The following is a 143,636-nucleotide window of genomic DNA, read 5'->3' on the forward strand; positions in this document are numbered from 1 at the left end:
GCTTTCCTCCCATAGCTCTGCCCTTTTCCCACCTTGTTCCCTCTCCCCAGCAGGGGGAACATGGCTCTGAAGTCAGTTCAGTTCAGGCGCTCAGTCGTGTCCGCCCCTCTGCAACCCCATGGGCTGCAGCAGGCCAGGCCCCCCTGTCCATCACCAGCTCCCGGAGCCCGCTCAAACTCACGCCCACCACTGGAATCCTGCTGCTGGCTGGGGGTGCTGAGAAACTTGGAAGCGTCTCTGAGCCTGTCTCCACTCCTGTAACACGGGAGCGGCAGCACTTCTCCCAGAGGTCCGTCCTGAGGAATCCTTGAGCGGGTGCAGCTGGGGCACCCAGGACAGCGTCGGGCGCCCTGTGGGTGAAGTTCACGTGTGTTTCCTGTGTGGCCACCAGGGGGCGCCACGGGATCGCTTACCTGCACTGAGGGGGGCGGGCTGCCGGAAGGAGCTCACCGGGTGATAAAAGGGGGATGAGGGCCTGGGAGAGGGCGGGGGGGGGGGGAGACGTGGGAGGAGCCCCGGGGTCCAGCCTGGCTGAAGAGGGAATGGGGAAGACACCGTGGTGCCTGAGCACCCCCGGAAGGGTTTAGCATAGTGTCCTTGGGGAGGAAGCCACAGGTGCAAAGGGAGGCCAGAGAGTGCTGCTTGCAGCTGAGAAGGGGAGGTGATGGTGATGGTGGAGGGGGCAGGGAGCAGACCAGAGGCCGCATGGCCTTGGATGCCGGGCCCAGGGACTAAGGCTTTATGCCAGGGTCGGTGCGGAAGTCGTGCAGGATGGGACACCGGGAGCAGGGGCTGGCTGGCGGGGGCCAGCCGGGCAGCGTCAGTCCAGGAGCCCTTTGCCAAGGTGCCGAGGACACAGAGCGTGCCCGAGACAGTGGGGAGGTCTGGAAGGTGCTGGGAGATGAGTGTCTGGAGGAAGGGGCTGAGGGAGGAGCTGGAGGCGCTCGGGGGTCCAGCCGAGTGTTGGTAAATGAGGTGGGGGGTTCTCCTCTGAGATAGGAGTGTAGGAAGAAGGGCAGGTTGGGAGATTTGGGGCTTAGAGGTGGGTCCCTGGGGGGCTCACGATGCCTTGGCCTCACGCCCTCACCACCATCAGCCCCCATGCCCTCAGGGATGATGCTGGAGGCACCCTAGGGACTTCCTGACGGGGCCCTGCTGTGACCCTCGGATGTCTGGGGTGCCTCCAGGTGTGGTGACTCACTCCCCAGCTCCATCCACCCGGGTTTGGCCCTGGGCCACCCTAGACTCAACAGGTCCCCTGCTAACCCTCACTCCCCTCCTCTGCCTAACCCCTCTTCTCTAACCTGCCTGCCCCACCCCGGCCCCTGGGACCTGTCTCCTCCCATCCCACCAAGGGCCAGTAGCCACAGTCCAGCCCCAAGATCAAGAGCTTAGCTCTGAGTTTATTTACCTCCTATAAGCTCAGTAAGTTTGGGCGCACGGACCTCAGGGTCTTCATCTGTTCGTTGGGAATGCTAAGAGCCCCGCCTTTGGTACCCAGGTGGGAGGATTCAATGAAGTGATGCCTCACAAAGTTCTTGGTGCAGCCCTAGCATGTGGTCGGCTCAAAAAAATAGTGTGTGCATTGTGTAGGGGGTTGCACTTAGCCACGAATGAGGACATCTCCATAACCAACATCACAGGCCGTGGGGCCAGCTCTCTGCACGGGCCGTGAGGTGGCTGGCCCGGGGACCGGTGTCAGGAATGTATGATGATCAATTGCGTCCCTGAACCCCAGCCTCCAGAGCTTCCCTGGGCTTGATGATCCTTTCAGAAAAGAACTGGGTGTGTCCCGTTGGCCCCCTTTACTGGGTGCCCATCCCCGGCTCTGGCCCACTGCCGACCTAGCGCAGAAGCTGGGGCCCAGCTGGGCGAGCAGCACCCACTTTGGCCCCCTCGGCCGGCCTGGTTGTGCCCACGGCCCCGCCGGTGGACAGGACCGGCTTCTGGGCTGGGTTTCAGCCAGGGCCCCCACCCCACCCCACCCTTCCAGGCTCCAGGGTGGGGCTGGGGGAGGCCAAGGACCAAACCAGCCTCTGTGATCAAAGCGTCCAGTGCTGTTTCTCTTGTGCCCGCGCCAGCTCTGTGCTCGCCCTGGGTTCGGAGGTAGGCAGGGCGAGCCGGGACACAGACCCGAGGCTGGAATTAGGGCCTGGGTGGGGGGCGCCAGGCCCCGGGAAGCCCTGAACTCGGCTTCAAGATGACTCTGGTGCTGCAAATGCCTGGCAGAGGTTGCCCCAGACCCAGGAGGCGAGAGGCCCCTGCAGAGGGACTTGGGTGCCTGGCTGACCCGGCAGCCTCATCTCCCCTACCTCAGAGTGGGGACCTGTCTCCCCAGGTGTTAGTCTCCCCACCTGTAAAATGGGGGCAGAGCCCTACCTGTTGCTGTGAAGAGGCTCTCATAGCCTCTAAGGGACCTGGCCTGGACCCCGTGCCCAATAGGAGGGGTCCTCCCCCCATCTCCCAGCCGCTAGGGTGTCCTTGGACGCCCATGGCTCACCCTGGGACAGCTTTGCCAAAGAGCCAGCCGCAGGCCCAGGCCCGCCCAGTGCCAGGGGACTGCGACCTGGACGTTCTCTGCTGTTCAGGCCACAGGGGGTACTTAACCAGGGACCCTGGAATGTGGAGGTCCCGCCCTGCCGAGGGGACAGCCAGGGACGGAGCCTCCTGAAATAACCAGATCTGGTTAGCGAGGCTAATTTTAAACGCCACTCTGGCTGCCCAATAGGCCCTTCTGGGAAGCCGTGAATGTCCCTGTGTTTGGCCGCTGGAGGCAGGGTGAGGGGAGAGAGGGCAGAGGGGCCCAGAGGACCCCCACCCCTGACAGCCGGAGCCAGAGACCCCAGGCTGCATCCCCAAGCTGGCCCGTCCAGGGCCCGGAGCCCTGGCCCCAAACTGGGGCTCGGGGGCCCAGCCTCTGCCCCGAGGCACTCTGAGGGGACCCTGGCGGGCTCTCCGGACCTCCGCGTCTCTGCACTGGGCTCCCTGGACCGGAGGCTCGCTGTCAGTCTCTGTCTGAGCCATCTTCACGGTCTCCTTCTGCTCCCTTGCCCTGCCCCTTCCTCTCTGGGTCTCTGCCTCTCTGTCTCTGATGCTGGAGTCTCTGCAGCGATGACTGTTCCCCTCTCTCTGGGTCCCTCATGCAAGAGGCCCCGGCCGCCTTCCTGACAGCCTGTCGGCTGGACTGTGCGTGCCAGGTAGGGGGCAGGTGTCCCCTTGGGAGTTGGGGCTGCAGGTGGGGCCCGCCGAAGGAAGGACAGCTGTCCCGGGAGTCAACAGGAGCTGTCACCGGGCAGGCAGGGGCTGTGTCCAGGCATGACCTGGGCCATCCGGCCTGGCCCGGCCGGGCACGAGCAGAAGGAATGAACTCCGAGGGTAAGCTTGCCAGATTTAGCAAGTAGAAACCCACGGAGCCCAGGTAAGGTTGCATTTCAGATAAACAAGGGAGGATTTTTTAGTTTAAGTATACTTCATGAAATGTTTGGGACACAGACTAAAAATCCTCCCTTGTTTATCTGAAATTCGAGTTTGACTGGGCATCCTATATTTTGTCTGGCAGCCCTCTCCTGGGAGGCTTTAAGAGTGAGAGGGAAATTTTTTTAGCAAGGGCAGGTTTTAGAGACCGAGGGCGCCCCCGCCTGGCGAGGATGCGGTAGCTATACCCTGGGGAAACCCCAGTCTGATACGGGAGGCACAACTCCTGGCCGCAGGCAGCTTTCAGTCTTCCGGGCGAAGGGGCAGGGGCAGTCCTCGGGAGCTTGGTGGGTGGACCTCTTCAGGGGAGCCACAGACATCAGAAGGGAGGGTCTCTCCTGAGCCCCTGAGCCTTACCCAGGGCGTGGCACATAGTAGGGGCTTCATCAATATTTGTCAAATGAGTGAAGAATTCTCCCAGCCCATGCCCACGGAAGTGGGAGGGTGGCTGGCCAGCAGAGGCTCCAACACTGACCTCCCAAGCTGCTTGGATCCCTCTGGAGGGTGTACTGCCCCCACCCCAGGGGACCCCCAAAGTGAGCTGCAGAGGAGGAGGAGGAAGTGGGGAGAAGGCATGGAGAGGTGATGCCAGCTTTTTTGCCTACCCCGCTCTCACCACAGACCCCAACCCAAACTCAGAGTCCAGCCTGGGCAAGGGTACAGGTCAGGCGTGGGAACTGGGGGAGGGTGACCTCTGGCTCCGGGGACTAGTTGGGACTAAGGCAGAGGGCAGGCCAAAGAGGTGGCTGGCTGCTCAGTGCTCCTTAGAGAGGCATTGGAACAAGTTGGGGGATTCCTGGGACCAAGAAACTTGAGGACACTTGTTTCTGGGGAGGTAAGATTTGGGCCTTTTCCTTTAGCCCACTAAGCTCAGGGGTCTTCCTGGAGGGGGCAAATAAGAGGAGGCCTGTGGCTCTCCTGCACCTCCCCGACGGCAGAGTCCCTTCAGCAGCGTTCTGGCTCATTCGTTCATTTTCTCACTTGCTAATTCCCCCCTCACTGTTACCATTCACTAGGACTCCCCGGGGAGAAAGGACTGTGGCATCTCACCCAGCCTGGCGGAACATACTTGTCCCAGTGCTGACCCTGCCGCTGGCTCCCCGTGTGAGCTTGGGCCAGTCACTGACCAGCTGGAACCTCAGTTTCCCCATCTCTACAATGGGGATAAGGCTAGCAGCTCCCTCCTAGGCCTTGGTGAAGGTGTGAGATGAGGCCAGCCTTTGGTGAGAGCTTTAGAAGGGGGAGCTGCCATGATTACTGTTGTGATTATCAGTAGCATTTTGAGGCCCCTGTGGGCTGGGCCGGGAGTGGGTGGCCCCAAAGTCCAGGGCCCAGGACTCAAGCTTCACTGAGCCATCACAACAGGCCCCTCCTCTTGGGGCTTCAGCCCTCTTGGCCCACATCCTGCAAGGTGCCTCTGGCTTCTAGATCGGCAAGACATCCATCCTTCGGAGCGAAGTGAGAGTTGGGGAAGGAGCTTGGATCAGCCATTGGCCAACCAGGAGGCCTGGCCCTCCGTCCCCAGCATGCGGTGTGACCTGAGCCAGTCCCACCTGCTCGGGCCTCGGTTTCCCCAGTCATACAGCGAGGGGGAGGGTCTGGACACCCCGCCTTGGCCCAGATGGGCCCCTGTGCCTGTCACCCCATCAGTAATGGGTTAGCTCTGAGCCTGTAATCACTTCAGGCCTGGGAAGAACTAACAGTGTCCCTGTAAATTAAGTAAATTGAGCTCTAATTGCGGCTTTCAGTGGAGTCAGCTGCTCCCCCCGTCCCCCCGGTCCCCCCGCTCCCTGCAGCTCTGAATCAGCGAGGTTGTCCCAGCCTGCCCTGCCAGGCCCAGGAATCCCCCAGGATTGTTCTGGCTCCCGGTGAACCAGATGGTTCAGGGACTGAAGTCCTTCCAGGCCTACCGTGCCTGAGGCGCTGAGCCTGGGCGCTTTGCACGGAGCCAACTCCAGGTCACGTCACCACAGCTCCGGGAAGCCAAGGCGACCGTAGCCGTTGTTGCAGAAGGGGAAACTGAGGCACAGAGCAGCGAATTCACTGGCTGAGTCCAGATAGGAACCTGGATCGGTCTGATTCCAAGGCTTGGTTCCCTGCCTGAGGCCCAGCAGACGCCCCACCCCAGCTCAGCCAAGCAACCCCCCACAACCCGCCCCACTCCCAGGGCCTTCGAGCCCCACCCCCCGGCCTTCCCTGTCCGCATGCTCTTTCCCACTGGCGTTTGCAGATGAGGCCAGAGGCAGCTCCCCTCCTCGGGCGGGGCGCGGGCCTGTGGTTTCCCTGTTTGTTCTGGAGATCCCAGCTGCTTCCCCAAGGAGACAGCTAGTGGTTCCCAGGCCGCAGCCCCTCTCGGGCGGAGCCAGACCGCGACGGGCCTGCCTGGGAAGACTGCCCACCGGCCCTGCTGGGCTCCGCCAGGCCCTGGCGCTGGGTGGTCTGGGCTGGGGCCAGGGGGGTCCCTTGATCCTGGCCGTGGGGCAGGAGCCATGCCCCACAAGACTTGAGGCTGCCCTGCCAGGGACTGGAGGCATCCTGAAGGCCGGAGGTGGCTGGACTGCGTAGACACAGGCCTGGTAGGGCAGGGTAGAGACACAGCCTTGAGGGGAGCCCAGGACAGAAGGCCCTAGGCCCCGGGTCCCCCTGAGGGCTCAAGAGAAACATCCACCCCCTTCAGGATTATCATTTTTGGGTGGTTCCAACTCAACCATTGAGTTGATTCAGACAGGAACCCTTCTTAGTGGTGGGTGGAGGCACCAGGGGTGACAGGTAGAAGACCTAGCACTCAGTCCTGTTTTCCTCTGGACCTCAGTTTCTCCATCTGTACAATGGGCACAGGTGTGGACTCCATGCTCAGCAAGAGCTCCACCAGGCTGTGGTGGTGGGGTGGGCAGCCCAGGCTGGAAGGATCTCAGTTGTTCCCAAATTCATTTCCAGGGGCTTCTTCTTGCCCCCATGAATCTTGTAGCCCCACCCCCCATACCCCTGTGCCTCTGTTCCCAGTGGTGATTGCCTGATGGAGTGGAAAGATCTCCCGTGGGCTGTGGAGTCTGACAGATCCCAGCTCCAGTCATGGCCACTGGCTCCCCGTGACGATGGGCATGTTCCCCCCCTCTCCCTGCCACATCGCTTTAAGCACCATAGTGGTCCTTGTCCTGTCTCCAGCTCCTGGGCTCCTTGCCTGAACTCCAGAATTTTTCCGACTTCCTACCAGCATGTCTAAAGTCCAACAGGCATCTCCAAGCTAACGTGATCCAAACAAACTATTTCCTCCCCAAATCTGCCCCACCATATCCACAGATGACATTTCACCTAGGTGCTCAGACGCTAAACTCCAGGCGCATCCCTGATTCCGCTGTTTCCTCTGCCCCCCAGGGTTCGGTCCATAAGCAAGCCCAGCTGGCTTCAATTCCCAAACGTGTCTGGGATCCAGCTCCTTCCCGCCACCACCATCTTTAGCTGGTCCAAGCCACCACCACCTCCACCCGCAGCAATGGAAAGGCCTCTGGACTGCCCTCCTGCGTCAGCTCCTGGCATTCCTGGTCGCTGCCTGGCAGCCGGAGCAATCTTTCCAAAGCATAAGTTGGATCGGGTCACTTGTTGCATCTGACCTTCCCCTGAGACAGAAGATGCAGGCACTTCCTGTTTTTCCCCGTGGGACACAGTTCCGTCCCACCTTAACCCACCTGCTGTCTCCCCCTTCTCTGGGCTCCAGACACTTTGGTTATGTCTGTTGTTCAAGCATATTAAGCTTATTCCTGTCCCTGGATCTTTGCACTTGCTTTACCCCACTTGGAATGATCTTTCCTCCAGCTTCTTGCAAAGCTATCACCTTACCGACTCGGTCACAGCCCAGCCTCCTCTGGTCTTCGCTGACCACCAGCCATAGCAGGGCCCCCAGTCACTCTCTGGACCTTCGTTTAAGAGCTGATTCATTTGGAAAGACCCTGATGCTGGGAAAGATTGAAGGCAGGAGGAGAAGGAGAGGACAGAGGATGAGATGGTTGGATGGCACCACCGACCCAATGGACGTGTTTGAGTGAGCTCCAGGAGTTGGTGATGGACAGGGAGGCCTGGCGTGCTGCCGTCCATGGAGTCGCAAAGAGTCGGACAAGACTGAGCGACTGAACTGAACTGGAAAGGAGAGTCACTGCCAGTGCCCTACCTACGAGAGCAGGAAGAGATGGTCAGGGAGGAGGGGTACTGAAACGCCAGGCGGAGGCAAGCACTGGGCCCCTGTGAGTCCTCCGCTCTCCCTGGCACCCGCAGTGCCCAGGGGTCAGGGGATGGTGAGGACCCTTTGCCGGGGGTTTGCCCCTTGCCTGGGGTCCTCTGCCCATTCTACTCTGTGACATCAGCCTGGTGCCTGACCCTCTTTTGGTTACCTTCCTCTCTGGTGCAGAAGTCACATCCAGCCCTGAGTTTGTCTGGGGATGGTCCCTCAGGAGTGGAGGGCTCAGGGCCAAAGACCCCTCCAGCAATGACTCTTGCCTCGAGGGTGGGCTCAGTACCCTCATGCCTTGAGAGCAGGCAGCAGCTACTCAGGGCTTGACTCTGCAAGGACTCTGGGAGAAGAGGGAATGATCACACCCCCAACCTGTCCAGGGACTTCCCTGGTGGTCCAGCGGCTAAGACTCCACGTTACCAAATGCAAGGGGCCTGCATTTGATTCCTGGTTGGGGAGCTAGATTCCACGTGCCATAGCTAAAGATTCCGCATGCCGCAGCTAAGGCCCGGGGCAGCCAAATAAATAAACAGGAAAAAATGAAACCAAAAACCTGTCCACACCCTGCCCCAGAGCCCTCTTTCTCATCCCAGCCCAGTCCCGTGTCATCAGGACACGGCCTCTTAGCTGCCACTGTTCCCCAACCAGGTCACCTGAGTGGCAGGGGGTCTGATGACAAGGCCCTTCAGCCAGTGGTCAAGCCCAGGCTGACCTCAGAGAGCCTGGGGCCACCTGCCCTGGCACAGGCAGGCGGAAGCCCGGGTTCTGCCCAAGGCTACTAGACGCTACCCACCAGGACAAAGGCACAGGCCCAGGGGGTCAGGATCTCCTGACTGATGCCGGCAGCTCACTCCCTTGAATCTCTGCAGGGTTACAATCCTGATCCTCTTTTTGGCCCCTGCCCAGTGCTTGGTTAAATCTCACACCCTGCAGCCGCACTGTTTGCCTTTGTAGTGAAGTCGCTCAGTCATGTCTAACTCTTTGTGACCCTGTGGACTATAGCCTACCAGGCTCCTCCGTCCATGGGGTTTTCCAGGCAAGAGTCCTGGAATGGGTAGCCGTTTCCTTCTCCAGGGGATCTTCTCAACCTGGGGATCGAACCCGGGTCTCCTGCACTGCAGGCAGGTGGACGCTTTACCGTCTGAGCCGGCAGGGACGCCCAGTTTTGCCTTTATAGCCTCCTCCGTATCCTGTTAGCTGTGCGGCTTCACATGAGTCGTCAGATTTCTCTCTCTCTGCGTCCGTCTCCTCACCCGTAAGCCAGAGACAGCAGCGGCCCCTGCCCTCTGAGAGGGGTTGGGAGGGTGAATGGGTTAAGCACCCTGTGAGGCACTCGGAAGGGTCCCGGGCACTCAGGGAGCCCCGTGGAAAGGTCTGGGCTCTGCTGGCAGCGGTGTATCCACCGCCCCAGAGACTCTAAGCCTTGGTTCTCATGGGCAGGGAGGGAGATGTGGTACTGGCTGGTTGGCCCGGGCAGGCTGGCGGGTCATGTGTGTGCCCCCCATCCTGAGGGTGGGGGCAGATGACTGAGGAGTCGGAAAGGAGCCTGGCACCGTGATCAAGGCATCACAAGGAGGCCCTGGGAAGCCACACAGGAGCCCAAATCCTCTTCTGAGAATTTAATCCCCCTACCCCACCCCCGGATCGGCTGGGGCTAGATCTTGGTGGGAGGTCTTGGGGGTGAGCCACCAGGGCTAATTATAAACGCCGCTGGTTTGGGGCTCTCACCGCCCCACTGAAGGGCTTCTGCGGCCCATGTGGTCTGGGTTGTTATCCTTGGAGAGATGAGGGCCTCGGAGGGGGTTGGGGGAGGTGGACTCGGGGGTCAAGGGTTCAACATGCAGCTGTCACTTAAGAAACACGGAACAGGTCACTGTGCCCTGCCAAGCCTCAGCTTTCTCATCTGTAAAATGGGGATGACAGTGTCACGGGATGGTGGTGGGCTATGTGGATGTGTCCAATATACCGCTCCCCACTCCGAGGACAGCAACTTCACCGCACGTCTCGGGTGCTTAGTAGGGTGTGTGGTGCCTTGTAGGCCTCCTGCTCCCTCCTGCCTTCCCTGTCAGCACAGTCTACTGACCACCCGCCCACTCACACGCTGGTCTGGTTTTCCTCTTCATAAGCAGGACTGAGACCCACAGGCGCAGATTTGGGGCCTGTTTCTTCCTGCCTGTCTTCATGGCCCCAGCGTCCCCTGCCTGGCCTCCTGTAGCAGACTTCTTGCTGGCCTCTCAGCCTCTAGCTCTTCTCCAAGCTGTCCTTAAAGCTGGCAGCCAAGACGGTCTTTTGAAAGCGATGCGCACGTCCAGTTCCAGAACCTTCCGTGGCTCCCCAGGGTCTCCAAGGTCGCCCCCCAGCTTCTTGAGATGGTGTTGTAGACTCCCCCACTCATGTCTCCCTGAAGGGTCCCCTCTAAGTCTGCTCTGTGGCCTCAAGCCCCGCCTCAGTCCTCTCCTAGTCAAGCCCCAGCTCATTCATTGCCTTGTCTCTGTGCCCATCCCACCCATGCCCCAGCTTGTGAGGTGCCCTCTCTATGCCCTCAATGGAGAAGTCCTGGAGAAGACTCTCAAGAGTCCCTTGGACAGCAAGGAGATCCAACCAGTCAGTCCTAAGGGAAATCAACCCTGGATACTCGCTGGAAGGACTGATACTGAAGCTCCAATACTTTGGCCACCAGATGCAAACAGCAGCTTTGGGGCTGTTGGGGCTGTTTCTACCTCAAACACCACCAGACGTTTGCGATAGAAATGAACTCACTGTGTTAAACTCTGGATTTCTGTTTAACAGAAGACAGTGTTAAAGACTCATTGGAAAAGCCCCTGATGCTGGGAAAGACTGAAGGCAAAGAAGAAGAGTGCTGCAGAGGGTGGGATGGCTGGATGGCATCACCGACTCACTGGACATTTTCCGGGAGTTGGTGATGGACAGGGAGGCCTGGCGTGCTGCAGTTCATGGGGTCGCAAAGACTCGGAGACGACTAAGCAACTGAACAATAACAACAGCTCTGCCCCCACGTTTCCTTGCATCCCCATCGCGCTGGGATTCCCTCTGGCCTTCTCTTCCATGAGACACGAGCTTCCTGAGGACAGGAAGCCCGTTCACAGTCGTCTCCCAGGTGTGGCTCAGAATAAGGCAGAGGCCGCACGCCCAGTTTCCACCATGGCCGGACAGGGAACATCAGTCCACAGGGGCTTCCTGTAGGAGGACAGACAGGGATGCTGGGGAGTGTGGCAGGCAGGAGAGGTACACCCATGACGGGCAGCCGGCTCTCAGCTCTGACTGACCACTGCCCTGCATAAATGTGGGGCAAAGCGAGCAGACCTTCCAATTTTTCAACAAACCAGAACTCCAGATCTTTTGCGCAAGTTCCCAGTGTTTTAAAACACAATGAGGATAATCAGGGACATCTGGGGAGCGTATGAGTGGGAGGTGCCCTGAGCACACGTGGAGCCTGAGACAAGACAACCCAGACTTCCCACACCCCTTCCCTACTGTGGAGGAAAGGGCTCAACGCTGGGGGGAGGGGCAGCGATAGACATCTCAGGAGGAGGGGCTGGGGATGCTGCTAACCCTCCTACGACAGAGAGACATCCAGCCCCAAGTGCCAAGAGTGCCCAGGCTGAGAATCAGAAAACTAACACCGTGGCATCTCATCCCATCACTTCATGGCAAATAGATGGGGAAACAGTGGAAACAGTGTCAGACTATTTTGGGGGGCTCCAAAATCACTGTAGATGGTGACTGCAGCCATGAAATTAAAAGACGCTTGCTCCTTGGAAGATAAGTTATGACCAACCTAGATAGCAGATTCAAAAGCAGAGACATTACTTTGCCAACAAAGGTCCGTCTAGTCAAGGCTATGGTTTTTCCAGTAGTCATGCATGGATGTGAGAGTTGGACTATAAAGAAAGCTGAGCACTGAAGAATTGATGCTTTTGAACTGTGGTGTTGGAGAAGCCTCTTGAGAGTCCCTTGGACTGCAAGGAGATCAAATCAGTCCATCCTAAAGGAGATCAGTCCTGAATATTCATTGGAAGGACTGATGCTGAAGCTGAAGCTCCAATACTTAGGCCACCTGATGGGAAGAACTGACTCTTAAAAAGACCCTGATGCTGGGAAAGATTGAAGGCAGGAGGAGAAGGGGACGACAGAGGATGAAATGGTTGGATGGCACCGTCACTGACTCGATGGATGTGAGTTTAAGTAAACTCCGGGAGTTTGTGATGGACACAGAGGCCTGGTGTGCTGCAGTCCATGGGGTTGCAGAGTCGGACACGACTGAGAGACTGAACTGAACTGAAGAGTTGTTGATGGGAGGTGTCTGCTCAACCAAAGACTACATTTCCCAGCCTCCTTTGCATCCAGGTAGAATCATGTGACTAGTTCTCACCAATGGACTGTGAGTAGGAGTGATGAGTGTTGCTTCCAGGAAAAAGTGGTTAAAACGTGAGCTGTGAGCCCCCCTTCCCCTCCACCCCTTCCCTCATCAGTGTGCTGGCCAGATGGAATTTAGATAGATATTCTGGTTAAGATAGAACCTCTGGAATTTAGAGGAGGGCAGAGCCACATGGTGGAAAGAGCCTGGGTCCCAGGCACCTGACCAGAGGCACCCCCAGATGTTTGAGATAGAAATGAACTCATTGTGTTAAATTCCGGATTTCTTGTCAACAGAAGACACGGTTATCTGGATGACTAGAAGAGGATTTGTCAGCTTAGATTTGTTCCTCCTCGCTGAGAAAGGGTCTTCCGTCACCCTTAGCCTCTAGTTCCATAGGGGATGGGTGGAGCTGGGACTTCTGCCTGGACCCCTGGCCTGGATTAGGACTCAGAGCCACCAACAGTTAGAATAAAGGGGAGATGAGTGAGCTGACGGTGCATGCGGGGCCCAGCCTGGGTACGGGAGGCCCTGGAGCAGTCTGAGCACCCTTGATTCTTCTTGAAGCACACACGCGTGAGCCGCAGCCTGGACTCATCCAGGAGCTCCTAGTTCCTCGTGGGATCCTGAGAGCTCAGTGTGTTCAGCTCAGTGCTGGGATAGTACATTCAAATGTTAGGAATGGAACATCAGCGAAGTTAAAGAACTCTCCTGAGTTCATGGAAACGAGAAAGTGATGGGAACCCCTCCGTCTCTGACCGGCGGCAGCCCAGGCTTTTGAACCCCATCCCAAAGTTTAATAAATGATGTTGGTGCTTTGCTTGTATCCTTTGAGGATTTACTGTCCTGGCTCAGGCTTTGAGGCTTGCTCTCAGCCCCTCCTGGTTGGAAGGGCCAGGGTGTTCATTTTTTCAGGAACAGCTCTTAGCCGGTGAGAAAGGAGAGGTGAAGAATAAACACCCCAGCCCCCTCACTCCACAGTGAGATAACCCCGAGCTGCATCTCCCTTGCTTCCTGGAGGCCCACAGTGGGACTGAGCCTGGGTTACCCATGATGGTGACCTGCTTAACACACATCCTTTCCTTTCCCGGCTCACTTCCCCACTCTGCCTGGTGCTTCCTGGGTTCTTTTTCCTAACCCAGGGATTGAACCCGCATCCCCTGCGTTGCCAGGCCGTTTCTTTACCACTGAGCCACTTGGGAAGCCCCTTTACAAACTGTATTCAAATCCTTGTCACAGGCTGTGCCTCTGAAGAACCCAACCTAAGACACAAAGTGTGGTTTGCACACCTCAGTGTGGTTTGTACATTGACTTTGGGTGGTACTGGTGAACTTTTAAAGACAGACTGCTCAAATGTGAATTTAAAGAAGTGTTTAGGAAATGACTATAGAGACATGGCAAAAAATTATGAAGATGGTATGAGACCAACAAATGAAAGCGCTGCACTGTACAGTTAAAGGTGAGGTGTCTGTCCTGGCAAGAATGTAGGCACGTAGTTTACTATCCCAGCATCAGCTTGGCTGTGCCCTTTTTGCCAGGACTGCTGGGAAACTTAAAGAAATATTCTCAGCTGCGTTTTTTTTTTTTTTTTGTATTTTCATTCTTGAAGGATGCCTTGCTTCTAACATACAATTTCTTGCCGAGTTCATTTTTAACTAGTGTGTGTTATGAGTCATTAGTACCGGCTGCCTCAGAGCCTGGTTGGCAGGAGGCTGGAAATGCATTATAAATAAAGGATGTCATTAAGTGTGGGAACTTTGGAATCAAACCCCAGCTCCACAGCTTGGGGGACCTTGGGCACTCATGTCACTAGCTGCACCCTTGGTTTCATCATCTATAAATGTGAATGGATGAAGGGGGCCTGCTTCTTAGGATTAAATGAAATGAATCCACATAAGCATCAAGCTCAGAGAGTGGCAGATAGCAAATAATCATCATTATCATCATGATAGAGTCTTTCCTTCCAGTAAGGCAAGAGGAGCAAACTTGGGGACCTCTACCCCAATATCAGGTGTAACCCTGAGTCTGTACCACCCTTGACAATCACGAGTGGACAGATCTCCATCCCTGTCTAGGCTGAGGCTCTGTGAGGGCCACCACTAAACTCTGAGGACCTGGTATGGTGCCTGGTGCATGCTCAATACTTGCTGAATGAACGGATGAGGGAGCGGGTACAATGGGCCATGGCAGGCAGCTGTTTGAGGGCACCACGCGGCAAGCGTGTCCCAGGGCACTTGAAAGCCTTCCTGCTGTGGGCTTCGGGGCCCAGAGGCACTGTTCTTTAATCCCCATGGCAGTCCTGCAGTGGGCTGCCTCCCATGTTCCAGATAAGAAAACGGAGAGGCAGAGACGCAAAGGGCTCTGCCCACAGTCACCCGGGTAATGCGTGGTGAAGCCCCCAGGTCAGCGGGAGACCCTTCTCCTCCCCGTGCAACCCCACCTGCGTGTGCTCCCGGGCCTTGAGTCCAGCTCCCCCAGAAAAATGAGCTCATTTCAGTCTCTTCCTCACTGACCACAAAGACTCAGTCCTGTCCTCAGAAATATTTGGAAAGTTTTATTTAAATGTTTTGTGTTCCCTTTTAACCAACACCAAAAGGAGAAAATTTTTTGGCTGTTTCGAACAGGAGCGTCCCTTCAGAGAGAAGCTGGCATGTGTGTTTAGAGCCGGGAAGCGTCCACTTTGCCAGGCTCCTCTTCCCAGCCTGGGTCACCCGGGGCTGGATGGCCAGTCCTCGGAACCGACTTCCTGGGAGCCCCGGGGCGACCTTGGAATGAGTGAGTGAGCAAACCTCCCTCCTGAGGAGGACCTGGTCTCCCCTGCATTTAGGGATGGACTTGGGGAACTGGCCATGAGCCTGGTGGGTTCCAGAGGGACGGGGAAGGGGCTGGGGGAGGGTCAGATCCGGAATGTTCCATGGAAGCTCTAGGGCCTCTGGGTCTGCAGAAATAGAGTTGCTAGAAAAATAAGAGGCTTTGAGAAGTTCTGCAGTCTATGCTCTCTGCCTGCCCAAGAGAAACCTACCCTGTCGGCCGAAAGAGGGCAGCGGGTGGCGGGGGAGGCTGGAGGCCAGCAACTGATCTGGCCGCAGTGGAGGATTCCAGAGGGGAGCCAGACGGGCGGCAGGCAGACTTTGGTTTCCTGGGTCCCCTTGCCGGCAGCGGCAGAGGCGGTGGGGGTCTCTGCTTCCCGCCTCTTTGAGGTGTGGGCTGCCAGGCCGTGGGCAGCACCGGCCATCGGTCATGGGCTGGTGGGTGCCCGGGCCCTGGGCCCTCAGAACAGGCCGCCCAGGGGCAGCAGGGCCAGCAGGAGCAGCAGGGGCCCGGGGGCGGGGCTGCCGGACGAGCTGGCTGAGGCACAGTGGTCGCGGTTGGCACCGATGCAGGCTGCGTAGGCCATCACGTGGGGGATGTAGTTCTGCTCGTGGACGCCGTGCAGCAGGTGCGCCATGGGGCCCTTGGCAAAGACGGCCACGTCCTCGCCGCCGTGGGTCTCGTGGCGCAGGGGCACCGCGGACTGCGCCTGGTAGTTATTGTGAGCTGCGGGCCAGAGAAACGCTTGCTGAGCGCCTGCCAGGGAGCCTGGCACGCTGTAGCAGCTTTCCGTGCCCACTTCCGGGCTGGCTCAAGTGCCCTCTTCCCCCATTTTTTTTTCAAGGGGGGAGCCACTCTGTGTAGCAAATGGGATCCCAGTTCCCCAAGCAGGGATCGAAACTGTGCCACCTGCATCAGGAGCGTGGAGTCTTTAACCACTGGACCACTCGGGAAGTCCCGAATGCTCCCACTTTATAGAAGAGGAAGCTGAGGCTCAGTGCGGAAAAGTCGTTTCCTACACCAGGCCACAGGACTCAAGCCTGGGTCTGTTGACACAGACGTCTGCTCTCTCAACCCACAGATCTCTGGGCTGTCTGGGTTAGAAGGGAAGAGCCAACCCAGGAAAAGCTTCTGATCCTTGGTTGTGCCATTAGGCCCCCAGGGGGGTGCTGGGGACATCATGAGCAAATATTCAACAATATGGAATCAGATAAGCCAACTGGGAAGGCACACACACTGGAATACTATACAGCCAGGACCTGGGACCTGAATGTGCTAGGCACCACACTGAGCTCACAGATCCAGCTAGCCCTTCAGACAACCTTGGCAGGCAGACCATTCTTCGGAAGGAAACTGAAAATGAGGAAGGTGAAGTTATGTGCCCAAGGTCACAGAGTTGCTAGATTTTAGGAGGGGATTAAAATCGACATTGTTCTGACTCAAGTCCTGTCTATTCTGGGACACCTCGCTCCCAGCCTTGACCAGACAACTACACTGTTTCTGAGCTCATCCCTGAGGGGGTGCCCTGTCCCCTCCCAGCCCTGGGCCTTGCGTTCTCACCATAGTCCACCATGGAGACATTCTCTCGCTCACCACCCACCACCTTGTAGCCAGGCCCGTTGCCGTACAGGATGGCGGTGAAAGGCTTCTTGTCTGTGTCACTCACCATGGGGGCCAGACCTGCACAAGGAGGCATTGGTCCAGGGGTCACGTTGGAGCATCAGGGGTACAGGGTTCCTGGGTTCCCCCCAGGAAGCCACCTTCCAAGCCCAATTTATTTCCAACCAACCGTCCCTCAGTTTTGATTGTGCCCGTGTCCTCCCATCTGTTGGTCCATCCACCCCTCATCCATCCCTCCACCCCTCCCTCCATCCTCTCCCCTGTCCATTAATCCATCCCGCCTCTCATTCTTCTACCTCTCAGTCATCCCGGTGGGCACCCACGCACCCAGGCATCACTTCCCCCACGCCCCTCACCCTCTGTTCCCCCACCTGCCAGTAACTTCTCTTCCCTCCCCAGTTCCGAGTCCCACGTGTGCCAGGCCCTGGGCTTGCCATCTCTCCTCCCCTACCCCCGCTCCCAGATGGCAGACCCTGGGAGTGCCCAGTGCCCACCCCAATGGAGGCCTACCTACCAAAGATAGAGTTGCCACGGGGGGTGTACCCGCCAAAGGTAAAGACGTGGGAATGGTCAGCGGTGACAACGGTCAGCGTGTCTTCTACGGAGGTCATAGCGCCCGCCTGCCCGATGGCCTGGTCCATCTCCACCGCCTCGTGCAGTGCCTGCTTGGCTTTGCCCTCGTGGTGCCCGTGGTCAATCCTGCCCCCTTGGGATGCCAAGGCAAAGGCCTCTGGTCAGGAGGCAGGGAAGGAGGTGTAATCCCCAATTCCCATCCCCCTGGGTTAACCGCCGGGTTAACCTCTTTCATGGGAGCTCCCCTGGGCCAGGCACCATGCCGGGCATTTAATACAGCTATTCAACCTTCCCAGCAGCTCAGATGGCGAGTCGCTGGACCCCAGGCCCACGTGTGGACAGTCCACCACCCCACGCTGCCCCCAGAGCTGTTTCCTTAGCTGCTCTGAGTCCCTGAAGGTCTCGGAGAGTTAGGGAAAGGGCCCAACATGCCTGAATACCTACTAGGTGCCAGACAGAACAAGCTGATGTCTTGTTCCCCATTCCTGACAACGGTGGGCAGAGACGGGTACAATCAGCCCAGTTTACAGATGGAGCAGCTGAGGCCAAGAGTGGGGAAGTAACGTGTCCAAGGTGAGATCTACTGGGCTCTGAATTCAGATGACCCACTCTAAAGCCCTATTTTTCCATCTTTGAATACATCCCCTCTGAGTGTAAAGTGAAAGTGAAAGTCGCTCAGTCGTATCCAACTCTTTGCGACCCCATGGACTATACAGTCCATGGAATTCTCCAGGCCAGAATACTGGCGTGGGTAGCCTTTCCTTTCTCCAGGGGATCTTCTGAACCCAGGTCTCCCGCATTGTAGGCAAATTCTTTACCAGCTGGGCCACAAGGGAAGTCCAAGAATACTGGAGTGAGTAGCCTATCCCTTCTCCAGGGGATCTTCCCGACCCAGGAATCAAACTGGGGTCTCCTGCATTGCAGGCATATTCTCTACCAACTGAGCTCTCAGGGAATCACTCCAAATTACCGAGTGTGAAACACACTCTTAGAGGGGAAAAGCCCTCGGTGCCAGGGAAGTGCCCACAGCAAGCTTCCTTACAGGCCTGGAGAAGCCTGCACCCCATGGTGAGCCGCCTCCCCCAGGTGAGCAGAGGAGCCCTGGCTCGGTTAAGCCTGGCTTGAAGACCACAGCTGAGACTGTGACTGCAGGGAGCACCTCCCACGTCTAAGAGGAAGATGATGCCTGGGGGGACACTCCCAACTCTGAGGGTCCGGAGCCTGGGTGCCTGGCCGCCCTGCCTTCCTGCTGGCCTGGGCCTCACCACGCAGGCCTGGCCGGCTGGCAGGGTGGGTCCCTCCTTTGTTGTGGCTCTGGGAGCAGCTGGCCTGGCCGGCCCGGTCCTGGCCCTACTCACAAAGAGGACCGCTCCCGGGGGAGCTCGTGCTCGCCACCACTGGTTCCTGGCTGCTTCCTCAGCGTCAGAGGCCGGTTCAGGGCCAGGCCGAGACCGCCGTGCTTGAGTGGGAACCCCAGGGTTTGGCAAGAAGGCAGCCAAGCTGGGTTGGCGGCCACTGGCCTCTGGAGGGGGAAGGGCCCGAGCGTGTGTGTATGTATGGTGGGAGGATGTGTGCAAGTATGTCCGTGTGTGTGTGTGTCCAGGCAGAACATGAATAGTTGTTAGAACTTCGGAAGATTCCAGAGACTTTATCATTTCCTCTTACTTTCTATTGTGATCGCCTTAGCTATTGGGCAATCATAATAATAATAATAGAAGCATTGAGGATTTATTCTCTGCTGGGCCCCCTTCCAAGTACATTACGTCTCTGGACGCAATGGATGCTAATAGTCCTTGGAGAAGTTACAGCAATGCCCAGGTAACAGTCACAAAAGCCAGTGGGTGGCAGCACTCAGACAGCGAGTCCAGGGCCTTAAGGCAGCACTGAAACCCCAGCAGCGTCGGCAGATAGCACTGCTGCCTCCCGAGGGTCTGGCTCTCCCAACCCTGGGGCCCCCAGGACATACCCGGGGGCTGCCCTGGGCCTTCTCCTCTCTGACCTTGGCCCCACATGGGCCTAGTCACAACAGAGGTCCACTGTCCAGCTGTGAGGGCATCCACAGACCAATGGGCATCTGGTCAACCCTTGGCCGGTATCCTTGGGCCCAGCCAGGCAGCTGCCCAGGGCACCTCTGACTATAGGGGCTCTGCACACCCCTCCAGAGACAGGCTCTGGGGAGGAATTTCCAAAAGGAAGAAACCTGCCTCCTCTCTCAGGAAGCCTTCCTGGACTGGTAAACCAGATGTGCCATCTCCACGCTCAAAGAAGAAGAGCTTGTTGGGCTGGGAGCTTCAGCACCGCCCCTTGGCTCCACCTCTCTCGTTCATGACCTATCCTCCCCAAAGGAATCTCCCTGCTCATCCCCAAATGGGACAGTGCTCTCTGAGAGCTGACCACCCGACCCCTGAACCCGCCTGGATGCTCCCAGGGAAGCAGCCCCGCAGCCAGGTCTGGGCCCCCTACCTTCCACCAGCAGGAAGAAGCCTTTGGGGTTCTTGTTCAGGATCCTGATGGCCATCTCTACCATCTCGGAGAGTGAAGGGTCAGTCGCGTTGTTCCTGTTGAGTTCATACTGCATGTCCCCGGGCTCAAAGAGACCTGCGGAGGAGCCAGCAGGGTGTGGGTGTCTCGGGGAGCAGAGGCTTCTCACACACGGCTTGGGGGTAAAGGGAGGTGGGGGGTGGAAGCAGCTCTGGGTGGCTTTGGGAGGGCTGCCTCCGTTCGTCTTCTCAGCCTCGCCATGGTGAGGGGGGCACTGTGTCCATTTCACAGAGAAGGAGACTGAGGCTCAGGTGTTCCGTAACTCGCTACATTCAGCTGCTAATGGGAGACCTGGGATTCCACTCCATCAGCCCATCCGAGCCTTGGAGGACCCTGGGCATGGCAGAGGACTGTGTCCCGACTTCAACGAGACAGCCTGGGTGTGTGTTTCCATGCCAGGTTTGAAGGGCTCAGTGCTTATATAGTGAAACAGAAGAAGGTATGGGTTCACTGTCTCCGCTGTTCCCTGAGTGTGGTGTCTTTGCCCTCGTGAAACAAGGAGAGAGGTCCATTCCTCACTCATATCACAGGATTCCACGTGTACTGGATTGCTGTTTTCCAGGCCTGGATGTGCTTCTAGAACACCTTGCCCTTCCCTGCGTGCACACAGCCCAACAGGCGCTCCAGCGAACAGAGTGCTTACTCTGGGCCACACGTCATCCTGTGTGCTTTGGAAGCACCTGGGCACCAGCCTCCGAGATGTCGCCCAATAACCCTTCCTCCTGGAACTCACGCTCATGTGCCCGCCCTCACTGACTCGGGCTGCCCTGTGTATCCAACAGAATACTGTCCAGACAACGGCGTGTGACTTCCAGGCCCGAGCGTAAGACACTGTGGCTTCTGCCTTGCAAACTCCTACCTTCTGGGGAAAGCCAGTCACCATGTCGTGAGGACACTCAAGCAGCTCAGTGGAGAGATTCACGCAGTGAGAAACTGAGGCCTCCTGCCAACGGCCCACACTGACTATTAGCCATGTGATTGAACCACCCTGGAAGCCCCAGCCCCAGTCAAGCCTCCGGGGACCGCAACCTCCTGAGAGACCTAGTTAAACCACTCCCAAACTCCCGACCCAAAGAAGCCGTGAAGGAGTAAATGTCTGCTCTCGTTTTAAACTGTAAAGCTTTGGGATACTCTGTTATGCAGCCACAGAGATAACTTATACATTAGCTCATTTAATCCTCATGACAACGCTGAGGCAGGACCGATCACTGTACCCACTGTACAGAGGATTCGTTATCCTCATTTTATAGAAAACCGAAGCACAGAGGGGAGAAATCACTTGCTCAGGGTTGCACAGCTCATGAGTGCTAGGAGCTGGATTTGAACCCAGCAACCTGGCTCTTCAGCCATACATGGAATTTTTATGCTCCACGGGTAGAGGCATAATCCTCTACAGGCAACGTGGGCAGTTGGGGCCCAGGCGAGCAGAGAGCTGGGTGTGTTGGAGCGATCCTCCGGGTGCCCTGCTCTAAGCCCAGAATCTCCAAGGACACGCCCAGGACCCAGGGGCCGTGTTCCCTGAGAAAGGCTTGCAGGGGGCTTTGCCACCACCTGCTTGGCCCAATAGCCAGGAGGGAATGGGGACCCAGACGTCGGCATGGTGGTCCTCAGGCTCTCGTCCCACCTCACCTGGACCCGCCCCAGGTCTCACAGCTGTTACCCAGTCCCTGAGGAGGTGGGGGCAAACCGCCCCCCTCAGTCAAGATCAGCGGAGACAGTCTAGCTGGCTTCTGCCCTGGCAGTTCCGCAGGGCTGGCTCTGGGTCCCCTGGCTCCACAGCCAAGGATTTAAGTCCCAGCGCCAGCTACGGTTCAGATTCACCTGGGCTGTGCGGCCTGCCAGAGCAGGCCCCTTCTCTGAGCTCTGTTTCCCTTTGTGCCCAATGGAGCTGTTCGCCCTGCACAGCCAGCAAATTTCAGATCTAATTCTATGAACCAGAACCCCTCCCTCAACCCTCCCAGGTCCCAGAGCCTGGGACAAAGGTCCCTAAGGACTGGGGGGGGTGGTGGTGGCTGGGGCCTCGTCCCACAGTGCTGGCTCACACAGCCCTGGCCCCAGGGCGCCCAGCTGGATGTCCACTCCACCCCCTCCACTTACCCAAGAGGTAGTCCACGGTGTGGGGGTCAAGGGCCAGGAGATCAGTGCGGTTCCAGACATAGTGAGAGTGCTAGAAGGAAGGGCCAGCGTCAGGCATGCTGGGACTGGGGGAGTCAGCTGGTCTCAGAGTCTGGGGCACGCATGTGTGTCCTTTAGTCATTGAACAGTCCCTCTCTGAGGACCTACCATCCCTGCCTTCAAGAAATGGCAAATAAACAGGTAATTTTAATGCAAGGTGATGAGAATTCTGAGACCAGGGGCACTGTGAACCTAGAGACAAGATCAGGGAGGGCTCCCTGGTGGTCCTTATGGGGACTTGGAGGACAAGTAAGACCTGAACAACCTGGAGTCAGGGAACAGTGTTCCAAGGAGGGGAAGGAGTGTGGAGCAAAGAAGAGGAAGGCACAGGTCACCAGGGGCCTTGAGCACTCACTGAGAGGTGTGGGCTGTGCGTGTTCTCAGAGCCGGGAAGGGAGCAAGGCCCTAGCTCTGCCTGAGGACCCCCGCTAAGGGGGTAGTGAAGGAAGTACAGCTTCCGAGGGCACAGAGGCCACGGGAAGGGACTGGCCAGCTTGCCTGGAGAGGGTGCCATTCAGGCCTGGACGGGGGGCGGGCGGGTGGGGTCCTAAACTACCAGGAATCAGCTGTGTGCCCTTAGGCAAGATCCTTGCCTTCTCTGGGTGATGGCATCGGGATCCGAGGTTTTTCAAACCTCCGGGGCTGCTCTGGGAAGGAAGGTAGGAAGGCTAAGGAAGTGGGGCTCCCCCGCCATCCCTCACTTCATGCCCGGGGGGCAGGTAGAGAGACAGCGGCTGCGGATGGCAGTGTCTCTCAGGCTTGGGCCGGGGAGGGGCTCTGGTCTAGCCAGAGCTGACTCAGAAGGCACGGGAAGAGTTCAAAGCGGCTGGGTCGTTCCCCCCACCCACCCCAGGGGACCATTCCCCCGTCCCTATCCCCACCTCAGTCTTGGCCCGGCCCCATCCCACAAGGCCTCCCCAGGGGCCAGGCCTGGAAGCCTCCGAAACCCAACCCCAGAGTGACATCAAAGCGGCTGCCAGGCTGCTCCCCACTGTCTTCAGCTCCGACCACAGTCATTTCCAGACCCCAGCTGCCCCAGGCCCTGTGGCCGGCAGATGGATTTCACAGGCCGGAGCTGCTCCCAGGAGCGAGTGCCCAGGTCTTCCCACGCTCTGGCCTCCCTTCCCTAGCCAGCACGTGCCCTGACTCTGGCCCCTCCCTGCCACCGCGGCCTGCGAGATTCCCCCCACCGTGGCCTCCTCCTCCCACCCCCGTTTCGGGGTTTCTCAGCCCCTCGCTTGTGGTCTGTCCCCTCTGGGTTCCCGTAGGTCCTGGGCATCTTGCCATCCAAGCACAGTGTTCCACGTTTCCTTGGCCATCTGATTCATCCTTTGCACCTCAGGCCTAGCCAGGGGCCCCGCACTCAGTAGGGGTGCAGGTGGGCTGCATGTCCACGCAGGTCATTCCTTGACCCACCCTCTTCCTCACTGCCTGAAGGAAGGAATCAATGGGCACCTACTATGTGTCATTCAGACACCTGTAAGGTCCTTTGGGCCTGAGCTAAGAATTACAAACCCATTCTACAGAAATGAACAGATGCAGAGAAGGAAGCCCCCCAGCACCTCCCCACCTAGTCGTCAGGCCCCCTGGACAGGCTACCTTGTGTTTCGGTTTGAAGCTCTTCCAGATGTCGATGAGGTTCAGGCCGTCCAGCCTCGTGCCTCTGGCCTTCTCATCCAGCTCATACTCCACATCGGTTCTGTTCTTGGGGAACATGTACTTCCGGCCGCCCCCCATGATCACCTAAAGGGGACACAGCCATCAGTACCCTGGGGGTGCCATGCCATCTGGAGGTTCCCAGAGGCCCGCCTGGAGAACTGGGCTCCCCAGGGGACGGACGGAGTGGACGCTTCTCTGGGGTGGTGAATCCTGGCTCCGTGTGCGCCCCTCTCCCCGAGCCTCTGCGCCTCTGGCTGGGCCGGGAATGAAATCACGAGTCTACTGGGATTGTGGTTTGGGTTTCAGAGTGCAATACTGGCACTAACCTCCCTTACCTGGCTTCCCAGAAGCCCAATACCAGCTTAGGCTGGTGTGAGAACAACAGCATCTTACAGCGTGCGCCGGGCACTGAGGACTGGAGGCTGCTGCCGTGTTTGGTCGCTAAGTCCTGCCCCACGTGTGTGACCCCAGGGACTGTGGCCCGCCAGGCTCCTCCGTCCACGGGATTCTCCAGGCAAGAATACTGGAGAGGGCTGCCCGCTTCCTTCTCCAGGGGATCTTCCCGACCCAGGGATCGAACCCGAGTCTGCTGCGTCGGCAGGCGGGTTCTTTACCCCTGAGCCGCCTGGGAAGCCCTGAAGGACTCGAGATACCTGATCTTGTTCAGCATCACACAAGGCTGCAAGGCTACCCACGCCACCTCCTTTCCAAATAAATGGGTGCAGAAATATGATTTCTTTCCCCTACGGCCACACAGCCTCCTCTGCAGAGGACAGAGCCAGGAAGTGAACCCAAGGCCCCTCCAGCTCCTGCTGTGTCCATGGAGCGGAGGATGGGGGCTCCGACCGAGAGCTGCCTCCTAGCCCCCACCCGGAAGGCGAGAGGCCTCTGCCAGGGAGGTCTTGGGGCAGCCCAGCTGGGAGCCTGGCAAACAGCGGGCCAGCGCCCACGTCTGTGTAGTCACCGCCAGGCTAATTTTACCCACCACGCTGACCCACGCGGGCAGACGGATGCGGGGCTGTTTGTTTTCCTTGGGAGTCCATGTTTGAAGTCCTGACTATTTTTAAAACGGGGGCCAAGGGCATAACAGCCGCCGCCCGTGGTGACCACCACACTGGTGTCCTCCTGTTACCGCAGGCGGCAGCCCAGGCCGCTGCCCCTGGCTGACACCTCGGGAGTGCAGAGTCCAGTGAAGGCCGACCTTAGACCCGGCGTCCCCGGGGCTGGCATTTCACAGGCACCCTCCTCAGAACCCAGGCTCCACCGGGTGGACAGGGAGCCAGGAGTCCAGGCTGGGGTGCAGGTGGTGGATACAGGGCCATCCTAGGTCCCGGGGAACCAGAAAGGCCTCTGAAGTCAGACTGGAGTTGGAACCCTGGCTCTGCTGTATCCTGACCAAGGTCCGGGCGCTTAGGCTCTCTGGCTCCATGTGTCCCTCTGTTAAATGGAATGGACAGCGCGTGCACAGGACTGGCCCAGGAGGAAACGCAGTGGCGAGCAGTCCGCTCCCAGCCGCGCCCCCCGCCCCTCGCCAGGGCTGGCTTCCCCTGCAAGGCATTCTCACGGCCAGCAGTAGTGGAGCTCGGGGTGGCTCCGTGAAGGCAAGCTTCTCACGGCCAGCTCCGGCCGGGTGCTCCGTGGGGGCGGGGCAGGCTTCTGAGAGAAAGGAGAAGGGGACCCCAGGTCACTGGCTCCCTGCCCCCCAAACTGTTCCCACAGAACCTGACCCCTTGGCATTTTCAGAATGGAAAATGAAGGCCCCAATCTTCTTGCCGGGAGCCTCGTCATTTCCAGCCCCGGCAGGGACTTCACACACTCATTAAACTCCCAAATAACAGACTTGCTGTTTGGCTTTGGGGTTTAGGTTTGTGTCTTTCATTTTTCTTTTTCTTTCTTTCTTTTTTTTTTTAGTAAAAGATATTTATTTTCAGGGCGGACACCAGCATTTTTGTTTCGTGTGCAGCCTGGGGGTGCTGGGTGGGGGGCTCTCTGGTGGGGTGGCAATGGAGAAGCAGAGAAGGACAGGGGGGCTGAGGGAGGAGATGGGGGGCGGGGTGGGCCTCCCAGCGGCCGCACCCCCTCACTCAGGCTGGGGTGCAACCCCCCGCCCCTGCATCCTCTGCCAGCAAATCCTTCCTTTAAGCTCCTGTCCCCTTCTCAGGCGGTTGCCGCCAAATCTCTTTCAAGAGCAGTCCCGTAATTACACCCTGCACTTGTACAACAAATGTTCTCACATCCATGACCTCATCTCGGCCTCCAGCAGCCCCAGGAGGTGGGGAGGGGAAGGGGGGGGTGGCGCTCTGCTCTTGCTACACAGGTGGGAACACTGAGGCTCGGGGGAGGGAAGCGACCCGTCGGGTACCCGCAAAGTCAGAAGGGCGCTTTGCCTGAGATGCTCACTCGCTAGGAGCTGGTCACCAGGACTACACATCCTGAGAAGGGCAGCTCAATCCACAGCTCGGAAAAGAGAAACGAGAGGTTGGAAGAGGGGCAGGTGGCACTTAGAAATTGGGGGGATGGCGTGGGGGGGAGCCAGGGAATTAGTCTGGGGGGGCAGAAGCAGACGGAGCGGGAGGGGCCTGGGGGCTCTCTCTGAGCCCCCCTGAACCCCCATTCTAAGCTCAGGGGCTGAGGTCCCCTCCCCTCCTCACTAGCACACCCCCCAACAAGGTAGGTAACAAAACCTTGAAAAGGGAACCAACTAGAGGGTCTCATTTAAGAAACAGAGGCTGGGGGCCCATCTGAGTGTCAGGTGGATGATACTGGGGCATGCGCTAAGCCTGTCCATACGTCAGCTCGTGTTTCAGGGCAGGGACACACGGCCGCTCCTGCATAAATGCTACCACCTTCTGAACACCCACGAGGCTTCAGGCCTGGCACTAAACTCTTACAGGGATTATTTTATCTAGATCTTGCAATGGGCTTATAATGTAGGTACATTTCACAAAAGGGCTGTAGAAGGGAAGGCTCAGAGAGGTTAAGTAATTGACCCAAGGTCACACAGCTAGCAAACAGCAGGCCAAGGACGTGACCCCAAGTTTTAAAGTAAGAGCGTGCTCCAACCACGGCTTGCACATCACCTTGTCTCTGGGCACACTGCCTGAGTGCACGGGACTCACTCCTGTCCATGCATGTGGGAACGTACGGGGCGGGTACTCCCCTCAGATGGTACCGTATCACCCCCACGCTCCAGGGCAGTGCCAGTTCCCAATGGACAGAATAATCCCTGGGCGCCTGACTCTTGGGGCGTGGTGGCGGCCACCTCAGGGTTCATCCCTCAGTCCCACCGTGGTGAAATCCCACAATGCCTCCCTGCCCCAACCGCAAATCCCCTAATGGGCTGGGAGCCCTCCCAGGTGAGGGCAGAGCCAGGCCAAGCCACTTCTCCTGGGCCAGTCTGGGCCTGAGGCCTCAGGCCCACCAGGGCCCCGCCTCACCAGCCCTGCCCCAGCTATCCCCCGCCCCACACTTGCCTCAATGTCCTTAACGTTGTGCATGAGCTGGTAGGCGATGTCCTTGCAGCCCTGGCTCAGGGCCTCCGGGGGCATCTCGTTGTCCGAGTACCAGTCCCGGTCAGCGGAGTGGGCATAGGAGGCGCTGGGGGTGGCGTGGTTCACACGCGTGGTGGTCACGATGCCCACGGATTTCCCTGAGGAGTGGGGGAGGGGGGGTCGGGTTCATCGGGACATAGTGCTGTCCAAGCCAGCTGTCTTCTCTTTCCCTCAACTCGCTGAAGACGGGCCAGTTCCGCTGCCGGCCTGGGCCCCAGGCTCCCCACCGGTACTAAAGGCAGGCTTATGCGTGTGCTCAGCCACTCGACTCTTTTTGACCGCATGGACTGTAGCCTGCCAGGCCCCTCTGTCCATGGGGTTTCCCAGGGAAGAATGCTGGAGCGGGTTGCCACGTCCTCCTCCAGGGGATCTTCCTGACCCAGGAATCGAACCCGTCTCCTGCATGTTCTGCGCTGAGCTAACTGGGATGGCAGGGTGGGTGGCTTCCAAATAGCCAGACAGCTCAGACCCTCTGCCTCTGTGACCCTCCCCACTCCCAAGGGCCCTTGAAGCATGAGCACCTAGGCGGGAGCCTCCCCTCCACCAAGGACCCCCCAAGTCCCACCCCTGCAGGAAGCCCCCCGGCTGCCCTGCAAGAACTCAGGGGCCCCTCCGAAGGGCTCTCAGATGGAGTGTAACTCCTCTGCCACCTGCATCAGCCGGGCTCACACCACGACTCCGGTGTCAGGGGCATCCTGGTGCCTCCCAGTTCCAAGGAGGAAAGGAACGGGGGTAGACAGCTGCTGGACTCTCATGAGACCAGAGCTGGGGTAGACCCCTCACCTTCCTCATGCTGAACCTATGAGGGGCTATGTTTTCAGGCACATTTTAGAGTCAAACAAATAGACTCAGGGAAATGAGCTGGGAGCAAACCCACACTGAGTAACCCCCTAAGCCGCAAGACTTCGCTGTCATGGAAGAGAGTCCCTGAAGAGTTTGCGGAGTCCCGGAACATCAGAGCCGGGAGGGCCCTGGCGAGCCTCCTTTTCTGCTCTCTCCCCACTGTATAGTTGGAAAGACTGAGGCCCAGACAGGTCACAGAGCCGGGCCCTGTTGCGCACGGCTCGCCCCACTCACCTGCGTCCTTGGCCCAGCGCAGGATGGAGGTGACCTCGTTGCCCTGAGTGGTGTTGCATTGGGAGCGCTGGGTCGCTGCGCTCACCCCCACGGTGCCCTCATTGGCCTTCACCCCGCACAAGTAGGCGGTGGCGGTGCCTGCGCTATCGGGGACCTGGGCGTTGGTGTTGTACGTCTGCAGGTGGAAAAGGAGGGTCAGGAGACGGCCCGGCCTCGGTCCACCCTGCTGCCCCCGACCCCACTCATAGCGCGGGGCCTGGACACGAGGGAGACAGAGGCCTCCTGCGGTTTTGGCTGAACCCTGCTGCCCACCGAGGTCCCCCCACCCCTAGAGCCAGGAGATCCCCTAGAGGCCTGTCTCCTGCCTCCCCCCCACACCCTGGCAGCCAGGGTAACAGGAAGCGGTAGGAACGCAGCATTCTAGCACACGGAGGCTCGCTGGGCAGAGGGTGAGACCTGGGTCAGCTCTCCCTGGGTCTGGGGCTCCAGGAGCCAGCAACGGGTGGAGGAGGCAGGTGAGTGTGGAGAAGGGAGAAGGTTCTTGAAGGAGGGAGGGAGGCTGGGGAAGGGGAGGGAAAGTGAGGGGGAGGCAGGATCTAGGAGGAGGAAATGGGGACCCCCTTATTCAGACTTCCCTGGGGGCTCAGACAGTAAAGCGTCTGCCTACAATGTGGGAGACCCAGGTTCAATCCCAGGGTCAGGAAGATCTCCTGGAGAAGGAAATGGCAACCCACTCCAGTACTCTTGCCTGGAAAATCCCATGGATGGAGGAGCCTGGTGGGCTACAGTCCATGGGGCCGCAGAGAGTTGGACATGACGGAGCGACGTCACTTTCCTTTCCTTTTATTCAGACCACTGGTGGGGACCCTGAAACTATCTGCCCACAGCGTCTAGAGGACCCCAAGCACTGCCAACGACAACCCCCGTGACAGAGCTACCAGCTTCCATCTGAGCCACCTTGGGAGAAATGAACGTCACAGAGCCCCGTGCAAAAGAGTACTCGCTGCGTGATTCCATTCTCATCAAGCGCCAAAGCAGGGACATCTAATCTATGACATCAAAAGTCAGGAAGCAAGAACTGGAGGGGACTGGCGGGCAGGAGCCCCGGCTACCGTCACGTTCAGCTTCTCAACCCCAATGCTAGTCACACAGACACGAGGAAAGTTGGTGGAAAAGTCACCCTGCACACGTGTGCCCTTCTCTCTACACTTGTGCGTCAATAGATCTTAAAACCAGGGAGCTGAAATCCTCAAAGCCTTAGGAAGCAGCTACCGCTGTCCTTTCTTCACGGTGGGGCCACGGAGTCCCCGGGAGGGCTGACCACCTTGTCAGTGGGCTTGAGGGGTCCAGCAGGAGCCATGCCCCTGCCCTTTACTCCCTGGTGGCTCAGAGGATAAAGCGTCTGCCTGCAATGCAGGAGACCTCGGTTCGATTTCTGGATCAGGAAGATGCCCCTGGAGAAGGAAATGGCAACCCACTCCAGTACTCTTGCCTGGAGAATCCCATGGATGGAGGAGCCTGGTGGGCTACAGTCCACGGGGTTGCAAAGAGTCGGACACGACTGAGCAAATTCCCTTCACTTCCTCCTGGAAGGTGGGAGGCTTGGGGCTGGAGCTCACCTTGGAGAGGGCCACGTAGGGAAACTTGTCCATCTCCAGCTTGGTCTCCTCTCCAGGGTTGTGGTGGAGCTGACCCTTGAGGATGCGGGCAGCTGTCACGGTGGAGACGCCCATGCCTGTGGTGGAGGTCAGGGGGTTGGGGGAGCTCAGGTTTTCGGGCTCCTAGCCTCTTCAATCAGGTCTCTCAGGCTCCCAACAGCCCCTCAGCCTGGGGCCGAGGCAGGTCGGGCAGGGGCACTAGAGCCTGACCTTCCTCCTTCCCTCCTTAGAACCTCAGGGCCCACAGCCTGCCCCCCGCCATCCTCTGCAACATGCCCCCAGAGCCCGAGCCTCTACAACACAGCCCCCTTCACCTCTGCCTGGCCCCCCGGCCGCTCCCGCCCCAAGACCTCACCATCTCCCAGGAACATGATGACATTCTTAGCCACGTTGGTGTTGAGAGTCTGAAGCCTCAGGGCATTTTTCAGGGTCTGCTGAGCTTGGTCTCGCCAGTACTTGGGATCTTTCTCTTTCTCTGCGGAGACAGAGGCAGAGTTACTCAGCAGGAGCGGGGCAGCGCCCCCAGCCATTACAGACCCCACCTTCTTATGGTGATGGCGGGGCTGCCTGCAGTCAGTGCAGCAAGCAGTTGCTGCCCCATCCCAGACAGCCATCCTGAGGTCTGCCAGCCTCTGCCAGGCCAAACAAGCCTGAGGACTCTGCATCTTCTCCCCACACCCGAGAGTGGAGGAACCAAGGCTCAGAGATACCAAGCGACTCGCCCAAGGCCACACAGCTCTGGCAGACACTGGCAGAGCTGGACTTCACTCCAAAGCCCACACTCTTTCCTTCTACCCAGTGGAGAGACATTGTACTCAGGCAGCAAATGAACAGTGCGCGCACAATCAGGAGGGTAATGTTTAACCTATTCAAGAGAACAAGCTACTTCCAAAGGCAGGAACTCCCAGATGTATCCCAGCTATCAATTATAAACTCTGCTTGGCTTATTCATTAAAGTAGGCTCGGCAGGAGCCTGACTCAGCAACAGCTATTTAGCAGGGCTGGAAAGCAAGGCTTGCCTTTCTGTTTACCGTAACAAACTAAAAGGAGCCAGGTACACCCTCACTCTTCTTGGCATAAACTGGCCAAGAAGATGCTCTGGGTCCCTCATTCCTGGGAAAACCAGGAATGCCTTCTTTTCTCTCTCCATCTCTCCCCACCACCCCCCCACCACGTCCATGGGTTGAGTCATCAATTTTCCAGTGGAAAGAACACCCCAGTGCCTGACAGCCCTCGAAGAACAGTTGCTGTGCGGAGAAGCCGAGCTCCCTGGTCCTCAGTCTCCTCCCCGTCAGATGCGGGTGTTTGCACCCTCAGGGTCTCATGAGGACAGGATTAGATAAGGCAACACACGGACCTACAGGAGAGGATCAACACCCCACTCCCAACAACTCCACGCCAGGTCCGCACTCCCCTTTCCTTCCGAGCAGAGGCCCCAGATCCCTGTCCACGGGGGTCAGGGCCCTCCCACCTCCGTTGGTTTCTCCTCTGTGCTTGGGCCCCACCAAATCTGCCCATCCAGGCACAGAAGCCTCGAGAAGGGCGCTCCTCAGGGATTCTCTTTCAGCGGCCTCCATTGCCCGGAAGGAAGGCGGAGGCCATGAGAGGTGGGAGGGTCATGTCCAAGGTCATGTTACACATTCACGGCTGAAGACACAGGCCTCAGCCTGTGGCCCAGCTCAGGCCCAGGCTCGTAGCGCGGGTGAAGAGCACAGCTTTCCTTTTTTTATGGTTGTGCTGGGTCTTTGTTGCTGCACGTGGGCTTCCTCTAGTTGCAGAGTGCTTCTCGTTGGAAGAAACCCACGTGTGGAATCCTCCTGCATGGTCCTGAACCCACGACCCCCGCGCTGGCAGGGTTCTCAACCACTGGACCACCAGGGACGCCCCCACAGCGCTTCCTTCTTACGCACGGCGCCCAGGCTCGTGCCAAGTGCCTCCCCCTCCCCAGCAGCTTGACGGAGAGGCTACCATTACCTCCTCCACATTACGGAGTGGGGAAACTGAACATCGTGAGATTTGAGCCGCAGAGGAGCCGGGAACCCACGCTGCGTGGCAGCGCTCTTGCGTGGCGCAGGGACATGGGAGGAAGCCGTTCTCACCTCAAGCCTGGGAGCCGTCCGTGCCCCACTCCCCTCCAGCGGCCCCATCCTCACCCCGATCCTTTAGCCCACCACCTTCACACCGGCAGCCCCCAGCACCAACCCTCTCTTTCAGACCTCCCAGCTGGAGGCTCCTGCTGGAGCCCAGAGACCATGGTCCTTCCATCCAGCTGAGCGCATTTATGCAAGTTCCTGTCACTTGAATTTCTGTTCCAGGAAAACGAGAGGACAGAGCTACTCACAGGCAGTTCTAGGACTGAAAGACGTAAAGCCTGGGCAAGTGCCCTTGGCCAGTGGTTTTGTTTTTTTTAAACTTGGATTTTCAAATAGAAGTTGTTGTTTTTTCTCAATTGAAGTATAGCTGATTTATCACATTGTGTTCATTTCTGCTGCACACCAAAATGACTCAGTTCATTCAGTTCAGGTGCTCAGTCGTGCCTGACTCTTTGTGACGCCACGGACCACAGCACGCCAGGCCTCTGTGTCCTTCACCAGCTCCTGGAGCTTACTCAGACTCATGCCCATGGAGTCGGTGATACCATCCAACCATCTCATCCTCTGTCGTCCCCTTCTCCTCCTGCCTTCCATCTTTCCCAGCATCAGGGTCTTTTCAAATGAGTCAGCTCTTCAGGTGGCCAAACTATTGGAGCTTCAGCTTCAGCATCAGTCCTTCCAATGAATATTCAGGACTTATCTCCTTTAGGATGAACTGGTTGGATCTCTTTGCAGTCCAAGGGACTCTCAAGAGTCTTCTCCGACACCATAGTTCAAAAGTATCAATTCTTCGGTGTTCAGCTTTCTTTATACTCCAACTCTCACATCCATACATGACTACTGGAACGAACCTCAGTTATTGACATGTCTTTTTTCTTTCCATATTCTTCTCCATCACAGTTTATTCCAGGATATTGAATACAGTTCCCTGTGCCACACAGTAGGACCTTGCTGTTTATCCATTTTATATGCAAGAGTCTGCATCTACCAACTCCCACTCCGCGGGCTACTGGTTTTGATCAGGCATCTACTAGCTGTGGGCGGGTTTCAATCTCCCTCCTGCCTCCCTCCCACATATGACCACAGTGCCGAGGCTTTGGTCAAGGAGCTTCTTTGGCCATTTGGGTGCCATCTGGGTGGTGATGAACTTCTGCCTCTCCTGCCCTCCCCCCGGCACCTGGCACATGCCCTGGAGCCAGGCTGCCCTCAGCCTCCCTGTTGCCGTTGCTTCTTCTCCAGGTGAGCCCTCTACCTGTTTGCCAGTTCCCTGCTCCGCTTGCTCCCTGGGGCACTGGGAGTCTGGCGAAGGCACAGCCCTTGTCTTTCTCACCAGCGCTATGCCAGGGTCCAAGAAGGGTTTGGTGGACGTCAGACTGACTGCATGGTCTGAGGACTGGTTTAAGCAACGGTGGCTTTAGGCAACTGAGCATCAGGAGGTTATTGTTTTCGGAGACCATTAAAGGACACTCGGAAATCCTTGCGCTGTAACGAATGTTACATGAAGAGTACTTATCAGTACGTACTATAGGAGTCCATTTACATGAAGCCCCAAAACAGGCGAAACTCGTCTAAGGTAGCAAGAGGAAGCCTAGTCACTTCCTCTTCCCTGCTTGGGGCGGGGTGGGGGGGTGGCACAGGAAAGCCCTTGGCGTCCCATGACTAGAAACGTCCTTTGTTGACCTGGGTGATGGTTACATGGGTACCAAAATATGTCAAAACTCATCAAGCTGTATATTTAAGATTTGTGCTGCTGTTGCTGGTAAGTCGCTTCAGTCGTGTCCGACTCTGTGAGACCCCATAGACGGCAGCCCACCAGGCTCCCCCGTCCCTGGGATTCTCCAGGCAAGAACACTGGAGTGGGGTGCCCTTTCCTTCTCCAATGCACTTTGCTGTAAGTTACACCTAATTACTTTTTTAAAGATTTGTTTTTTGATGTGGACCATTTTTAAAGTCCTTATTGAATTTGTTACAATTTATCACTTGTTTTATAGCCTTGGAGTTTTTGCCCATCTTAGCTGATCAAGCTTAGCTAAGCTAAGCTTAGCTTGCTCCCTGACCAGGGGTCAAACTCACACTCCTTGCATTGGAAGGTAAAGTTTTAACCACTGGCCTGCCAGGGAAGTCCCCTAATTTTTTTTTAAAAAGGAAAAGGCCATGATGTAACACTATTACACACCCATCAGAATGGCTAAAATGAAGCAGACATGAAAAATTAAAGGGCTGAATATTTGAAGATTTTTCATTTTGTCACTTTTTCATCTTCTCACGTTTCATCCACCTGCTCGTCTTTCACCCAAGAGGGCTGTGAGTGCTGAGAAAGCAAGAACTCAGTCCTAGAGTGACGTTGGGCCCCCAGCAGTCACACTGAAAGGCATCATGCGATCACAGCAGGAGCAACGGCCCGGGAGCCTGGCAGCTCAGGTTCAGTCCCCAGGCCTGCTGCGGACGTGCCGTGTGACCTGGGAGGGCCAGTCCCTTCTCTGCACCCCAACCTCCTCATCCGTTGAAATATATTCTGCCCATGAGCCCCTGCTCCCTGCCTGACACTGCGGCTGTCCCTTATAATTCCCACAGCAGCCCTAAGGAGGAGAGATCAGAATCTCCACCGAGCAGATGGAGAAATCAAGGCTCAGGGAAGGCAAGTTGGGGGACTCCCAGTCATATGATGGAGTGAGCCAAGGAAGACTCCCCTTCTACCACAGACACTGAAATGCTGAAGGAAAATACAATTGAGCATAGTGTACAGCTTGAAAAAGGAAGGCAGAAGGAGGAAAAGGCAGAAGGCAGAAAAAGGGAGCAGAAGGGAAATTCCCAGGAGGCAGAAATTAAGCTGATATTGAGGGACCCTTGGAGTCCCCGAGCAGACACGAAACAGTTGAGACTGTTTTCAGGTACATGTTTTGCCTGGGAGATATGGAAGAGTTGGAGAGAGAAAGCCAGTCATGAAATGTGAACTCAGTTCCAAATCTGAAGGACTTTCCTGGTGCCACAGTGGATAAGAATCCGTCTGCCAGTGCAGGGGACACAGGTTTGAACCCTGGTCCGGGAAGACTCTACATGCTGTGAGGCAACTCAGCCCGTGCGCCACGGCTCCGAGCCCACACTCTACAACTAGAGAATTCCCGTGCAAAGCAACAAAGACCCAGTATAGTAAAAAATAACTCAAATTACAAAATACTCCAAATCTGAGCCTGAATTTAAAGTGCAAGAGCCCCAAACTGAGAAATTAACATAAACACTCTTACAGGATTGACTGAAGAATCAAACAGAATACCACACTGTAGAAACACTTTCATGTGAGTTTCCAATAGGAAACATAAACTGCAAAAACAAAAAAATGAATAAAACTCCTTGAAGGTGAGTTTTAAAGAAAGAATTACAAAGTATAAAGAAATGTTCTATCAGGGGTTTATAGAAGACTTTATAGAGTAAAAGTTCTATTTCAGATTCCTAGAGATAAGAGAGACTAGAAACAGTAATTAAAGAATAATATAAAAGGAAGAATACTGACTTTTCCAACACAAGCACGTGTAGTAGCTGGGATTTCCTGCTCTGAACATTTGTTTCCAGCTCTTAAATACTGTGGGTGACTCTACAACCCTGACCATAGACACTGCCCTCATCCTATCCCAGCAATACCAGGCCTCCCCCTCCATCCACCCTTGCCCCCAGTCCTACCTGGCACTAAGGAGCTGGCAAGACAGGTACCAATAGCCAGCACTAAGAATGGTGAAATCATGGCGTACTCCAAGAGCTGCTTTCTCTCTGGAGCCCAGAGGTGTGATGGATGTGGGTGGGAAAGGTGGGCTGCCAGTGGTCAGCAGTTAATTGATGTTCCAATCCTAGAAATTAAAAAAAAAAGAAAGGCATGAAAGTCACAGCTCCAGAGGTCATTTGTTCATTCACTTATTTGTTTGTTGACTCATTCATTTCCCACTTATTACAGGAGGCTAGGCATTAGGATGCCAAATCAGAGTGGTCCCTCCCTCAGGAAGCTTAACCATACAAAGAGCTCTAGAGGCATGAATGAGTTCTGTGCTGCCAGCTGGTCCCTTCTCATTCCTCAAGTGAAGGCTCACTTTCAACCCATCTGAAGCCCAGAAGCCATCAGAGTTTAGCTTTTCTGCATAGTGCTTCTCAAGCTTCAGGATGCATCAGAATTTTCCAGAGGGCTTGTTGAAACAGATTCCAGTACCTCCAACCCTGGCCCGGAGACCCCGATTGCATTTCTAACAAGCTCCCAGATGCTGCTGCGGCTGCTGACTCACAGACACTTCTGTGAGAAGCTCTGTTCTGGAACATCCATCTTCAGCCTTGAATTACCCATGTCCCAAGTACGTCAGAGATAAAACAGAGAGTCCACCTTTTCTCATAGGGACACCTACATTTGCTCTTATAGGACAACGATATTTGCAATGATCTCTTCTACAGCTTGTCATTTATGGCAAGAGATATAAAAACTATACAAGCGACATATAGGACAAGATTGGCTTACAAGTGTGATAATTTTGGACAGTGACATTTTAGATGACTGATTATTTTTTCATTGTTGTTTTTCCAAATTTTCCTTCTGTGTTGAGATGTTACCTTTATAATTTTTTTAAAATGTTATTTTTTAAAAAGGACTGAAAGGAGACACACCGGAATGTTCACTGTGGTTTTCTACGGGTAGTAAGATTGTAAATAACTATTTCTGAGCAGTGTACTAACTGTTGAGAAATGTACTAACCCTGTTGCGTATACATGTTACTGGAAGATGAGAAATTTTAAACGGCAAGAGTTGCACTGGAAAATAATGTTACTATTTTCACCAAAACCAAGATAAAAATGATTATTTCATTTGTTATGGGAAACAGCACAACATTCTACCACAACAGTGGGATGTGACATAAGAAACCACCCTACTCCTGGAAAAGGGATCTTGATTCTTGATTCAAGCCTATAAAGGCGCATGGGGGCAATTCCCCGGCAGTCCGGTGGTCAGGACTCTGCGCTCCCGCTACAGGGGACATGGGTTTGATCTCGATCCCACATGCCCCTCAGTGCGGCCAAACTAAATGAATCAGTAAAAGGTGCCTGGGGCATTCCGGCGCCCACAGACAGGGCTCACCAGCTCTCCGTCCCACAGAGCACCCAGCGTGCCTCAGACATGTCATCCAGCCGGATAGCCTGTGCTGGGGCAGAGCAGGGGAGGCAGCGCAGCAAGGGAAGCTCCGGGGCTGAAAGGAAATGTCCTCCATCTAACAGCACTTAACTCTGCGTGGTGGGATTTCAGATGACTGTTAATGCTTTAAGTCTACTTTAGTTTCCAAACATTACTAGAGTCTATTGTAACATCAGAAAAAACAAGTAGTTAAATTGATATACAGTATCAAGACAATCATAGCCTGTGCTTCTCTGCTTTTTTCTGTTTTGCTTTTGATTTTTATAGGAGTATAGTTGCTTTACAATGCTGTGTTACTTGTACCTTCTATTTTGAAAGTAATTCCTTCCTGGTCCTTGTCACCCACCACACGGAGCGCTTCTAAGAGCGGGGACCTTGCCTTATTTGTTTGTGCTCCAGTGCTTGGTACAGTATCCATTTACAGCAGTCGAAACTCAGTGGTCTAAGAGCTGGAGGTAGGGAGGAATCACCCCCAAATCCTCCCTTTTTGTGTGCAGAAAAGTCCAAGTGTTGGCAAGGGATTGGGATTACCAGAGTATCTGTTCACCGCTGGTAGGCATAGATTGGTACAACCGCTGCGGTAAACTGATGGCATCCATCAAGGGGACACCATACATACGCCCTCTGGCCCATTGAGCCTCAACAAAAATGCACATGTGTTCACCAAAAGACATATGTAAGAACATTCACATCAGCCCTGTTCATAATGGCCTCAAAACTCTGTCCATCTTTGGTGAGACGGATAGATGCATTGTATGGGTTCACGAGGAGGAAATCGACACAACAAAGAGAACCAATAATTGAGAAGAATATACATCAACAGGGATGCCTCCTGTGAAGGTGAGGTTGAGTGACGGAAGCCGACCCGGGAGTATATATCGTGACTCTTAATGATGGTTGTTGGTGTTTAGTCGATAAGCCATGTCCAACTCTGAAGTTTAAAGCATACTGGCATGCAGACATTTGGAGAACGGTTGGGACTGGTACTGGGGAGCAGGGATGAAGGGAATATGAACAAATAAAACAAAACCTGAGCTCATGATAGAAGCCCATACATTGAGGAATAGGACTTACTCAACCGTCTGCACCACAGGTCCACAGCACACACATCAATGAGGAAAAAAGAAAGTGAAGGAGGCCCCAGGAGCTCTCCAAGGCTCAGCCGGCCCTGCCTGGCTCTTCTTGTCTCTTTCCTCTGCTGGCCTGATGCTCTGTGAGTGAAGACCCACCTCTTCCCCGTTGCTGACTCCCAACCCGTGCACACAGAACTGGCTCTGTAAATGCTAAGATGCAAAGTCCCATGATTCAGGGTGGAATGCTCTGAATTTTGGCCCCAAGGCTGTGGCTTTGAGAAAGGTCTGTTCTGAAGACAAACAGGTGCCTTTCCCCATTGCCTCAGCCTGGGAAGGAGAGGAGGCAAGAATCTAGGAAGCCAGGGTCTCCTAGGAAACCCCAGGGCCAGTCGCCCTCGTTGGCGCCTCCTCTCGGCCCCCACCCGGACTCAGAGGCTCCAAGTCCGCTTCCGGGTGGGTGGCCCTGGGTGATGGGCTCCGTGGGGCTCCGTCTGGGGCTGCAGGGACCCCGGCTGCCCACCACCCTCTGCCAGCGCTCTACCAGTTCAGAATGGAGCCTCGGGATGTGTGCCAGCCCCCCCACCACCCCCGCCCCCCACCTCCCAGCCAGACCATCTCTGCCAGGCTCCCAGCTACGTGCCCTGATTATGCACAGCAAGCGTGCAGAAGCCCTGGCTGGGCTCGGCCCTGCAGGAGGAGCAGCTACTTGGTAGGTTAGGGGAGGAAGTGGAGGCTGGGCTTTGGCCCTAAGAACTGACTCAGCATCCTGGGACAGAGGGCCCTGGAGCCCCTTGAAGCTGGGCAGAAAGCCAGCCCTGGATCGGGCCTCAGAAGGTCCAGGATAAACGACAGAGTAACAGGACTGATACAAATCACTAGCGCTTCTTGGGCACTCGGATCCAGCCCTGTGCTAACAACAGTGTATATCTGTGTTCCCACTTAACAAGTGCTGTTAGATCCCGTTTTATGGTTCAGGACCCTGAGCAAAGGCTCTCAGCTAGTCCTTGGCCAAGCGCAATTCAACCTCCAGCGGACTCAACCTCTTGGGGCCTCGGTTTCCCCACCACGGAGAGGGAGAGCGACCAGTGCCCACCCTTCCCCCCCACAAGAGCAAACAGAAGCCACACGAATCTAGGGCAGAATCTCTGGCAGGGCGGGAGTCAGCCTGGGGCAAGCCCTACCTGAGGGGCCGGGCCAGACGGGTGAAGAAGCAGACCAAGGCCAAGGTCAGCACCAGGAGGAGGAGGCTGAGGACCGCTGTGAGGACCAGGTCCAGGGTGGGGGACAGCAGGGCCATCTTGAGCCAAGAGGGCCCCACGGAGCAGCCACCACAACCAGGAACACTCAGTCACACGAGCCCTGGACACCTGCTCCAAAGCCCTGGGTCAGTGGCCCTGACCTGGCTTTGCTCCTTGGGGTTAATCTTTGGGGATTAGCCCAGGAGGGGTGAAACGGGAGGAGGGACAATCCCTGAGGCTCTCCTCCCCCAGGCTAGTCCACCCCCACTTGAGGCCTGGCCCTTCCTCCTTCACGCCCAAACATTACTGAGCACCTGCTGGGTACCCGGCTCTATTCAAGGTACTAAGGACTCAGTGGGGAACAGGACAGACACCTTCTGTTTTCCTGGAGATTCTTGACCAGCTAGGATAGGAAAAGCACCTACTATGTGTCCGTCATTGTGCTGGGCACCTTGTGGGATAAAAGCACAGAAGGAAAGGAACCCCTACCTGGCGTCATGATCTTTTTTCTTTTTTTTTAAACACTAATGTATTGGATGATTCTGCTTTGCCAAAAGAGAATTCCTAAAAACTTAAAAGAAATATAGAGCCAAGACATGGTAGCAACCCAAATGTCCATCAACAGATGAATGGATAAAGAAAATGTGGTACACACACACACACACACACACACACACACACACGCACACACAGAGGAATATTACTCAGCCATAAAAAAAAATGAAACCGTGCCATTCACAGCAACGCAGATGGACCCAGGGACAATCATATCAAGCAAAGCAAGTCAGATACAGACAAACACCATCCAACACTGCCTACAAGTGGGATTCAAAACAACAGTACCAACGAACCCGCCCACAAGACAGAAACAGACTCATAGACCCAGAAGGCAAACCCACTGGTCAAAGGGGAAAAGGCCACGGGGGAGGGACAAATTGCACAATCGTTTCCCAGCACTAGCTGCCGCTCCAACCCATTTCCACGCCCAGGAACCTGTGTCTGCTCTGAATCAGCCAGAGAGGTGAGCCCACGTCCAGAATGAGAGCAACTGTTCTTACTGAGCACTTCCAGATGAAGGAAAAACAGATGCTCAGAGGTGTAATGATGGAGTCGGAATTTGAACCCGGATCTACTGGCCAACACAGCTGTAACCCCAACCCCAGCACTGCTTCAGGTCTGGGATTGTACCAGCCCTGCAGGGCGGCAAGGAGGCTTCAGTCAAGCCTCAGCCAGGGGTGCAAACCCAGCCATCACCAGAGAGGCAGCACACACAGGCTGGAGGGCGCGAAACCGCCACCTGCCTAGAGGGGCCTTTCCTGCTTCCCAAGCGTCCCCAACTCCCTTTTCATTTTTCTTTGGTGGTGGTGGTTTGGTTGCTAAGTTGTGTCCGACTCTTGCGATCCCATGCACAGAGGAGGCTGGCAGGCTACAGTTCATGGGATTCTTCAAGCAAGAATAGGGGTGGGTTGCCATTTCCTTCTCCAGGGGATCTTCTCAACCCAGGAATCAAACCCGGGTCTCCTGCATTGTAGGCAGATTCTTTACCAACTAAGCTACAAGGGAAGCCCTTCATTTTCCTTTGGCTTCCGACAACCTCTCAAGTCAGGATGGTGATTATAGTTCCCGGCTTATAGATTCAGAAGCTGAGGTCCAGAGAGGTGAAGGCGCTGCACACCCACGGGGCCTGGGTGCCTGAGAGACCAGGCCTTTTCCAATTATACGTCCAGCCTCCTGGGACACCTCAGATCCCACGGAGCAAAGCACCCAAGGTTGGTGGGGGGAGATGCTTTTACCCTCTTGGTGCCAAGGGAGGGACCCTTCTCCTGGCGACAGAAAGCCCACTGGGCTCACTATGAAAACAGGAAACCCATCGCATTACTCCCTTAAATCTTTTTCACTTTGCATCAGATCCTCACCACACCCTAATGATATAGGCAGGGTAGATGCGGGAAAATGAGGCTTATCAGGAAGGCCGTTCTGAGCTGTCACGCAGCCAGCAAGCCCGGTTCAAGTCCCAGCTCCATCACCCCCCAGCTGCCCGATGCTGGTCAGCTCCCGCATCAGAGAGCTGCTGCCTTCTCCTGACGTCTCGCTCCCAGTTAGGAGACCCCAGAGGCAGGCCAGGCACTGAAATGTGACGTACCTCGTCTCGCCTGTGTGCACTCAGTCGTGTCCGACTCTCTGTGACCCCATGAACTATGGCCCGCCAGGCTCCCCTGTCCATGGGATTCTCCAGGCAAGAATACTGGAGTGGGTTGCCATTCCCTTCTCCAGGGGATCTTTCCAGCCCAGGAATTGAACCTGGGTCTCTCAGACGGCAGGCAGATTCTTCACTGTCTGAGCCAGCAGGGAAGCCAGCAGTACTGGAGTAGGTTGTCACCTCCTAGTCCAGGTTAGCTTCCCACCCAGGGAATGAACCCCGCTCCCGCATCTTCCCAACCCAGGGGAGGACCCGCCCCTCCCGCATCTTCCCAGCCCAGGGGATGGACCCGCCCCTCCCGCATCTTCCCAACCCAGGGGATGGACCCGCCCCTCCCGCATCTTCCCAACCCAGGGGATGGACCCGCCCCTCCCGCATCTTCCCAACTCAGGGGAGGACCCGCCCCTCCCGCATCTTCCCAACCCAGGGGATGGACCCGCCCCTCCCGCATCTTCCCAACTCAGGGGAGGACCCGCCCCTCCCGCATCTTCCCAACCCAGGGGATGGACCCGCCCCTCGCGCATCTCCTGCACTGGCAGGAGGATTCTTTACCCCTGCACCACCTGGGAAGCCCATACCTGATCTTACTTTAATCCTTATTAACTGAGAGCTAGATACAATCACCCCCCTTTCCAGGTGAGGGAAAAAAGGCCCAGGGGACCGTGGTGAGGAGGATCCAGGGTTACACCGATGGGAGGTGCAGAGCCAGGCCTTCACAGGGCTCCACATGGGCCCTACCCAGGGGTCACCCCTGTTCCAGACTCCTCCCACCGCAGCTCACCCAGGAGCGCTCCCCACCCCCACTGAGCTCCAAAGCCCGAGATACCCCTTATAGCTCCCCTATTCACCAGCCTAATAAATCAATATGAGGCCTCAGGAGTGTCACTGTGCGCTCCCTAGCAGTGCTTGGTGCGGGCAGTTATTTGTCCTTGGGAGCCCCCAGTCTAGAGGTCACAGTTCAACAATGTCTGGGCTGGGAAGGGTTCTTTGACCAGATCTTCCCAAGTGTCCCAGACCACAAAAATCACTCTGGGTGATTGCAGGAAAAGTCCTGTTTCCAAATGGTACCCAGGGAGGTGCATAGCCTGGCAAGTGTATGAGGGAACTTTATGGGGTGATGGAAGTATTCTTTACAGTATTCTGGGGGGTTAAGTGTATAAACACGTAAAAATTCATCCAGGGGCCAATAACCCCCACCTTGCCTGAATTGTTAGGTGAGAAAGGTCTGTCGATATTTGAGTTAAGGAAACATTGGGAAAGAAAAGGCGTCCTGGGGGTGGCTGCATTCAAATTTTTAAAGAAATTAAAGAGACATGACAACCTCCCCCCGCACCTAATTAATTCTTAGCCCCCACCCCCACCTCAAACCTACTCAGAATCTCCCAGGGCAGAGCCCGGCAAGTCATCCCACGAGCAGATTAGTTTGAGAAACATTGCCTTAGAGATGATCCCATTGCCCAGATGGGAAGACTAAGGCCTAAAGAAGATAAAAGACTTACCCTGGGTCTCCCAGCTCCTCCTCCCCATAGACATGCACCGAGATCAGTCAGAACCAGCCAGTGCCTCTGGGCTGTCAGCTGGGCCTTCTTGGCTTTTTCAAGGAACTGTGGCCAAAGAGAAGGCCTAAATGTTCCCGGTGCTTCCGGGGGCGGGGCAGGGGCGGTGTGGGGAATGGGATGGGAGCTAGAGGGGGTCTGGCACCACCAGACGGGGCTGCAGCAGCTGCCTGGAGAGAGGGAGCCACTGAAGATAAGCCTAGGAACATTTCAGCTGCAGGGTCAGAGAGAGGGGACACGGAATCGCTCTCGCAGCCAAGCCCCGCGTCTCTGGCAAGCCTTGCTGGCTGGGAGTTTATTCATTCAGGACGGAAGTTATTTACGGTTGTTGCCATAAAGCGGCCTCCGGGTGAAGGGCTCTGGAAGGAATGTGTGGTGGTCAGAGTGGGCCGCAGGTCAGACCCAAGGACAGACTTCCTTGGGAGGGTGGCAGGCCAGGTGCTGGGATAGAGTGAGACCTCTAGCCGCTGCTGACAGCACCCCATCTTGGCAGAAAACAGACACGGGACTGCCTGGGGAGGCTTGGTGTCAGCCTTGCCTGCTGCCAAGCCGTGGCACCCTCAGAGCTGTAATAAGATGCCAGCTGTCTCTCCACCACCACCTCCACCCGCCCCAACCCAGGCACCTCCAGCCTCAGCCCCTCTGCACACTGCGTTCCCTGGTCTGAAATAGGTCTCGAATGTTCCCTGCTGTCCACCCAATGAAGTCCTCCCATCACCCTTCCCCCCTCGACCTCAGCTCTGCTGGGCTGCCCAGCACCCCGCCCAGGACCTGACGGCAGTTACAGCTCCTGCCCTAGAAGCCGGGTGCTCAAGACCTGGAGCACGTATATCAGAGTCTTAGAGACCCACGGGTGGTCGCTCCTCACCACGGGGTGAGCTCCTAGCGAGCAGGGATCTTGTTCTGTGGATGGCGGCCGCCCCGCGGCTGGCAGAGCTCAGCGCACAGCTGGCCGGCCGGGCAGGAATGTGGGTAGGTGGGTGGGAGGGTCGCAGGTCAATGCTGAATGATGGAGGAGGCGGCTCGGCAGCAGGAAGCGAGCCCTGGAGCCAGGGCTCCAGGTTCAGATCCCTCTTCTCAAGCCAGGGTGGGGGCCACTCAGGGCCAGTGAGCCCACCCCTGGAGCCTCAGGAGTCTCGTCGGCAAAGTGGGAGACAACAGGAGCCATAGGGCCACTGTAAGGGTTGCATGAGTTAGCGCACAGGAAGGCTTGAAACAGAGCCCGGGATGCGGCGAGCGGGCAGTGAGTCGCCCGGCAGCCGCGGCCACTGGGCAGCTCAGGGACGGACCTGGAGGCGAGCGGGCCGGCGAGAGGCTGGCACCGAGAACGGACAGACCCTTCCCTGCCCACTCAGCCGGAGGTCATTCCCCCTGGGCACACCACAGACCTGCCCGCCTGGGAGGTCCAGGAGGTCTTTCTCGCTCCAAGACTCCAGAAGCTGAAAAGCCTGCCTGGCTGCTGGGCACCTCCAGCCGGGGGAGGAGTTAGTTAAGATATGGAGGTTCCGGTTCCTAGAGTCAAGGGGTGCCTCGTGTCCTGAGGGCCAGATCCGTCTGTCTGTCTCTCTCTCACAGACAAACCACCCAGCTGGTGGCCTGCCACTTCCTTTTCCTCCTGAAGAAGGAAGAAGCAGGACCACCTTGGGTCAGTGGGGAAGCTTCCATGGAGTGGGGAGGAGGAGAGCCAGGCTGGATGGATGGTGGGGTTAAAATGAATAGAGAGAGCGAGCGCTCCATACAGGGGAACCCAAAAACGCAAAGGCAAGGAGGTAGCAATGTGGCATATAGAGGTCCGTTGGTGACAGAGGACAAAGTCAGCCAGGACAGACCGCACAGAGGGCTTTGCTCCCTGAGGTCAGCAGGGTCAAGAGCAGGTGCTCGACAGGCCCCACCTGATTTACATGCCTCTTGTTGACCTTTCACAGATGAGGACTCTGAAGCTCAGATGGTCTGCCGCTCGCCCAAGGCCACACAGCAGAGCTGGAACCAAAAGCCTCAAGGGTCTGAGTTCTAGAGCTGGAGGGTTTTCTGTGGCTCTCTGGGGCACCTGGCCCAGTCTAGGTGCCACACACTGGCTCCGCGGGCAAAGGACTGAAGCCAGTCAAGGTTCAACTGGAGAGAGGCGAGCTGGCAGCAGGGAAGTGGGGGAGGGAGAGGGCAGAGCTCAGAGACGCCGTGCCTAGGCGCCTGGGCAGAGGAGGGTCCGGGATGCTCCCACACAGGCTCCCCCCTCCCACGGGAAGGACATGTTCCCAAGCCACTTTGTTTGGGGCCAAGCCTGGGAGCTGAGTGGCGTGGGGAAGGGGGAAGTGTTTTACATCCGAGGTGTTTGCCGTCTCTTGCCCTCGGGCATCTTACTCAGCACTCTTGCAGCGGGAGCCCCTCTGGTGCCAGGAGACAGCTGTCCCATGCTTACTCTCACAGCGGACAAGAAACAAAAGGCACAGAGAGGGTGTGTAACCTCCCCAGGGCCACACAGCAGTCAACAGAAGGAACAGGCCACCAGCTAAGACTTCCGGCACTATTATGGGAAGCACAGGGCAGTCTGTGAGGCACAGCATGGATGCCAGTGTCTTGGAATTCCAAACGTTAGTGGTTCCTGTCAACTGAAAAGAACATTTCAAATTGAGCCTATTCTAGAAAAATCCTTATTTTACATACTTGGTCATTACATCTGTGATAAAAATAGCATATCTTTTCATAGCTCTTACTGTGTGCCAGACATCGTTCTGAGCACTTCACCTATATTAATTCATCCAGTCTCCACAACAGCTTACTAGGTAGGCACTATGATTACACCCAGCTTCGGTTCAGTTCAGTCACTCAGTCGTGTCCGACTCTTTGCGACCCCGTGGACTGCAGCACACCAGGCCTCCCTGTCCATCACTAACTCCCGGAGCTTGCTCAAACTCATGTGCATTGAGTCGGTGATGCCATACACCCCACTTCCAGGTAACAAAACATAAGCACAGAGAGGTTAAGCACCTTATCCAAGATCACACAGCCGGAAAGCGACCAAGTCAAGAAATAACATCGCTTGTGGATGTTCCTGTCTCCCGGGGCCAAGTGTAAACTCCTAGAGCAATCAGTAAGGCTAGAAACAAACCACATCTTTCCTACCTGCAATGTGTACGTGATGTGTGTGTGGATTAATGGAATAGACACAGCTACCATTTGACTCACACGACTCACACTCACGATACGCTCTTCCTGAATGTGCACCTCAGCCCCTGCGGGAGGGCTTCTTACCCCGACTTCATCAAAGACAGGTGAGATGACTTGCCCCAGGTCACACCGAGCGGCTGAGTCCGAGTCTTTGATCACAGGAGGCCTGTCCGGCAGAGGGGACCACCCAGGGTGTGCGGGGTTGGGGGGAGGGGCGGACCTCGGTTGGAGGCCCGTCTCCAGCCCTGGACACACCCCTCCTCCCCCACCATCCCCCACTTTGGCCGGCCCTCTTGCAGGACCCTGGACCACCGTTGCTGCCCTCCCCGCCTGCCCCCACTGCGCCACGTGCCCTGGCAGCTTTCCCTGAGGAGAAGAAACCTCCATTCCACAGACGGCCCACACAGGCCCTGCAAGCTGGGGGTGCTGAGGCGGCTCTGGACTTCAGAGAAATGGGCCATGAACTAGTAACCTTCTGGGTGGCAGCCAACACAAGCAGTATCCCCGATGGCGTGTGTCTGGTTTCTCAAATGCCTGGCTCCCGTCGGAACAGGAAGGGCATGGATACTCCCAGAGACAGGTCTCACTGCCCCAGGCCCACAATAACAGCGCTCCCCACATTCCCAGGGAACCTTCCAGCTGATGGAGGCTCCTTGCACTCCTGCATTTGATATCCCTGCTGACTCTGGGAGGGCAGGAATGCACCCTGCACCTCGGGCAGAAAATATGGGCCTGCAGAGGTGAGGGTCTCAACCAAGGGATGCACGGCTGAGCAGAGCCCCCATCGCTTGCTGGCTTTGTGACCTCGGGCACGTCACTTGCCATTTCTGGGCCTCAGTTTTCTCACGGGTCCAACGGCAACCATCACAGTGCGTACCTGTATCACTGGGCTATCATCAGAACGAATTTCACAACAAACAGCAAGACAAAGACCCAGGGCTTGGCCCATATTAAACACCCAAAGTAAATGTTAGCTAGAAGGAGAAGCGATAACAAGGGTGCCAGGCACTAAGCGCTTTCCAGGCCTTCCCTCGTCTAATCCTCACAGCACACGGTACGGGCAATCACTGCTCCCACTGCACAGAAAAGTTAAGTAACTCAGCCAGGGTCACACAGCTGTCAACAGGAGGACCACTGTGAAGAGGGAAGGGGAGAAGCTCAATGACTGGAGCACCGACTACACACCGGGAGCTTTTTGTTCAACCTTCCAAGAACCCAGCCAGGTGGGAATTACCAGCTCGGGTCAGAAGAGAGAACTTGAGGCTCAGAGAGGGGGCGGGGGTTGCAGGGTCACACTGCAACCATGTGGGAGAGCTGAGATGCAGGCCAGGCATGTCTGGCTCCATATCCAGGGCACTGGCAGCCCCAGCCCAGTCACATGCAGGACAACTTCCATCAGAGGCACCGTCACGGACAGCAGATGCCGATGCCTCAGCCACCCACAGTACAGGGAGCCCGGTGTCAGTGTGCCGTGTGATGTGTGTGTGTGTGTGTGTGTGTGAGATGTGTGCGTGTGTGCATGCGCGCACGCGCACGTGCAGCAGAGTCCTGGCAGTGAGCAAAGCAGGGCTCCCATTGTGCGTGCGTCCAGCCCCGTGACCGGTCCTCACGTCAGGCTGTTGCCTCTGCCCCCAGACCGGCTCCTCCTGGGCCTCCACCTGACTGCAGCCTCCTCGGGACCTCTCCTATCTGGAACAGGCACTTAAGGGAGGGGTTTCAGTCACACTGGCCCCCTCCCTCCCGGGTCAGCCCCTTTGGGTTTATAAGTTTACACAAAGGGGCTGAGATGCGTGGTGACAGCTCAGAGTTACCAGTCAGAGTTGTAGCTGGTCACTCGAGGGCTGTTCTCTCATCTGAAAAGCTGGGACAATAAATGCCATTCCACTTCCAGAAACAGCTTCTTGAGAGGGAAGGAACTTTGCAAACTGTCAAGTGCTATCAGATATTCCTATTGCTTTCTGCTGCTTCCTCTTCTGAGGGCTGTGGTGGACATTGCTGTCATTTTTGGCCACCCAGACAGAATCCATTCTCCCTTCCTAACGATATTGCTGAGTTCCCTTGGGAAGCGACTCTCCCTTTTTCAGCCAAGTGGTCTGAGTCAGTCCTACCTCCAGCAGCTGCAGGTGGGTCCTGATGGCTGAAGCTGGAAGACTCTCCCCACCTGGATGGTGTGATATGAGCGTGTGGGGCAATGGGGAGGTGCAGTGTGTGGAGACTGATGATAAAGCAAGCTCTCAGAAGGTGGAATAGAGAGATGCAGAGAATCTGAATCTTTGATGACATTGCTTGAGCTCCTGGATACAGCCATGCCTGAAGCCTACCTCTGAACATCCAAGTTATATGAGCTAATTACCTCCCCATATTGCTTACTTTGGATTTTCTGCTATTTGGAACATAGAGCCTGAGCTCAGAACTCCAGGGTAGCCCATTTTCCTCAGCTACTCCATTGTAAACAACCACATCATGTCACTCAGCTAGTTGTCTCTATCAAAGGAAAAAAATCTTGCAAACGAGTTAAAGATGGATCAGTAAGTTTCAAGTGGATGATAAAATGAGGCCAACCAATACAGGTTAGGTCTTCGTGGAATCTGTTAACTGGTAGAATTGTAGAAAGTCCACAGAGAGGATTTGCCTAAAAACTCTTCTACATGCAAGACTCAGACCCTCCGCTTCCAACAGGTTGTTGTCAGTTGAGTTTAACAACTCTTTGACCACCTGGTTCCAAGTATCTGCTACGTGCCTGGTCCTGTGCTGAGGGCCACAGGTCCAATCAGGCTTCTAGACCCTTTGGTCTAATGATGCTAGGTCACCAAACACATTTTCACTATGATTTACACAAAGCCCTAGGAGGCTGGCCTACAAGGGGGAAACTGCTGCACCCATTTCACAGAGAAGGAAATGGAGACTTAGAGGAGTGTAGTGGCTCTCCCAACCGCTACAGAGGGGCAGGGCCATGCCCCTGGGTCTGTGTGACTCCAATCCCTGTGCCTTGGATGGTGAGGACAGTGCTGGGACTGGCCTTTCTTGGAGGTAGTTTGCTCCACTTAGGGGCAATCAGAGGGCTTCGCAGATGGCCCGGTGGTAAAGATGCAGGGGATGCAGGCTTGATCCCTGAGCTGAGAATCCCCTGGAGGAGGCAATGGCAACCCACTCCAGTATTGTTGCCTAGAAAATTCCATGGACAGAGTGACCGGCAAGCTGTAGTCCATGGGGCCACAAAGAGGAGGCCACGACTGAGCAACTGAGCATGCCTGCACAGGGCAATCAGAGCGGTTAAAAAAGCTAAAGAAAGCAGGGAAGCCTAGCATCGTGGGCTTCCTGTTTGCCCTGAGGGTCTTGGCTCCATGAGAAGCCCCAGTACTCAGGCCCATCCGGCTTTGCAGGGCTCTCCTACAGGGCTAACTTCCTGCAGGCTGTGGCCAGAGCCGGTCCAGACACCACCCTAAAATCCAGGCTCCAAGTGAGCTGTCCTGCTGCCTCTGCCCAGCATCTTTAAGATCCAACTGACACGGCCTCAACATCCCCTATATACCCTAGGGCCTTCCCTATACGTTATCAACCAATCTTCACTTGACCACTGCTTACTGAGCACCTACTATATCCCAGGGGCAAATCGCTGCTGGTGGGGTGAGCAGACAACAAGAAAACAAGTAAAATCAGTAGGATAATGCAGGAAAATCAGTGAAATCAGTAGGTAATGGTAAATGAGATGGAGAAATAGAAGGCAGGGAGGAGAGGTGGTATTTGCAGGGGAGTTTTTGTTGTTGTTTGGGTTGGGTTTTTTTTTTTTTTTTTTTTTTGCAGTTTTAAATAGGGAGATCAGAAAGAGTCGCACCAGAAAATCATCTCACCGGAGCCTTGCAATAATCCCACACAGCTGAGAACTGCAAACAAGGAAACCGAGACTTCAGGACTAAAGTCCACGCAACGCCAATCTAACCAGCCATGGAGCTGAGATTCTGGTGCACTGGTACTTCTCTCTTACCAAAGGTTACTAGCAGCCCTTTTGCGGCCTCTGAGAGGTAAAGCCACATGTTCAAACCTGCAAGAGTAAACGACAGGGCTGGGGTCAGCCCCGGTGCCACAGTCTGGAACCGCCTCTTAGGAAGACCTACAACTGTTTCCGCAGGCCTCGCTCTCCAGCATCAGCTCCGGGCTGGTTGAATCTCAGTTCTCTTCTTTGCAGACTCCGTGTCCTCCAAGACTACTGCTCTCCTTCCCAGAGCCCCTCTGGCTCCCTATCTCAGGTCACTTGAGCCGCTAATTGTCCAACCCTCACTCATTCTGTCTCCTCAATTAGCTTCTGGCCCATCACAAAACCTGCATTTGCATGAAACCTACAAAAGACATCTTGTGGAAGGCCTAGGGCAGGCAGACAGCTGGCGTATGTGTGGAAGGGGGAGGGGGCACTCTCACCAAGCTTTCCCATCTGGATTTGTTCAATAAGCTCCCAAACCCCAGACTAATCTTTCTGAATATGAGGCAGACTGGAAAGGCCTTGGCCTTGGAGAAGCTGGATACAAGGTTAAGTCCTGGCGGTACGTGTTTGAAAGTCATTTTATGTCTGAGGCTGCAGTTTCCTTATCTGTAAGACAGGGTTACAGATTCTTATTTCCCAAGGTTGTTTTAAAACATCCTGATTTTGCAAGGCTGTTTTAAAGATGCAGTGCAATGGAGAGTATCTGTTAGGCAATATTGGGTAGAATTTTTAAAAATTTAGATAGAGCCTGGCAGGCAAACATCAAGATTTTATGGACTGGAATGAAGAAAGGTCTGTGCGAACCACCATCATCAGCACAGCGACAGCTGCGTTCATTCGGCTCCTGTACCCTGAGGTAGGCACCCTTAGGACCAACTTTATCAGACAGAAGTTGGGGGAAAAAGCATAGAGACTAAGCAGCTTGCCTATGGTCACGTGGCAGACAAGCGGCAGAGTTGGGATTATGAACCCCAGTTGTCCAAGCCGGAAGTGTAAGCTTTTAACCATTATCCTAGGTTAGTAAATGAGCTTTCACGAGCTGAACTAGCTACTCACTGAAACACAGAGATTAAGTCCAGAACCTTCATTCTTAACCACTGTATTAGAGGAATCACTGACCGAAGCTGCTCACCCTGGCCGGTAACCACAATTGTGAGTTATTTTACGACACATCCTGGTAAGGAACACGGAACTAACAAGTCACCACCAGCCAGAAGAATTCCGGAAAGGTCCAAAGGAGACGCCACGTGTCCTACCAACCTCTCAGAATCCTTCTCGTTGGAATCCATTTTGGCTGACCAACGCGTGCCCCACCAGTCATGTTCAGGTCACTATTGATATTACTAGGTAGAAGCCCCTCACCTGGTCAGTTCATAATGCTTACTCTGACTCTGGCCATAAATGTGAGTTTTCTTCTGTGAATCAAGCTCAATCAGACCGACAAGCAAAGTTTCAGCCAAGCAATAAAATCTCCCATAATTATGGGATAGATTTATGTAGAAAACACCAGGCTATGGTAATTTAAGTTTAAAGTTTCCTCCATGTTGGGAACAATTAAATCATACTAAGGATAATCAGTCTAGTCCCACTAGGATTGGACTGTGTGCCTTGTGGACAATGCACGCTCAGTTGTTTCAAGTGTGTCCAATTCTTTGCATCCCTGTGGGCTGTAGCCCACCAGGCTCCTCTGTCCATGGGGCTTCTCCAGGCAAGAATACTAGAGTGGGTTCCTATGCCTCCCTCCAGGGGATCTTCTTTATGGGCAATGCCAATACATAATTTCCTTGAAAGATAAGGATTGGTATAGAATAGACTAAATTAGATGACCTGGAATATATTGGGCTACACCTAATGAAAGTTTTGGCTTAATTCTTATGACTTTACTAACACTGCTAGCTATGTTATTTGTATTTTATCTGTTTTATAAAATTGCTATTTCCTACATAACCAAATGTTTGACTGAGCCTCTGATAAAATGATGACATGTAGATCCATATGAGATCAATAGTTATAACAGTGTCTAATCTAGATATGGGGAGAAGAAACAAGAGGGAATATTTTCCTGTATCATAAGAGGCTAGTAAAGACAAGTGGTCTGGAGTTTTGGGCACTGTTAATGGGAGTGGCCTGTCAACAAAATCTTTGCCAGACCTGGGAGTAAGCATTCCCAGCACCGTGGGACAAAATGGTCATGAAATGCCTCCTCCCTAAACTACGGTCAAATTTATGACCGTGAAGGGAATCCACTGACTGGAAACTGGCACTTGTCATCTGCCTCTACAAGGGTTAAATTACTGCAGCTGCTGACCTTCAACACCCTCTTGAAAGTAGTTCAGGGTAGAGATCAGGAATGAGGCCCTTGGTGCTCTGGGAAAAACTGGAAGAGGCCTTCAAATAGTGAGATATTTCCAGGAGAAGATTTTATGAGTTCCAATTCTAGCATCTTCTCATATCTAGAGAAATACTAACATCGTTAATGGTGACATCTGCTTTGGCTATTAAGGAGAGTATTACAATTAAAAGTAAAAATGGAGTAACTATGATTCAGACATCCAAAGAAATAACTAGATGACACTATGTTTGTAATTTAAGGCTAGTCCTTGTATTGCTAAGAAATTGCTTTCTGAGCTGTGTCAGACTTGGATGCCACGAGATGTTCTCAGAACAATGTCTGCTGACAGCTAGTAACTACAACCTTACTTTTTAAAGGTCTCCTCTTGTAACTATTACATTTTTAGACAAGGAAATTGCTTTAGATCATACACTAACAAAAAGAGGAGACATCTATAATGACCAATAGCACCTTTCATCTATATGTTAGTATTACATTTAAAGTTAAAACCTACTTAGCTGAGTTTCCCCAAAATACCTGGTCCAGACTGGGTTTCAGGCTTACTCTCCCTGAAAAGAAATGAGATTCACTCTATTAAAATTCCAGTTGTCACTCCTCCAACTACCTTTAATTGGGTCGGTCACACCAACATGGCAGACCAAGGGATTGAGGTTTTAATCATATAAGACTCAGATCCAGGACTTGCAACTCAGAAAACCTTACAGTTCAGAGTCTATTCTTCAAATTGAGGCAGCATCGTGCCACATTTTGACAGGAAGTTGCCCGAGCCATAGTGGCCCAGTTCCCTGAATTAAAACTGAACAGGACCCTGTGGGCCTTTGGAATACAAATCCCTTCTGTGTCCTCTATTTCTCTATATCCTTGCAGGGTATAGGCTTCATTCGGCCTCCCTGACCTTTCCTGAGTTCTCTGGAACTCAGATTCAAACAGCTGCTGATAAGGGAAGGGAGGAAGTACAGAAACAGGGGAAGTGTAGCCAAGCGGTGGTGGAGTCCTGGGCAAGAGCCTGGTGCCCACCCAACAAACATGCATAGCAATATCTTTGAGAACTGGGGCCCCCACCCAGGTGGAGGATGGTGACTTCAGGCTGACTGTTAGACACCTGGAGCACTGCCCTATTACCTCACCATCAACGGATCAGAAGAAAATCACACCCTGAAGCCCCCAACCCAATTTTGCCTTCCTTCTCTGGGGCCTGGTGATGACCATCCTGCTGGGCCTCCTGTTTCGATCTCTGCTTCCTCTCCGACAGGGTCAAATAGTTTCAGGCTAAATTGTTACCACGAGGGTGAGTGTCGGCTTTGGGCACAGAATGCCTATATGCAGATCACGTGGAGAGAGACTTCTAGCTACGAGGCAGGACTACAGCCATCTCAGCTGGAAGCAGTTACAGAAGAAAGAGATCGCTGCCCCAGTTCCCAAGAAGTATCTTGAGCAGGAACTGAAGTCTCTCAGCAGGGAGTTGTTAGGGGAAACACAAAAACTGCCCACCCTGGCCAGGCACCATAGTAATCATCTGCATAAGTTACTTTATGACAGGAGGTCCTGGTAAGGAACATGGAACTAACAAGCCACTACCAACTGGAAGAATTTGGGAAAGGTCAAAACGAGATGTCACGTGTCCTACTAACCCTCCAGAGTCCTCCTTGTTGGAATCCATCATGGCTTGAGCAATGCGTGGACCATCAGGAAGGACTCTGAGTCAAAATGGTTGGCCAGAGATAACCTGGAAACGAATTCCAAACCCATAAAACCCAAGACTGCAAGCCACGCAGCGGAGCAGCCCTCCTGGGTTCCCAGCAAAGTCTCTTGCCTTGTCTGTCTCCTCAGACAATTCATTTCCGAGTGTTAGACAAGAGCCCACTTCCGGACCCTGAATGGGGTCCCCCACTTCCTGAAACAACTGTACCAGCTTGTCAGAGCTAAAAGGGGCTCTAAAATAATCTAACTCAATACGCTCATTTTTTTCCCAGCAGGGGCCTAAAGGTCCAGAGAGATAGTGAGACTTTCCCAAAGTCGCACAGTCAGTTGAAGAACAGGACGGGCAGGCACCTGGTTTCCTAACTCTAGAACCCCATGCTATCAGTGAGTGTCACATTGCCCACGAGAGGTCTTCTGGGAAAGAATCTTGAGGATGTACCAGAATTTTTCCAGCAGAAGTGCAGGGAAGACCGACTAATTGGAGTGAACAGCAGCACATGTGAAGGCCTGGAGGCGGAAGCCCTTCTTTTAGGGAACAGTGAGCTGCTAGCTGCATGCAAAGTTTTGGGCAGGAACAGACAATAAAGCTGAGTTTTCATACCGAACCAAAATTCATATTTGCACATGGTCCTTGTATTGTGTAACGCTTTTCTAATACAGTTTCTTACACTGTTTTACGTTGCCAATATCTTCCCTTATCTATTTTGTATGTTTCTAATGGTAATTAAAAGTTCTGGGTCTTTCTGTCCCAATGTCGCTGACTCCAGTGCTATCCTGAGTCAGTTTGCTGCTTTTCTTTTGAAGGTTTGTGCTCTGGCTGGCGATGTGGTTGGGGTGCTGCACGTACTTTCCCTTGAAACAGTGAAGGAAGACATACGGCTCTGGGCCCCTTTCCCACAAATCAACACCAGAGTAACAATAGAGCAAAACGTCACTAAGCCTAGGAACTTGGGGAGGGAAGCGGAATCTCCTGGGGAGATGGAAGCGGGTGGTTAAATCGGTGTGTGCAGGGGGAGGGGGTGGGGACGCAGCAGCCAGGAGAAGGGGTAGGGCCTGGAGCGGGCGTGGAGAACACCATAGAACAGATAACAGAGTTTGAGCTCTGCTCTTGCCTTTTTGCATCAAGACTTCCCCAACACAACCCCTCCATCCCCTCTCCCGGCCCCCGCCCCCAAAACATGCCCACTTGCCCTTCAGAAATGAAGGCCAGCGTTCTCACTGGAACAGGCAGGGACCAGGCAGACGGCCCAAGTGTCTGTGGGAATAAAATCAGGGCCACGGAGCAGGCACTGAGGAACTGCAGAAATCAAGAGCGAACTCACAGTCACTCCACCAGCCCTTCTCTTCCAGACCTGGAGGTTGGAGGATTCTGACCTAGGCAGACAGCCCCCTCCCCTGGCTGCTTCTTCCTAGCACTCAGAAAGTGAGGCTCAGGACTTCCCTGGAAATCCAGTGGGTAAAAATCCGCCTGCCAATGCAAGGGACGTGGGTTCGGTCCCTGGTGTGGGAAGATTCCACATGCCACGGGGCAACAAAACCCATGTGCCACAACTACTGAGCCCCCACGTGCCACAGCTGGTCCCCGGCTGCCACAACTAGAAAACACCTGTGCACAGCAACAGGCAAGAGTACTGGAGTGGGCTGCCATTGCCTTCTCCGAATGAAGACTCAGCACAGCCCAAATTAAACAAAGTTAAAGAAAAGAAAGTGAGGCTCAGTCCTGTAGAGTTCGTTACTTGGTGGGGGTCGGGGGAGTTGTGATGCTAAACCTGGGGAGGAGCTATGCAATTCTGGCACCTGGGGGTCTCCACTCTGGGACTGGCCTCTCCTTGGGCTCACCAATGCTGACAGAGACCAGGGTCAGGCTTGGATTTTTACCCCAATATGCAGCACCAGACAGGCTAGCTGAACGTCCCCTTCCCCTGAGGAATGAGATCACGGGTTAAAGAACAGGGAATCTGGGGAGCACATCGGCTTCCAAAGAAAAACAAACTGAGTAGAGATAGCACTGGAACTGGCCAGGTCCAACAGATGGATTTTAAACAAGAATTCTAAAATAAGCATTAGAAACACGTGAAAGAAATATGGTATTAGTGAAATAAAAGAGAATAAGAAATTGTTAAAGGACCCAGGTGGAAGTACTCTATATGAAAAACCAGTTGAAATAACAAATATAATAGGTAGAATGAATTATAGAACAGATGCAGCATCTGAGCAATGAAATAGGGAACTGGGATATCAGACGGAGGAATATCTCTAGGAAGAAGCCAGGAGGGATGAAGAAATAGAAAATATGAAAGAAATGGTAAAAGACTGGTTAAAAGTTAAACACCAACCCCAATCTTACTCTATCAATTTGAAATGGATCATAAGCCTAATTATAAAAGTCAGAACTATAAAGCATTATCCTTCAATTAAAAATAAATAAAAAGCCAGAAGCATAAAGCTTCTAGAAGCTAACATAAGCAGATATCTTGTGACTCTGGGTAAGACAAGGAGTCTTAACTTCATTTAAAAAATTGATAAGTTGGACTTCATCCAACATTTAAAATTTCTGCTCATCAAAAGATAGCATTGGGTTTCCCTGGTAGTCCGGTGATTAACAATCCACCTTGCAATGCAAGGGACACCGGTTTCATCCCCGGTTCAGGAAGATCCCACATGCCACAGAGCAACTAAGCCCACAAGCCATAGCTAGTGAAGCCTCCATGCCTAGAGCCTGTGCTCCATAACAAAGAACGCCCCAGGGTGCAGCAGCAAAGGCCCACCATGGCCAAACATAAATAAATTAACCTTTCAAATAAACAGACAGCATTAAGAAACTGAATAGATAGACATATTCTGGAAAAGAATACGCACAATACACATAGCTTACAAAAGACTCATATCCAGGAAATAAAGAACTCCTGAAGCCGACAATGCTTCCCAGGTGGCTCAGTGGTAAAGAATCCACTTCCCAATGCAGGAGATGCAGGTTCGATCCCTGGATCGGGAAGATTCTCTGGAGGAAGAAATGGCAGCCCACTCCAGTATTCTTGCCTGGAGAATCCCATGGACAGAGGAACCCAGTGGGCTACACAGTCCATGGAGTGACCAAGAGTCAGACATGAATGAGCGCACGCACAGGAAGTTCACAAGAAAATGGTTAACTCTTCCTCCCCAGCCCACACAAAGAGCAAGAGACTTAACCATTTCAAAAAAAAGAAGACACACAAATGACCAAGAGCTCTAGGTACTCCACATCATTATCAGGCAAATAAAAATTAAAACATCCACCAGAATGACTAAAACCAAGTCAGCATGACGAAAATGTAGAGAAACTCATGCTTGTGTAATAATCTTTTGAAAAAGTTTGTCAAGCAAACATGTACTTATGACACAATCCAGCAATTTCACTTCTAAGTATTTACACTCAAAGATTACAAAGTATTCAAAGGAACTTTATTCATAATATCCTGAAACTGGAAATAGTTCAAATATTCAGTAACTGAGGAATGAATAAACAATGGTGGTATGGTATATCAATACAGTGGAAAACCACTTGGCGAAAAAAAAGAGAGCTACTGAGGCAACAAACGCAGATAAATATCAAAAGCATTATGCTAAGTGAAAGAAGCTAGACATAGAAGAGTACCTGCTGTATGATTTCATTTATGTGAAACGATAGAAGAGGCCCAATCTAATCTATGGTAAAAGGAATGGGAACAATGATTGCAATTTGGGAGGAAAAATAGACTGGAAAGGGGTATGAGGGAACTCGATAGAAAATTTTTTAAAATCTTATTTTGGGGTTCTGTTTATAAGGTAATATGATTGGTCAAAATACTACATTGACTGGGGTGGGGGGTGGGAAAGGTCGGTTTTCATTCCAATCCCAAAGAAGGGCAATGCCAAAGAATGTTCAAACTACCACACTATTGCACTTATTTCACATGCTAGCAAAGTAATGCTCAAAATCCTTCAAGCTGGGCTTCAACAGTATTTGAACCAAGAACTTCCAGGTGTACAAGCTGGGTTTAGAAAAAGGCAGAGGAACCAGAGATCAAATCGCCAACATCCATTGATCATAGAAAAAGCTAGAGAATTCTGGAAAAACACCTACTTCTGTTTCACTGACTATGCTACAGCCTTTGACTGTGTAGACCACAACAAATTGTGGAAAATTCTTCAAGAGATGGGAATACCAGACCACCTTACCTGTCTTCTGTGAAATCTCCATGCAGGTCAAGAAGCAACAGTTTAGAACCGGACACGGAACAATGGACTGGTTCTAAACTGGGAAAGGAGTTCGTCAAGGCTACATATTGTCACCCTGCTTATTTAACTTATATGCAGAGTACACCATGCAAAATGCCAAGCTGGATAAAGCACAAACTGGAATCAAAATTTCGGGGAGAATTACCAGTAACCTCAGATATGCAAATGACACTACCCTTATGGCAGAAAGCAGAGAGGAACTAAACAGCCTCTTGATGAAGGTGAAACAGAGTGAAAAAGCTGGCTTAAAACTCAACATCCTGTCCCATCACTTCATGGCAAATAGATGGGGAAACAATGGAAACAGTAACAGACTTTATTTTCTTGGGCTCCAAAATCACTGCAGATGGTAATTGCAGCCATGAAATTAAAAGATGCTTGCTCCTTGGAAGAAAAGCAATAACAAACATAGACAGCATATTAAAATGCAGAGACATTACTTTGCCAACAAAGGTCCATATAGTCAAAGCTATGGTTTTTCCAGTAGTCATGTATGGATGTGAGAGTTGGACCATTAAGAAAGCTGAGTGCCAAAGAGTTGATCTTTCCAACTGTGGTGCTGGAGAAGACTCTCGAGAGTCCCTTGGTTTGCAAGAAGATCCAATCAGTTCATCCTAAAGGAGACCAGTCATTAGAAGGACTGATGCATGTGCTCACTTCGGCAGCACATGTACTAAAATTAGAAGGACTGATGCTGAAGCTAAAGCTCCAATACTTTGGCCACCTGATGCGAAGAGCTATCTCATTGGAAAAGACCCCGATGCTGGGAAAGATTGAAGGCAGGAGGAGAAGGGGATGACAGAGAATGAGATGGCTGAATGGCATCACTGACTCAGTGGACATGAGTTTGAGCAAACTCTGGGAGATGGTGAAGGACAGGAAACGTTGGCATGGTGCTGTCCATGGGGTTGCAAAGAATTGGACATAACTGAGCAACTCACAACAGCGGATACATGCATACATATGGCTGAGTCTCTTTACTGCTCACCTGAAATGATCACAACATTGTTATTTGGCTATCAGTTCAGTTCAGTCACTTAGTCATGTCTGATTCTGTGAGTTTTATAGTTATTATGCTATGCTATACTGCACTACAAAATACAAAGTTAAAAAACCCTACTACACTGAATGCTTAAGATCTGTACATTTTATGGAATGAAATTATATATCAACAACAAAAAAAGAGAAATGAAATATAATTGCCAACATCTAGATATTAAGCGTTCCAGGAGAGGGAAATAAATCAAAGGAGGAGATATTGGAGGAAATAATGAAGATAACTTTGGAACTGAAGAAAGATGATAGATCTCAATTTGAAAGGGCCCCAAATACACCAAACAGGATGAATAATGAAAAACGCACACTGAGAAATATTAGAGTGACTATCAGAATAAAAAAACATTCTCAAAGTCCAGAGAAAAACAGATCACTTAAAGGAGTAAGTGTCAAATTGAATCAACTAAAGTACCAAAGGAAAAGAATCTGAACGGAGAATTTTATATCCAGCTAAATTGCCATTCAAATGTTAAATGTTTATACAACCCCCCCAGATTTTTTGAAGTAATTATTAATACTTCAATAGAAACAAATTCCTCAGATGATATTAAAGATATATGAAAGCTGATCAAATAACTTAGTAAAGTTTGGTGTTTAAAAAAAAAATTCCTAGATCAAAGAAAAGAGTAAGATAAATATATATATATATAGCTACAGTGCATAGGATCACAGAGTCAGACATGACTGAAGTGACTTAGCGTGTGCACAGACACACACACACACACACACACACACACACACCTCAGAACTGAAAAATCTAGACAACTTTAACGTGCTCTCAAGGGGGCTCAAAGGCCAGTCGTTGAAGAGCTTAAGGGCTGAAAGGGAAGAGAGAGACCAAGGGATAGGAGAAAATGCTCATCTTGTTTTTGAAGGCAAAGCTACAGCTGATAATTTTTTAAAGTAATAAACTATTAAAAGAAAAACAAGATAAGTTGTAATGAAAAAGTAGGGTAGGAGAGACAAAGTACCCACACATTCTTTTCAGGAACATGCAAACAAAAAATTCATCACATACCAGGCCACAGAACAAGTCTCACATTTCAAAGAGCAGGTCTTCACACATTCTCTGACCATTAACTTAGAAGTCAGTTTTTAAAAGAACAAACAATTCCCCCATATACTTGGAGATTTAAAAAAAAAAATTCCTAAATAACTCATACATCAGAGAAATGCTGGAGTTTAGAAATTAAACACTACTTAGCACCAACTGATGATAAAACATAATAAATCAAAAATTGTGCAATGCAGCAAAGAAAGGCTAAAAATTAACGAACTAAGTTTCCAATTAAGGAAATTAGAAAGAACAGAAACTCAAACAAAATGAAAAGAGATTATAAACAGCAAAATCAACAAAACAGAAAAAAAAGAGATTAAGTTGAGAAGATCAAAGCAACAAATTGGTCCTTTAAAAAAGATGATAAACGAGGCAAGATTACTTTTAAAAAATAAAGAGAGGGAGAAAGAGATAATAAACAGTTATTATGGAAAAGAGAAATATAATAAGAAAATGCTATAAGCAACCTTTGCCAATAAGTATAAAAATGTAGATTAAATGCATACATTTCTAAAAATATAAATATATGCAACCCCATGGACTGTAGCCTGCCAGGCTCCTCTGTCCATGGGATCCTCCAGGCAAGAATACTGGAGTGGGTTGCCATGCCCTCCTCCAGGGGATCTTCCCAACCCAGGGATTAAACCCAGGTCTCCCACATTGTAGGCAGATTCTTTACCGTCTGAGCCACCAAAGAAGTCCATATATTTATAACATACCAAAACTGACTCAAGATGAAATAAGAAGACTACATTTAAAAATAGAAACAGCAGGGTTTCCCTGGTGGTCCAGTGGTTAAGCATATGCCTTGCTGCAGAGTGACACATATCACCACATAACGCAGTAGGAAGATAAAAGCTAAGGCTTCAAAGCAGAGATGTGAGTGACTACAGCAGCTACAAGCTCTTACAGGCCCTTTCCTGTTTGCCCAATGACTTCCGACATTTTGTACAAGCATCAGTATGAGAGACACACAGCTTCGTGGAGAACAGAACCCAGCTCAGCAGAGTGAAGGCCCTCAGGGGCCAGGGCTTTCTTTATGGAGTTCTCTAAACTGCTGTGTTTGTTTGAAAATTTATAGCATAAAGTGTTGGAAAAATAAGTAAATATGCATTAGTTTGATTTACAAAATACAAAAAGGGAATCCGCCTTGCAGTGCCCCTGGCCCTGGAAGATCCCACACATCACAGAGCAACTACAGAGCCCGGGCTCTGGAGCCCTCAAGCTGCAAATGCTGAGCCCAAGGGCTGCAGCGACTGAAGCGCCTGCACGTAGAGCCCCCGGTCCGCGGTGCGGAGCAATGGAGACCCCGCCTGTAATAAACACATTAAAAGAAAGCAGGTATAGGGATACTCATAGGTGCTGCTTCTTCACTAGCAAAACCTGAAAACGACCCAAATGTGATCAACCAGAAATTGACTAAAAAAAATTGCGGCAGGAATTCCCAGGCAATCCAGTGGTTAGGACTTGGCACTTTTCCTGCCAAGGCCCTGGGTTCAATCCCTAGTCAAGGAACTAAATCTGCAAGCAGTGAGGTGGCGCCAACAATAAAATAAAAACTTTTAAAAAATTGTGGAATAGTTACCCAGTAGAATGTTACATAATAGTTTTAAAAAAAGAAATATAGCTATATGCAACACTGGATCAACCTTGGCAATAAGACTGAGTGAGAAAGCAAGTCTCAGGAGATTATGTAAAGCATGCTGCTGCTGCTGCTGCTGCTAAGTCGCTTCAGTCGTGTCTGACTCTGTGCGACCCCATGGACGGCAGCCTACCAGGCTCCCCCGTCCCTCGGATTCTCCAGGCAAAAACACTGGAGTGGGTTGCCATTTCCTTCTCCATACACTTTCATAAAGTAAAATATATATATATTTTATATGATATATATAACATACACATATATGATTTTAAATACTACTCAAAAAAGTCAAAGAGAATGAGCAACTTTATATATGATACATGATCTAAATGTGACAATACTAATAAAATTACTAAGGAAGTATTAACCAAAATTTTAAAATAATACTTTTAAAAAGCAAAAGAATGAGAAAGCCCAGACTCAGGATAGTGGTTATCCCACTTGAAGAAAGGTGGGTGGGAGAAGGATGGAGGAGCCCAGAGGAAGATGTAAGGTATTGGATGATGGCTGAAAGCCATTTTAAATTTATTTTTAATAATAAAATAGACAAGAGGGGACATACCTGGTGGTTCAGTAGTTGATAATCTGCCTGCCAAGGCAGGGGGAACGGATTTGATTCCTGGTCTGGGAAGATTCCACATGCCACTAGGCAACGGAGCCCGTGTGTGTGTGTGTGTGTCCCATGCACGCACTTACTCATGTCCGACTCTGTGACCCCATGGACTGCAGCCCTCCAGGCTCCTCTGTCCGTGGGATTCTCCAGGCAAGAATACTGGAGTGGGTGGCCATTTCTTTCTCCAAGGGATGTTCCCCACCCAGGGGTCAATCCCCACGTCTCCTGTGTCTCCTGCACTCACTGGCAGGCAGATATTTACCAATGAACCACCTCGGGAGCCCAAATGAGCCCTCAAATCACAGCTATTGAGCCCACACACTCTAGAGCCTGCGCTTTGCAACAAGAGAAGCCACCGAAATGAGAAGGCCACGTACTTCAACAAAGAGCAGCCCCCGATTGCTGCAACCAAATAAAGACCATGAGCAGCAACAAAGACCCAGCACAGCCAAAAGTAAATAAATTAATTTTTTAAAACAGACAAGAGAGCCTTTATGAACCAGTGACACGTGCTTGAACAAGGGTCATGAGGACTTCACTGAAAGACCCCAGAGTCCATAAAATAACTTAAAATAAAAACGCTAGGTAAATATTCACATTTTGACAAGCACTACAGAAAGAACTAAAGAGCCTCCTGATGAAAGTGAAAGAGGAGAGTGAAAACGTTGGCTTAAAGCTCAACATTCAGAAAACAAAGATCATGACATCCGGTCCCATCACTTCATGGGAAATAGATGGGGAAACAACGGTAACAGTCACTGATTTTATTTTTCTGGGCTCCAAAATCACTGCAGATGGTGATTGCAGCCATGAAATTAAAAGACGCTTACTCCTTGGAAGGAAAGTTATGACCAACCTAGACAGCATATTAAAAAGCAAAGACATTACTTTGTCAACAAAGGTCCGTCTAGTCAAGGCTATGGTTTTTCCAGTGGTCATGTATGGATGTGAGAGTTGGGCTATAAAGAAAGCTGAGCACCAAAGAATTGATGCTTTTGACCTGTGGTGTTGGAGAAGACTCTTGAGAGTCCCTTGGACTGCAAGGAGATCCAACCAGTCCATCCTACAGGAAATCAGTCCTGGGTGTTCACTGGAAGGACTGATGCTGAAGCTGAAACTCCAATACTTTGGCCACCTGATGCGAAGAACTGACTCACTGGAAAAGACCCTGATGCTGGGAAAGAGGCAGGAGGAGAAGGGGACGACAGAGGATGAGATGGTTGGATGGCATCACTGACTCGATGGACATGGGTTTGGGTGGACTCCGGGAGTTGGTGATGGACAGGGAGGCCTGGTGTGCTGTGGTTCATGGGGTCGCAAAGAGTCAGGCACAACTGAGTGACTGAACAGAAAGAGCTGAACGCCTGTCACATCTCACTGACTGCTCAACAGTTTTGTGAGTGGGAGATCATTACTGTTCCCATTTTATGAGTAAACTGAGGTTCAGTCACTTGCCCAGGGTCAATCACATGGAACCCTGGTCACCCCCCTGAGCCTCACCTTCCTCCTGTCAAAGGAGGCAAGATAGATAACTTCCTTGGCAAAGAGGAAGTGTTTAATAAGTGTTTGCCTTAGTTTAGAGGGGTTGCATGGGCATGTTGGAGAGAAACCGGTGGGAAGCTAGAGGACCCAGATTAGAGTCCATAATCTTTCTCTGAGACCTGAAAGGGTCCCCTTCCCTCTCCCTCTGGGCCTCAGCTGCCCCCTCTGTGCCTGGAGAGGACCAGTACGGTGAACACCAAAGGTTCCTGCTTTAAAAGTTTTCAAGGGGCCATCCAACAAACAGGTAACCCACCACCTACGCACTCTGGCAGGTGCTGCTGGTTCTCCCAGAGAAGGGTCAGAGGTCTGCAAGCTCTGTCTAAGCCAGCTTCTGAGGTCATCTCCTGGCCCCCTCCCCTGACCACTCTGACCTTCTGTGCTCTGCTGTCTCCCCCCAGGGATTTTGCACCTCCTGTTCCCCCTGTCTGGATCACTCATCACCCCAAACCCAGGTCTTTGCCTGGCTCATGCCTCCTTCTTCAGGTCAAAGGTCACCACCTCTGAACCCAGTCTCTCACTACACCCCAGTCCCTATTTCACAATCCCGTTTCTTCTCTTCACAGTGCTCATCACTGGCTGAAATTAACCTAATTTTTATTTATTTATTTTTGAATTTTTATTTCATTTAAATTTTTATTAGAGTACAGAATCCCAGGTGGCTAAGTGCTAAAGAATCTGCCTGCCAATGCAGGAGAGGTGGGTTTAATCCCTGGCTCGGGAAGATCCCCTGGAGGAGGAAATGGCAATCCATTCCAGTATTCTTACCTAGAAGATCTCCTGGACAGAGGACCCTGGAGGGCTACAGTCCACGGCGCAGTCACAGAGTCGGACATGACTTAGCGATTGAGCCCACACACCCATAGTTGATTTACAATGTTGCATTAGTTTCAGGTGTACAGCAACACAACATTGTGAACCACTTATGTGTGTGTGTGTGTGTGTGTGTGTGTGTGTGTGTGTGTGTGTGTGTGCTGCTGCTGCTGCCAAGTCGCTTCAGTCATGTCCGACTCTGTGCGACCCCATAGACGGCAGCCCACCAGGCTCTCCCATCCCTGGGATTCTCCAGGTAAGAACACTGGAGTGGGTTGCCATTTCCTTCTCCAATGCATGAAAGTGAAAAGTGAAAGGGAAGTCGCGCAGTCGTGTCCGACTCTTAGCGACCCCATGGACTGCAGCCCACCAGGCTCCTCCGTCCATGGGATTTTCCAGGCAAGAGCACTGGAGTGGGCTGCCATTGCCTTCTCCGATGTGTGTGTGTGCTCAATTGGTAAGTCATGTCCGACTCTGATTAGTTACACATACACATGTCAGTTATACAGACACATATATCTACTCTTTTTTAGATTCTTTTCCCACAGAGGTCATTACAGAATATTGAATAGTCTCCTGTACTGTATAGCAGGTTTTATTAGTCATCTACTTTATATATAGTAGTGTGTGGGACGGGGGAGCCTGGTGGGCTGCCGTCTATGGGGTCGCACAGAGTTGGACACAACTGACGCGACTTGGCAGCAGCCGTGTGTACATGGATGGACCTAGAGATTGTCATACTGAGTGAAGTCAAAGAAAGATAAATATCATATATCATTCATGTATATGTGAAGTCTGAAACAAGGGCACAGATGAACTTCTTCATGAAACAGAAATGAAGTCACAGAAGTAGAACAAATTTATGATCACCAGAGGGTAAGGGGGGCGAGGGATAAATTGGGAGGCTGGGGTTGACCTACACACACTGCTGTATGTAAAACCTAGCTTCACTTTATGGCCTGTCTTTTGCATTACAGAGGAGCTCCCGGAGGGAGGAGAGTGTGGTCCACTCCTGTGTCTCCGCCTAGAACTCTGCATGCCTACAGAAGATGCTAAAAACAAAAAAGAATGATGCCGTCTCCTGCGGAATTGGTGGTCATCCCGCCCAGGGATTGGTAAGGCGGACTCCCCTGGTCCCACAGCTCTTAAACTTTCCTTCATCCCGTGCCACTGGGACTCTGTTTACATGACCATCTCCTCACACACTGGATTATCTTTGAAGGAAATACTAGACCAGGCTCATCTGTGAATTCCAGCACCCAGTCTTGGGCCGAGCAGGCAGCTGGGCTGAGGAAATGTTCACTGAATGAATGAACGAATGTTCTGCACCCATCTTCCCGCTTCCCGACTCCGCTTCCTCCTTTCTAGACCGACAGGCGCCAAGAGGTCACACCCAGCTGACAAGAAAGGCCACTCCAGCGTGAATTTCCTGAAGGAGGACAGTCCCCCCTTCCTCCAAAAGGAGCCACTCCAGACAGCGAGGTGACAAAGCGCGAGACCAGCCCTGCCTCTGTCACAGGAACCATCTGGGGTCTGCCCAGCAAAGCCAGCAAGACGAGGGTCTCCTGTCCATCTCAGCCGCGCAAAGGAGAGCAAGCCGTGGGACCAGGAGGCTGGCAGGCCTGCTCCAGAGCCCGAACGGGAGGCCTTGCACACTGAGCTCTGTCTGGCCATGGGCCAGTGGGGAAATACTTGATTATTCAAATCATGTAGCCACTCAAGAGGAAACGATCTGCTTCCTCCAAAAGCAGAAACTGGGGCAGGCAGACCAGCCCAGGGACTTGGGTGCCGAAGGGGGAAATTGCAAAGTTCTTGCACAAACCAGTGCGCTGAGATTTCCCACCCCAGGCAGACTCTGGAAACCTGAGATGGAAACTCAGGAGGGTCAGGCCTGAGCTCTGGACAGAGGCTGGGGCCAGTCCCCCGCTGAGGATTCGCAGTGAGCAGTAGCTTCAGCCAGGCTGACTGCCTGCCCTCCTCCTGACCCTGGTTCTGGAGACAGCAGGACCCCCCCGCCGTGTGCCCCTACACCTGTTTGTTCCTGCCTTCACCCAGGAATCACACAGGGGTAGATACACTCCAAATCCTCAGCTCAGGCGGCCGGGGAATATCCCGCAGTCTATTCCTGCTTTTTGCTCATTTCTTGCCTTGCCTCTTCCCTGAGTTGGATTCCAGAAGAACCACCAGATTCAAGAAGAGTTTATGTGTCTGGCCTGCAGAGTTTTACCTAATATTTATGAAGTGATTAGGCGCCCACATTCCAGAACCAAGCTGCCCAGGTTCAAATTCTGGCTTAACCATGTCTGAGTTGCATGACTGTGGGCAAATCCCTTCCCTTCTCCATGCTTTTTTCACCTGTGAAAACTGGGATCAGAGTACCTACTCTGTGGGAAGTTTAAGAGGATCAAGTGAGAGAGTTCTCTGGCAGTCCAGAGGCTAAGACTCCACGCTCCCAATGCAGGGGGTCCATGTTCGATCCCTGGTCAGAGAACTAGATCCCACATGCCACAACTAAGAGTTCACATGTCACATAACAAAGATCCCATGAGCCACAACCAAAGAAATAAATAATTTCTTTTTTTTAAATAGGACCAAATGAAAAAGGGTATGTAAAATACTTAGCAGGCTATACGTGGGGGATTTGGCAAATGACAGCTCTTAGTATTACTAAACAAATTAAGATTGTTCAGAGGCTGGCCTGAATCTCTGTAGCAGACATCCTCAAGACAGACCCTTTTTCTCTCACCAGAGCCAAAAACCAGTCGGCTCAGAGCAGACTGAGAGGCAGAGGGGAAAAGCCCCAGGCTCTGGCTTGAAACCCCAGCCCCACCACTCATCAACTCTGCAACCCTGGGCAAGTTACTTAACCACAATCAACCTGGTTTCTGCCTCTATGTACTATAAACCAGAGCAGCACCTCCCTCAGAACTGTCACGAATCTTCCCCATCAGGAAGGATGCTAAGCCCTGCTGCTGTCCACTGTGAGCAGTGCCCAGGGAATTATGGAGCTGACACGTGCTGGGACTGCCCCAGGCAGGGGTGAGGTGATAGCCTGGCTTCCTTTTCTGGAAACTTCCGTCTGGACCCAGGCTTCGGATATGATGTGGGGAAGGCTCCCGAGGAAATAGTCCACTCCAGGGACTGTGTAATACCAGTGCGGACCCTGACACAGGCCTGCCAGCCAACAGTCAACCCTGAACACAGGCGAAAGCAAACTGACCAGCAGGAAACTTCGATGAGTCTTTCCTTACAAAAGGAGGCGGCCAGACGCCGTAGCTGGAAGGCCAGGATGCACATGCCAGGCTGCCATCACCCAGACAAACGAGCTCATTTCTCTGCTTCCTCCTCCGTGGGGTGGGGGTCATCACAATTCTCACCCGCTAGGAGGATTAAAGGAGTTCCTACACCTGATGCACTTAGAGCAGAGTCTGCCCTGCAAGAGGCGTGAGCTGACGCTGTTACAGTCATTCATGACCGCTTTCCCTTCTTCCACGAAGGCTTTCTCAGCTTTCCCAGCAGACCCAGTTTCCTCCTGTGGGCTTCAGCACAGGGCAGGATCCGCGCCTGTTACACGGATGGTGATCACAAGACCTACCATGTGCTCGGCACCCTGTTAAGCATTTTTTTTCAATGTTTTTATCTCATCTGCCCTGGGTCTTCATTGCTGTGCATGGGCTTTCTCGAGCTGCGGTGAGCGAGGGCCGCTGTTTGTTACAGCACATGGGTCTCTCCTTGCCAAGGCTTCTCTCGTGGAACACGGGCCTCTAGGAACATGGGCCCTGGCAGTTATGGTGCATGGGCTTCCCTGTTGCTCCACAAGTGGAATCTTCCCAGACCAGGGGTCGAACCGGTGTCCCTACATTGGTAGGTGGATTCTTTTCCACTACGCCACCAGGGAAGTCCTGTGTTACGCATTTTATATTCATGGAGATGTTTCTTAAGCAGGGGGCAGAACGACCCCTGGACTCACCTACTACTTATGACTATAGCTTCAGGGCAGGGCATTCTGTGCTATGGAAAGAGCTTTGGGGAAAGTGGTCACCAGTGTCCATAGATTGGAATACATGTGTCCTAGAAGGTATGAAAATATTTGCACTTGGTACTGACTATGTGACCTAGGAGACATTACTTACATTTTTTGGAGCTCAGCTCTGAGGATAAGTGAATCTATATAAGTAGAACACTTAAAACAGAGCCTGATTCACAACTTATTTAAAGCAAACATCTATTGATATATGTGTCAATCACTCCTCCAAGTACCTCTCATAGACATGTGGGGAAACTGAGGCACAGAGGCATTATAAGGTCTTTGTTCCTAAGGGATGTTATTCTCTGCAAGAATTCACTCATTCATTCACCATATACGTATTAAGTGCATACAGGATGCTTGGTACAGACATTGTAGTACGTACGGTACAGATAATAGATTCAGCAAATGGTGGCTGTTCCTGGCTTGAGGTTATTTGGCACTGAGGGTACATCTGTGAACAAGTTGGACAAGAGGATTGGTCAGAGGTGTGACGCTGGGGAAACTCACACCTGACTAAGGTCTGAGCCACCAATAGGGAAACTGGCTCGTCCTGCTGCCAATCACTGACCAATCACTGATGATTATGAGCTGATGTCAGTGGTAAAACAAGAAGATGCAGACATGGGAAGGGCAGCCAGGCTCAGCCTGAAGCAGCAGGTGTCAAACCCAGCAGGACAGCGTTTCCAGCTTTCCGCATGTGAACCAAGCCCGCCTGAGCTGTGGAAGCCCCTGCCAGGTGGGGCAGCCTTTTAATACATGAACGTCACTGGACGCTTGCTGGAGGCAGGTACATTGTTAGACACTGGGATTCACGAATGACTCAGATGGGGTTCCTGCCCTCCAGAAACTCATGCAGTGCCAGACACTATGAGGATGATCAGATTACAAAGGGCTAAAGATTTCCAAGCAAGATCTAGAAAAGCAGTGACGATGCCAACTGGTGACACAGGCAGGGAAGACACTGCAGAGGCGGGGACAGCGGGTACAAAGGCAAAGACGTGAGAGGACGGAGACACACCTGGGGAAAGAGCACAAGCCTGGGATCCCAGCCTGAGGCCGAGGACTGGTTCTGCCGTCCGCTCGACCTGAGCCTGTTTCCCTTCTGCAGGTGAAGATAATACTTTATCGGGCTGTTTCCAGGATTCCCTGGGCTCACGAATAAGAGCTTTAAAAGAGGAAAACGTCTAAGAGCCTGGATACTGAGGTGGGGGAGAATCAAAGTGACTCATCCATGGTCCAAAGGCTGATTAAAACAGGAACTCATTTTGGTTCATCCAGGATACAGAGTGGGTAACTCAGCCCCACCTCAGCTGCAACACGCCCATGTTCCCACCTCCCGACCCAGGGATTACCATCTGCACCATGTGACCCCAGACCAGATTTCCTGACCCCAAACATGGAGATGCCACTTGTGCTCCTCCCGTGTGTACACGGATGGCTCTGCAGGCAGAAGAGCGCTTTCCACGGGTGAAAGCACGCCACAGTCACCAAGGACAGACGGTGATGGTGGGCAAGGAGGAGTCGGTACGGAGACTGAGCAGGGAGGGAGGCAGCTAAGGGTTGCCTGGATGGGCAAACCCCAATCGCAGCAACTCCACTGGTTCACCAGCCAAGGAAACGCGGGCACGTTTTTCCACCTTCGAGTCATTTCCCTCCCTTGCAAAGTGGGCTGTTAGAAGGATTAAAAGCACGAACACATAGAAAGCATTTAGCTGAGTGGCTTGGTGCCTAACAGATATTCAGTAAATGCTAATAACTCCTCATTACTATTCTACGACTACGGATATTATTATGGAGGGCGGGGGAAGGGGTGAGTGAAACTCTTTCCAAGAGGGATCTGAAACCAGCCTCTTTCTTCTCAGTCTTAACAAGCCTGGGCTGTGACCAGCCCCAGAAGCCCACCATCCCCCACCCCCCGCCTTCTCTGAGGAGTGGACAGGGACACAGCTGGGTGCTCCTTGGCAGGTCTCCACCCCATACCCGAGGCGAGTTCTGGGGCAGTCTAGCTCAGGGCTCCTCCAGCTTTCCCAGACCAGGAAAGAAAGATTAAAGAGCATAGCGACCAGGGCACCACCCTGGGCATGTCCCTTCTCGTCGCTGTTCACACAATGCCTAAGTCAAATTTGGTTCAGGATGTCTTTCTATTTGGTGTGTACCAATTCTACTGAGTGAATAATGGCTGCCTGGAGGACTGCATTTAGAAGGGACCTGAGGTTTAGAAGGAAAGAGAACAGTGGTTGATTAATAACGTCTGACATGTATAGGCCCAGAGAAGCAAGGGAACAGTGGTTGATTAGTGATGTCTGACATGTATAACACAGGAGAGGGGGCGGTATGCATGCCAACTATTGGCCACACATGAGCTAGAAAAGTCCTAACACTGACTCCCTGGAACAAGCCACAGTTGTCAGGCAGGGTACCAAAAGCCAAGAAGGGGAAGAGACTTGCCCAAGGTCACACAGGTTGAAATGGCAGGGCTGGGATTCAAACCCAGGCCCCTCTGCCTTTTTGAGGATGCTGCCTGCTAAGATCATTAAGTCCTTCCTCTTGACTACAAGAGGGGATGTCCAGGCCAAAGCCCATTGTTTGGGAGAACAGAAGCCACTGCCCAACCAGGAGTGTGCCTATGCTGGGTCCCCTCCCTCTGACATGGCCCACCCCAAATGACTCTGCAAACCCCAGAGACAGATGGTTCTACTGAAAACGGATATATACAGCAAGGGCTTGTATCCAGACAAAAATCTGAATCCAGACGCTAATCTGATGGAAGGCATGAGACCTAAATTTGAGTCTCATCGCCACTTTCTAGCTGTATGACCTTGAGAAAGTTACTCAGCTTCTCTGAGCTCAAGTTTTCACCTCTATAAAACAGAGAGGATAACAAGTTAAATGAGGTCATTAAAAGTGATTTGCTCAGATCCTGACCTGAGCAAAGGTCAGGTTAAGACCTTAAATCGGGGGTCCTCAACCTCCAGGATCTAACGCCTGATGATCTGAGAGGCAGCTGATGTAACAATAATAGAAATGAAGGGCACGATACATGTAATGCACATGAATCATCTGGAAACCATCACCACCACCCCTCCCACCCTGCCATCCACGGAAAAATTGTCTTCCACGAAACCAGTCCCTGATGCCAAAAATGTTGGGAACCACTGCCTTAAATGCTAGTTGGAAGGATGAGGTCAAGGGGGAAAATTAAAACACACAGCATTTTCACAAAAGTGAACTCAAGTGATGAAGGCGAGAGGTCAGATAAGCTGTTGAGAAGAATCTATTTGTCTCTGATTACCTTGATAGGCTAACTAAGGCTGAAATATGAATTACTAGATTTGATGATTTCAAAATAAGGAACCAAACTCTTCTAGGAAAATAGATTGTGTCATTCATACCACAAAGAAGGAAGCAGCCTTGAGTGGGTGGATTGGCAATGGTAGGAGATGAATGTGTGTTTTTCCCACTTCCCAGCAGGGTGATTCTGTGCCTCAGCTTCCTTATCCGTAAAGTGGGAATAATTGCACCTGCCACACAGGGCTGCTGTTTAGATAAATGAGCGGTTCCAGGAGAGGCGCTGAGCGCCACCGGGCACGGCCATGTTAGCGGGTGTGTGTGTGTGGGTGGCAGAGGGGACCTCGCCGAATTAGGCAGAAAAGACACAGCAGCTATCGAGGTGCAAAGAAGGAGTGAAGGGAGGGGGGTCTCAGAGTCAGCTGACACACTTTCTAGCCAAAACAGTGGCAGGTGAGAAAGTTATTAACTCCTGTATATTAAGAGGCCGGTGGAGGAAGAAAGAGATGAACGATCCTCGGAGAAGCCACGCCTGACGCAGCTGAGTGACAGTCAGCCTAGAGGACCACAGGACAGTGACCTGACCACCTCAACCTGAGAGCTGCCGGTGTCCACGCTGTTGTTCTGTGGACAAAGTGAAAGGTCACTCAGAGAAGGTAAGAACTTGACTTAACAGAAAGTCACATGGCAGATCCTTCTAAAGGTGGGACTTACTTTTTTTCAGATAAAAGCCACCTAAACACTTTTTTTTTAAAGAACATCAAATGTTTCCTGGGCTTTGCCTGGCAGCTTGTAGAACTGGCTGGGTGAAATTCATCCGCTTGAATCACAGATTGAGATCTGGGAGGATGAGAAGGCTTCTCTCGGACAAGCCTGGGCTCAGCACCTCACCAGAGGGTCGCTAAAGAAACAGCCTTCGTCGCCCCTCCCCTCTCTCCCTTCCCAGGTCAGGGCAGGGTGACTGAGGCACCAAGGGGAGGGATTTGGACCCAAGATATCCTGTTGGAGCCTCAACTGCAAAACAGCAGGGTGTGAGGGACAGGGGAGGTTCAAGGATGATGTGGAAACTGCATGGTACCCAGCGGGTGCTCACAAAAATGCTACTTCCCGCACAAGGTCATTTCTGAACTCCTCTGCGGGTGCAAGGACCAGGGGCCCTGTGGCTACTATCAGGAATCAGGGCTCTTCCTGTTCATCTTGTAAACCCCAGAACAGTTTGCTTGTGGAGACCTTCTAGAATCTCAGCTGCCTCCAGAGTCGCTAAGTTGTGTCCAACTCCTTGCAACCCCTGGCTTCTCTGTCCATGGGATTTTCCCAGGCAAGAATACTGGCAAGGATTGCAGTTTCCTTCTCCAGGGGATCTTCTTGACCCAGAGATCGAACCCACCTCTCCTGCATTGGCAGGCGGGTTCTTTATCACTGAGCCACCAGGGAAGCCCTCCAGAGGGTTTACCAGGAGCTTTAACCACGAGGCTTCACAGCTTTCCTCACTGTCGAGCTCAGACATGGCGATCTGGAGATCTGTGCTGCAGCTGTTATGCTGCCTGTTACCCATGGGCCTAGGCCCCTGGAGAAGGGAATGGCAACCCACTGCAGTATTCTTGCCTAGAAAATCCCATGGACAGAGGAGCCTGGTAGGCTACAGTCCATGGGATCGCAAGGAGTCAGACACAACTGAGCAACTTCACTTCACTTTAGGCCCCCAGAAAAGGGGAAAAAACAGACCACTGTGGCTTCAGAGTGCAGGATGGTGCTTTCTGTCTGTGAAGTATCACCAGTGCACAGGGCTGTTGGGAGCAATGGATGTCAACGGAGTCCATTCCCTGAGGGGCTGCGGAATCTCTAGTCTGAAGCACCCAGGGCTGCCTGTCTCTAAGGGGGTGGACCCCAGGCTCAGCTCCCTAAGGACCAACAGGCTGATGCTCGGTCAGCCCCCGAACTCTCGAGCCCTTAGCCCCTTCCCGGGACCAGCAAAGCAGGAAGAGAGTGCCCTCGTCCTGGCTGACATGTTCCAGAGATGCTGCCAGGCCTCGGAAGAGGGGCTGGGGTCCGTTATGCCCCACATTCCACCCCCGAGCCTCGTGACGGCCAGCCCGAGCCACATGCACCTAGCTTAGAAACTGCAGACTCAGAAGGCAGGCCGGGAACGGCAAAGCAACGGATGGGCTGGGTGTGAGAGCAGGGCACAGAGGGGACTGTGGTCAAGAGGACGGACCGGCTGCTGACCGGCCAGCCACGGTGGCCAGGCTGGGATGCAGCCCAGCGTGGCCATATCTTTTGATCTTCCCAGAGAAACCAGAACCCTTATTTTTATGTAAAACGAAATCACTTGTTTTCACAACACCAACAACTAAATCCAAGTTTTAAATCACTGCAGGAGTCAACAATTCCCCTACCCCCACCCCCTGCTGTCCCAGGAGGGCAGTTTGCAACTGACCTACCATAACTTCAGCCACAGATGTTTGAGGACCAACTCAAATTGAATCAGACCCATGCCAAGTCTTAAGGATGTCCCAAATCCCCAGCTCATGCCCTTCAGCCATCCTGGGATACAGACACGGACCCTGAGGCTCAGAGAGGGCAAGTGACTTGCCCAAGGTCACACAGGCAGGGTAGCACCAGTTCAATGGCTTAACCTCTGTCCTGAGTTGCAGGTTTTTCCCACCAACTCACACCATCTGTATCCTTTCCTCAACAATTCTTTTTTTTAATATTTCAATAAGTTTATATTCCAAATATCTGTCATTATTTTTTGAAGAGTCTTTATGTTGAAATTCCACATATTTAATCCATTATTAAAATGTAAAACTATATTAACAAAATTCGTTTAAAAATTTTATATGCTTGAAGACTCTAAGATCTCTTTATTTTTTTGTCCCTCTGACCAGAGACATTTTTAGTGGTAATATTTTTTAGTATCTTTTCTGTATCACCTACTATCTACCCATCAATCATGTTTGTTGCTTTCCTCCAAACTGTCTCCCTGCCCCTCATTTTACCAGCAGTTCTTTCTTTTAAAAAATAGATATATATCGAAGATATGCCACGGAAATGATACACACCAAAATCAAGACAGTGGATGCTTTTCAGAAAGGTCATGGGAGACCCTGGGCAAGTCCTTATTCTCTCTGGACGTCAGTTTCCCTGGTCTGCAAAGTAGCCAGTTGACAGAAGCAGCCTTTAAATGCCTTCCAGCTCTGAAATTCTAGGCATCTATGAGGTCTCTTCTGCAGCCAGTACTTTGTGGCCTCAGATGAACATAAAATAGTGATAATAATAATAATGGGGAGGACAAGTCCACGGTAGCCAGGAAGGAACACTACAATTTTTAGTGAAACTTGACTCTTAGTTACTGGAATTCAGAAAGAACGATGTAAATACCCAGGCAGTTTAACCACCATCCGACAGTTAAACAAAAACACATCTGGTTTAACTTCATTTTCCTCAACTCCTCCCCGGCTCCTGCATCCCCTACCCTCATCTCAAATTTTACCCCTTAATTTGAGAAGTCAAATTAAATGCAAACAATTGATTTCATGCCACAGTGAGGCTGAGAATTCCAGCATGGAAAACTTTAAGCATGATGTTTCTCTGGGAGCAATTAGGAAATGTTGGGGGATGGCATGAGGGGGTGGAAAAATAGGAAGACTGTTTTGAATGTTCTTTGGACACTGAGCATCAGAGAAGAGTTGCCGGATGCCTACTAGGAACCCAGCACTTGGAGAGGTCAAGCGAGTTGCCTCAGGTCACACAGCTAGGTGCCAATCCTAAAGCCATTCTTTGCCTCCTGCTGAGGCCTTTGGAAGCTACATAGGGCCTTCCCTCTGGCCCTCATGGATCACCTGGTAGCAGCCGAAAAATGTCTCAGAGAATATTAACTTCTCAACAACAACCCCCAACAGTGGTCATTTCCAACTGAGTCATTCAATGGTGAAAAACCATTGTAATCTTGCCAACCCTTCACAACTCTGAAAACTGTGTATTATTAACCCATATGACGGATGATTTCCTCACCTGAGGCTCAAAGAGGTCAAGAAGCTTGTCTAGGGTCATACGGCATTGCTGGGAATGAACCTCCAAGCTACTTACTGCCCACAGCTGCCCTCTAAAAGCAGTCCTGTGGACTGTAGCCCGCCAGGCTCCTCTGTCCATGAGATTCTCCAGAATACTGGAGTGGGTCGCCATGCCCTCCTCCAGGGATGGAGTCTCTGATGTCTCCTGCATTGGCAGGCAGATTCTTTACCACTAGCGCCACCTGGGAAGCCCTCAAAAAAGTAAGGACATCTCTAAAAAAAAAACCAAAAATACACACTGCACAGCCTAGCTCCAGCCTGCAGAGGACGAGGACCACGACGTAGCACTGGAAAGCTGAGTTTGCATTCCTGTGGCCACGCGGAGATTTCGAGTGCTGGTCCTCAGCCCAGCTTGCTCACTCTCCCCTTACTGTCCTCTTCGAGCTCTGAGTTTTGTGTTAATAACTCCAGCTGGACCTATTCAAAGTGAGCACTCTGAGCTGTGCTGCTGGATCCCACCCTGGATTAGGAGGCCTCATCCCCAAAGACATATACAATACCAAGATCACTGGAGCTGGTCCCCAGGGCTCCAGCCCCAGCTCCCCAGGCAGCATCTCTTGTTCTTGAACAAGTCACCTCCCTTCTCCAGGACAGGTTTCTTCATCTGCAGGACTGTGTCCAGTTTGCAGAGCTGGTCGGCTATGTAAGGACAGGTAGGGCTTGAGTATGGTTTCACCTCATTTCAAAGCTGGGACACATCCAGGCAGAAGGGACTGTGGCAGTTAAGTCCCATGCCTGTTCCCAGCACCGAGCTTCAGGCTCCTGGCCAAGGCTGAGTCTAGGATAATAGGAGGTGGCATTTGACTGTGAGCAAGGCAGACACCGTGCCACTCAACAACACAGCCCATCGGGGAATGGGCAGGGCCTAGGCAGTGGGTGACAGGTTTCCAGGGTTCGGAGCCGAGACAAAACCCTACACTCCATCTCAAGTTTGCCACTGAGATTAGAGCTGATGAGAGCCAAAATTTTCTTAAGCACAGGCACCAGCTCAACACTCTGTATACGTTAATCATACTATTTACTAAATCTCAGCTAAAAGGAGGAGACTGGGGCATGACAGGCAACAGAATTTGTCCCAGGTCATACAGCTAGGTTGCCTTTTTCTATTAGTGAAAAACCAAAGGTTGGCTGATCCGTTTTACCCATGTTACTGCCTGTTAATCTCCTTCCTTGTGAATTGCTTGATTCCTTTTCTAAAGTGTCAGTTTCAGAGCCTAAAAAAGTTTTGTTATACAAGTGTGCAGATGTCTGTGTAATTTATCGCTGCATTCCCAGCACCTAGAACAGGGTTTGGGGCATTAATAAATGTTTGTTGAATGGAGACGGCATTTTATTTCTGCCCTCAGTTCAGTTTTATTGCTCACAACAGTCTTATGACTTATCTTACAGGTGGGGTCACGGATACAGACAGGGGTCATCTCATTCCAGGGGCTGGGAAGTTGGGAAGCCTGGTCCAAGCTTCGTCCAACCTTTTCTGCTTATGGAGTTCAGATGTATGAAGTTCAGGAAGAGAAGAGGAGACGGAGAGACAAGAGTGGAGGGGAGTGGACAGACAAGAGAGGGTGACGAGGGGAGACAAGAGTGGGCAGGGAGTGGAGGCTAGGGTGGCGAAGACACCCTGGGGAGGTCTAAAGATTGGAAGAGGACAGGTCTAGGGCATAGGGGGAGGCAAGGCTGAGCACCAGAAGAGCCGGAAGGAGGAACCAAGATCTTTGCGTAGAAGTAGCAGGGGGATAAGGCTGTAGGTTTAGAGTCTGGCTTCATATCCTGGCCTCAGACTTGCTTAACTTCTTCAGGCCTCAGTTTCCCTGTTTGTAAAGGAGATGATGCATGTCAAGTGTTGGAGCCTGGCACGCAGTAGGTGTTCAACAAACGGTTGCTGTCAACTTTGCTCACCCCCTGCCTATCAGGCAAGCCGGGCCCACCTGGAAGTCTTCCCCGCCACACCACCACCCACCCCCACCCCGCCAGAGCCCAGAGGCCCTTTCTGGCCAGAGAACTGCCCCCTCTTGAGATCTCCTCCTCCACCCACAGGCCGCTGTAAAGACCCCTCCCCCAGCCCCATTTTGCATTGAAAAAGGGTCTGAAGAGACAATGCGGGGGAAGGCTGGAGCTCAGCTCAGCTACCCGCCCCACTATTGTGACCAGGCTTTTAACCCTTTCTGATCAAGACGAGTTGCAGGAACCCACCCCGGGCCAGCCGCTCACCTGCCTACGTCCAGAGATGGATCGCAGCAAACTCTCCCAGCTTTGAGGGGCTCCAGAGCTCGGCCCCAAGGCCGCTGCTCACCCCCTACAACTTCCAAACAGACTCCAACACGCCGGATGTCCGTCCCCCCCGCCCCCCTCCCCGCCCCGCTGCGGCTCCCAGACCCAAGTGCCTCCCTCTCTGTACTGTTCCCAGCTCCGGCCCAAACTACTTTTGGAGCCCACCCAGGAAGACCAGCCCCCTCCCCTGGCGGCTGTGCCAAGATCTCGAGACGGCTAGATGGCTGGCAGTTCTGGCGTGGGCCACCCGAGTCTCTTGATAGCGGACCAAGGGGGCGCCGTAGAAGCCGCTCAGCCACAGGGCAACGGGAGGCGGTGCCGAGACCGAAGATGGGGGTCTCAGGCAGCGGCGGGGAGACCCCAGAGCTGCAGCGGCCGACTCGAGCGCAGTCGGCCCGCCTCGCCGGCTCCGCTGGAGCCACGTCCACTTTCTGGGCCCGCCCAGTGCGCCCGCCGGGAGCCGCGGATGCGCGCGAGCGCGGGAGCGGGACAGGTGGCTGGAGGTTCCGAATGGGCTGCCTTGGGCGGTGTAGGGGGGAGCGGAGGTCCCGGCCTGGCCCCTGATGTCCAGCCTCGCCGCCCTCTCCCGGCGAGGGGAGGATGAGGAAAGGGGGCCTGGGACCCTCCACATCCCGGGGGTGCTGGAGAGCCAGGAACCAGCTTCGAGTCTTTACCTGCTCAGAGTTCGTAGGCGAAGGTCTGTCCCGGCGCAAGGGACGCGGGGTCCGTGCTCTGGGAGCGCGGACGCGGAGGGGCGGGAGCGCGACGCTGCCCCGGCCAAGTCCCCCGCGGGCTTATAAAGGCGATCGCGGGGCTCGCGCGCGGCCGGGGCAGCCCTCCCCGGCCCCCGCCCCCGCCTCCACCCCCGGCCCGGGCCCCGGCCCTCCCCGCCCCCGGCCCGCCCCCTGCCCGGGCCCAGCCGGCCGGTCCCGCCGAGCGGCCAGCGCGCCGCCTGCCGGGCAGCGGGGCGCCCTCCGGCTTCCTGAGCCCCGGCTCGGCTCCCGCCCTTGCGCGGGGTTGGGGCGGGCGCTTCCCAGCGAGACCACGCTCTGTCCTTTCTCTCCGCGAGCTCCAGCTCTGATTCCGTCTCTTTGGGGTTGTCTTTATCCTTGGCTCCAACTTCCTGCTGTGTCTCTTTGTGGCTGTGTCTCTTGCGCCCTCTGACTGGTCTGCCTCTCTGACAACCCACCTGGCTCTGTTTGGGACCTCTGTCTCTCCCCATCTCTGTGCACGTGTCTCTCGGCCTCTGTCCACCCGTGTGTGTGACTCTCCTCCCTGTCCCCTCTCGCCTTCCCACTCCAACCAGACCACTGGCCTGGCCCTTTCTCCGCTGGCCTTGGGCTCTCTCCTCTGCTCGGCCAAGGAGACTGAGGGATACCTTGGCGGGGGTGGCTTGGGGAGGGGAGCCCCCTCTCCTGGACGGGGACTGTTCCCTCTTTGTCCTTAGAGCCAGCCAGAGTTCCTGCTGACTGCATCCCATCCAGAGGTGAGGACCTGCCTCCCCGGTGAGCAGAGGAGGAAGCCCACACTTTGCACCAGGTGGAATCAGACAGCCCAGGTTCAAGACTCCACCCTGGTGACCTTGGGCAAATCACTTGAGCCCTGTGGCCTGGCCGGCCCCTTGACCCGCAGAGGTCAGCTCCCCCAGCTGCCCCGATCACATGCTGTTGTTGTTGTTGCTCTTCAGGTGCTAAGTTGTGTCCGACTCTTTGGGATTCCGTGGACTGCAGGACACCAGGCTCCTCTGTCCTCCACTGTCTCCACTGTCATATGCTGAGAGGCAGACTAATAGGAGACAGTGGTTGAAAAGTGCACAGGAAACTCTAAAAGCGCTGACAGATGAAGGGAGGCGGGGCAGGACTGGAGGAGACTGAGGCCTGAGCAGAGAAGCTGTCAGTACCGGCAGGACCAGTTGTTCAGTCACTAAGTTGTCAGAGTCACTGAGACCCCATGGTCTGCAGCACACCAGGCTCCTCTGTCCATGGGATTTTCCAGGCAGGAATACTGGAGTCAATTGCCATTTCTTCTCCAGGAGATCTTCTTGACCCAGGGATCGAACCCATGTCTCCTGCATTGGCAGGCAGATTCTTTACCATCTGAGGCACCAGGAAAGTCCCAGCCCAGAATTCTCTATCTTACCTAGGACATGCCCACCTTGGGCCAGTCATCTTGCATACATTGTCTCCCAACGACCCCATTTTAGAGAGGAGAAAACAGAGGCCAAGATAGAGCATGAGGACAGCTTGTCAGTATGACTGGAACCGGAACTGGGGACTAGCACCAAAAACCAAGAGTGTCTTTGTATTTTTCTTTTTTTTTTTTTTTGTATTTTTAGCAACTGATATTGCTTCTTTATTTATAGGAGTGATATGAAGTGTCCTTCCTGACATAAGTTTGTTTTTAGAAAGTGAATCAAAACATTGATTAAATACTATTTACATATTCAATGAGTTAGATTATTATGGCAAAAATCATGGAGGTGGTCAATGAATCAAGTTTGGGAAACAACACTTTTGCATGAGAAATGGAGAGTGAAGGCATCCAGAATGGAGTCTCAAACCTTGGAGGGGTTCTGTAATTGCTCACAAACTCCAAGGAAGGGGTTAGGGATACAAAGAGGCTTGAGATGATGTCATTGTCAGTGAGCAAGGGGCATATTCCCGCCCGTCCCAGCCTGAACAGAGGCTGGGGGGCTGAGGCAACAGCAACTTGGATGGACCCCGTTTCACCAATTATGGGCCCCCACGCCTGCCCTTGACTTCTGATCTCCCCAAAACTGTTGGGGGATAGACACTTCTAGTTGCACCACATGGCCAGCATTGGGCTCCCTGTGTCTGAGTGATTTTTCCCCAGGTACCACTGGCTGAATGGCTGAAAATTGATGCTTTCGAATTGTGGTGCTGGAGAAGACTCTGGAGAGTCCCTTGGACAGTGAGGAGATCAAAGCAGTCCATCCTAAAGGAAATCAACCCTGAATATTCATTGGAAGGACTAACACTGAAACTGAAGCTCCAATACTTTGGCCACCTGATGGAAATAGCTGACTCATTGGGAAAGACCCCAATGCTGGAAAGATTGAAGGCAAAAGGAGAAGGGGATGGCAGAGAATGAGATGCTTAGATAGCATCACCAACTCAATGGACATGAATTTGAGCAAACTCTGGGAGATAGGAGAGGACAGAGGAGCCTGACGTGCTGAGAGGGAAGAAATTAAGAAAACTGAAACAGGAGCTTGCCTGGTGGTTCAGTGGTTAAGAGTCCACCTGCCAGTGCAGGGGACACAGGTTCAGTCCCTGAGCCAGGAAGATCCCACGTGCCTCAGAGCAGCTAAGCCTGTGCACCGCAACTCCTGAGCCTGTGCTCAAGAGCCCGCGGGCTGCCGCCACCGAAGCCTGTACACCCTGGAGCCTGTGCCCCACAAGAGGCGTCACTGAAATGAGAAGCCCTTGCACCTCGACTAGAGAAAGCCCACTCACAGCAATGAAGACCCAGCACAGGCAAAAACAAATAGAAAGAAAACTGAGGCAATATCATTAAACCAAGGGTGGTACCGCCCAGCATTACCGAGTGCTGACTTCGTGTGAGGCTCTGGTCCGATATGAGTCTTTGTACATATTAACCCAGCTAATGCTCACAATAGCCCTACCGAGTAGGGACTTTTATTCCCACTTTACAGAGGAGAAAACAGGCATATATGAGCTGTCAATTGCAGAAGAGCCCAGCAGCCTGGTGTAAAGCTTTTTGCAGGTGAAATTTCGTTGACTTCTCTCTGTAAGACCAAGGCAGGGTCATTAGTGTCACGCTCGCTTTTCAAATGAGGAAGCTCTTGGCTCAGAGAGGCTTAAAAACTTATTCTTTCAAGAATATTCATTGGGTGCCTGCTCAGGGCAGGCACTGTGCTAGGATCTGGAGACACAAGTGAACAAGACAGATTTCTGGCCTCATGGAGCTGACGTTCCAGTTAAGGAAGACAGATAATAAACAGTCAACACTATAATAAGCAAGTTATATGTAAATTAGAAGATGAGAAGCGAGTGAATAAAGAACTAGAGCAGAATTAGGGGGAGGAGGCGTGCTGGGAAGGGGGCAGATTGTGGCATAAGAGTGTTCAAGGGAGAGAAGACGAGGGAATTCCCAAGCATTCTTTAACAAAGAGACCCGACTCCTCTCTGGGATGTGTCTGCTGGGAAGCAGACTGTGGACAAGAGGCCAACTAGCAATATCTCTCTGTGTCTGCTGGGCTTCCCAGGTGGTGCTAGTGGTTAAAAAAAAAAAAAAAAAAACCCGCCTGCCGATACAGGTTACATAAGAGACGAAGGTTCCATTCCTGGGTTGGGAAGATCCCCTGAGGAAGAGCATGGCGACCCACTCCACTATTCTTGCCCAGAGAATCCCCATGGACAGAGGAACCTGGCGGGCTATAGTCCATGCGGTTGCAAAGAGTCGGAGACGACTGAAGTGACTTAGCACACACACACGCTCTGTCCCTGCTGTGACACGTCAAGAAAGAAGCCAACCCTTAAACCAGGGCAGGGGCATGCTCTGAGCCCACGGCCACTTGATAGAGAAGACAGAAGCCAAGAGAAAGCCTTCCTGAGGCCACCCAGCCCATCAGGGAGAAGTCAGGCTGCCTGTGGGGAGTAGCAGTGTTAGTCGCTCAGTCGTGCCTGACTCTGCGACCCCGTGGACGGCAGCCCGCCAAGGCTCCTCTGTCCATGGAATTCTCCAGGCAAGAACACTGGAGTGGATTGCCATGCCCTTCTCCAGAGGACCTTCCCTACCCAGGGATCGAACCCAGGTCTCTTGCGTTGTAGGCAGACTCTTTACTGTTTCAGCTATAGGAAAGACCTGAGCTTTTTTGTTTTGTTTTGTTTAATCATTTGCCACTGCAGTTGCTGATTTTTTTAAAAAATAATTTTATGTAAGTATTTATTCTTGGCTTGCTGGGTCTCTTGTTGCTGAGCAAACTTTTCTCTAGCTGCGGCAAGTGGGGCCTTCTCTTAGTTGCCGTGTGTGGTCTTCGCTCTGCGCTGGCTTCTCCCGTTGCGGTTCCCGAGTTCCAGAGCCCTGGCTCGATAGCTGTGGCTCATGGGCTTAGCTGCTCCGCAGCGTGTGGGATCCTGCCCGTTCAGGATCGACCCTGAATCTCCAATGTCGGCAGGCAGGCAGATTCTTTACCGCTGAGCCGCCAAGGAAGCCCCTCTCCTGAGCTTTCGAGCAGTGCTGACAGCCCTTCCCAGGACCAGCTCCAGCTTCAGCCCTAGTCCCAGACTTCCCCCTGCCCAGTTCCGCCTGTGCCATGCCACCTTGAGCCTCATCCTGGCTCAGCCCTCCTCCGTCTCAGCCCGGGTCTCCCAGGCAGTGCTAACCCAAGCTTCCAGCTCATCTGCAGTCCCAGCCCCCTCGCGCACCCCCCGACAGTCAGCCCTGTGCCCAGTACCCTAAGAAATGACCAGAGAGTGTCCCCCAGCCCCCAATGTACTTAAAGGAAGCCTTCCTCACAAAGGCCTGGGGCGCCCGCCCTGTGAGAAAACCCCATTGTCTGAGGAACAATGTCTCTATTTTGTCCTTTATTTCTAAAGGGACTTGTGAGCAGGCTCCAAGCTCCAAGACAGAGAGTGGTGCTTCCTATTCTCAGCTCTGGAGAAGGCTGTAGGCCAAAAGGAAGGGTCAAGGCTGTCTGCTGGGGGCTGCATTCCGGAGATCAGAGCGGACTCAGGCAGGCCCAGGCATAGCAGTCCCGCGGCATTTCCAGAATGGAGACAGGAAGGAAGGCATCTCAAACAAGTAGGAAGAGAGTTTGTACCCAGGGTGGTGGAGAGATCTCCTTCCCCACCCCCGCCACACACTTATAGGACTTGGATCCCTTCTGATAAAGTCTTCCTGAAGATTCATCCATGCTCCTGGCTGTCCATCCCTCTCCCTGTCTTCAGTGGACACGTCTGAGGTGGGCCTTGGAGATGCTCCCCCGGGGGCTGTATCACTTTTGCCTCCCACTTCCTGTTAGATGCAAACTTGAGGGCCCAAGAATACTTTAGGGCTTGGACGATGGCAGGCTGATATTTGGCAGCTTGGGGATTTCTTTAGCAATGTTCTGAAAGGCTTATGGCTCTTATAGCAAATAGATCAGACACCTACTAGGCCTACAAAACCATCCCCAGGAAAAAGAAATGCAAAAAGGCAAAATGGCTGTCTGAGGAGGCCTTACAAATAGCTGAGAAAAGAAGAGAAGCTAAAGGCAAAGGAGAAAAGGAAAGATATACCCATCTGAATGCAGAGTTCCAAAGAACAGCAAGGAGAGATAAGAAAGCCTTCCTAAGTGATCAGTGCAAACAAATAGAGGAAAACAATAGAATGGAAAAGACCTGAGATCTCTTCAAGAAAATTGAAGATACCAGGGAACATTTCATGTAAAGACGGGCACAATAAAGTACAGAAATGGTATGGACCTAACAGAAGCAGAAGATATTAAGAAGAGGTGGCAAGAATACACAGAAGAAATATACAAAAAAGATCTTCATGACCCAGATAACCATGATGGTGTGATTACTCACCTAGAGCCAGACATCCTGGAGTGCAAAGTCAAGTGTGCCTTAGGAAACATCACTAATAAACAAAGTGATGGAGATGATGGAATTCCAGCTGAGCTATTTCAAATCCTAAAAGATGATGCTGTTAAAGTGCTACACTCAATAAGCCAGCAAATTTGGAAAACTCAGCAGTGGCCACAGAACTGGAAAAGGTCAGTTTTCATTCCAAACCCAAAGAAGGGCAATGCCAAAGAATGTTCAGACCACCACACAATTGCACTCATCTCATATGCTAGCAAAGTCATGCTCAAAATCCTTCAAGCTAGGCTTCAGCAGTATGTGAACCGAGAACTTCCAGATGTACAAGCTGGATTTAGAAAAGGCAGAGGAACCGGAGACCAAACTGCCAACATCCGTTGAACCATAGAAAAAGCTAGAGAATTCCAGAAAAACATCTACTTCTGCTTCATTAACTATGCTAAAGCCTTTGACTATGTAGACCACAACAAACTGTGGAAAATTCTTCAAGAGTTGGGAATACAAGATCATCTCACCCGCCTCCTCTGACACCTGTATGCTGGGCAAGAAGCAACAGTTAGAACTGGACATGGGACAATGGACTGATTCCAAACTAGGAAAGGAGTACTCAAGGCTGTATATTGTCACTCTGCTTGTTTAACTTATATGCAGGGTACATCATGTGAAATACCAAGCTGAATGAAGCTCAGCTGGAATCACGATTGCCGGAGGAAATATTAATAACCTCAGATATGCAGATGACACCACCCTTATGGCAAAAGCGAAGAGGAACTAACAAGCCTCTTGATGAAACTGAAAGAGAAGAGTGAAAAAGCTGACTTAAAACTCAACATTCAAAAAATGAAGAGCATGGCATCTGGTCCCATCACTTCATGGCAAATAGATGGGTAACAATGGAAACAGTAACAGACTTTATTTTCTTGGCTCCAAACTCACTGCAGATGGTGACTGCAGCCATGAAATTAAAAGACACTTGCTCCTTGGAACAAAAACTATGACAAACCTCTCTCTCTCTCTTAGTCGCTAAGTCGTGTCCGACTCTTGCGACCCCATGGACTGACTGCCAGGCTCCTCTGTCCATGGGATTCTCCAGGCAAGAATATTGGGGTGGGTTGCCATTTCCTTCTCCAGGGGATCTTCCCAACCCAGGAATCGAACCCAGGTCTCCTGCATTGCGGGCAGATTCTTTACCAACTGAGCTATGAAGGAAACCCATGACAAACCTAGACAATGTATTAAAAAAGCAAAGACAATACTTTTCCAACAAAGCTCCATCTAGTCGAAGCTATGATTTTTTCCAGTAGTCAGGTGGTGGTGGTGGTTTAGTTGCTTAGTCATGTTCAACTCTTGCGAGCCCATGGATGTAGCCCACCAGGCTCCTCTGCGCATGGGATTCTCCAGGCAAGAATACTGGAGTGGGGTTGCCATTTCCTTCTCCAGGGGATCTTCCCAACCCAGGAATTGAACCCAGGTTTCCTGCATTGCAAGAAGATTCTTTACCAACTGTGCTATCAGGGGATCCCCTGCAAATTGTGGACATGAGGCGAACTAGAAATATCTCTCTAAACTGGCTATGACATGAAAAGGAAGAAGCCATCCATTAAAGGGAGGACAGGAGGCTGCACTGAGCCCAAGGCCCACAGGACACTTGTAAACACAGAAATGCGGCAAAGTCTCCAAGTATTTGTTGTTGTTCGGCTGCTCAGTCGTGTCTGACTCTTTGGCACTCCATGGACTGCAGCACACCAGGCCTCCCTGTCCTTCGCCATCTCCCGGAGCTTGCTCAAACTCATGTCCATTGAGTCAGTGATGCCATCCAACCATCTCATCCTCTGTCGTCCCCTTCTCCTCCCGCCTTCAATCTTTCCCCGTGTCAGGGTCTTTTCTAATGAGTTGGCTCCTCGCATCAGGTGGCCAAAGTATTGGAGCTTCAGCTTCAGCATCAGTCCTTCTAATGAATATTCAGGACTGATTTCCTTTAGGATGGACTGGTTGGATCTCCTTGCAGTCCAAAGGACTCTCAAGAGTCTTCTCTAACACCACAGTTCAAAAGCATTAATTCTTCAGCACTCAGCTTTCTTTATAGTCCAATTCTCACATCCATACATTCTCTGGTGGCCCAGTGGTTAGGACTTGGTGCTTTCAACCAGGGCCTGGGTTCAATGTCAGGTCAGGGAACTAAGACTCTGCAAGTCATGTGGCATAGTCCCCCCCAAAATCATCTCAGACAAAGATTGCTTCATGGAACGTGCTTAGGAGGGACCTGAGGAGTCTTCAGTTTTATCTCCTGCTAAGTCCCCTACCTGCTGGCCTGTGCTTACACTAAATATAGCTGAGTGTGGAGAATTCCACTTTTTGGCTGGAACCCTGGGCTTACTGTCAACTTGGACCACAGGCCTCAGGTCTAAATTGCCTAGTTTTTCTTTCTCTCCTTTCAACCTGTCCAATTTCAAAGGAGTCACGCACGTCTCTTTCTTGTAGGAATTTATTAATGACTGCAAGAAATGAGCAGCCTCCAAAATCCTGAGATTTTCCCACGGGTTTCGTAAAAGAGCAGCCTTGGAGGCCCCTGGTTTGAATTCCAAGATTCGACAGACTCTGACCACACTGACTCCTTCACCACCAGCTATTTTAGAATAGCCAACCTCCCAGCCGAAAGTCCCTGTTCCACCTGTGCTGTGTCGCCCTCCTCTGCCCCACAAGTTCTGCACTGGAGGATCTGTGATTTGCAGCATCCTACCTCAGGTCCCCGTTTGCTCATCAGTTCAGTTGTAAATATCAAAATCTGGGCTTCCCAAGTGGCGCTAGTGGTAAAGAACCTGCCTGTCAGTCCAGGAGACATAAGAGGCATGGGTTCGATCCCTGGGTCAGGAAGGTTCCCCTGGCGGAGGGCATGGCAACCCACTCCATTATTCTTGCCTGGAGAATCCCATGGACAGAAAAGCCTGGCGGGCTACAGTCCATAGGGTCACACAGAGTCAGACACGACTGTAGCAACTTAGCACGCACACACACAAATAACAAAATCTAATTTGTCAAACTTAAAAAAATTTTTAAACTTATTTTTGACTGCACTGGGTCTTCATTGCTGCTCGCAGGCTTCTCTTCTAGTTGGGTCTAGCAGGGGCTGCTCTCGAGTTGCGATGCTTGGCTGCGATCTCTATAATTGCGTTGTATCTAGTTGTGATACAGCTTCTCCTCGTAGCGGCTTCTTTTGTTGACGAGCACAGAGTCAAGAGCACGTGGGCTTCAGTAGCTGTGGCACACTGGCTTAGTTGCCCCGCCGCACGTGGAATCTTTCTGGACCAGGGATCAAACCCCTGTCCTCTGCACTGGCAGGCGGATTCTTAACCACTGGACTGCCAGGGAAGTCCTCAAACCAGTTTTGAAACTAAAGGAAATTTATTGGCTCATGAAGCAGGCAAGTCCACACGTGGGAGAGGCTTTTATCCTTGGTGGCTCAGTGATGTCCTGGGACCTAATTTCTCTCTCTTTTCATTTCTCAGCTCCTTTTGGCCCCGTGTGCATCCAGGTGGAGGTTCCCAGATGACATATCACCTGCAATGTATCATCAAAAACGTGAACTCTGTTTCCCCAAACAAACTCAAGTCTTGGAATTGTCTCATGGACCAAACTTCCTTAGTTGTTGTTCAGTCCCTAAGTCGTATCTGACTCTTTTGCAACCCCATGGACAGACCTCACCAGGCTCCTCTGTCCTCCACTATCTCCCAGAGTTTGCCCAATTTCATGTCCCCGGTGATGCATCTAACCATCTCATCCTCTGCCACCCCCTTCTCCTTGTCATGGCAAAGGGACTTTCATAACTCAATGCAGTGATGAGCCATTCGGTGCTGGACCACCCAAGATGGACGGGTCACAGTGAAGAGTTCTGATAAGATGAAGTCCCGTGGAGAAGGAAATGGCAACACACTGCAGTATTTTTGCATGGAGAGCCCCTTGTATAGTATGAAAAGGCAAGCCTCCTTCTCGGGCTCCCTAAACCAACCACTCCACTGGTTGATATAAGCCAATCCAGGCCCACCGTAGAGACAGGATAAGGTCTCAGCCTACCACCCTGCTCAGAAAGGCCAGGGGCGGGCGGGTGACGGGGAGGTAAGTCACAAATGTCTCCCCCACACGGCTCTAGGACTTAGGCAAGTACTCACACACTTGCATTTATGGGCTCTATACTTGCCAAAGCACTTTGGAATAAATAATAATAAAAATATTTTATGTGTATACAGTAAGGTATGTTTTTAAAGATATAAATTATCTCGGTTCACGTTAGAAAGTCTGAATCCACATAAGGAAAAGTAAATTAAAATACCCTGTAGTTTCATCACACAGAGCGAATCCATTTAACACCTTGGTATTTTTCTTTCACAATTTACTTATTTTTAAAAAAAATTATTTGTTTTGGTTGACTTCTCCAGGTCTTAGCGTTGGCACATAGGATCTTTAGTTGAGGCATGTAGGGGTCTCAGCTCCCTGACCAGAGGTCGAACCTGGGCCAAATTTGTACCAAATAAGAAATATACTGGGCCCTGGCAGTGAAAGCCCAGAATCCTAATCGCTAGGGCACCAGGAAACTATCTTTCCCAACTTAAAAGCAAAACAGGGCTTCCCTGGTGGTCTTGTGGTTAAGAATCCACCTGCCAAGGCAGCAGTCACGGTTTGATCTCTGGTCTGGGAAGATCCCACCTGCTGTAGAGCAGCCAAGCCCGTACTCCACAACAAGAGAAGCCGCCGCAACGAGAAAGCCGTGAGCCGCAGGAAGAGCAGCCTCCACTCTCTGCAGCTAGAGAAAGCCCGTGGGCAGCGACAAAGCCCCTGTGCAGCCAAAAATAAATATAATCAATAAACCATTATTTTTAAAGCAAGACAAAATAAAACAAAAACTCAAGGGGATCACAGGAGATGTATGAAACAGTCTACATTCAGGTAAGATTTTTCCCAGTGGCTCAAAGCGTCCGCCTCCAATGCGGGAGACCTGGGTTCGATCCCTGGGTCAGGAAGATTCCCTGGAGAAGGAAATGGCACCCCACTCCAGTATTCTTGCCTGGAGAATCCCATGGACGGAGAAGCCTGGTGGGCTACAGTCCATGGGGTCGCACAGGGTTGGACACGACTGAGTGACTTCACTTTCAGTGATGTATTCAGGATGTGGTTTCTCTCCCTTATGGAGAAAAACCCAAAGACCCTGCTCCTCTGGCTTAATACATACACATTTTCACAATCCTGTCCAGGGTTTGCAGCCCTCTGGATGTATTATCCTATTTTCTCCTCTGGGTGGGGTTATTATGAGCCCCATTTTACAGACAGAAAATCAGAGGCTTGGCAGTCAAGTCAGGAGCAGGTGGCCAGCGTGTAGTTCCCAGCCCAGGCCCCTAGCTGTGGGGCTCACAGTCTCCGAGTAGGAAACAGGATGTGTGGCTGGTCATGAAGGAAGCACCCCCAAGGCGATTCTGGAAGGGGAGTGACCACATCCTGCACCTTCCCAACAGTCTCGTCCCCTTTCCAGCCTCTTCCGAGGTTCCAGAGGTCTCTGAGCACTCAGAGGAAGGAAGATGGGTGGGTTTAATGTTTACCCACCCCGAAGTGCCGTATCATGGAAACCTGGGGACTCCGGACTTTCCCTCTACTTCTGGGGGTGGGGGTGGACAGGGCAAGGGGTCAGAGTGCAATCCCTCCACCTCAGATGCCAGCTCCTCCCGCTTGGTTTTCTGTGTGGATGCAGGGCTGGAGTGAGCATGTGATTGGGAGGGGTGTGCTCAGAAGGCCCCCAGACTCACCCCGACCTCCCAGCGGTCTCAGCTGAAAACTCTGTCGTAATGGACAGCGGCCCAGACTCTCAAGCCCGCTCCACGGCTTCCCCGTGGCTCCGTGGTAAAGAATCCACCTGCCAAGGCAGGAGACACGGGCTTGATCCCTGATCTGGGAGCAACGAAACCCCTGCCTCACAACGGTTGAGCCTGTGCTCTAAGCCCGGGAGCCCCTGCTGCGCACCCAGAGGCGCCCCCGCGGTGAGAAGCCTGGGCGCCGCCAGAGAGCAGCCCGCACTCCCCGCAGCCAGAGAAAACCCGCGAAGCGATGGGGACCAACCGCAGCCGAAGCGAAACCTCGCTCCAGGCTGGTTCATGTCGATGTATGGCAAGACCCACCACAATATTAAAGTAATTAGCCTCCAATTAAAATAAATTAGTTAATTTAAAAAATGAAAGAAAACAGACTTATGATTACCAGGAGGTAAGGTGGGGGAAGGGATAAATTGGGAGATTGGGATCGACATATACACAGTACTTTACACTGGCTTGGCCAAAACGTTCATTTGGGGTTTTCCATTAGATGTTATGCAGAAATCCAACCCAATATATAAAATAGATAACTAATAACGACCTACTGTATAGAATAGGGAACTCTACTTAATACACTATAATGGCCTATATGGGGAATTAATCTAAAAAAAAAAAGAGTGGATATATGTATGACTGACTCACTTTGCTGTACTGAAACTAACACAACATTGTAAATCAACTGTACTCCAATAAAAAAATTTTGAAGTGTTCCCAGGTATAGATTCTCAAAATAATGTAAAAATAAATATCAACTGATTAAAAAAAAAATCTTGCTCCACTAGCTGTGTTCGACCTTGAGCAAGTGAACCTATCTGTGCCTCAGTTTCTTTGACTGTGAAATGGGAATAATAATACACACCCCACCCCTACCCCCACAGAGCTGCTGAGGGGTTTAAAATCCATATAAACCCCTGGGGAGAGTGGCACACATTCAATAAGTATAATAAACATTCAATAAACATTCAATAAGTATAATTATTATTATTTTATTATACATGTGTTAATGAGTGTTCTACTTGCTGGTAATAGAAAACCACTCCTGCTGGACAAACAGAAAAGAGGCATTTATTAAAGGGACGTTTGTCCATGACAGCCAAGGGCAGGGAGGCAGTTGGTGTTCCAGAAGCGACTGGAAGCAGAGATTTTTTTTTCCTCCTCAGGGAAGATGTTCAAAAGCCTTTGTATTCCTACTGAAATAGAGCTGCTGCACAATATAAGTCTCAGATGTACAATAAAGCGAGTCACAATTTTTAAGGGTTTTACTACATTTATGCTGCTGCTGCTAAGTCGCTTCAGTCGTGTCCGACTCTGGGCGACCCCATAGATGGCAGCCCACCAGGCTCCCCCGTCCCTGGGATTCTCCAGGCAAGAACACTGGAGCGGGCTGCCATTGCCTTTTCCATACTACATTTATAGTTATTGTCAAATATCGGTTATAATCCTTGCGCTGCACAGTATATCTTTGTGTTTTATATATAGTTGTTTGCACCTTTTAATTCACTCCCCCTATCTTGCTCCTTCCTGCTTCCCTCTCCCCTCTGGGAACCACTAGTTTCTTCTCTATATCTGTGAGTCAGTTTCTCTTTTTTTATATTCACTAATTTGTTTTATTTTTCAGATTCTACATATAAGGGATATCAAATAGTATTTTTCTTTCTCTGTCTGACTTGTCTCACTAAGCTTAATACCCTCCAGCTCCATCCATGCTGTTGCAAATGGTAAAATATCATTATTTTTTAATGGCCAAGTGGTATTCCGTTGTATATACACGCCACATCTTTATCCAGTCATCTGTTGATGGACACTTAGGTTGCTCTGTTGTAAACAATGCTGCTATAAACATTAGGTGCTTGCATCTGTTTTGCTGAAAGTTTCACTTTCATTTCAGGTTCGAAGGATTTGTATACAAAAGAAACCACTCGTTACACACAGATAGACAACTTTAATATTTAATAAAGGATTATTTAACTTAATTTCAATATGCAGTCATTAAAAGAAAAGGGAAATAGAAACAATGGAGAAGAGGAAAAGCACATACATCACCAAAATGGGTCGGCCAACATCCAGAGCTAAACAGTGATGGGAAGTCCCGAGTCACAGAAATCTGGAGTCCCAGTCGGGAAGGTCCCAGGCAGTTCACTCCACAGGTAAGACTTCAAATTTCACTTTTGGGGATTCCCACTTAAAACCCCAGGCTGCAAACTGATATCATCATCAGTTTGTGTGCAAAAATGCAGCTCTGGTTTTACTTTAACACTTTACAAGGCTGTTTGTTTAATCTTGTGAGATTTGTTGTTGTTCAGATTCTTTGCGACTCTTTGAACTGCAGCACACCAGGCTTCCCTGTCCTTCACTGTCTCCATGTCCATTGAGTCAGTGATGCCATCCAACCATGTCATCTTCGGTCGCCCCCTTCTCCTCCTGCCCTCAATCTTTCCCAGCATCAGGGTCTTTTTCAGTTAGTCAACTTTCCCCTTCAGGTGGCCAAAGTATTGGAGCTTCAGCACCAGTCCTTCCAATGAATATTCAGGTCTGATTTCCTTTAGGATTGACTGGTTGGATTTCCTTGCAGTTCAAGGGACTTTCAAGAGTCTTCTCCAGTGGCACAGTTCGAAAGCATTAATTCTTTGGCGCTCAGTTTTCTTTATGGTCCAACTCTCACATCCATATATGACCGCTGGAAAAATCATAACTTTGACTATATGGACCTTTATCAGCAAAATAATGTCTCTGCTTTTTAATACGCTGTCTAGGTTTGTCATAGCTTTTCTTCCAAGGAGCAAGCAATTTTTAAATTTATGGCTGCAGTCACTATTTGCAGTGATTTTGGAGCCCAAGAAAATGAAATCCAACCCTGTTTCTGCTTTTTCCCCATTTATTTGCCACGAAGTGATGGGGCTGTATGCCATGATCTTTGTTTTTTTGAATGCTGATTTTTAAGCCAGCTTTTTCTTATTTAAAATTAATTAATTTTTGCCACCCCATCGATGCAAGTCAGCCACAGGTGCACATGTGTGCCCCATCCTGAACCCCCTCCCACCTCTCTCCCCACCCCATCCCCCTGGGTTGTCCCAGAGCACCAACTTCGAGTACCCTTGCTTCACGCCTCGAACTTGCACTGCTCATCTGTTTTACATATGGCAACTTGTAATGTCATGGGCACTGAAAAATACATGTTTCACTGCTATTCTCTCGTATCATCCCGTCCTCACCTTCTCCCACGTAGTCCAAAGTCTGTTCTTTTGCTGTCTTGCATATAGGATCGCTGTTACCGTCTTTCTAGCTGCTATATATATGCATTGACACACTGTATTGGTGTTTCTCTTTCTCACTTTCTTCAATCTGTGTGATGAGCTCCAGTTTCATCACCTCATTTGAACGGACTCAAATGCGTTCTTTTTTTCAGCTGAGTGATATTCCATTGTGTACCACAACTTCCTTATCTACCGATGCGCATCTAGGTTGCTTCCATGTCCTGGCTGTTGTAAACAGTGCTGCGGTGAACATTGGGGCACACGTGTCTCTTTCGATTCTGGTTTCCTCGGTGTGTATGCCCAGCAGTGGGATTGCTGAGTCATAAGGCAGTTCTATTTCTAGTTTTTTTAAGGAATTTCCACACTGTTCTCCATAGTGGCTGTACCAGTTTGCATTCCCACCAAGAGTATAAGAGGGTTCCCTTTTCTCCACACCCTCTCCAGTATTTTTTGTTTGTAGACTTTTTGATGGCAGCCATTCTGACCGGTGTGAGATGAGACCTCATTGTGGTTTTGATTTGCATTTCTCTGATAATGGGTGATATTGAGCATCTTTTCATGTGTTTATTAGCCATCTGTATGTCTCCTTTGGAGAAATGTCTGTTTAGTTGTTTGGCCCACTTTTTGATTGGGTTGTTTGTTTTTCTGGTATTGAGCTGCGTGAGTTGCTTGTATATTTTGGAGATTATTTCTTTGTCAGTTGCTTCGTTTGCTATCGTTTTCCCCCATTCTGAAGGCTGCCTTTTCACCTTGTTAAGCCAGCTTTTTCACTCTCCTCCTTCACCTTCATCAAGAGGCTGTTTAGCTCTTCCTCACTTTCTGCCGTTAAAGTGGTATCATCTGTGAGTCATAGGATTTCCTTAAACCCTGGGGTGGTTGGCCAGGCCTCCAGGGGCTCAAGAATTCGGAGACCCACTCCCTTTCTTATCTAAAGTGCTCATGACTAGCTGTGTTTGTGGGCAGGCACGGAATCCTGGCAGTGTCCAGACAGTTCAGCAACAAGGTCAAAGGTCTACTGTGTTTCTGAAGTCTGAACTGGACTACCTCCATTTTAATTTCCCTTCTCTGTATGTGCATGCTAAGTTGCTTCAGTTGTCCTACTCTTTGTGACCCCATGGAGTATAGCCCACCAGGCTCTTCTATCTGTGGAATTCACCATGCAAGAATACTGGGGTGGGTTTCCACTCCTTTCTTCAGGGGACCTTCCTGACAAGGGGATCAAACCTTCATCTCTTGTGTCTCCTGCACTGTGAGCAGATTCTTTACTTCTGAGCCACTGGAACATTGTCTTTTTGAATTAGTGTTTTCTTTTCTTTCTTTCTTTTTATTTTTTCCGGATATATACCGAGGAGTGGAATTTCTGAGTCATGGTGTCAGTTCAGTTCAGTCGCTCAGTCGTGTCCGACTCTTTGCGACCCCATAAACCACAGAACGCCAGACCTCCCTGTCCATCATCAACTCCCAGAGTTCACTCAGACTCACGTCCATCGAGTCCATGATGCCATCCAGCCATCTCATCCTCTGTCGTCCCCTTCTCCTCCTGCCCCCAATCCCTCCCAGCATCAGAGTCTTTTCCAATGAGTCAACTCTTCGCATGAGGTGGCCAAAGTACTGGAGCTTCAGCTTCAGCATCATTCCTTCCAAAGAAATCCCAGGGCTGATCTCCTTCAGAATGGACTGGTTGGATCTCCTTGCAGTCCAAGGGACCCTCAAGAGTCTTCTCCAACATCACAGTTCAAAAGCATCAAAATTCTTCGGCGCTCAGCCTTCTTCACAATCCAACTCTCACATCCATACATGACCACTGGAAAAACCATAGCCTTGACTAGACGGACCTTAGTCGGCAAAGTAATGTCTCTGATTTTGAATATACTGTCTAGGTTGGTCATAACTTTTCTTCCAAGGAGCAAGCATCTTTTAATTTCATGGCTGCAGTCACCATCTGCAGTGATTTTGGAGCCCCCAAAAAATGAAGTCTGACACTGTTTCCACTGTTTTCCCATCTATTTCCCATGAAGTGATGGGACCAGATGCCATGATCTTCGTTTTCTGAATGTTGAGCTTTAAGCCAACTTCTTCACTCTCCACTTTCACTCTCATCAAGAGGCTTTTTAGTTCCTCTTCACTTTCTGCCATAAGGGTGGTGTCATCTGCATATCTGAGGTTATCGATATTTCTCCCGGCAATCTTGATTCCAGCTTGTGTTTCTTCCAGTCCAGCGTTTCTCATGATGTACTTTGCATATAAGTTCAATAAGGAGGGTGACAATATACAGCCTTGAAGGACTCCTTTTCCTACTTGGAACCAGTCTGTTGTTCCACGTCCAGTTCTAACTGTTGCTTCCTGACCCTGCGTATAGGTTTCTCAGGAAGCAGATAAGGTACTCTGGTATTCCCATCTCTTTCAGAATTTTCCTCAGTTTATTGTGATCCACCACCAGCAGGAGGCAGAAAAGGGTGTGCAAGAGTCCCTCAAATCCCGAAGCACAGATTTTTATGCTATAGGAATAAACAAACTGATTTCTCATTGACAAAAATGTGTTAATTGTAAAGGTTCCTACTTTGATTAATAAAGATGTGTTTGAGCCTAGTTACAATGATTTAAAATTCACAGTCTGAAACCACATTCACCAACCTAATAGTTCTATTTTGAGTTTTTTGAGACACCTCCATACTGTATTCCAAAGTGGCTGGTTGGAAGCAGGGGTTTGATCAGTCACCAGTTTTAGGCTTTCAGACCATTTTTAGACTTCGTTTCTTCTCCCTGCACTCGCTCACTCTCCTTTCCCTGTAAGCCCACTCTCTATTCTTGCCAGTACTTGCAGCAGGACCTGACCCCATTCCCCAGGGCTTCTAGCAGCCGCACCAGGGTGTGGCAGTGCCAGTGCCCAGGAGAGAATGGGCTCGGTCCCCTGGGCCACATGTCCACTCCTGGTCCAATCAGCCATGGATGTATTGGCCACGCAAGGTCAGCATGGCAGCACGTAGAGAACTGAGGACTGGCTTGTGAGGACGTCCGGACACACAGCTGATGAAAGGCTGTCGCTCCACTTTCCTCTGTTACAAACCACCTTCACTCCTTGGTTCTCAGACTGAGAGGACAGTGTCTCATCCTCACTGCTCTCCACCTAGAGAAGATGCACTTACTGAGAAGGCCTGCCTGCAGCACCGTCATCCCAGGGGAAGCCCTGCCCCAGCGCCTGTTACCCCAGGGAGCTATCACAGCACAGCCCTTCACAAACAATCACACACATCCCTTCACACACACACACACAATCACACACATCCCTTCACACACACACACACGCACAATCACAACACAGCCCTTCATACACACACAAATACACACATATCCCTTTACACACACACACACAATCACAACACAGCCCTTCACACAAACACACACACACACCCCCATATCCCTTCACACACGTACACATGCACTATCACAAAACATCCCTTTACACACACACTAATACAATCACATCCCTTCACACACACACACACACACACACACACTATTCCAACACACTCCTTCACATACACACACACACATTATCACAATACATCTCTTTATACACACACACACGCACTACCCCAATATACTCTTTCACGCACACATAAACACACACACTAACACAACAATCCCTTCACACACAGACACACACACATGCACTATCCCAACATACCTCTTCACACACACACACAATCACACACACCCCTTCACACACACACAATCACAACACAGCCCTTCACACACACACACACACACTATCCCAACACACCCCTTCACACACACACACACACACACACTGTCCCAACACACCCCTTCACACGCACACACATGCACTATCACAACACATCCCTTCACACACACACGTGCACACCCACACACACTCCCAACACATGCTTTCACACACGCACACGCACACACTCAAACACTCGCATACCCCTCTGGACACAGCTGATCGGCTCAGATTTGGCCAATACCTAGACCTGTCCCCTGACTCCATGATCAATCAGAACCGCTAATGAGAGGGCAACTGTTGACCACGAGAGAGGAAAGCTCAGGTTCTCCTAGGATCTCCATGGGATCTGAGGAGGTGAGCGCACCCACTGAACGAGGGGAGAGAGATGAGAGAGGAACCAAGACAAGGGAGACGTGGACCCTAGGGCACCAGGCAGGTAACTTGCGTCTCCAGGTTTCCAGTCCCCATGTCTATCACCAGAGGGGTCTGGCTGGGCCCATGGAGATCCCTGAGAATTCCAGTTACAGCCTCACAATTCCCTCCATCCAAATTTCTGTTTCAGGTCACCAAAAATGCCTTACTCAGAAAAATTAACTTCCTTATTTCTCCCTAAAATGAACCACAAATAATCCAACTTCCTTATTTCTCCAAGGAGAGAAGATACGACCAAGCCACCCCCTTATTCCTCCTGCTTAAAGCGCCATGGACCTGTGTGCCCGGAGAGTGTACCAGAAACATCCATTTAAGGACACTTAGAACAATGGCTGGCACCACAGTGCTCTGCTTGTCCTGGTGCCACCTGACCTCCCCCAAGAGGGAGGCGGCAGAAAGCAGCTTTCCTAAAACGGCCTGTAGAAACCGTCACTGCAACCGCAGCCCCAGAGGGTGGGCGTGGCATCCCTGGGGACAGTATGTGAAGGTCCCGAGGGTGCATGTCCCTTCTCCAGTCCCCAGAGCTGGGCTGGTCATGGCATGTCAAAGAGGAGCCAGAGTAGGACTTTGAGAAAAACGATTCCTCCAAAGCACCAGTGTTGGTGCTCCTGCACTTAGCTAGCTTCAGAAGCTGTTCATAGACTAGGCAACCGTTCACTGGGAGGAAGGTGGGTCAGAGTCGGTCACAGAGCTCCCTCTCTTCCCACCACGTCCTTACCTTGTAAAGTAGCTCACCCAAGTGTGTGCCCAGTCGCTCAGTTTTGTCTGACTGTTTGCAACCTCACAGACTGTAATGCACAAGGCTCCTCTGTCCATAGAATTTTCCAGGCAAGAGTACTGGGGTGAGTTGCCATTTCCTCCTCCAGAGGATCTTCCAGAGCCAGGGATCGAACCTGTGGTGCTTGCGCCGGCAGGTGGATCCTTCACCACTGCGCCAGCTGGGAAGCCCTGCTCAGCTGAGACCTGATTCCAACTTCCTTTCTCCTCCAGCAAATCTGAAGATTTATTCAAATTCAGTTAAGCTTCTTTCTGTTTTCGGTAAACTTTATTTACTGACATATTTCCAGCTGTCCTGGGTCTTTGTTGCTGTGCAGGCTCTTCTCTCATTATGCAAGCAGGGGCCGCTCTAGGTGCAGTGAGCAGTTTCTAGCTGCAGTGCGTAGGTTTCTCACGCTGCAGAGCACGGGCTCTCGGGCTCACAGGCTTCATTGTTTGCTGTTCCCAGGCTCTAGAGCACACCAATAGTTGTGCCACGCGGGATCTTCCCAGGTCGGGGATCCAACCCACGACTCCTGCATTGGCGGGAGGATTCTCTACCACTGAGCCACTGGGGAAGCTTTCAGTGAACATTTTTGCTTTGAGCCCACCGTGTGCTGGGACCCGCCCATAATTAACGTGCACACACACACACTAATCCCTCCTTGGCAGGAGCCACTGTTAACCCCAAAATCTTATTTCCTTATTCGTGAAATGACAAGTTTGGGCAAGGCATGGTCTCTGGCCCCGCCTTGCTCTGATGGTCTAGAAATGGCATGTCTCATCGCTACTGGGTATCATGATAACGGATGGTGCACAAGTTTATTCCTTATTCTTGGGCCATTTTCTGCATCTGTGTCCTGATCTCTCTCTGTGTCCCCAGAGCAAGAGGATCTTTGTGGAGTAAACTGATAATTGCTTGCTGAGAAGCTGGTTAATGCCAGGGAGACAAGACAGGTCCCTGTCCGGCCGGCAGAAAGGCTGATGTCAGACCGTCAGCACGGAGTGAATCTGACAGGTGATGTGTCAACATTCGGAGCCGAGGGGCAGCTGCAGTCCCTGGGCCGGGCCGGGTCACGCTCCGCCCCACCCTCTCTCCACCCCCACCCTCCCTTAGCAGCTAGTGATTAGGCTAAAAAGATGTGCCCGGGGTGCCGGAAAAGTAGAATTCCCTCCCAATCCAAACAAAACTCAAGAACAAAAGTTCATCTCAGGGACTTCCCAAGTGGTCCGGCGGGTAAGACTCTGCACTTTCAAGGCAGGAGGCACTGGTTAGATTTCCTGATCAGGGAACTAAGATCCCCTATGATGCGCTGCTGCTGCTGCTGCTAAGTCGCTTCAGTAGTGTGCGACTCTGTGCGACCCCATAGACAGCACCCCACCAGGCCCTGCCGTCCCTGGGATTCTCCAGGCAAGAATACTGGAGTGGGTTGCCATTTCCTTCTCCAATGCATGAAAGTGAAAAATGAAAGTGAAGACGCTCAGTCATGTCTGACTGTTAGTGACCCCATGGACCACAGCCTACCAGTCTCCTCCGTCCATGGGATTGTCCAAGCAAGAGTACTGGAATGGGTTGCCATTGCCTTCTCCGCCTATGATGCTCAGTGTGGCCTAAATAGATAAATGATTTTTAAAATGTCATTTGGATGATCTCATTCAAAATTCTACAGTCAGTAAATTTCAAATATGGAAGCATAAGCTAGTTTTAACTTTGGCATACATGTTAGGTGTTTGTGGTTTAATGTTATTTATATTTCAAATTGTGGTGCTGGAGAAAACTCTTGAGAGTCCTTTGGACAGCAAGGAGATCAAACCAGTCAATCTCAAAGGGAATCAACCCTGAATATTCATTGGAGGAACTGATGCTGAAGCTGAAGTTCTGATACTTTGGCCACCTGATGCAAAGAGCCGACTCATTGGAAAAGACCTTGATGCTGGGAAAGATTGAGGGCAAGAGGAGAAGGGGGCAAAAGAGGATGAGATGGTTAGACAGCATCACTGACTCAATGGACATGAATTTGAGCAAACTCTGGGAGATAGCGGAGGACAGAAGAGGCTGGCGTGCTGCTGTCTATGGGATCGCAAGGAGTCAGACACAACTTAGTGACTGAACAACAGGGACAAATATTTCTAGTTACATGGGAAGAGAAGAGTAAGGGCTACCACAGTGCTCAGGCAGCTAAGGTCTAAAATGGGCCCTGGTGCTGGGAGTTGGGATAGCAGCCTTGGAACTGGTGGCCCTGAGTCAACACTTTTCTCTTTCTGTGGGTAGCGGCTCTTTTTTCTTATCCCTTGGAGTTGTTGTTCAGTCGCTCAGTCGTGTCTAACTCTTTGCAACCCCATGGATTTCAGCACCCTGGCTTCCCTGTCCTCCATTATCTCCAAGAGTTTACTCGAACTCATGTCCATAGAGTCAGTGATGCCATCCAACTATCTCATCCTTCCCTTCTCCTCCTGCCCTCAATCTTTCCCAGCATCAGGGTCTTCCAGTGAGTCAGCTCTTCACATCAGGTGGCCAAAGTATCAGAGCTTCAGCTTCAGCATCAGTCCTTCCAATGAATATTCAGGGTTGATTTCCTTTGGGATTGACTGGTTTGATCTCATTGCTGTCCAAGGGACTCAAGAGTCTTCTCCAATACAATTTGAAAGCATCATTTCTTCAGTACTCAGCCTTCTTTATGATCCAACTATCACATCCATACATCACTACTGGAAAAACCATAGCTTTGACTAGATGAACCTTTGTTAGCAAAGTGATGTCTCTGCTTTTTTAATACACTCACTAGGTTTTTCATAGGATTTCTTCCAAGGAGCAAGCATCTTTTAATTTCATGGCTGCAGTCACCATCTGCAGTGAGTTTGGAGCCCAAGAAAATAAAATGTTTCACTATTTCCATTTTTTCCCCATCAATTTGCCATGAAGTAATGGGACCAGATGCCACAATCTCAGTTTTTTTAATGTTGAGTTTTAAGCCAACTTTTTCACTCTCCTCTTTCACTTTCATCCAGAGGCTCTTTAGTTCTTCTTCACTTTCTGCCATTAGGGTGGTGTTGTCTGCATATCTGAGGTTATTGATATTTCTTCTGGCAATCTTGATTCCAGGTAAGTTTCATCCAGCCTGGCATTTCACACGATGTACTCTGCATATAAGTTAAATAAGCAGGGTGACAATATATAGCCCTGACATGCTCTTTATCCCTTAAAATATCTTAAAACCTTAGTTGGAAAACAAGGCTCAACTCACCCAAAAAGCACTTAACTGAGTCCAAATGGTTTTGTTTGTATTAACGTTTTTCCCAAGAGGAGGGGTTGGAGGGAGGAAAATAGCCGCAGAAAACAATACCAAGGTTGTTAATCTCTTTTTATCCTCAGCAGGTTGAGTTGATCCCAGGCCAAAAGGAAAATGCTCCATCCTCTGGGGTATTTTGGAAATAGGTGGGACAAGGATTCCATAGGACAGTTGTGAGTCCATGGCGCTGGGTGGGGACCGTTTGCTTCCTCCTGCTTCCAAGTGGCTGGTGGCATGTCTGTGGGCCACCACCTGTACGGTGACTGGTTAGTACACTTCTCCAAGTGGATTGACTCTTTCCTTTTTTATTCCAACAGATTCATTTTAGAATTAATTCACTGTTGAAAATGGGAAGCCAATTTCTTTGGCCATGAATAGAGTTCTAGCTTGAATCGGTTGCCTGCCAAGGGCTTTTAACAAGTGTCAGGGAGGTGTTGATGATATATTTAGCCCAGAGAGAGTGAAATAAAATTGAGAAAGGAAAGCTTTCTCAACATGTGATCTGAGGTTATTTAAGATCACATCTGGGTAAATCGTTTCCTACTTGGGTTGTTTCTATGAGGCAATGAGCTCCCTGGTAGAAGGAGATGGGTCAGTGTCCTTTGCCACCAGCAGAGCGCATAGCAGAAGGTCTTACGGATATTGAGTGTGCACTAAGCACGTCTATGTGTTGGGTGCCCTGAGTACAAGGCAGGCCGCTGGGGTTGTGACAACCAGGGGTCAGCTCCTCCCTCAGACTTCTAATTTGATTAGGGATGGGACAGCCTGTGAATAAAAGTGGTGGGAGGAGGTGGAGCCTCCCTGTCTTGAACTGCTGCTGAGTCCCAGGGTCTTACAAGCAAGGTGGGGCTGGGAGAAGGTGCCCCAAGTGCCTCACTCTGGTCTGATCCAGAAGGTTCTGGAGAGCCCAGTGAGGCCATCCTCTTTTCTAGGAGAACAACACCCCAGCACATTCCATAAACTGGGCTGTTAATACTTGCAGTTCTTGAAAGAACAATAATTTGTTGCCGCTTCTCCCGGGGCCCCCAGCCAATGTTTGCTTTCTCCCTATTTTCAGCATTCAGTGCTAATTGGGGGCAAATTGCCAAGTGTGTGAATGGGATGTAATTATATTCCCAGCTTGGGAATTTTATCTCTTTTCCCACCACCCAGGAGGGGAGGGGAAAGTGTTTTGGAAATTAAAATTCAACTTTGCAATTCTATTAGCCTCAATTTCATCATCTTCAAATTCCCCCCGGGGAGGCTTCAGAACCAGACTTAACCTATTTGTTCTGACACCTAGTTCCTGCCTTGAGTAGAGTCTTACCTCTGAGGACCCCAACCTGGAGGTGCTGAGCCCCCCACAGCAGAGGGTCACAGGTTACGGAGCACTGGCCGTGTACCGGGCACTGTGCGCTGTCAGCTGGGACGCCAGCTGCCATCAGGATACTTTTGCATGCTCAGGAAACAGTTTCTTGGCCTTGTTCTTGCTGGCTTCGTCTTCCAGAAGAGGTGCGAAGTTGCTTCCAGAATACTCAGATAGGAATGCTCCCAGAGCTTAAGCATTGGAGCACTGCTAACTACCACCTCCCCATCCCCACACACCAGCTGGAAGCTTCCTTGGGAGCAGCAGGTGTTCATAAGAGCGTTACCGCTCATCCCCTCCGTACCCCACCATCTGGCCACAGCCAGCCCCTTTCTCTCACAGAACCTCGGCTTCTTCAAGCTCAGCATGGTCCCCCAATCAATCCCTCAGCCCTGGTCCCCTCTGGGAGCTCCCATCTCACCGGCTCCGCCCTTTTACACATGGCTCACAACACACTCTGTCTCTCCCTCCTTATGTCCAGGCCATCTCCAAGTCCTGTGGGGTGTACCGGATAGTTCAGTTCGGTTGCTCAGTCGCTCAGTCGTGTCTTTGTGACCCCATGGACTGCAGCACGCCAGGCCTCCCTGTCCGTTACCAACTCCCGGAGTTTACTCAAACTCATGTCCATTGAGTCGGTGATGCCATCCAACCATCTCATCCTCTGTCGTCCCCTTTTCCTCCGGCCTTCAGTCTTTCCCAGCATCAGGGTCTTGTCTTTTCAAATGAGTCAGTTCTTAAGGTGGCCAAAGTATTGGCGTTTCAGCTTCAGGATCAGTCCTTCCAATGAATATCCAATGAACTGGATAAATGCCTAAATATCTCTCAGTTCTGACCACCCCCTCCACGTCCACCACCACCACCCTGCCCCAGTTCCTCACCAAGATGCATGCAGGCCCTGCCCTGGTGACTCTGCTCTCTCTTCTCAGGGCAGATCTGATCGTATCTAGCGCCTGCCTCACCTCTGCTGGAAAGTCACCCGTGCCTGTCCTTGCTCCTGTGCCGAAGACCTGAGACCATGGCTGCCGGGGGAGGCCTGGCCCTCGCCCCCTCCAGCCGCATCCGGCGCTTGCTGCCGCTGCCTGGGCCCTTCTATGGCTCCTCGAGGGCACCGCGCTGTTGCCCGCCACAGTGCACCTTCTTCTTCCTGGAAAGGTGCCTCGTTCTGCCCTATTTGCTCAGCTCTTAGCTGATTCATCTCTTCCTAGATGCCTTCTCTGAGCAGCAGCACTGAGGGAGTCTGGGCCCTCATCAGCCCCTCTCAGAGCACTGGGTACTTCTTCACCTTGCTCTGAGGTGGTTATTCCATTAACCACCTTCTTGACTATAACCCTCATGACGACAGGGATGGTGGCTATTTTTTAAATATGTATCTATTTGGCTGTGTCAGGTTTTAGCCGTGGCACGCTAGGTCTTTCTGTGCAGCACACAGACTCTCTAGTTTCGGCACGTGGGCCCAGTGGCCCTGCAGCATGTGGGATCTTATTCCCCGACCAGGGATCAAGCCTGCATGCTCTGCATTGGGAGGCAGGTTCTTAGCTACTGGACCCCCAGGGAAGTCCCAGCAGTGACTGTTTTAATCCACATTGTTGCCCCAGAGATGAGCGCCTGACACACAGCGTAGTTGAGTGAATAAATGACTGAGTGAAGATTGTTGTGAGAATCAAATAAGGAAGAGGGAGTGAGAAACGGAGAGGAAATTGATGTTTAGAAGGTATCCACGGGGTGGCCAGTGTTTCAGGCACATAGTTCTGACTAATTTTCACACATCACTCATTTTCACATTGGAGAAAACTGAGACTCGGAGATATCAAGTAACCTGCCCATAGTATACAGCCAGTAAATGGCAGAGTTAAGAGTAAGAGCGTGGTCTGTTTAACTCCAGCGCTCATGATCTGCCCCGTTCCCCAGTCTGCCTCCGAGTTCAAAAGAGGAAAGAATGTGTCTTGAAGATTCTTGAGATAAATATCAGTCTTTATTTGCAGGGCAGCAGTGGAGAAACAGACAGAGAATAGCCTTATGGACATGGGGAGAGAGAAGGAGAGGGTGGGACGTATGGAAAGAGTAACAGGGAAACTTAATACCGTATATAAAATAGACAGCCAATGGAAATTTGCTGTGTGGCTCAGGAAACTCAAACAGGGGCTCTGTATCAACCTAGAGGGGTGGGGTGGGGAGGGAGATGGGAGGGAGGGTCAAAAGGGAGGGGATACATGTATACTTATGGCTGATCCATGTTGAGGTTTGACAGAAAATAACAAAATTCTGTAAAGCAATTATTCTGCAATAAAAATAAATTAAAATAAATAAATAGACATCCTTAAAAATATATATTAGTCTTTTATGAGGACCCCCAGAGCTGCTATTACCATAATAATAACAGATGTGTGTGGGGGGAAGTTGCTGGAAAGAAAAAGTTTCAGGGGCAATGGAAAGGACCTGTATTTCGCTTGGGGTGGCGCTAGAACAGATACACACATATACAAGTGCGGGCCTCCCCGGGGGCTCAGCTGGTAAGGAGTCCACCCGCAATGTGGGAGACCTGGGTTCGATCCCTGGGTTGGGAAGATCTCCTGGAGAAGGGAAAGGCTCCCCACTCCAGTATTCTTGCCTGGAGAATTCCATGGAGAATTCCATGGACTGTATAGTCCACAGGGTCACAAAGAGTTGGCCACGACTGAGCGACTTTCACTTTCACATATATATATGTATATACTCATTGAAATTTGCACCTAAGAGTTGTACATTTCATCATATATAAATTTTACCTCCATGCCAGAGCTATGAATTCTTGGTACTATTGAGGAAATCTGAGCATGTCTTCATCAGCTAATATGATTGTATCCACGCTAAATGCTGCCAAAATTTAACCACAGAGTTATCATGTAACACAGGAATTCACTCCTGGTATCTGAAAGAACTGAAAACATGTATATACAGAAAAGACTTTGTATGTAAATGTTCATAGCAACATAGAATAGCCCCAACGTGGAGAACAAAAAAATCCATCAACCAATGAACAGATGAATGAGATGTTTTTTCTTTTTCTTTTAAATATGTTTTTTTAAGTACAAAAGACACGAACCAATAATTTCCAAAGACAAAATCTCAACCTAAAAACATAAAAATCAAATAAGGTGTGGCATATCTGTCTAGTGGAATATTATTTAGCAATAAAAAGAAACAAAGAGATGCAATGAACACAGTGCTCAGAGGGGAATTTGTACCTGTAAACCCCTGCACTATCAAAGAGGAAAGATCTCAAGTCAACGACCTAACCTTCTACAAAAAACTAGAAATAAAGGAGAAAACTAACCCCAAAGCAAGCCTCAGCTCAGTCCAGTTCAGTCGCTCAGTCGTGTCCGACTCTTTGCGACCCCATGAATCGCAGCACGCCAGGCCTCCCTGTCCATCGGATTACAGTGGAGATAAATGAAATCAAAACCAGAATAACAACAGAGAGAATCAATGGAGCCAAGAATTGCTTCTTTGAAAACATCAACCTCTTGGGGACGTCCCTGGTGGTCTGGTGGCTAAGACTTCGTGCTCCCAGAGCAGGGGGCCCGGGTTCAAATCCTGGTCAGGGAACTAGATCCAAAATGTCCCAACTAAGAGTTCCAGTACTGCCGGGAGCCAGCGTGAGGAACTCCCCCCATGGCAAAGGTCATGAGGAAGGAAGCTTGGCATTCGCAAAGGCCTGATCAAGCCTCAGGAAACCCCCTGTTCCCGAGCATCCACCCCCAAAACCAGAGTACTTTACAGGGAGCTCTCCCCGTAACCATTTCTCTCGGAGAAGGAGTTAACTTGCAGCTCCAAGTTAATAAAAATTCCTGGGCATGACAAGAGTGTTTTAACTTACGAACTCTGAAGGTTCTCTGGCCGGCCTGATCAGGCTCGTCCGGCTGCATGTGTTTGTTTACAGCCTCCCAACTGTGAAAGGCATGGGATGTTTTAAAACTTTCTAAATACAGACTCTTTTGAGAAGTTAGAAGATCATTAGTATAGTATAGTGGGTTGATTAGGAATTATATTGGTGAAGGGTTTTTTCATTTGTCGTGCCAATAATTACTGCTAATTCCCTGCCCTGGGTGTGACAAGGATGTCTCAGGTCAAACCTCTCTGCTGACAGACTAGCTTGTGTGACAACCTCTCAACCATAAACAGCACAGAGAGTTTGTAGTATTAGCGTAGGGCTTTTTTCAATGATGAGTCAATGATTGCCATCAGGCCTCCATATCCTTAGGCACCTGGGAATATATTAGTCAATGTATTTGGAATATAGAAAAGGAAATATAGTAGTTTTTTGATGTTAGCAATACTAGACTTTTTGAGTTAATGAATTTTCTCTTTTGTTATAGATCACTGTACTTTGTTATAAATCACTATACTATGTAAAAATGTAACTTTTTCACTATCTTAAGACAAAATAGATCTTAAGGGGAACATTGGTGAAGGGTTTACATTTGTTGAGCCAATATTTGCTGCTAAATCTCCATATTCCTGCCCTTATAATGAATATAACTAGCATATAGGAGAAATAAGTATTAACCTTTAAGATTAATCATGTTAAACCTTAGGTTAAGTAATTCCTTTCTTGATTGTAACTCACTACACCCTTACCCTATAGGAATGCAACTTTATTTGGAGGGTGGCGCCTGATTTAAGAAAAAATCACCCCTGGAAAAATAAGTTTTCTGGTTAACTGACCAGTATCAGAAATAGCCATAAAATTTCAGCAGACCTCATGGCCAGAAGATGATGAAACTCATAAGACCTTTGTATAATTTTATATGACGCACCTGATTGTGACAAGGGTCAGGTCTGCTGACCCCCACGTGACTCTGTATTCATCCCTGTATATAACAAAAAGGTATATAAACAAACCTGAAAAATAAAGAAATCGGATCAGTTTCTGGAAAGACTGATTCCCCCTTGTCATTTCTTTCTCGCTCCCTGTTTTCCTGGCTGAATTCCCATCTGAAATGTGGGTACTCACCAAGCCTGCTAATTCTGCCTGGGCTTCTGAGATCGGACCGGGGAGGCCTCAGTGCCTCCTCTCCTTTGGGAGAATGGAAAGACACCTGTGGCCTACGTAGGTGGTGATTGGTATTCCATGTGAACCAGTTATTCAGCCTCTTTCCTCCACTAATTCTCCTCCTACACTATCTGTTTCTAATCTCCCTCTATATCTGTAATTAAGTAAGTTTTTTCCAGGACGCCGACTCCGTCCCCACCTTTGAATCACCCTGGATCCACCAGGGCTGGACCCTGGCACAGTACCACAACTAGAGATTCCAGAGGCCACAACAAAAGACTCCACGTGATGGAATGAAGACACCCTATGCCACAACTAATACCTGGAGCAGCCAGATAAACAGATTTTTTAAAAATCAACTTTTTGGTCAAGATGTTGGCAAAACTTTAACTAGACTGATCAAGAGAAAAAAAAGAGAGAAGACTCAAATTACTAAAAATCAGAAATGAGAGTGGGAACATTACTACCAAACTTATAGAAATAAAAAGGATTATACGAGAATCCCATCAACAGTTGTAAAACAACAAATTAGGTAATGTGAATGAAATGGACAAATCCTGAAAAGACACAAACTGCCAAAAAAAAAAAAACCTTAAACTAAAACTAGACCTACCATATTATCCAGCAATTCCACTGCTGGGTATATATCCAAAGAAAATGAAAACACTCAGAAAGATAGATGCACCCCAATGTTCATAGCAACAGTAACTTACAATAGCCAAGATATGAAGTAAACCTAAGCATCCATCGGCAGATGACTGGATAAAGATGTGGTGATATATACAATGGAATATTACCCATAAAAGAGAATGAAATTCTGCTATTCGCAACGTGGATAGACCTTGAGAGTATTATACTTAGTGAAATAAGTCAGAAAAAGACAAAGACTACGTTATCACTGATATGTAGAATCTAAAAAATAAAATAAACAAGTGACGATAACAAGACAGAAACAGACTCACAGATATAGAGAAAAAGCTTGTGGTTACCAGTGGGGAGAACGAAGAGGGAGGGACAATTATAAGAAAGGTAGATTAACAGGTGCAAATTACTGTGTATAAAATAAGTTACAAGAATATGTTGTACAGCACAGGGAAATATAACCATTACTTTATAATAACTTTAAATGGAGTGCAGCCTATAAAAATATTGAATTATATGTTGTATGCCTAAACTAATATAGTACTGTAGACAGTAAAAGAGTGAAAGCCACTCAGTCCGACTCTCTTTGACGCTGTGGACTATACAGTCAATGGGATTCTCCAGGCCAGAATACTGGAGTGGGGAGCCTTGCCCTTCTCCAGGGCATCTTCCCAACCCAGGAATCGAACCCAGGTCTCCCACATCACAGGCGGATTCTTTACCAGCTGAGCCACCAGGGAAGCCAAAAGTAAACTCTGGATAGACATATAAGTGAAGAGATTGAGTCAGTAGAGAAAAAATTTCTAGCAAAGAAAAGTTTAGGACTAGATGGTATATTGAATTCTATCAACTTTTTAAGGAAGAATTAACACTCTCCTTCTAAAATTCTTCCAAAAAAATAGAGGAGGAGGAAAGTTTCCAGCTCATTCTACAAGGTCAATATTGCTCTGATATCAAAGTCAGACAAAGACATTACAAGAGGGACTTCCCTGGTGGTCCAGGGCTAAGATTCCAAGCTCCCAACCCCACATGCCCCAGCTAAGAGTACTCATGCCTCAACTAAAGATCCTGCACACTGCAGCAAAAGTCAAGACCCTGTGTGATGCAACTGACCCAGTGCAACCAAATAAGGAAAGAAAGAAAATATTTAAAATGTTTTCTTTTAAAAGAAAACATTATGAGAAAAGACAACTACAGACCGATATCCCTTATGAACATGCAGGCAAAAATTCTCAACAAGGGACTTTCCTGGTGGCTCAGTGGTAAAGAATCCGCCTGCCAATGAGTTTCCATCCCTAGTCCAGGAAGATCCCGCTTGCCGTGGAGCAGCTAAAGCCGCACGGAGCGACTACTGAGCCTGTGCTCTAGAGCCGGAGCTCCGCAATGAGAAGCCACTGCAGTGAGAAGCCCCCGCTCTCTGTAGCTAGAGAAAACCTGCTCAGCAACGCACAGCCAGCACAGTCAGAAATAAATAAGGAAAATGATTTTTTTTAAAGAAATTCTTAACAAAATATTAGTAAACCAAATACAAACCAAATATACCATGACAAAGTGGGGTTTTTTCTAGGAATGCAAGATAGGTTAAATATACAAAAGTCAATCATATATACCATATTAATGCAATAAAGGAAGAAACCACATGATCATCCCAATTGTTGCAAAAAAAAAATGCATTTGAAAAGCTCCAACATCCTTTCATGATAAAAACATTCCACCAACTAGGAAGGAAAAGAAATTTTCCTCAACCTAATCAAGGGCATCTGTGAAAAGTCCACAGCCAACATCATACTAGTGATACTTTCCCCCTAAGATCAACAAAAAATCAAAGATGTCAGCTCTCACCACTTCTCAACATGGTGCTGGGGGTTCTAGCCAAAGCAATTAGGCAAGAAAAAGGAAAAAAGCATACAGACTGGAAAGAAAGTAGTAAAATTATCTCTGTTCTCAAATGACATGATCTTATATAGAGAAAAGCTTAAGGAATCCACTAAAAAAAACTTGTTTAGAACCAATAAACAAATTCAGCAAGGTTGCAGGATACAAAATCAAGACATTAAACTAAATTGTATTTCTATGTCTTAAGCAATAAAAAGGGGCTTCCCTATAGCTTAGATGGTAAAGAATCTGCCTGTAATGCAGGAGAGCCGGGTTTGATTCCTTGGTCAGGAAGATCCCCTGGAGAAGGGAATGGCAACCCACTCCAGTACTGTTGCCTGGAGAATCCCATAGACAAACGAGCCTGGCGGGCTACAGTCCACGGGGTCACAAAGGGTCAGACACAACTGAGTGACTAACACTGACTAACACCACTGCTAAGCAATAAAAAATACAAAAGTGAATAAAAACTTTCATTTATATTATCATCAAAAATAAAATATTTAGAAATAAATTTAACAAGAGAGGAATAATATATGTATACTAAAAGCTACACAACATTATTAATAGAAATTAAGCAACAGTTAAATAAGTAGAAAAATATCTTGTGTTCATGGATTAGAAGACTAAAGATTTATATGATAGCAGTACTCACCATATTGTTCTACAAATTCAATGCATTTCCTATCAAAATTCCAACTGATTTTTTGCAGAAATGGACAAGATGGTCTTAAAATTTGTGTAGAGACTCAGGAACTCAGAAAAGCCAAACAATTTTGGAAAAAACAAAAAAACAAAATTGGAGAAGTCACAGTTCCTGATTTAAAAACTTACTACAAAGCCACAGTATTCAATGCAGTATCAAACTGGTGTAACAGAACAGAACTGACAGCTCAGAAATAAACCCGTAAATCTAGAGTCAACTGATTTTCTACAAGAGTGCCAAGGCCTTCCATAGGGAAAGAATAGCCTCATCAAGAAATGGTTCTGGGACAACTGGATATCCACATGCAAAAGAATGAAAATTATGTAGGACACTTACACCACATGCAAAAATTAACTAAAAATTGGTCAAAGACCTAAACATATGCAGTTTAACTATAAATTCCTAGAAGAAAGCATAGACTTAAAATCTTCATGATGATGGGTTTGGAAATGGATTCTTATATATGACACCAAAAGTACAAGCAGCAAAGAAAAACTAGATAAATTGGATTTCATCAACATTAAAAACTTGTGCACCAAAAAACACCATCAAGAAAATGAAGAAACAACACAACACTGTAAATCAATTATATTTCAATAAAAAAGGAATTGAAAAGACAACCCACAAGATTGGAGAAAATGTGGTGGTGTTTTTCAGTCGCTAAGTCGTGTCCTACTCTTTGTCACCCCATGGACCGCAGCAGCCACACTTCCCTGTCGTTCACTATCTCTTGGCGTGATAAAATATTTGCAAACTATATCTGACAAAGGTCTAGTATCCAGACAATATAAAGAAGTCTTACAGTGCAATAACAAGTGCAGGTCAGTTCAGTTCAGTCGCTCAGTCAGGTCCGACTCTGCAACCCCATGGACTGCAGCATGCCAGGCTTTTCTCTCCATCACCGGCTCCTGGAACTTCCTCAAACTCGTGTCCATTGAGTTGGTGATACCCTCCTACCACCTCATCCTCTGTCATCCCCTTCTCCTCCCACCTTCAATCTTTCTCAGCAGCAGGGTCTTTTCAAATGAGTCAGTTCTTTGCATCAGGTGGCAAAAGCAGTGGAGCTTCAGCTTCAGCATCAGTCCTTCCAATGAATATTCAGGACTGATTTCCTTTAGGATGGACTGGTTGGATCTCCTTGCAGCCCAAGGGACTCTCAGGAGTCTTCTCCAACACCACAGTTCAAAAGCATCCATTCTTTGGCACTCAGCTTTCTTTATGGTCCCGTTCTCACATCCGTACATGACTCCCGGGAAAAACCGTAGCTTTCACTAGGTGTTCCTTTGTCAGCAAAGTAATGTCTCTGATTTTGAACCTGCAATAACAAGTAGACAAAAACAATTGCAAAGTGGTCGAAGGACTTGAACTGACATTTCTCCAAAGAAGAAATGCAAATGGTCGATACAACATGAAACAATAGTCAGCATAATTAGTTGCTAGGAAATGCAATTAAAAACCACAAGAGGCCATTTCACATTCACTAGGATGGTTCAGGCATAAAACATTTCCATTATCACAGAAATTTTTATTGAACAGTGCTGATATATAGAGAGATAAAGCAAGTGTTTAAAGATCAGCAAATAGGAAGTCTTGGTGAAGAAATATATAGGTGTTTCTTTTATTATTCTTTCAAAAGAAGGATAATAATAACATGACAAAGAATTCCCAATGTGCATTCCACGGACCCAGCACCATGTTGATCCAAGATCTTTGGAGGCTCCCAGATCCTTGTCCCAACAGTCTGTTCTGCTTAGTAACACACTGTTCCCGCGATCCTCTTCCTAAAGTGAGGTATATGAAGAGTGTACAATGCTTTCTCTGCCCCTGTTCATCCACTGCCTTAGAGAGGAATTACTTACAGAGTACCAAGTAGACTTTCCTGTGCTATACAGTAGGTCCTTATTAGTTATTTTATATATAGCAGCCCGTGTATGGGAAACATTGAGAGCAGGAGGAGAAGAGGGTGACAGAGGATGAGATGGTTGGATGGCATCTCTGACTCAATGGACATGAGTTTGAGCAAGCTCTGGGAGATAGTGAAGGACAGGGAAGCCTGGTGGGTTGCAGTCCATGGGGTCGCAGAGTCGGACGTGACTTAGCAACTGAACAGCAACAAGTTTTGTGAAACCGCAAGTCTGGGAACCACTGAGTCAAAGGACACTTGAAGAGGACACAGTAAACAGAACCAGGCTTCAGATTCACCCAGGTGTCTGCATGTTTGTTACTGGTCATCGAGGTAGTAGACATTTGCCTGTGGGAACAAGTTCCTAGGAAGGCAGTTTGCACTCTCTTTTGCTTAAGCAATTGCTTCTGTGAGGCTGGCATTTCCTTCCTGAGGCTGCCTGCTCCCTGTGACCCAGATGTGGGACAGAGAAGGGCAAGGGTAAGGTGAGGCTCTGCAGGGCGAATCTGCAGCGAGTGGGCTGAGCTGGACCCCTCGGGTCAGAGCCAAATCTTGCCACTCTCGAGTTCTGTGATCCAGGGAAGTCACTTCACCTCTCTGAGCCTCCATTCTCTCACCCATTAAATGTCTCTTCCCAGCGTCGGACACTTCCTGCTTTTTGCTCAATTTTAAGGCTCAGTTTCTTCAGTTGTAAAATGTGCATAAAAATCATACCCACCACATAGCATGGAGGGGAGGGCTAACACTCAGCACAGCTCCTGCCACCTAGTAAGTGCTCAGGAAATGCTTGCCTGTATTGGCCATCAGCTTCCACTACAGATCTGTAATCCCTCTCAAGTGTTTGCCACCAAAGCTCATTTGACCGCAGAGTCTGATCTGACCAAGCTATTTATAGTCTTAATGAAATAACCCATTGATCATACGTTAATGTAGTTGATTAACAGGTGTGGTTCCAGAATATGCACAAAATCATCTTTCTAAAATCTGAAAAACTTCTGAATTCTGAATCACCTCTGGCCCCTAGAGTTTGGATAGAGGACCCTGAGCTTATGAGCTAAGTCACTTCAGTAGTGGCTGACTCTTTGCGACCCTGTGGACTGTAGCCCGCCAGGCTCCTCTGTCCACGGGATTCTCCAGACAAGAATACCGGAGCGGGTTGCCATGCTCTCCTCCAGGGGATCTTCCCGACCCAGGGATCAAACTTGTGTCTATTACACCTCCTGCATTGGCAGGCGGGTCCCTTACCACTAGTGCCACTTGGGAAGCCCAATATAAGAAGAGCTGTGATCAGTCAGTGATATATTTTTTTTTAACAAATTTCACTTGAGAACTCGAAATTTACATGTTTTCAAGTGAACATGCAATATTATCAAAATAAACCATCAGTTCAGTTCAGTTCAGTCGCTCAGTCGTGTCCGACTCTTTGCGACCCCATGAATCGCAGCACGCCAGGCCTCCCTGTCCATCACCAACTCCCGGAGTTCACTCAGACTCACGGCCATCGAGTCAGTGATGCCATCCAGCCATCTCATCCTCGGTCGTCCCCTTCTCCTCCTGCTCCCAATCCCTCCCAGCATCAGAGTCTTTTCCAAAGAGTCAACTCTTCACATGAGGTGGCCAAAGTACTGGAGTTTCAGCTTTAGCATCATTCTTTCCAAATAGACCACATACTGGCCCATAAAAAAAGACTCAACACATTTCAAAAGATTGAAATTATTCAGACTATATCTTCTAACCACAAGGAACTATCAATAAAAAAGAACAAAAAAAGAAAAATATAAAATCCCCAACTGCCTGGATATTAAACTTGTCAAAGAAGAAATCAAAATGGAAATCAGAAAACGTTCTGAATTAAATGATAATAAAAGTACCTTATATTAAAACTTGTAGGACGCAGCTAATGCAGTTCTTAGAGAAAATTTGCAGCCTCAAAATGGGTATGTTAGAAAAGGAGAAAGATTTGGAAATTAATGATTCAAGTGTCCATCTCAAGAAGTTGAAAAAGAATAGCAAAGGGGAAAAGAAAGAGGAAAACAACAAAGATAAGAGCATAAATTAACAATCCTAAAAGCTGGTCCTTTGAAAGGATTAACAAAATTAAGTAAATCATATGTGACTTAGGTAAGGTATCGAGGTAATGACAGAATCTGTGCCAGAAAGTACCTATCCTTGGAACCCTCCACCTTTTATAAGGTATATTTCATCAAGATATTAGCTAAATTGAATTGGAGCAAGGGCACAGTGCTTAAGGGATGATGAGTAAATTCAGTTCAATTCAGTTCACTTCAGTCGCTCAGTTGTGTCTGACTCTTTGTGACCCCATGGACCACAGCACGCCAGGCCTCCCCGTCCATCACCAGCTCCCGGAGTTTCCTCAGACTTATGTCCACGGAGATGGTGATGCCATCTAACCATCTCATTCTCTGTCATCCCCTTCTCCTCCCGCCTTCAATCTTTGCCAGTATCAGGGTCTTTAGATATGAGTCAGTTCTTCACATCAGGTGGCCAGAGTATTGGAGTTTCAGCTTCAGCATCAGTCCTTCCAATGAATATTCAGGCCTGATTTCCTTTAGGATGAACTGGTTGGATCTCCTTGCAATCTCAAGAGTCTTCTCCAATACCGCAGCTCGAAACCATCAATTCTTTAGCGTTCAACTTTCTTTATAGTCCAACTCTCACATCCATACATGACCACTGGAAAAACCATAGCCTTGACTAGATAGACCTTTGTTGGCAAAGTAATGTCTCTGCTTTTTAATATGCTGTCTAGGTTGGTCATAACTTTCCTTTCAAGAGGTAAACATCTTTTAATTTCATGGCTGCAGTCATCTTCTGCAGTGGTTTTAGAGCCCCCCAAAAATAATGTCAGCCACTCTTTCCACTGTTTCCCTATCTATTCTCCATGAAGTGATGGGACCAGATGCCATGATTTTAGTTTTCTGAATGTTGAGCCTTAAGCCAACTTTTTCACTCTCCTCTTTCACTTTCATCAAGAGGCTCTTTAGTTCTTCTTCACTTTCTGCCATGAGGGTGGTGTCATCTGCATATCTGAGGTTATTGATATTTCTCTCAGCAATCTTGATTCCAGCTTGGGCTTCCTCCAGCCCAGCGTTTCTCATGATGTACTCTGCATATAAGTTAAATAAGCAGGGTGACAATACACAGCCTTGACCTACTCCTTTTCCTATTTTCCTATTTTCTGTTGTTCCATGTCCAGTTCTAACTGTTGCTTCCTTACCTGCATACAGATTTCTCAAGAGGCAGGTCAAGTGGTCTGGAGTTAAAATACTATGAGGGAGATGATTTAGACCAGACTCTGTAATAGGCATGGTCTAATTCCATGGACTGCAGCCATGAAATTAAAAGATGCTTGCTCTTTGGAAGGAAAGTTATGACAAATCTAGACAGCATATTAAAAAGCAGAGACATCACTTTGCCGACGAAGGTCCATATAGTCAGAGCTGTGGGTTTTCCAGTAGTCGTGTATGAATGTGAGAGTGGGACCATAAAGAAGGTTTAGCAACGAAGAATTTATGCTTTCAAATTGTGATGCTGGAGAAGACTCTTGAGAGTCCCTTGGATAGCTAGGAGATCAAACCAGTCCATCCTAAAGAAAATCAATTCTGAACATTTATTGGAAGCACTGATGCTGAAGCTGAAGCTCTGATACTTTGGCCACCTGGTGCAAAGAGCCAACTCATCTGGAAAAGATCCTGATGTTGGGAAAGACAGGACGCAAAAGGAGAACAGGGGGGGCAGAAGATAAGGTGTTTAGATAGCATCACGGACTCAATGGACATGAATCTGAGCAAACTCCAGGAGATAGCGGAGGACACAGGAGTCTGGCGTGCTGCAGTCCATGGGGTCGCAGAGTCGGAGACAACCTGGCAACTAAACAATAGCAAGAAATGTTGTAGGTGACAGAAGCCCAAGTCAAACTGACTTAAGCAAATAAGAGACGTTATTTGTTTGCATAATTGAGAAGTCCAGGGGGATTTCTGGCTTTAAGCACAGTTGGCTCTAGGTGTTTATACGGTGCCATCCGAGTGGCCCTTTGTGCCAGCTTTCCTAATAGTATCTACTAAAAAGCCTTTGATTTATGGTGCCATGTTTGTTTTGTATCAGATTTACCATTTATTTTTACCTATCATCTCATCACCATCATCTGCATCTATGTGTGTATCTATGGCTATCTATCCATCTGTATATGTGATAGGAAAACGTTTCCCATTTAGGTTTCTTTCATAAAGTTTCCTTCGCTCTTTGCAGACCTTATTCTTCCGTATGTAATTTAGAGCAAGCTTGTTGAATTTCTCCAAAATGAAACCCATCCTAGATGTTTGGGATTGCACTGACTTTGTAGGTCCAGTTTGAGGCGCAGTTTTGTGATGTAAAGTTTCCCTAACCACGAGTGTTGAGTAGGTACTCATCTATGTCTCCTTTATGTATTCCTCAACAGAATTTTTAAAAATTCACCTTAGGGATCTTTTGCATTCCTTAAGCAAATTTTTAGAGATTTTAATGTAAGTTTAAAGTTTTTTTTTTTTAATTTGAAACAATCTCAAACATATCAGGGAGTTGCAAGAATAATACAGAGATTTGGTTTTTTTTTCCTGAACCATTGGAGTTTTTGCTGCCAACATGAAGCCCCACCACCCTCACATACTCCTTTGGGTTTTCCATACAAATAAGGACCTTCTCATCCATAGCCACAGTGTAACCATCAGAGTTGGGAAATTAACCCTGATACATAACTATCATCTCATCCCCAAACCTCATTCGAGTTTCAGCAATTGTGCCAGTAATGTGGTTTGTAAGTAAATATCTCTTTATTTTTATTTTTGGCTGTGCTGAGTTTTGTTTGCTGCGCCCAGGCTTTCTCCAGTGGCAGTGAGCAGCAGCTGCTCTTGAGCTGCAGTGTGCAGGCTTCTCATCGCGGGGTCTCTCTTGTGCAGACCCCTGGCCCTAGGGCTCCTGGGCCCAGTCGTTCTGGTGCATGGGCTTCGTTCCTCCGAGGCATGTCCCCTGACCAGGGATGGAACACGTGTCCCCTGCATTGGCAGGCGGACTCTTAACTGCTGGACCACCAGGAACATCCTCAACAACGTTCTTAAAGGCAAAAGGAATCACACATTCAGACCACATCTTGCATTTACTTGTTTTTTTTGCGTCTCTTTAATCTCCTTCGATTTGGAACTGTTGGTCAGTCTTTCCTTGACTTCCATGACCTTAATACGCTGGGAGATCAAGGCGAGTTATTTTACAGAACATCCTTCAGTTTAGATTTGTCTGATATTTCCTCACAATTAGATCCAGGTCATGTGTCTTTGGCAGGAACATCAAACAAGTGACGGTGTGTTCCTCCCTTGCTGGCACGCAATTTCAGTCTATGCTGTTGCTCATGCTGTTTACTGTGATTGCTTGATGACAGGTCTGCCACTGTAAAGCGACCCTTTCTCTATTTGTAATTAAAAATATTTTGTGGAGTGGTTCTTTTAAATTATATAAGTCATCTATTTTCATGGAGCTTTCAATTTATTTACCCATTTATTTATAGCAACACAAACTCATGGTTTTCTATTTCATTCATTGCTATTGTTATTTATTTTGCTTTCAGATTGTCCTGTTTTTGTCCAGGGGAAGCCCTTCCAAACTGGACACATCCTTGTGGTATGTCCTCTTCATTCTTTGAGAACTTCCTTGCTTTCTCTGGTACCAACATGACCTAAGCTCATTTTCTACTTTATCTGCCCTGGAATCAACCATTCCTTCAATGAGACCTGGTTGCTCTTTTTAAAAAATTATTCATGCATGTATGTGGCTGCTCCAGGTCTTGGTTGCAGCATGCGGGCTCTCTGATCTTTGCTGCGGCATGTGGCATTTGAGTTGTGGCATGCTAACTCTGATTTGTGGAATGTGGGATCTAGTTCCCTACCCAGGATCGAACCCAGGCCCCTTCCTTTGGGAGCATGGTGTTTTAGCCACTGGGCCACCAAGGAAGTCCCAGGAGCTGGTTCCTTTTAGTGACAAAGAGTATTTAGGAGGGCATCCCAGGTGGCTCAGATGGTAAAGAATCTGCCTGCAATGCAGGAGACCCGAGTTCAATCCCTGGGTGGGGAAGATCCCCTGGAGTATTCAGAAGCCAAGAGCTGAACATAAGAGTGCTTATTGCTATTGGAATATCACTGGCCCCATCCTCGAAGCTAGAGAATGTATGTCACACTCTCCACCAGTCTGGGACCCAGCATCTCATGCCAAGCTTCCCCCACGCTGAGTACCTTCCTCACCGCACGTGGGCCCCAACACCCCACACAGGCGCCCCTCTGCGCAGATGTCACCTTGTTGGGCCCTACCTGGGACTGAATTTGGGGGGATGGGCAGGAGAAAGAATAGGAAGAGGAAGCTAACCCACCTGTTATTTTAGTATTTATTTTCCTTTATATTTTTCAGTTCCTTGTGGCTGATATCCAAAACATGCTCTTAATTTTTATAAATAGATCTTTTATCTGGTTACTACTGCATTGGTTTTTCTATGCCGGTGACTAGTGTATAGTCTGCAAGTAATGACAGATTTACTTGTTAGCTTCTAATCCTTACATTTCTTTTGCTTTTCTTTATAATGTGGGCTAGAACCTTGAGACTAATCGTATAGTATCTGTGATATCAGGCATCTCTGAGTTGTTTCTGATCTTAGGGGCATCTAATGTTTGTGCATTAAGGAAATATTTGTTCTAAATATGGGGGTTCCTTAAGAAACTAAAAACAGATTACCATATGACCCTGCAATCCCACTCTTGGGCATATATCCAGAGAAAAACACGATCTGAATGGAGACAGGCATCACAATGTCCACTGAAGCACTGTTCACAATAGCCACAACGGGGAATCAACCTAAACGCCCGTTGACAGAGGAATGCGTAGAGATGCGGTGCACGTATACAACGGAACGTTACTCAGCCACAAAAAAGGATGAAATGGTGCCCTTTGCAGCAGCTCAGACGGGCCTAGAGGCAGTCACACTGAGCGAAGTCAGACCGAGGACAAATGTCGCACAGCGTCCCTTATATGCGGAATCTAAAAAGAAACGATGCAAATGAATTTACTTGCAAAACAGAAAGAGACTCACAGAGTTAGAACACAAACTAAGGTTGCTGGGGGGAAGGATGGGGGCAAGGGACAGTTAGGAGGTTTGGGATGGACATGTTCACACTGCTATATTTAAAATGGACAACTGACAAGGACCTGCTGAATGGCACATGGAGCTCTGCTTCATGTTACGTGGCAGCCTGGATGGGAGCGGAGTTTGGGGGAGAAAGGATACATGTATATGTATGGCCGCGTCCCTTTGCTGTCCACCTGAAGCTATCACATTATTGTTTGTTAATCAACTATACCTCAATACAAAATAAAAAGTTTTTTTAAAAAGAACATATGTGTTCTAAGATTTTGTCTGCCCCAGGTCTTAGCTGTGACCTTCACTGCAGCTGTGGCGTGTGAGCATTTAGTTGCAGCATGTGGGATCTAGTTCTCTGATCAGGGATTGAGCCCCAGCTCCCTGCACTGGGAGTGTAGGAGTTTATTACTGAATCCCCAGGGACGTCCCCGTTCTAATGTTTTCACATATAATTTTTATCAGAATTTGTAAGTTTTTTTCTATTTCTAGTACACAAAGAATTTTTTAATCATAAATCATTGCTGAATTTATCAAAAGCCTTTTCTGTGTACACGTGCCTCTAATGAAATAATCATGTGATTTTTCTCCCTCAGTCTATTAATTAGCATGGAAAATTTTTGAAGGTTAATTTCCTGATGGCTAATTCTCCTTTCTTCTATATGATAAAGCCCATCTGGCTGTGACTTTAAAACAACAGCAACATAAGATTCAGTTAGCCAATATTTTATTTAGGATTTTCATCTTCACGTTCATTAGGTGAAAGGCAATGCACCCCACCACCTGAATCTTTGTCCCAGATCCTGGCTGCCAACTCTGCCTAAATTTGCCCTCCCTCCCCAGACTTACCTAAGCAAGGCTCCTTCTTAGCCTGGACCGAATTTGACATCTCGTCCTCCCCAGCGTGTTGCTGGTCACCCACACAGTTCTACTTCAGGCCCAGGGAAACAGCTAGTATTGATCTATTTCCCTCCTGACTCGACCAGGCTTCCGCTCCCCTCTGCCTGTGAAGCTGTCCTGGCTATTCCCAGGGACACTCCAGGAGTCTTTACCAGCTTCCTCACACCCTATCTGAGCTGGAACCGCTCCCCAGCCCCACTCCCAACCTTATTCCCTGCTGTTCGGGGGCTCCATTGTGTCCTGGGGCACCTCCAGCCTGTATCTTTGGTCTCTTGGCTACCACCACGTGAAGGGTTGCACCAAGTCCTTCCCTGCATAGACATGCTGCCCCCTGCTGGTCGGTTGGTTATAAAGCATGAACGTTTTCCAGGCCCCTGGATGCTTACTGTTATGATGTTAAAAGCTGTGACCAACCTAGAGAACATATTAAAAAGCAGAGACATTATTTTGCCAACAAAGGTCCGTCTAGTCAAAGCTATGGTATTTCCAGTAGTCATGTATGGATGTGAGAGTTGGACCATAAAGAAGGCTGAGCACCGAAGAACTAATGCTTTTGAACTGCAGTGTTGGAGAAGACTCTTGAAAGTCCCTTGGACTGTAAGGAGAGCCAACCAGTCCATCCTAAAGGAAATCAGGCCTGAATAATCATTGGAAGGATTGATGCTGAAGCTGAAACTCACCTGATGGGAAGAGCTGACTCATTGGAAAAGACCCTGATGCTAGGAAAGATTGAAGACAGGAGGAAAAGGGGATGACAGAGGATGAGATGGTTGGTTGACATCATCGACTCGATGGACATGAGTCTGAGTAAACTCCAGGAGTTGGTGATGGACTGGGAGGCCTTGTGTGCTACAGTCTGTGGGGTCGCAAAGCGTCAGACACAACTGAGCGACTGAACTGAACTGACCTGGATGCTTACCAAGCTGCCCTGTCACGCTCTTAAACCACAATTTGTAAGAAATTAACACGCTTTATCTAACTGACTCTTCACAACAGCTTCATGAAGAAGGTTCTATTATTACTCCTATTTTACAGGTGGGGATGAATGGAGCCAGTTCTGAATCCAGTAAATTAAGAATAAGGATGAGAGCAGCTCATCAACCCAGCTCTTCCTTGGGATCCAGAACTGCGTGGTGTTTTTTTTTTTTTTTTTAATTTGTGTATTTATTGGCTGTGCAGGGTCTTCATTGCTGCACCTGGGCTTTCTCTGGCTGTGGCATGTGGGCTTCTCATTGCCACAGCTTCTCTTGTTGCCGAGCGTAGGCTCTAGGGCGTGTGGGCTGCAGTTGCGGTGGCGTCTGGGCTCAGGAGTTGCAGCTCAAGGGCTCCAGAGCATGGGTTCACTAGTTGTGGCGCCCGGGGCTCAGCTACTCCGAGGCACGTGGGATCTTCCCTGACCAGGGATCGAATCCGTATCCTTTGCATTGCAAGGCAGAGTCTTAACCACTGGGCCACCAGGGAAGGCCCTCAGAACTGCATTGCGGTTTAGTCTCAAAGTCTCCTTTGAGACCCCACTGACTGTAGCCCACCAGGCTCCTCTGTCCATGGGATTTCTCCAGGCAAGGATTCTGGAGTGGGTTGCCAATTCCCCCTCTAGGGGATCTTTCCAGCCCAGGGGTCGAATCTGTGTCTCCAGCTTGGCAGGCAGATTCTTTACCACTTAGCCACCTAGGTAGCCCTTCAGAACTTCAGGCCTTTCAAAAGCCTAGTCTCCTTAAGCCTTCTCTCCCACTTTCCACAGCCTGGTATCAAAGGTGCTCTGCGGGCCCCACGTCTCCAGCACCCGGTCCACAGACAGCCTGCCCAGCCTCCCCAACTCTCTGCTGGGGACCCTCAAACTGCCCACAACGTGTACCCGACTCCCACACCCTCCTCCTCAGCGTCTCCCCCACCCCGAATCCCCACCCCAGGCCAGTCTGCCCAGTCCTCTGGGTCCTCTTCCTTCTCATCACCAACTAATTCTCTCTCTTTCTCCAGCACCTTCCACCACCCCACCATCTCAACCAGAACGTTTCCAGAGACACTTAAAATGCTGAAGCCTCTCTCATCTCAAAAACATAAGCAAACAACCCCTCCATTCCTGCCTTTCAATTCTAGCTACTGTCCTGTTTCTTCTCTCAGAGAAACTTCTGGAAGGGCTGTCCACACTCATGGCCCTCATTTCCCCACCTCCTCCTCATTCTTCAGCCCAGGCCATTGTGGCTCTTGGCCCCAGGGGCTCTAACCAAGCTTTCTAAGGTCACCACTCAGGGGACGCAGTTCAGGCTCAGGGTCTTGGTCTCTCTCTCAGCTGCACTGACGCGGTCGGCCACACCCTCCTTCTGGCAAGACTCTCCCACCTTCTGGCTTCTAGTTCTTCTCCAACCTCTCATGCGCCTCCTCCCCAGCCTCCTTTGACGGCCTGTTGTCGTTTAGCTGGCTGCGCTGGCGCTGCCCACCACTCCATCCTGCACCCTCTCTTCCCTCCATCCCTCTCAGCCCGGGTCATCTTATCCACACATGCAGAAGCTGATGGCTCCCAAGAGTGTAACTCTGGCCCCGGGTCCCAACAAGGGGGCAGTTTGGCCTTCCAAGGGACATTTGGCATTGTCTGGAGACATTTGTGGTTGTCAGATCTAGGGAAGGATGCTCCTGACGTTTAGTCGGCAGAGGCTCTGGGGGCTGCTAAAGAGCCTACAATGCCCAGGAGAGCGAAGTACGCAGCCTGCAAGGTCAGCCATGCCCAGGCTGAGGACCCCATTCTAGCCTAGCTCTTCTTCTGAGCCCCAGGCTGGTGCACCCAACCACTCACACCTCAGCTCCACCTGGATCGCTCAAACACACCTCAAACTCAACCTCCCCACTTTGAACTCATGCTCTACCCCAGATTCTCCCAGGCTCTTCCCCACCTCACCTGCCCCCCCCTCCCCCCGCCCCGCTGCGTCAGCTACAAACCTGGGCGTCACCCTGGAGATGTCCCCTCCCTCACCTGAGTGTCCGGGCTGCCACCAGGCACTGCCTGTGTTATCTCCTGAGCACCTCTCAACACCCCACTCCACACCTTCATCTCCTGCCTAGGCTTTTATAAGAGCATCCTGTCTGGCCTCTGGGTACTGTCTCAGGGGCCCCCTCCAGTGTTTTCACCACACAGCAGTCAGAGTGGTCCCCATCAAAATGCAGATCTGATCATGACGTCTTGTTTGAAACACAAATGGCTTCCCACTGCTCTTTGGATCAAGACCTAAAGCCTTAACACAGCTTGCGAGGCCCATATGTTCCAGCTCTTGGCAATTCTCAAGCCTCTCTTAGAGCCCCTGCACACCCCTCTCTGCACTGTAGCCACCACTGCCCAGATTTTCAGTTCCCCAAATCCAGCAAGCTCCCTTCTACCCCAGGGCCTTTACACGTGCTGTGCCCCTACCTGGACTGGTCAACCTAGTTGACTCCTGTTCATCCACTGGAAATAACTTCAGAGGTCACCACTTCAGGGCAACCATACATGACCTCAAGGTCTAGGTTAAGTTCTATTATAGACTCCCTCAGAGGGCCATGTTTCTTTCCTCAGGAAGCTTAGTTCAGCATGCAATTCCCCTATGTATCCTTGCAATGACTTGATTAGTGTCTGTCTCCTTGGCTTGATTCTGTGCCCACCAGGCGGGACCACATCTCTGCTTGCTCACCAGCTCTGAGCACGGGCCGGGCACATAGAGGGAGGGGGTCAGCACAACCTCTGAAGAACAGAGGGAATGAAATCTGATCTTTCCTTCCGGTCACATTGTGATCACACCAATTCTGAATCATCACCTTTTCTTTCCCCCTGAAAGGCATTGCCTTCTTTCTTTCCTTATCACAAAAGCAGTCGGGGCTTGTGGTCATAAAATCAGAAACACAAATAAACAGGAGGAAGAAAATAGAACCCTACTGTACACAGTATTTCGCAAACTGCTTTTTAACCCGAGCAACAAATAAAACCTGAACAATAGGTTTAGATGCTTGTCAGGGTTACATTTTTTGATCATTGTTTTTCCTGCCTAATATCCCATTATATGTCAGAGTATAGATTCTTTCTCAAGGGACCTGCTGCATGAGAATACCAGGAAGCTTTTCTTTTCTTTTCTTTTTTCTTTCTTTCTTTCTTTTTTTTTAACCAGGAAGCTTTTCAAAATACAAATTTCAAGTTCCATGCCCAGATTTGGGAAGACTTGGGTGGTTCTCAGGTATTGCTACTTTAAAATTTTGCCCTGGAGACTCTAATGGGCAAGGCAAGTTTGGGAACCGCTGAGTGAATGAATCCTCTATTTTGGCCACAAAGGGAGGGCCCAGCAATTTGTAATTCTTCGTTGTGTGCCACCAGTGAGGATGCTTATGCTCCCACTGGCAAACGACCTCAGTGCTTTCAGACGGTCGATTCCCAGGGTGGCCTTGCGCAGTGGCAGGGCCATGCTGCCAAACTGCTTTGAGGTTTCAAATCCCTTTGCCTCAATCGGTCTCTTCTCCCAAGTTAAGACAAGACGGACTCGGTCTGGGAAGGGTGAGCCAGGGCTAGGAAGAGCATGATTTTCGCTCTTTTACTTTATACCCCTCTGAATAGTTTGATTTTATGATGACTGGCATATATTCTTTTTCCCAATTAAAAGAGAAGCTAATAAGATATTCTGAAATGTCAAATGAGCTTCCAGCCCAGATGGATCTCTTCTGCTGAGCTCTGATCCTGATCTCCAGTTACTTCCTTGATGTTGAGCCTCAGCTGTTGAACAAACATCTTAGAGTTGACACGTATGTGAAAATTAACAGAAGCAAACTCATTTTCCCCTCTCAAACCTGCTTCGCCAGAGTAAATACCACTTCTGCTCACCCAGCTGCTTGGGACAGAAATGGGGAACCCTCAGCACGCTCTCGCTCACCCCCATATCCATCCATTCAAGTCCTGTGGATCCTGCCTACAGATCCCATCTCGCACTGGTCCAGTTCCCTCCATCCCCATCACCATTGTCCTGGTCTAAGCTGTCTCCGTCACTCACTGGACTTCCGCATCTCCCACCCAGACGAGCCACTTTACCTGCAGCAATCAGAGTGGTCTTTCAAAACTTAAATGACACCAAGACAATCCTATTGGAGATTCTCTGATAACTTCCTGTTGTACTTAGGATGCAATCTGTGACTTTAAGGTGGCCTCCAGCCCCCGTGTGGTCTGGCCCCTACCCACCACTTGTCTAACCTCTTTGGGCTGTGACAGCTGTGGCCTTCAGGTGACTCCTCATGACAACACGTGGAGCTCCTCACCTGAATCCCTTCACTCACCTCCGGAGTGTTCATCTCATCAAGCCTCACCTTCCCTCGACTCTCAACTTGAATGCCCTGCAGGGGTTTCTCTGACCTCCTCTAGGGTAGGTTCCCCTCAACCCTCTCTCTGGCTGTCTGTGCTTCTTCATAACCCTCAGTCTCGGTTACAAGAACATGTTCAAGTGTGGTTATTATTCAGTTGCTCAGTCGTGTCCAACTCTTTGTGACCTCATGGACTGCAGCACGCCAGGCCTCCCTGTCCTTCACTGCCTTCTGGAGTTTGTTCAAACTCATGTCCATTCAGTTGGTGATGTCATCCAGCCATCTCATCCCCTGTCGTCCCCTTCTCCTCCTGCCTTCAGTCTTTGCCAGCATCAGGGTCTCTTCCAATGAGTCAGCTCTTCGCATCAGGTGGCCAAAGTATTGGAGGTTCGGCCTCAGAATCAGTCCTTCCAATGAACACCCAGGACTGATCTCCTTTAGGATCAACACCACAGTTCAGAAGCATCAATTCTTCGGAGCTCAGCGTTCTGTATGGTCCAGCTTAGGTGTTACACCAATATAAGCGGCTGTTGCTGGCTTCACTCACTCCAATGGAAGCTCCTGGAGAGGAGAGATGTAGCTGTCAGTTCACTGTGAACTCAGCACTAGCCCAGCACCTGAAACATGTGAGGCTCTTGGTACATACTCATCGAAGTGTTTGAAGGAGAAAGGGCAGAGGTCTTCATCTTCCTGTTTTAAAGAGGAGACAACCAGGCCCTGAAACATAAAGGGGCCTACCTGGTGTCACCCAGCAAGTCAGCGGAGCTCAGGGGCCTCACCCTGCAGATCCCGGCTGGCGTGCTCCCCCGGCATCCTGGGCTGCGCGTCGCTTAAGCTCACCAGAGCCCTGAGAGGAAGGCGGTACTCTCCTCCCGGCACAGGCAGGCATGCGAGTTCCGGCCACTGGGAGCCTGTGGCTCGCCCAGAGTCACGGGGAGAGCGGCGGGAGCACTGTGCTCACCCCGTCTCCTCTCTCTCTCCTCTTTCTATCACAACAAACTGCAGCCCACACATTTTTATTGGGTGCCTACTAGGTGCCAGGGACCACGCTGGGAGCTGGAGAAGTGGAGTGAACCAGAAGACCCGTCCCTGTTCTCCTGGTGCTCACATCACTGTGGGAGGAGACAGGAAACCAAGGCAGAGAAAAGTCCAGCAATAATTATCCGTTGTGATATCAGGAAACCTAGCAACGTGTTTCAGGCATCATCTGCTTCCCCACTGTCTCTAGGCATCTGGAAGCGCTTCTGTCCCATCCCTTCCCCAGGGCCTCCCTCGCTTGCTAAAGCTGGCGCTTTACCAGAAACAATGAAAATCAGAGTGGAGTCAAATGAGCAGCAACTACAAGAAATCCAAAAAGTTCAACGAACAGAGCTGGTTCTTTGAAAAGATAAAGTCAACCAACCTTTAGCTAGATTTACCAAAAAAAAAAGAGAGAGAGAGGACTCAAATAAGAAATGAAAGAAGGAAAGTTACAACTGATACCTTGGGAATACATACCAAGACTCATCAGAGACTACGGCGAACAATTATACACAAGTTGGGCAAATAGGAGAAACGGGTATTTTCCTAGAAACATAGAATCTTTCAAGACTGAATCACGAAGAAATAGAAAAATCTGAATAGACCAATTACTAGCAAGGAGATTGAAATAGTAATCAAAAATCTCTCAACAAACAAGAGCCAAGGACCATATGGTTTGACTGGTGATTTCTACCAAACATTCAATGAAAAGTTAACACCAATCCTTTGCAAACTCTCCCCCCCCCAAAAAAAAAGGACCTCTTCCAAACACATTTTATGAGGTCAGCATTATCCTGATACTCAAACCAAACAAAGATTCTACAAAAAAAGGAAATTACAACCCAATATCCTTGTTGAACATACATGCAGAAATCCCCAACAAAATATTAGCAAACTTAATTCAACAATTCATTAAAAGGCTCATACACCATGATCAAGCAGGATTTTTTTTCCAGACATGAAAAGATGGTTTGACATCCACAAATTAATCAATCTGATACATCATATTCACAAAGTGATAAAATATTCACAAAATTAAGGATAAAAATCATATGATCATCTAAAAGCAGAAGAAACATTTGACAAAATTCAACACCATTTATGATAAAATTCTCAACAAAGTGAGACTAGAGAAATGTAATAAAAGGCATCTACAACAGACCAATGATTACCATCACACGCAGTGGTGAAAAGCCGAGAATTTTCCTCTAAAATCAAGAATAAGACAAGGATATCCATACTCGCCACTTGTATTCAACATAGTACTAGAAGTCCTAACCACAACAGCTAAGCAATAAAAAGAAATGAAATGCACCCAAGTTGGAAAGGAAGAAGTAAAATTGTCATGCTTTGCAGATGACAGGATTTTATGTGCAGAAAACCCTAATGACCATTGAAAATGGTTAGAACTAATAAATGACTTAAGTAAAGCTGAAGAATACAAAATCGATATATAGAAGTCTGTGACATTTCCATATACTAATAACTAAATATAAGAAAGAAAAATTAAGAAAACAATCTCATTTACAGTTGCATCAGGAAGAATAAAATACCTTGGAGTATTCCACACCTCTCTGAACCTCATCTCTCAATTCAGTTCAGTTCATGAATCGCAGCACGCCAGGCCTCCCTGTCCATCACCAACTCCAGGAGTTCACTCAGACTCACGTCCATCGAGTCAGTGATGCCATCCAGCCATCTCATCCTCTGTCATCCCCTTCTCCTCCTGCCCCCAATCCCTCCCAGCATCAGAGTCTTTTCCAATGAGTCAACTGTTCGCATGAGGTGGCCAAAATACTGGAGTTTCAGCTCTAGCATCATTCCTTCTAAAGAAATCCCAGGGCTGATCTCCTTCAGAATGGACTGGTTGGATCTCCTTGTGGTCCAAGGGACTCTCAGGAGTCTTCTCCAACACCATGGATATTTCTCCCGGCGATACAAAGCTGTTATCATCAAAACAGTATGGTACTAGCACAAAAATAGACACACAGATGAAGGGAACCGAAATGAGAGCCCAAAATAAACTCACACATATATGGACAACTTGCCGGGAGAAATATCAATAACCTCAGATATGCAGATGACACCACCCTTATGGCAGAAAGTGAAGAGGAACTAAAAAGCCTCCTGATGAAAGTGAAAGAGGAGAGTGAAAACGTTGGCTTAAAGCTGAACATTCAGAAAACGAAGACCGTGGCATCTGGTCCCATCACTTCATGGCAAATAGATGGGGAAACAGTGGAAACAGTGTCAGACTTTATTTTTTTTGGCTCCAAAATCACTGCAGATGGTGATTGCAGCCATGACATTAAAAGATGCTTACTCCTTGGAAGAAAAGTTATGACCAACGTAGATATCCTATTCAAAAGCAGAGACATTACTTTGCCGACTAAGGTCTGTCTAGTCAAGGCTCTGGTTTTTCCGGTAGTCATGTATGGATGTGAGAGTTGGACTGTGAAGAAGGCTGAGCTCTGAAGAATTCATGCTTTTGAACTGTGGTGTTGGAGAAGACTCTTGAGAATCCCTTGGACTGCAAGGAGATCCAACCAGTCCATTCTGAAGGAGATCAGCTGTGGGATTTCTTTGGAAGGAATGATGCTAAAGCTGAAGCTCCAGTACTTTGGCCACCTCATGCAAAGAGTTGACTCATTGGAAAAGACCCTGATGCTGGGAGGGATTGGGGGCAGGAGGAGAAGGGGACGACCTAGGATGAGATGGCTGGATGGCATCACTGACTCGATGGACGTGAGTCTGAGTGAACTCCGGGAGTTGGTGATGGACAGGGAGGCCTGGTGTGCTGCGGTTTATGGGGTCGCAAAGAGTCAGACACGACTGAGAACTGAACTGAACTGAACTGAATTTACAACAAAAGGGCAAAGAACATACAATAAAGGATAGTCTCTTCAATAAATACTATTGGGAAAACTGGACAGCCACGTGCAAAAAGATGAAGTGAGCCCATTATTTTATACCATACACGAGAATTAACTCAAAATGGATTAAAGACTTGAATGTAGGACCTGAGAGCACAAAATTCCTGGAAAAAACATAGGCAGTAGCCTCACTGATTTGGTCTTAGTGATATTTTTGTGGCTCTGACTCCATGGGCAAGGGAAACAAAAGAGAAAAAAATGGGACTACATCAAACTAAAAAACTTCTCCACGACAAAGGAAAACACCATCAAATTAACAAGATAAGCTACTGAGTGGGAGAAGATACCTGCAAATTATATATCCAATAAGGGAGTGATATCCAAAATGTATAAAGAAGTCGTACAACTCAACAGTAGAAGAAGAAACAACCCAGTAAGAAATGAGGATCTGAAACCGATATTTTTTTCCAAAAAAAGATATGGAGATGAGCAATAGGCATGTGAAAAGTTGTTCAGTACCACTAACAGCTAGGGAAGAGCAAATCAAAACCGCAACGAGACATCACCTCAAACCTAACAGAATAGCCATTATTGAAATGACAAGAAATCACAGATGTTGGAGAGGCTAGACAGCCTCACACACGGTTGGCAGGACTGCAAAATGATGCAGCCACGCTGGGAAAGGGCATGGAGATTCCTCAAAGAAAGGACAGAGCAAGCGCACGACCCAGCGTTTCCACGTCTAGGTGTTTGTCCAAAGAACAGGAAGACACGAACTGAAACACACACATGCGCCTGTGTGTTCATTGCACCATTATTCACAGTGGCCAAGATACGAAAGCAACTTAAGTGCCCATGGATGAACGGCTAAAAGAGATGTGGTAGATACCGGAATGGAATGCTGCTCGGCCGTAAAAAGCAGTGAAATGCTGCCGTCCGCAGCGACGTGGATGGAGCCTGAAGTTATTAGGCCACGCGAAATGTCAGATGGGGAAGGACAAGTGCAGTATGATCTCTCTCGTGTATGGAATCCAGACAACCCCAACGAACGAACAAGTAAGCAAAAACTCATAGAGGCAGAGACCCAGTCAGTGGTCGGCGGAGGAGAAGGCGGCTGGAGGGTGGATGAAATGAGTGAAGGGTGTCAGCTGTCTGGTGATAGACGGTGACTAGCCTTGTGGTGGAGAGCACTTTGTAGTGTATACCACGCTGAATTATAATATTATATAGCTGAATCTTACATAAAAAAAAAAAAAAAAAAAAAGCTGGCCACTTACCCTGTCTGTCCTACTGACCATATTCCCAAGCGGTCACTTCTGGCCACCACCAGGGGGCAGTCGCGCCCTGTCTCAGATGAGTCCTCCACTGGCTCCGCTTGGATCCTGAGAGAAGGAGAGACGCAAAAAAGAGCTCTCAGACTCACCAGCTCGGGTGTCTTGGGGAATCAGCTATGTCAGACCTGGAGAAAAGTTTCTCAATTGTTTTTCCTCCCTTGTCTCCCTCCTGCTTTAATGTCTCCCCATTCACTCATTTAATAAACTTTTAAAATAGCTTTATTGAGCTATAATTTCTGTCCCATAAAAGTGCACCCACTTAATGTGGACAAGACAATGCTTTCTAGTATATTCAGAGTCACTCAACTGTTCGTATAATCCAATTTCAGAACATTTCAATCCCCCGAGAAGCCTTGTACTAATCAGCAATCACTTCTCAGCCCTTCACTCCGTTTTCCTCTCCCCACCCTGCCCTAGGCAAACCGCTAATCTATTTTCTGTCTCTATAATGTTAGTCACTCAGTCTTGCCCAACTTTTTGTGACCCCACGGACTGTAGCCCGCCAGGCTCCTCTGTCCATGGGATTCTCCAGGCAAAAATACTGGAGTGGGGAACCATTCCCTTCTCCAGGGGATCTGCCTGACCCAGGGATCGAACCTGGGTCTCCTGCATGGAAGGTGGATTCTTTACCCTCTGAGCCACCAGGGAAGTCCCAAGATCTCTCTACTCTGGACGTTTCCTGTGCTTAGAATCATATAACAGCATATGCAGTCTCTTGTGACTGGCTTCTTTCACTTACTGTAATGTCGAGGTTCAGCCATGTTGTAACCTGTATCATTACTTACTTCCTTTTCATTGCTGAATAATATTCTGTCATATGGATAGACCACACTTTGTCTATCCATTAATCAGTTAAGGGACTTTCAGATTTCTTCTACTTTTTGGCTATCATGAATAACATTGTTATGAATATTATTAGCATTCTGCTGTTTTAAACAGAGATATAATTCATATACCGTAGACTGCATCCTTTTAAAGAATAGAATTCAGTAGTTCTTAATATATTCACAAAGTTGTGCAACCGTTACCATTATCTAATTCCGGAGTATTTCATCATCCTGTGAAAGACCCCGTGCTTGTTAGCAGTCACTCCCCTTTTCCCCCTCCCTCTAGCCCCTGGAAACCACAAATCTACTTTTTGTCTCTATCTATTTGTCTGCTCTGGACAATTCATGTAAAGGAAATCATATAATATGTGGCTTTTTGTGTCTGGCGTTTTTACTTAGTGTATGCGTTTGAGGTTTTTCCGTGTTGCAACACGTATCATTACTTCATTCTTTTTGTTGCTAAATAATACTGCATTGTAATGATATAGCACATTTTATTTGTATATTTCTTGCTGGTAGACATTTGGGTTGTTTCCAGTTTGGGGCAGTTATGAATAGTGCTGCTGTGAACACTCACAAACAAGTTTTTGTATAGACATGTGTTTTCATTCTCTTGCGTACATACCTAGGAGTGGAATTGCAGGGTCGTATGGCAGCTCTGTATTTAGTGTTTTCGAGAACTGACTGACTCAAAATGGGCCGCACCATGCTCCATTCCCACTAGCAGCCGTGCCAGCACTCTCGTTCCTCCTCATCCTCGCCTTTTGATGCCAGCCGCTCTCCCGGGTGTGAAATGTTTACTCAGTCCCCTTTTACCGAGCACCTTACTATGTGCCAAGGCCATTCGAGGTGCTAGAGGTGAACCGTGAACGAGATACAGATGGCACTGCCCTCACGGGGGCTCGGCAGTGACGACAGATTCAGGCATTCAGGGAGTAGTGACCCCACGGACCAGACGAGAACAGGGAGCGCTGTGATGACTTGAGACAGGGTCCGAGTGGCCGGGCAGGGGTGATGGTGCCTAAGCTGCTTCACCTGGAAGATCCGGTGTAAGGCCCCCCTGGGAAAGTGAGGCTTGTGTTGAGACTTAACAGGTAGGAAGGAGCCACCCACTCAGCCCTGAAGGACACCATCCCAAGCCCAGGGAACAGCAGGGCCCAAGCCCCTGACCCCTGATGGGCGCAGTGTCTCCTAGTGACAGCAAGGAGCACAGTGTGGTGGGCGCCGAGTGAGCCGAGGGGAGGGAGGGGGGTTGCCGGGTGGCCAGAGGCAGGTCCACGTGGAGAGTCTGAATTTAACTCTGAGCTTGGGGAGAGGAGAGTTTTTACATTCTGAGAATCTCCCTCTTTTTTAAATTAAAAAAAGATGGGGCAGGAGATGGGAGGGAGGTTCAAAAGGGAGGGGATATATGTATATCTATGGCTGATTCCTGTTGAGGTTTGACAGAAAACAACAAAATTCTGTAAAGCAATTACCTTTCAATAAAAAAATAAACTTAAAAATATATATATATATATATATTTTTTTTTTTTTTTTTCTTTTTAATTTGACAGCTCCAGGTCCTAGCTGCGGCGCCCAGGATCTTGGATTAGACTATGTGAACGCTCTGTTGCGGCATGCAGGATCTAGTTCCCTGACCAGGGATTGAACCTGGGCCCCCTGTACTGGGCGCTCAGAGTCTTAACCACAGAATCATCAGGGAAGTCCCAAGAGTCTCCTTCTTTCTGTGTGTGAAAAAAAGGTCTCTCGGGAGACAGGAGCTAAGCAGGGAGCCTGGGAACCGCACTGTTCACACAGTCCAGGGGACGGATGGCAGAGGCTGGACGTGGAGGGGCTGGACCTGGATATGCTTTGGAGGTGTGTGTGTGCTGAGTGCGCATCCGACGCTGCGACCCCATGGACTGTAGCCCGCCACGGTCCTCTGTCCATGGGATTCTCCAGGTAAGAAGACTGGAGTGGGCTGCCATTTCCTTTTTCAGAGAATCTTCCCGACCCAGGGCTCGAACTGGTGTCTCCTGTGTCTCCCGCATTGCAGGCAGATTCTTTACCTGTTGAGTTGTCGGGGAAGCCCAACTGGAGGGGCTGGGTCTGGATATGCTTTGGAGGTAGAACGAAGTGATTTACTGGAGGACTGCACGTGAGGAATGAAGAAAGGAGAGGCATATTCTTCCTGGCCCCTTGTATTCAGCCAACATACCATGAGGCTTTGGTGGACCAGTTCGACGCAGTGGACCCCCTGGGACCAGGAAGGATACATCTTCTGCCTTCAGCCTGGAGACCCAGGACTCTCCCCCACCAGGAGATTGCAGGGTGGTGGGGAGTCTTCATGAAGCTCCTGTGGCGTTCTGAGTCCTACCCTTGGCACTATGGGGGCTCAAAAGAAGACCTTCATTCTTGCGCTTAGGAGTTCAAGCCTCATGCCAGCCCTCGTCTAATGGCTTCTGATCATTGGGAACACGCTGCCCAGTTCATCTGCCTGGCCCGGGGCTCCCACAAGCTCACACCCAACCTGGAGCCCTTCAGTGGGTTGCTGTGCCCCTAGCCATGTTTCCCGGCTTGAATAATACATAGACATGCTCTCTGAAAGGAAGAAGATCCTCTCAGCCAGACATTATTGATCTAAAGTGTGTTTCTCATACTGTTTTATAAGACATAAAACTAGGTACAAACTCCATGGGCTCTCATAAAACCGTAAAAGCAAGTTATAAATTAAACACAAGCACCACTACAAACCTGACCTCTTTCCGATGAACTCTAGCTGTGTGATGCACCAGGTGACGTTGTTCTGCAGGATCAAAATCACCTCTTGCAACACTGAGCGCTCTGTGGGCTGTGCCAGTGTCTTGTTTTGCTTGTTTGTTTGTTTCCTTTTGTTTCCAGTTTGAAGCTCCCACCTGGGCTGTGTGGGCCGAATGAGTCACTCACTTCTCTCTTCCATGTGGGTGTTGGGAACCCTCTCCCAGGTGAGTGCATGGGCTCATCATTTGGGCCCCTTGCTGTGGGCATGGCAGTTCCTCTGTGTTTTAAGCAAAGGACTGTTTTAAGAACCTTCACAGGCCTTCAGATAAGAAAATGTCTTAATGACTCAGATAACCATGACGATGTGGTCACTTACCAAGAGTCAGACACCTTGGAGTGTGAAGTCAAGCCAGAAGAAGACCATCTCAGTCAGACATTGTTGATTTGAAATGTTTCTTTTTTTTTATATTGCTCCTTAAGACATAAAGCTAGTTAAAAACTCCACTCAGCAATGGCCCAAGGACTGGAAAAGGTCAGGTTTCATTCCAATCCCAGAGAAGGGCAATGCCAAAGAATGTGCATGGGCATACTACTGTTCAATTGCGCTCATTTCACAAGCTAGCAAGATAATGCTCAAAGTCCTCCAAGCTAGGCTTCAGCAGTACGTGAACTGAGAACTTCCAGATGTAAAATCTGGATTTAGAAAAGGCCTAGAGGAACCAGAGATCAAATTTCCAGCATTTCTTGGATCATAGAGAAAGCAAGGGAATTCCAGAAAAACTTCCACTTCTGCTTCATTGACTACGCTAAAGCCTTTGACTGTGTGGATCACAACAACCTGTGGAAAATTCTTAGAGATGGGAATACCAGACCACCTTACCTGCCTCCTGAGAAATCTGTATGCAGGTCAAGAAGCAACAGTTAGAACCAGACATGGAACAATGAACTGGTTCAAAACTGGGAAAGGAGTATGTCAAGGCTGTATATTGTCACCCTGCTTATTTAACTTATATGCAGAGTATATCATGAGAAACGCTGGGCTGGATGAATCACAAGCTGGAATCAAGATTGCTGGGAGAAATATCAACAACTTCAGATATGCAGATGACACCACCCTAATGGCAGAAAGCTAAGAGGAACTAAAGAGCCTCTTGATGAGAGTGAAAGAGGAGAGTGAAAAAGCTGGTTTAAAACTCAACATGAAAAAAATAAAGAGCATGGCATCTCATCCCATGACTTCATGCCAAATAGAAGAGGAAAAAGTGAAAACACTGACAGATTTTATTTTCTTGGGCTCCAAAATCACTGCGGATGCTGACTGCAGCCACAAAATTAAAAGATACTTGCTCCTTGGAAGAAAAGCTATGACAAACCTAGACACCATATTAAAAAGTAGAGATATCATTTTGCCAATGAAGATCTGTTTAGTCAAAGCTATGGTTTTCCAGTAGTCATGTACAGATGTGAGAATTGGACCATAAAGAAGGCTGAGCACCAAAGAAATGGTTCTTTCAAATTGTGGTGCTGGAGAAGACTCTCAAAAGTCACTTGTACATCAAAGAGATCAAACCAGTCTTCCTAAAGGAAATCAACCCTGAGTATTCATTGAAAAGACTGATGCTGAAGCTGAAGCCCCAATACTTTGGCCATGTGATGCGAAGAGCTGACTCATTGGAAAGGACTCTGATGCTGGGAAGGATTAAGGGCAGAAGGAGAAGGGGGCAACAGAGGATGAGAAGGTTGGATGGCATCACTAACTCGATGGACATAAGTTTAAGCAAATTCCAGGAGATAGTGAAGGATAGGGAAGCCTGGCATGCTACAGTCCACCGGGTTGCAAAGAGTCAGACAGGAATGAGCGACTGAACAGCAACAAACAGGCCTCCAGAATTCTTAACTGTGGAGGCTCCACTTACCTCTTGTCAGACACATTAAAAACATACCCACACTTCACATCAATTACACCTTTTCTTTTTGCTGTAAGAGGGGATTTATTTTCGTAATTCTGCAGTTGAAAGTATTTCCATTAACAGTGTTTGTGGGTGTGCCTGTTATTTTAATTGTTGTTGTTTGTTACTTCAGAGCCATTAACATTCTTTTTTAGATCTGGAACATTGTCTGGGCCCTTGGAAATCTCCCAGGCCTAAGGGCTGAGCTCATGGTCCTGGAAAATAAACTAGCCAAGCCAAGACCTGCTTCTTTCTTTCCTCATCAGCCCGAGACAATTAAAGGGGGCCGGTTGGCGCCAAGCTGACCCCAAGCACAGACCAACATGGGCTCAAAAATAGGGTTGGCTGCTCTGGGTTTTGAGGCCTGGGTCACTCAGTGGAGTCAGAATACGCTTATACCCGTTGTTTTTAGATTAGCACTGAAGTGAAAGCCCCACATTATGAAAACTCTAGCGAAGCCAGGTTACTGGGAACATGCCTGAGGCTTCTCAGAGGTCAGAGACCCCAGTCTGAGGCCCCTTGGGCTTCAAGGTCACGTCACAGCACCTTGACCTGGGACCAGGTCCTCCACGAAGTGCAACTAGCTCTCCTTTTCAGAGGTTTTTCTCCCCATCACTCAGCCAGCCTCTGATCCTACTGCTGTCTCTGCTCAGAAGGACCTCCTCGCAGCGTTTAGACTCTCTCATGTATTTGTTCCCAAAATAATTAGCTATTTACTTGGCTGCATTAGGTCTCAGTTGCAGCACGTGGGGGCTTCACTGGGTCCCGGGGGACCTTTCCTTGTGGCGCATGGACTCTCTAGGTGCAGCACACAGGCTTAGCTGCTCCACAACACGTGGGATCTTAGTTTCCCCGCTAGGGATCAAATCCGTGGCAGACTTTTAATCACTGAACCACCCCTAGATTCTTTTATTTTTTTAAGTTTTAGAACACTGTGCAGGTTGTACATGTTAACTATAGGAAAATCAGAAAATATAGGTATATCAAAATAAAAATAGGAACGTTTAAAAAAAAAATCAGTGATCTCATCACAGAGAAATAGTCATGATTAACTGATTACTGGGCTTCCCAGGTGGCATGAGTGGTTTGATTGCTGGGTCGGGAAGATCCCCTGGAGGAGGGCATGGCAACCTACTCCAATATACTTGCCTGGAGAATCCCATGGACAGAGGAACCTGGCGGGCTACAGTCCACGGGGTCACAAAGAGTAGGCATGGCTAAAGGGATTTAGCATGCACATGCACGAGACTGATCATTGCTACATCAGTTCAGTTCAGTCGCTCAGTCATGTCTGACTTTGCAACCCCATGGACTGCAGCATGCCAGGCCTCCCTGTCCATCACCAACTCCCGAGGCTTGCTCAAACTCATGTCCATCTCATTGGTGATGCCATCCAACCATCTCATTCTCTGTTATCCCCTTCTCCTCCCGCCTTCGATCTTTCCCAGCATTTCCCAGTCTTTTCAAATGAATCAGTGCTTCACATCAGGTGGTCAAAGTATTGGAGTTTCAGCTTCAGTGTCAGTCCTTCCAATGACTATTCAGGACTGATTTCCTTTAGGATGGACTGGTTGGATCTCCTTGCAGTCCAAGGAACACTCAGGAGTCTTCTCCAGCACCAATTCTTCAGTGCTCAGCTTTCTTCACAGTCCAACTCTCACATCCATACATGACTACTGGAAAAACCATAGCTTTGACTAGACAGACTTTGGTGACAAAGCAATGTCTCTGCTTTTTAATATGCTAGCTATGTTGGTCATAACTTTTCTTCCAAGGAGCAAGTGTCGTTTAATTTCATGGCTGCAGTCACCATCTGTAGTGATTTTGGAGCCCCAAAAAATAAAGTCTCTCACTGTTTCCATTGTTTCCCCATCTATTTGCCATGAAGTGATGGGACTGGATGCCATGATGTTAGCTTTCTGAATATTGACCTTTAAGCCAACCGTTTCACTCTCCTCTTTCCCTTTCATCAAGAGGCTTTTTAGTTCCTCTTCACTTTCTGCCGTAAGGGTGGTGTCATCTGCCTATCTGAGGTTATTGATATTTCTCCCGGCAAACTTGATTCCAGCTTGTGCTTCATCTAGCCTGGCATTTCACATGATATACTCTGCATAAAAGTTAAATAAGCAGGGTGACAATATACAACCTTGATGTACTCCTTTCCCTATTTGGAACCAGTCTGTTGTTCCATGTCTGGTTCTAACTGTTGCTTCTTGACTTGCATACAGATTTCTCAGGAGGCAGGTAAGGTGGTCTGGTATTCCCATCCCCATCTGTTTAAGAATTTTCCACAGTTTGTTGTGATCTCCACAGTCAAAGGCTTTGGTGTAATCAATAAAGCAGAAGTAGATGTTTTTCTGGAACTCTCTTGCTTTTTTTGATGATCCAATGGATGTCGGCAATTTGGTCTCTGGTTCCTCTGCTATTGCTACATATACTCTTTAAATTTCAGTTTTCCACATATTGCAATGAGTGCAATTTTTCAAATGAAGCAATATAAGTAAACAAAAATAGGGAATACTATAACATATACTTGTAATAATCAAGTTTTGACAAAACAACACTTTTAGTATATTTGCTTCAGCTCTTTTATTTATTTATTAGAATAAAAATCCTAACTGATTAGGGTTGTTTTAATTTATGTATTTGGCTGCACTGAGTCTTAGCTGTGGCACATGGGATCGTGAATCCTCGTTGTAGCACGCAGGAGATTTTAGTTGGGGCACGTGGGATCAAACCTGGGCCCCCTGCATTTCGAGCATGGAGTCTGAGCCACTGGGCCACCAGGGAAGTCTGTTTAGCTTTTTAAAAGAAAAAAACAATCAAACTTAGCAGATATAACTGAAGCACTCGCCCCCAACATACGCAAACCCAGTAACTCCTTGGCAGGCCCTCCGCAGTGTTCCCCTACCAGAGTCAAACTCTCTCACAAAGCTGGGGTTTATCTTCCGAATCAATGCTCTGGATATTGTTAAACTTGAAATGAACCGAGTCGTGCATATATGCCTTTGGGTCTGTCATGTCTTACAGATGTGTTCATGTGACCCGCGTCACCCAGTTTGCCCATTTACACTGCCAATCACGCTTCTGTGGACTGAATGAACTACAGGTTCTTTACCAGTTCCCCTGATGACTGATTGTGCAGACCATGCTACACGCTACCACTCTTGTGTTGGGAACATGAATGTCTTTGGGATCAATACCAAGGACAGAATTGCTGAGTTGTAGGACACTCACAGTGTTATAACCTTCCTTTTGTTTCATTCAATCACAAGTCATGAACATTTTTCCATTTCAATACTTATCCCACATCAGTAGTTTTCCATGGCTATAGACATTCTGCCACAAATTCCTCAACATAATTATGATGGGTGTAATTAGTTTCTATTAAAGTCTACTTGGTGAGGGAGTATCTTTGCAGCTATATATTTGCGCATCTTTAATTATTTCCGCAGGAGAAATGTGTAAAAGTAGAACTTCTGGGTCCAAAGGGATATGAACTTTCTTTCTTTTTTAAAAAATATTTATTTATTTATTTGGCTCTACTGGGTAATGTGGGATCTTTGGTTACAGGATGTGGCATCTGGTTCCCTGACCAGGGATTGAACCCAGGCCTCCTGCCCTGGGAGGATGGACTCTTAGCCACTGGACCACCACAGGAGTCCCCAGCACATGCATTTTCAAGACCAACTTCACTGAGAATTCTTGGACCAACTGCTCCTTCCACGAGCTCCCACCTCCTTCAAGGGGAGGACAGCCTGTTTCCCCAAATCTGGCCCACTGACCCCTTTAAGTAAAGCGTTTGCCCTGGAAATCTTGTCCTTTACCTTCGCCTCACCCCTTCCTTCCCCTCCTTCAGCCACACTCTGGCCTGTGGACGTTCATAGCCCCGAATCACTCTTGTACAACATTCCTCACTTTCTCATTTCCTCCACAGCTATTCTGGCGTGTGATTTATCTTCCCGTCCAGATGTAAATATTTTAATGTCAGGAACTCAATTTTCTTCAGTGTTATTTTTTCATAATTTATATACCTCCAAGGAACATACATGACATGCACAATAAACTCCACATACAGACTTCAAAAAATACCTGGAAGGCTAGAAAATACTTGATTAAGATGTTCCAATTCAATGAAGTTACTGCATTTCCATTCTATTCCACCAAACTGACATTTGTTGATAAATCTCTCTGGGACAGGAGCTGTGCTAGGTCCTGGGGAACCAGAGGCAAAGAGGCCCTGGTCTCTGCCTACCAGGCATTCACAGTCAATTCAATGTTGCCCTAACCATCCTCTCATGCAGGGCAAAAAGGGAAACATGATGTATTATCTCCAACCCCTGATTAAAGAACAAAGGCTATTTCACCCGGGAAAGACCCTTTACCCTGGCGCTAAAGTATAAGAAGGATCCGTCACATATGGACCTATGTTTTGGACAATCTGTTTAGCAGCCTCTTAAAGACAATGCAGAGATGCTCTTTTCCATGTGGATTTAATTCCTCCATCACATTTCAGAGAGGTAAGGACATACATCTCTTAGGGACTTCCCTGATGGCACTGGCACCCACTCCAGTACTCTTGCCTGGAAAATCCCATGGATGGAGGAGCCTGGTGGGCTGCAGTCCATGGGGTTGCTAAGAGTTGGATACGATTGAGCGACTTCACTTTCACTTTTCACTTTCATGCATTGGAGAAGGAAATGGCAACCCACTCCAATGTTCTTGCCTGGAGAATCCCAGGGATGGGGGAGCTTGGTGGGCTGCTGTCTATGGGGTTGCACAGAGTCAGACACGACTGAAGTGACTTAGCACCAGCTGATGGCCCAGTGGTGAAAACTACATGCTTCCCCTGCAGAGGGGTGTGGTTCCATCCCTGGCCAGGGAACTAAGATCTGACCATGCCACACAGCATGGTCAATAATTAAAAAAAAAAAAAAATCATTCATAAGGGTCATTTTGATAGATAATAGACATGGCGCCACCTCCTACACTGTGGGTGGGAATGTAAAATGATACAGCCACTTTGGAAAAGAGCTTGACAGTCTCTGAAAAAGCTGAATATACTGCTGACCACACAACCCAGGAATTCTACTCATAGACACCCAGGTATTCACTCCAGGGAAATGAATGTGTGTCCACACAAAGAATTTTAGGCAAATGTCCATAGCAGCATTATTCTACAGAAAAACTATTCTACAGAAAAAACTGGAGGCAA

At 49.9% G+C, this 143,636-nt stretch overlaps 1 protein-coding gene across 4 annotated transcripts; it reads right to left on the reverse strand.

Annotated features, from left to right (window-relative positions):
- Positions 1 to 14,637: 14,637 nt before the first annotated feature.
- On the reverse strand, positions 14,638 to 79,676 carry ALPL (alkaline phosphatase, biomineralization associated). Of its 4 annotated transcripts, none has more exons than XM_068967340.1 (12): positions 79,572 to 79,676; positions 35,514 to 35,677; positions 30,098 to 30,217; positions 29,704 to 29,819; positions 28,085 to 28,259; positions 26,930 to 27,105; positions 23,397 to 23,540; positions 21,720 to 21,789; positions 19,545 to 19,679; positions 17,023 to 17,214; positions 16,449 to 16,568; positions 14,638 to 15,614 (listed from the first exon to the last, which is right to left on the reverse strand). In XM_068967340.1, exons 2-12 carry the CDS (start codon positions 35,572 to 35,574, stop codon positions 15,349 to 15,351), a joined length of 1,575 nt encoding a protein of 524 aa, XP_068823441.1. In that variant the 5' UTR covers positions 35,575 to 35,677; positions 79,572 to 79,676; the 3' UTR covers positions 14,638 to 15,348. The 4 variants fall into 4 exon arrangements, with proteins under 4 accessions (XP_068823441.1, XP_068823442.1, XP_068823444.1 ...); XM_068967341.1 differs by lacking the exon at positions 79,572 to 79,676 and adding an exon at positions 44,959 to 45,106; XM_068967343.1 differs by lacking the exon at positions 79,572 to 79,676 and adding an exon at positions 44,455 to 44,470.
- Positions 79,677 to 143,636: the final 63,960 nt, after the last annotated feature.

Source organism: Capricornis sumatraensis, chromosome 3, assembly GCF_032405125.1.
Source record: "Capricornis sumatraensis isolate serow.1 chromosome 3, serow.2, whole genome shotgun sequence".
NCBI classification, from domain to species: Eukaryota; Metazoa; Chordata; class Mammalia; order Artiodactyla; family Bovidae; genus Capricornis; species Capricornis sumatraensis.

What these genes read in the sequence shown, in the direction of transcription:
- ALPL (XM_068967340.1), bottom strand. Translation starts at nt 35,574, where the DNA reads ATGATTTCACCATTCTTAGTGCTGGCTATTGGTACCTGTCTTGCCAGC. An exon ending in TGCCAGCTCCTTAGTGCCAG is followed by an intron (nt 30,218 to 35,513) that starts GTAGGACTGGGG and finishes CTGTCTCCGCAG; the next exon opens with AGAAAGAGAAAGATCCCAAG. An exon ending in CTTCTTCCTGCTGGTGGAAG is followed by an intron (nt 17,215 to 19,544) that starts GTAGGGGGCCCA and finishes TGGCATCCCAAG; the next exon opens with GGGGCAGGATTGACCACGGG.